The sequence below is a fragment of the Dermochelys coriacea genome, chromosome 11, assembly GCF_009764565.3.
Source record: "Dermochelys coriacea isolate rDerCor1 chromosome 11, rDerCor1.pri.v4, whole genome shotgun sequence".
In the NCBI taxonomy this organism is placed as follows: Eukaryota; Metazoa; Chordata; order Testudines; family Dermochelyidae; genus Dermochelys; species Dermochelys coriacea.
The window spans coordinates 75,720,937-75,826,364 of NC_050078.2; the positions used below are offsets into that span (position 1 = coordinate 75,720,937).

The 105,428-nt window shown below is 43.3% G+C and overlaps 2 protein-coding genes across 2 annotated transcripts; one reads left to right on the forward strand and one right to left on the reverse strand.

Annotated features, from left to right (window-relative positions):
• The first annotated feature begins 477 nt into the window (after nt 1–477).
• LOC119863533 (anterior gradient protein 3-like) lies at nt 478–10,028 on the forward strand. The gene is made up of 8 exons (XM_038422111.2): nt 478–566; nt 1,353–1,496; nt 3,067–3,130; nt 4,074–4,126; nt 5,733–5,809; nt 6,323–6,386; nt 7,986–8,069; nt 9,949–10,028. The coding sequence occupies exons 2-8, from the start codon at nt 1,358–1,360 to the stop codon at nt 9,996–9,998; spliced, it is 531 nt and encodes a 176-aa protein (XP_038278039.1). The 5' UTR covers nt 478–566; nt 1,353–1,357; the 3' UTR covers nt 9,999–10,028.
• Nucleotides 10,029–16,674: 6,646 nt separating this feature from the next.
• Nucleotides 16,675–81,576, reverse strand: USP40 (ubiquitin specific peptidase 40). The gene is given in 34 exon segments (XM_043505765.1): nt 16,675–18,001; nt 23,681–23,775; nt 24,749–24,844; nt 26,784–26,994; nt 27,258–27,323; nt 27,781–27,899; nt 29,113–29,207; nt 31,393–31,510; nt 32,342–32,416; nt 33,031–33,095; nt 36,599–36,635; nt 38,136–38,222; nt 38,787–38,875; nt 40,197–40,250; nt 41,026–41,083; nt 42,348–42,474; nt 45,009–45,322; nt 46,655–46,725; nt 48,975–49,059; nt 49,980–50,151; nt 59,819–59,900; nt 60,430–60,754; nt 66,288–66,395; nt 66,759–66,896; nt 67,935–68,063; nt 69,322–69,407; nt 69,410–69,464; nt 73,375–73,521; nt 74,228–74,392; nt 75,053–75,075; nt 75,078–75,165; nt 75,711–75,778; nt 76,837–77,055; nt 81,339–81,576. Coding segments are annotated over 33 exon segments (3,756 nt in total). The 5' UTR covers nt 77,036–77,055; nt 81,339–81,576; the 3' UTR covers nt 16,675–17,892.
• Nucleotides 81,577–105,428: the final 23,852 nt, after the last annotated feature.

Here is a 105,428-nt window from a genome sequence, read left to right on the forward strand (position 1 = left end):
CTATGGTAATATACAAAAATGAAAACAGAATTGATTACATTATAAGGCACCTTTGAGATGCTGCAGAATGCTAACAAACAATATCCATTGAAAAAGTTATTCAAGTGGATTTGAACAGAAATGACACTAACTCTTTGGAAGAATTTATGAAACTAAAAAATAATTACATATGTGACTTCCTCTTAATAAACTTTTCATATGCATTTAGACCAAAATCTTAGACCAGCTCGTGGCTTAGAGACACATAGCCCATACTTAGGGAAGCAAATATGATAGAAGAAGGTGTGTCTAGTATAAACACTATAGTGAATACTTTCATTAATCACTATCCCATGATTAAAACCAAAGCACACGGCTGTGTCGATGAAAGAAAGCTATTGTAGAAAGGTTGTTCTGCACTTTGTCAGGAGCAGGATATCCTGGAATTTCAGTTGACATTCATCCTCACTAACTGAGCAAATACAGGGGTATAAATAGCTGTTAGCTTACTTATTCCTATTGCAGATGAGTAACTGGAAGAGGTGCATTTTCACTCTCTGCTCCGAGACCTCAGCCTAAGGTCCCAGGTGAGAAAATCATTCTAAGAAAATGCATTTTTATAGGACTGTCTTTTTCCTGAAAAGTATATACATTTCCTTTCCAAGGTGTACGCATGCTCCTTGCTGAAGTTCCTACAGCTGTCATTGCTATTCTGTAGTTTAAAAACTGTAACAAAGAAATTAAAATAAGTAAAAATCTGTACAAAAAATTATTTCAAGAGCTGTAAAGGATTGTTGCTGGCGTATTTAACAACATGGATCCATGAAGCAATGTCAAACCAACGTTGTCAAATGTAGCTGATTCATTTTTGGCTACAAGCATATGAATAGAAAGTCTTGTGTTCAGAGCTGCTGAGCAACCCCAGCACACAAGTGACCAGCACACCTCTGAAAACCAGGCCACTTTGATTAAAGTGGACTTGGAAACCTATTTTTAGGCAATGAGGTTGGAAACTTTTGACCTCCAAGTGAAAGAAAAAATTCAGAGGTGCAGTTGTAATAAGATACGTAGAAACGTCTGTCAATGCAGGAAAGCTCCTCTAGTTTTCTTGAGGAGTGGATCGCTAAAGTCCAAGATCCCGTGGCTCAGTATAGATGGAGACCCAAGATCCTGTTGAGTTATTCATAATTGTTTGCTCCAACAATAAGGAAACAAGGTGCTTTGACCAGAAACAATGCTTCTTGAGTAACTTCTGCTGAAGTGAGGCATCCATGAGACATTGCTTATAGGCATTTCAAAGTTGTATTGTCTTATGCAGAAGCTGTCTAAAGATTTTCTCTCTTAACACTAGACACTTCTGAATTTACTTTCAGAAAACATGCACTCCTCTCAGTTACTGTGTTCTCTCCTCCTCTGCAATGCCCTGGTGGTAGCTGCCCAGAGAAAACTACAGAAGGTCCCTGCGCAGGAGGAGGAGAACGTCACATGGATAAGGATGCCTCAAACTCTCTCCCGAGGTGAGATGGTGAAGTCTCTGAGCAAAGCATTTATCTGTATTCGTATTTCCATGTGATGCCCATCTACATAACTTCTGGGCATCTTACCTTAGCAAAAATAATGTATAAACATGAATATCACCCATGCACCCAGGTAGTCAAATGACTTCTGTTGCTTCCCAATAGTTACAGTCAGTGGCTGGGAGACCTTCCCTCACTGACATTCAGAAGTTTAGTCCCAAACCATTTCTTAAAGAGGTGCACTTTGATTGGGCCCTGAAGGCTAATATATCCTGCCTCTGGCCCTTGGGGAGGTTGGGATATCTTCCCCAGCTTTCAGCTTGTATGGGACTACAGTGCTTCCAGATCCAAATCTAGATGGGCTATGAAGGGGAGGGAGGGAGTCTGAAGTTGCTCACCCTGCCCATCCTGCTGGCTGCCAATCCACTACTTAGAGGTTAATCTCCATGTAAGCAGGAAGCAAATGTAGCCTTCTGCCAGCAGGTTCAGTTGTGCCATCCCCTCCTGCCCATCTTGGCAGGCAGACATCCGCAGCTATGGCTCCTGACTGCAGCCAGCTCCACTCTTCCTTTCCTGAGCTGCTCCTCTGCTGAGAGTCAGGGCAGCATCTTTCCTTCCTAGGGGCCAGGCACAAGACCAGGGACCAGGGGGAGGACAGCAATATTTGTAGAGTGAAAGTCATCAGTTTTGAAAAGTATTGTGTAGATTTTTGATAACCTGCTTCTGTTGTTAGATTTCTTAAATGTTCTTCAAAGTTGATGTGTATCTAATCACTAAAGCACAACTGTTCTGTAAAATGTAGATGTTTGGAAATACTGAAATAATGTATATTTGGGTAATTGTCATATAATTGATCAAAGGCATATACCTGACTGGTCTTATCAAGAAAATGTGTAAATCTAGTAAGACCACAAAGGTCCCCGTCTTCACATAGACACACACAGAGGAAAAAAAGGATTATTACAAAAAAAGGAGACAAGGAAGAGATTGGAAGGCATTTATGAATTGTGGCATTTATGAATTTTGTTCCTATACCCATTGTATGCTAAGTAAATGGGTTCATTATTGTAGTGTGGATAAAGAAAAAGATGTATAGAATAGGGCCATTCTCCATGAAAGGAGATGTTTTAAATGAAGGGATAATGGGATAGTTTAGTGCTTGTGAAAAGGGGGTACAGATGGCTGTCCACCTGGAGGCATCATCTAATAGAACAAAAGCATGTGTGTTAGTGAAGCACGTGGGTGGCTGCATCTGTAGAAGAGTGACTTTTCTAACCCGTAGTCTACCAGGTGTCTGGTGGAAATTGTTCAGTACTTTGCAGGCAAGACATAGACTGGGCAGAGCTTGAATGCATTTTATGTGGTTCCAAACTTTTATTTCCAAGCTTCACCCCCCAGAGAGATTCCAAGTTCTTCATTCCCCTTTGTCCTGGATAACAGGAGTGATGAGTAGTAGACAACATTTAGCCTTTGGTGACATTGGTCAGCAAAGTATGGACATCCACCTGCTCCAGAGGTCAACTGTACCATTTGTACACAAAATAGATTAATCAATCTATCTTCTCTATAGGATGGGGTGATGAAATTGAATGGGTTCAGACATACGAAGAAGCTTTAGCTAGATCAAGAAACAGGTAATCTTTAGTTATTCTTATTTTGCTGCATCATAAAAGGGTTTACTTAGGGACACTGGTGATAATTCTACAAGAAGCTATTGTTTAAATAGGCAAAATGTGCTAATATGATGCTAAAACCATTGACTATGATTGTGTTATGGTTGATTTGTATTCCAGCAATGAGCAAGGCCCTACTAAGAACTGATACTCCATTGAAGCTAGGCACTGTACCAATATATTGTAAAAAGCAAACCCTGCCCACAGCGGCTTTGGAAAAACTAAAGCTCATGAACATTCTAGGAACTACACTTATGTCATTTGACCCCCTGACAAAGACTCATCTTTGTTTTCCTTGAACGAGCTTGATTCTCCAAGATTACAAGTGCCTTTCTTTAAAGAACAGCTGAATAGAACTTTGGTGGGAGGTGACCTCCCAGGAGATGAGCAGCTTGCAGGATTGGGTCCACAGTATTTATCAGATTAATTTTAATACAGTTGCTGATCTAACTGAAAGCTTTCATGCTTCAAAACTTTCACACTTCAAAAGTCTTGGACTTCTATACTATAAAATCAATCAGGCTGAAGACAGTTATAGGAATGTAGTTCCATCCTGGTTTCATTAAACTTCATTTGCGTGTTACGGTTTCACTAGAACCCTTGTACATGATCCTTTCTTTGCATATCACCGCTGCCATATGATCGAATAGCCATATTGTTGTGACTTGGAATATGAAGGGACATTCCACTTATAACAGCTAAGCAATGCACAAGACCATAGTATGGGAAGTATACTTGGAAGATCCACTGACAAACCAATCAAGCTCTTCTCATAGTTCCTGGATGTGGTTTTTAAGCAGCATCAGAACCCCAATGCAATTATAGCCCTATAACAACATAGTTGCTTATATGTTAGTGTTTTCTATAAATGATCTGACATGCCACCTTTTTCATGTTCTTTTAGCAAGAAACCTCTGATGGTCATCCACCACTTAGAAGAATGCCCTTATAGCCAAGGTGAGAAAAAAGGAATCCCTTCTAAATCAATCTGAATCCCTTCTAAGATGTCCTGAAACATCCTCCAAAACAGGAGCAATAAACTCTGCCTGGGTTATAGATAAGAGTATGCAATAAAAGGTCAATAACACCTTTTAGCAACCTGCGTTAGGTCAAAACTTCAGTGGCTGAGGCACTGTTTATGGAGGGTAAACCTGTTAGCTTTTTGGATCAGCATCCAAAATACCCTTGGCACCTAAACTTCCTCAGAGGACACTGACAAGGGAATGAAGTCATTGCATCTTCTTTCACCCAGACCCAGCCAGGGTAAAGCTCAATTTATATTAATCAGGGATTATAATTTTATCAGAAAAAGGGCTCAGATATTCTGTTATTTGTTTCATAGTTATGTAGTATATACAAAATTACAAAAACAGTATGTGATCATGTCATTAAAGATCGCATCATCGCATATGAGACAAGGGGGCAAAAATATTAATTCTGGCATTTCCTAACTTTGGAGTGCTTGACTTTGCAACCGTGAAGTTATTAGTTGGCTTGCGTGTTTGTGTGTTCTCTCCCTGTGCTTTCCCATCTCTGTGCAGAGAGCTGGTCCAGCAGAGCTCTGGCTCCTCAATTCACAATTATCATGAGAAATTTCAGCACTAACAGCTGAAGTTTGGCAAAATAATAAGCAAGTACAGAACAGGGCCAGAATGGCAAGTGTCATGCAACCTTAATTACAGGCAACGCTAGCTGCACCACCTCTAATTATTTTTATTATTGATAAAGGGACCTTCATGCTTATGGTATTCTGAAAATGGGCTGAGTTAGATATTGGTAAAGAAGTGACTTGCCAATGACCTGCAGCAGCCGCCATTCTCTGATCAACGTGGTCTAAAACATCTAGAATAGCTTTAGCTGGGACTTCTCTCCAAATGTAACATCTCTTAGAAGTGCAGTGACTTCTAATTGCTCTATAATGCCACCATAAGGCCTGAGACGCAGTCTGGTGTGGCATTTTAAGACAGGACCTTCGAGCCTTCAAGGCCATTTGTATTTATAAAGTCAGTCAGTCATTCCAAGAGGGAATATTGGTACCTTTCCATTATCTAGGAAGATCCTTTTTCCCAAAGAAAAGCTGAGAAGATTCACTGCTCTATTAGCTTTTCATCCCACTGCAGGTCATTCAAAACAAATTGAGGATCACACATAAATTCTGACCTCAGAATTTCCTGCAACATTTTAAGTACTTGTTATTATAGTGGTTTTAGTTCTATGCAGCATAAAACATGCATACATGTTTCTGTCTTGTAATGCCAATGACTACTGGAGGAAGTCAAGTTAGATTTATGATTGAGTCCCACAAAGGGAATGAACTATTTTACATTACATCAAGCAGCAACTAGCTTCACAGGCAAACAACAGATTTTTTTTCTGCTGCTTAGTTTATTAGACCTGAATTATCCAAGCCTTATCTAACATGTGCATGTGATAGTCTGAAGATGTTAACCATAAATTGATGGTTTTAGGAACACTATAAGCAGATATAAAACATACACTGGAGTGGAAAACAGTGAGCTGCAGATCAAATTCCCCACCTAAATTATTTTTGTTTATTTTTTAGCTTTAAAGAAAGCTTTTGTTTCCAGCCCAGAGATCCAAAAGATGGCTCAAGAGGATTTTATTATGCTTAATCTGGTGGTAAGATCATAATTTAAAAGTCATAATTATCAAAATATATGATGGGCAGCAGAATAAAGAGTCTTAATATCAAATCAGAAATTTACTTTTGGGCTTTTTTATTAATTATTTTATTTTCAAATATCTGGTTTCCAAGTTGCTGGAAACCCACAATAGGGTTTGGTAAAAATTCCTTTTTTAGGAGGAGAAGACAGAGACATTATTACTCTCAAATCCAGATATATGTTATCTAGTCTCAAATAGGTTTATTAGGACCTCTATTGGCAGGTCACGGTCAGTAACAGAATACTGAATTGAGTGGGACCTTGTTCTGATCCAACACAGCAAGCCCTATGTAGCTAACTATTGGTGCTGTGTTATATGCAGGGGGAGGAGGGAGACTCCATAGACCACCCCACAAATTGTACTTTAAGCAAAATAAAGATGATTAGTTTGTTCCATTTCTGTTGCTTTGACTGATGTGACAGCTGTTCTGATAATGACCCATCACAAAAAAATTTAACTTTCTTTCAGCATTCGAGCACAGATGACAACCTGGCCCCTGATGGCCACTATGTCCCTAGGATCCTCTTTGTTGGTGAGCTTCCCAATTCTTTGTGATAATCAAAATGGAACAATTGCCTTGTGTGATGTGTAGCACAGATTCCTTGCTTGGTCAGCAGGAAACCCACATTTCTCCAATTTATACTTAAATAGTTAAGGTTTGGTTTTTAAAGCTGCAGGACATATGACCAAGACTTGAAAAAGTGGTTAGTGATTTTTCTTGCCTAACCTGAGATATTTAAAAAAGATTTGCCTTTCAGAGGATGGCTGCTCAGCACTATCTGAAAATTGGGCTCCTTTAAGGTGTAAAGTTGGCCACCCAAAAATCAGTAGTCACCTTATTTAAATGTTGGCCACATGGGCCAAATCCTCAGTTGGTATAAATCAGTGTAGTGCCACTGACATCAACATACCAACTTATACCAATTAAGGAGCTGGTCCTATATACACACATGATACAGACCCAACGTGGCACCATGCTGTAGTGTGTGAAAATAGGTAAGAATTAGACTCCCTGCCTATATCTGAATATTTATTAAGGATTCATTGGGCTTTCCAGGGACAGGGTCTAGCCTCATAAGCAATAGTTCCAGGGGAAACCCAATGTTAGATTGTTGGGCATGAATGGGACAAAGACCGACCCTTTTTAATGACCACACCTACCTGGCGTCATTACTAAGCTCAGAATGGCAGTTCAGATGCGTCTAACCAGTTTATTGTCCAAGAGCCAGTCTAAGGCAGAGACTAAGCTCTGAGATCCACAGGGCTGTTAGCCTAAAGTGTTTCCTAAATGTGGCTACCAGGGCTTTACTTGCGGCCACAGCTTCCTGGGCTGTGATGGGGGGGAGGGCAAAGTAGAATCCCCCCCCCCCCATTGCTCCTGGATGTACCACCCTGGTGTTGGTTGCTGGGGCCAGCAGCAGGGTTGGGTCCTGCCCCCATGTGGAGTCACCTGGAGCATAATATTGTAGGAGCAGGCAGCCAGTGAGTTCCCCACCTTCCCAGGCTTTGGGTTTCAGCCCTTAGGTAACAGGGCAGCAAGCTCTGGCTGCAAGGCTTCAGTCTCCACCCCTGGGCTCTGGCTGCACAGTGGTAGGCTCCAGGCTCCGGCCAAATAGCTTCAGGCTCTGTCCCTGGACTCTGTCCTCTGGCCATGGGGCTTCGGGCCCCCACACTGCCTCCCCCAACCCTCCATCCAGGGCTTAATTTGTCCCAAGGCCTGCCAGGGCTCATTAAGTCTGCTGTGAAAAGTGATACTTGTATGTTTATTAATATCGCTTTTCACAACAGTCTTACTAGCTAGCAATAAATAAATTACAATCATTTGGATATGAATGTGTGCATATTTATTTGGTTTTCCTAAAGCTAATTAAGTATTTTAGGAAAAAGTGTGAGAGTGGCCACTGGCAAGAGTTGGTGGCTGCACTCTGAGGCCACCAAAAACTTTTCCCTGAGAACCCCTGGCCTAAACACAGCGTCAGGGTGCTGTGCTAATGAACACCGTTTTTAAAGGCTTGACTCTCTCCCCTCTTCTCCCTCCACCCCCAACCCACCCCACCTCCCAAAATTAAGCAGCACTGCTCCTTCCTAAAGATCTCCATTGCTAACATTTTGGACTTTTCCCCTCCTAAAGATCCCTCTATGACAGTTCGAGCCGATCTGACAGGAAAGTATAAGAACAGAATGTATGCATATGAACCAGAAGATATTTCAAACTGTGAGTGAAATAAGCAACATTTTACATGAAACAGTGTTAGTTTCATCTCAAGCTTATAACAAGACATGGTATTTATAAAGAAATAGGATTTGAGAGTTTAATTTTTGAAAAGGGACCTATTTTAATGGAACGTCCTCTCAAACAGCTTGTTTTTGAAATATTATGTTTGCTTTGTTCATTAGCTGTCAATGGGAACAAGCGCCTTTGAGTATTGCTGGAAAGCTGAGCTGTTTATTTCTGACAACTTCCCTGACACTATCTGAACCTCTGAAAACTTCCTCAGGAAGCTGGTTGTAGAGGTGTGATAGACTGTGAAGGCCATAGCAGCTTGCTTGCGTTCAAGGATTTTGCAAACTTCAGTATTAGTTAGAAATTTCAAACTGAGTCAATTTCAATCAGCTAAGTCACTAAAGTGGATAACGATTCCCACTTGCAATATTACCAATCCTGAGTGTTAATATAATGAGACTGCCCCTTAAAAAACCATGAGGTCTTTAAAGTTGTATTTTGGGTTCTCTCTCTGCCTTCTGGTTTTAAAACCTTTATGGTACTTGGCAGATAATTTTCAAGCTTTTCTCTAAAACCATGAGGGCTAGAAACTTATTTTGTAAAATGAAAGATGAGATTGTCACAGTCACATAACTCAAGGAGCTGGGCCTTTAAGAAAAAGAACAATCATTTTAAAACCTATGATAAAAAAATCACAAGCATTGGCAACAGTGCACTTGTGCAGGTCAGTAATATGTTAATTGAATTGCTCTGTTTCAAGGTTACAAGCTACTGAAATACTGATTAAAACAGAAGTTTGTGTAAAAAGAAAAGGAGTACTTGTGCACCTTAGAGACTAACAAATTTATCTGAGCATAAGCTTTCGTGAGCTACAGCTCACTTCATCAGATGCATTCAGTGGAAAATACAGTGGGGAGATTTATATACATAGAGAACATGAAACAGTGGGTGTTACCATACACACTGTAACGAGAGTGATCACTTAAGGTGAGCTATTACCAGCAGGAGAGTGGGGGGGGGGAACCTTTTGTAGTGATAATCAAGGTAGGCCATTTCCAGCCGTTGACAAGAACAGTGGCCTTTCTGGTCACTCGATTACAGACCTAAAAGTTGCAATTCTTCAACAAAAAAAACTTCAAAAACAGACTCCAACGAGAGACTGCTGAATTGGAATTAATTTGCAAACTGGATACAATTAACTTAGCCTTGAATAGAGACTGGGAGTGGATGGGTCATTACACAAAGTAAAACTATTTCCCCATGTTTATTCCCTCCTCCACCCCCACTGTTCCTCAGACGTTCTTGTCAACTGCTAGAAATGGCCCATCTTGATTATCACTACAAAAAGGTTCCCCCCCTCTCCCGCTGGTAATAGCTCACTATATTTTCCACTGAATGTATCTGATGAAGTGAGCTGTAGCTCACGAAAGCTTATGCTCAAATAAATTTGTTAATCTCTAAGGTGCCACTTGCGAATACAGACTAACACGGCTGCTACTCTGAGAAGTGTGTGTGTTGGTCTAAATGTGAGTTTACACTAAATCCAGAGTTAAAATATAGTCCCATCAGAAAAGGTAAAAAATTACAAGTTTACAAATCAGTGTTTTAAAGTATTTTCTACAGAAAAATCCTCATGCAAAAAACATTTATTAAGATACAGTTATGGTTGTGAATAGTTATCAATGTAAAAATTGCTGGAAAGATGTAATTATTTGAAAAAAACCAACCATTTAAAAGTCAGGAGATTCAAAGCATAGTATAGTCTTATTTCTCACTCTCACATAATGTAACTATCTGGTATGTACTGCACATTAACAAATGCACACAGCAACAACGTCAGTGCTTTCAGTAACTCAAGTATTTTCTACAGTGATTGAAAACATGAGACGAGCAAAGACACTTATCCACGCAGAACTATGAACAACGGGCCTGACCAGATCTACACATACCAGGGAAGTGGACAGATTGTACAGCAAAAGCTAGGGTTTAACAACCCTTATAGTGCAGAAAACATGAAAATACAAATCTGGAAGTTTAGTGGCATTAGTGCATTTTCAAATGTTCTGTACATAGTGGCTTTTTCAAAAAAGGTTAATATAGAGGAAGTGGTGGTACTGAGGGATTAGACTAGAATACATTCAATCTTCTCTGAAATAACTCTATGGCAAAGTCATACTTATGTGAACCCTGTGTGCTGTATCGGGAACATCTGAACAGTACACTTCTTTCTTGTAAGTAACTGTTTATTTAGGAAGTTAGCAAGTTTACAAATCACCATACAAGCATCAGGATTCTGGTTTTGCTCATGTCTGATGTCTTTCAAACTTAATATTTAAAAAAAAGTGTCAAATGCAATGTTTTTTTTGTGAGCTAGTTTACTTTAATTATTGAATAAATAGTAACCAAATATCTAAGTATCCATTTCTGCTATATATTTTGGAGGGTATATACTTCCATTAATTTTTCCAAAACATAAACCTATATTTTAACCATTTCTCTCTAATATGGGCTATTGGTTTTTTCTTCCCATGAGAAGCTGCTAACAAATCTCGCAAATGAGTACTTCTTCACTTCTTTGCACGTGACCATTTCTGCTAGAAAGCTCCAAGAGAAGATTAACCAATGTTTTCTTTGGTAATAAACATCCAACAGTCTAATAGTTAGTTATGAATCACATCCCAGTACTCTGATTGCACACCTCCACCATACGAGTCTTTTATAAACTGTAAATCTGCTTTACTTTTCTCATGTCATCTTGCTTACGTCCTCGACACAGAAGGTAGCAATGGTTAAATATACTCTTTCATAGTTGTGTAGTAAAAATTAAGATGTGTAAAATTCTAAACAGATTAAAATGCACACAAGGACAAGCTGTATACATTTTCCAAGTTTTGTACTTACCCCTTACCTACTAGTCTACTGGGTGACCTTGGGCAAAAATCACTTCCTGTTTCTCAGTTTCCCCCTCCATTAAATGACAATAATGATGCTGACCTCCTCTGTAAAGTGCTTTGAGATCTACTGATGAAAACCATTAGGTAAGAGCAAGGTATCACATTACACAATTTTCACCATGACTAATGTAGGTCTCAGAAATGTTACCTATTTTTAAAAACATGAAGTCTTTACTATCATTCAAAGAACACCACACAATCATCTTCAATTGATTTTGTTTCCAGTCCAACTTTTTTTTTAATCCTTTACATGGTTGGTTGGTTGATATAAGCATGGCTACACTCAGAAAAGTGACTGGGAATAACAGTGTGGAGTTCCATGCTTATGATTCCCATCAAAATTGCTCCATTCATAATGATTTAATTTAACTGCCAGTTCTGCAACATGAGATTCGGATCTGAAAATCAGAGATGATTTTTGGGTCACACATGACCAAAGTTCTTATTGCTGAATCTTTAATGACTTTATTCACCATCCCAGAGGCAGAATAGATTCCAAATGTCTCAAACCATCGCAGTCATGCTTACACGATCACTTTTCAGACCAAACCCACACTTATGCTCAAGGAGAAAAACAGAACCTGATCCTGCGATAGTATCTGAGAGGAAAACACAAGGCCTATAAAATCTCTTTAAAAATTCAACTTTTTTTTGGCATTAAGAACATTCTCGAAATTACATTAGCATTTCTAGGGAGCAGTGGGATGAGAATAAAGAACTAGGTTTATTGAAGTATATTTTACAGCATCCACACAAACAGAGATGGTGCCCCTGCACTGGAGAGTTGACAATCTACATTTAGATGTGACGTGATGAGTGAGTGTAAACATCTATAAGGAAGGTCAACATTTCAGCAGCACAATCATATGGTAACTTGCTGCTTTAGACTAGCCACATTTAGGTTGTTTTTTTTTTTTTTACAAATGCATTTAACACACTTGGTTACACCGTGACCACTGACACTTCCTTTGGGTGTCACGGAGGAAGTGAATTAAGGAGGGATTGGAAGACAAAAGGGAGGAGGGCTGGGTGGGCCATGCATGGCAGCCCATGGAGGAAAACCACCTGGAGATGGTTGTAGAAGAGGACATCAAAGATGGCATAATTGCTGGAGGAGTGAGGGGGAAGGAGTGGGGGGTCATCAAGAGCAACACTCAGATTATAGGTTGAATACAAAGATGGAGGTGGAGTTATAGAGAGCAAGAAGATGATGTTACCTCGATGCAGTGGAGGATTCAAAGAGGTGGATGACAGTCAGATCGATGGATAAGGAAGATGATTTCAGCCGGATTTCCCTGCAGGGGGCATTAAGGCTTTGATGGGCTCCAGCCGGGAAGTGATGTAATTCCTTCTCCGGCCGCCGGGGGCGCTGCGCTACAGGAGCCATGTGGGCTGCCGCCTGGCCCTGGGTACGAGCCCTGTTGCTGCTGCTGCTGCTCCCCTGGCCCTGGGGCTCCCGATGCTGCCTAATGAGTCCCCGGCTGCTCTGCTGGGCCTGGGTTGCGTCCTGCTGCTCTCCCCGTGAGCACCCACCACCCTGCCCGCAGCCAGCCCGTCTCCAGCCACCCCCGCACCCCCTGCCTGCAGCCAGCCCCCGTCTCCAGCCACCCCCTGCCCTGCCTCCAGCCACCCCCGCACCCCTTGCCTCCAGCCAGCCCCCGTCTCCAGCCACCCCCGCACCCCCTGCCTGCAGCCACCCCCTGTCTCCAGCCACCCCCTGCCCTGTCTCCAGCCACCCCTGCAACCCCTGCCTCCAGCCAGGCCCCGTCTCCAGCCACCCCCTGCCCTGCCTCCAGCCAGCCCCCGTCTCCAGCCAGCCCCGCACCCCCTGCCTGCAGCCACCCCCCGTCTCCAGCCACCCCCTGCCCTGTCTCCAGCCACCCCCGCACCCCCTGCCTCCAGCCAGGCCCCGTCTCCAGCCACCCCCGCACCCCCTGCCTCCAGCCAGGCCCCGTCTCCAGCCACCCCCGCACCCCCTGCCTCCAGCCAGGCCCCGTCTCCAGCCACCCCCGCACCCCCTGCCTCCAGCCAGGCCCCGTCTCCAGCCACCCCCTGCCCTGCCTCCAGCCAGCCCCCGTCTCCAGCCACCCCCGCACCCCCTGCCCTGCCTCCAGCCAGGCCCCGTCTCCAGCCACCCCCGCACCCCCTGCCTCCAGCCAGGCCCCGTCTCCAGCCACCCCCGCACCCCCTGCCTCCAGCCAGGCCCCGTCTCCAGCCACCCCCGCACCCCCTGCCTCCAGCCAGGCCCCGTCTCCAGCCACCCCCGCACCCCCTGCCTCCAGCCAGCCCCCGTCTCCAGCCACCCCCGCACCCCCTGCCTCCAGCCAGCCCCCGTCTCCAGCCACCCCCGTACCCGCTGCCTCCAGCCACCCCCCGCCTCCAGCCACCCCCGCACCCCCTGCCTCCAGCCAGGCCCCGTCTCCAGCCAGCCCCCGCACCCCCTGCCTCCAGCCAGGCCCCGTCTCCAGCCAGCCCCCGCACCCCCTGCCTCCAGCCAGCCCGTCTCCAGCCAGCCCCCGCACCCCCTGCCTCCAGCCAGCCCGTCTCCAGCCACCCCCGCACCCCCTGCCTGCAGCCAGCCCCCGTCTCCACCCAGCCCCTGCCCTGCCTCCAGCCACCCCCGCACCCCTTGCCTCCAGCCAGCCCCCGTCTCCAGCCACCCCCTGCCCTGTCTCCAGCCACCCCCGCACCCCCTGCCTCCAGCCAGGCCCCGTCTCCAGCCACCCCCGCACCCCCTGCCTCCAGCCAGCCCCCGTCTCCAGCCACCCCCGCACCCCCTGCCTCCAGCCAGGCCCCGTCTCCAGCCACCCCCGCACCCCCTGCCTCCAGCCAGGCCCCGTCTCCAGCCACCCCCGCACCCCCTGCCTCCAGCCAGCCCCCGTCTCCAGCCACCCCCGCACCCCCTGCCTCCAGCCAGCCCCCGTCTCCAGCCACCCCCGCACCCCCTGCCTCCAGCCAGCCCCCGTCTCCAGCCACCCCCGTACCCGCTGCCTCCAGCCACCCCCCGCCTCCAGCCAGCCCCCGTCTCCAGCCAGCCCCGCACCCCCTGCCTCCAGCCAGCCCCCGTCTCCAGCCACCCCCGCACCCCCTGCCTCCAGCCAGCCCCCGTCTCCAGCCACCCCCGCACCCCCTGCCTCCAGCCAGCCCCCGTCTCTAGCCACCCCCCGCCCTGCCTCCAGCCACCCCCGCACCCCCTGCCTGCAGCCAGCCCGTCTCCAGCCACCCCCTGCCCTGCCTCCAGCCACCCCCGCACCCTCTGCCTGCAGCCAGCCCCTGCACCCCGCCTCCAGCCAGTCCCTGCCGCACCCCCTGCCGCACCCCCTGCCCTGCCCGCAGCCAGCCCCTGCTGCACCCCCTGCCTGCAGCCAGCCCGTCTCCAGTCACCCCCTGCCCTGCCCTCAGCCAGCCCTGCACCCCCCGCCCTGCCCTCAGCCAGCCCTGCACCCCCCACCCTGCCTGCAGCCAGCCCCTGCCCTGTCTCCAGCCAGCCCCGCACCCCCTGCCCTGCCCGCAGCCAGCCCCGCACCCCCTGCCCTGCCCGCAGCCAGCCCCGCACCCCCTGCCCTGCCCGCAGCCAGCCCCTACCTCCAGTCAGCCCCATACTCCCTTGCCTCCAGCCAACCCCACACCCTCCTGTCTCCAGCCAGCTCCGCATCCCCTGCCCTGCCCGCAGCTAGCCCTGCCCCACACCCCTATCTGCAGCTGGCCCCATGTCCACTGGTGCCCTGCAGTTCCCAGGGCAGTAACCCTGCACACCTGCTTCAATGTGGGGGGCAGGGAGCAGCTGGGATCCGCACATGTGCACACCCTAGGGTGACCAAACAGCAAGTGAAAAATGAGGACGGGGGTGGGGAGTAATAGGAGCCTATATAAGAAAAAGACCCCAAAAATCGGGACTGTCCCTATAAAAGCAGGACATCTGATCACCCTAGCACACTCCCAGGGAGTGGTGGGAACCCACACATGTGAAACGGAGCTCATTTCTAGCTCAGGCCCATCTTTTAAAAAAAGAACATTAGGCAGGGTTAACATACATCCGTATTTTCCCGGACAGGTCAGGCTTTTTGGTTCTTAAATCGCCGTCCGGGAGGAATTTTTAAATTTTAAAAATTCCTCCCGGGAAAATACGGACGTATGGTAACCCTGTTGGTACAAAAAATACATACTGGGGCACATCCCTTACATCAGAACTTTTTATAGGGACCCGGTTGTTAAGATTTTGTCAGCTCATCACTGCCTGTAACCAGAGCTGATCCACAGGACAGAAGGGTGTGCTGGGTGCTAGGATACGGGATGTGGACCTGAGGCTGAAGAGGATCCTAGTGGGAGTAGGAAAGAATCCACTGATTGTCCTTCACGTCGGAACAAATGATACGGCTAGATTCTCGCTGGAACGTATTGAGGGAGACTATGCCAGGCTGGGGAAGATGCTTAAGGAAATGTCAGCAAATTAAATATAATGTAATGAAATAGCTTGCAAGCACACAAATTCTTTCCTTATTTATCAAATTTAATCTTGATACTCATTATGTGAAGTGTCTTCTTAAAAACATGTGGCTTAACAAAATGTATGTAAAATGAAAAAGGCGGTGGAAAACAAGGTCAATCTAAGGGAGACAACTTTGCTGACCTCTGTCAAGTCTTGCGAGAGAATCCTTCCATAAATCTAGCATTACATAATTCAGCTGCACTTGGCTCTAATTATTTGGTTCTACTCTTTATTTAAGATTAAAATATCCCCTTCCCCCCCCCGACTAATGCCCCAATTCAAGAAAGGACTTAAGCACCTACTTAATTTAAAGCACATATGCAGCCACAGTGAGTCAGGACTGTTCACATGCTGAAAGATAAGCATATGCTGAAGTGTTTGGCTGAATCAGAGCCTGAAGGCAGGGGACTCAGTTACTCAAACTCTGTCCAAAACAGAAGAATTCTGCTCACCTTAACAGCAGGATTTTCCCACTTCTGTCCCAAAGTTTTAATAGTCACCATAATGAGGTCTTCTACTACTAAGATTACTATACTTACAAAATAAACAATACAAGATTTAGTAGCATACTCTAAATCAATACAGGTACTGTATCCAGTCACTTTGGCAGCAGTAGCTGAATTATAATGAAAACATTTAACTTTCTTTTTCAGAAACTGTTTGAACACTTCCTTTCAATAGTTTACAGGGGGTTTTCCAGCCATGAGTGCAAGGTTTTGTAATGTATCTGATCAGATAATTAATTTTCCCAGCCTTCTAACAGAGAGAGGCAAACTTGTAACATGTGATGAACACTTCATTGTAGCTCAGTTAAGGATATGTGGTTATTTTTAATTTATATATGCTATTCTCAGCCTATCATCTAAGATATGTTTAAAAAGTACAGTTTATTACAAACGATATATGCTCCAGTGTTTGGTTAATTCAATGTATCAACACCAAATGAAGAAACCATTGAACCTGACGGCAAATGAAATTATGATACATGTACTTTAAGGGAACATATAAAAAAAGAGTTTAGTAATTGTAAGCACTGAAAAATATTTTACATAAAGATACTGCGAATTAATGTATTAACTGTAATGATCCCAGTTACCACACACAGTGGTAGAAAAGTGTAGTCTCATCATTGAGCAAGAACTACTTACAATAATGCAGTAAATGTTTTATTTACCATAACAGCCTTGGATAGCACAGTGTTTAGCTGGTATTAGAAGCAACATGTATCCTGTTTCGGTTATACATACCCCTTTTATTATTGGGGATGTACAACCAGCTGTACAACACCCAGAGGGGAAACATTTTTCTGCCCTTTTTTTTTTAAACCTATTGAGGGCTATCAAGTCAGTCAAGCAAAATTACAAAGGTCCATTTAATTTAAACACAATAACCTTTTCCTGAGTAAAAAAAAAAAAAAATTCAGTATTCCATCAAATACTCTCCTTCTCTCCTCAACTTTTTAATAACTTAGTCTATAATGAAAAAGGATGAGGCATCTAGAGAAGAAAACCAGCACAGTGACAATATATTTCTATTTTACAGACACAGCTCTCCAGAGTTTTGTAGGTTTTGAATCCATTTGCTTCTTACTTTGGCCAGTTTAGTGTATTTGTTCTAGAGATTAAGGAAATGCTGAAATCAGTTTCTGCTCATGTTCCTGATTAACAGAGAGCTTCATTACATGGCAAGGAGTAGAGTTTGGACTTGCTGCACAATGGAAAAATTTAACATAACAGAGGAGGCAAGTACTGAAGTGTCACATACACTGTTTAAATCAGTCACCTCTGCAGGGCTCAGATGGAAAACTATTAGCAGTTTGCTGTTGGGCTGCTGCTAGAATTACTAGTGCTGCAGAAAAAATATTTATCAACAAAATGGCTGCAGAGAGAGAGGGGGGAGCATGAACCCCATTTTGATTTAAATTATCAAAGCTCATTTATCAACCAGGCATGTGAACAAAACCTAAGATTTCAGAAGTCAAAAGAGTCAATTCCTTTTAGAAGTTACATGCCTGCAGGAAAAAATAGTTTTGTAGTGATGGTATAGGATAGCAATGTCAGAGAAAAATACATATATGATTATTACAAAATAGTTACTGAAAGATTATGTAATATAGTCATCCATTTTCTCATTGATAAAGTGCATTTATCTAGCCTGAGAGTGAGTTCCACATTGATAAAGGAATGCTAAAGCACTTCACCAATATAGATTACAGGAAATCCAGAGCTGTCCTGAATCCTATAGCCAGTTGTCTCAGCAGAGACTCAGGACACTTCTGAGAAGAGCATCCCTCTGCCGGTCCAGTTGAGGTACTCCATTCTAAGTCAGTACATCATTGGCAAGGGTCACTCAACGAGTCACCTGTCCAATGCTATCTGAAGATTCCCACATTGATGGAAAGAGCCACTTCCGGTTTATGATGCTTAGTAGCTACCTTCCCCTCAGAGAAAACATCGTTCTGTAAACGCTGCGCTTGTCGGCTATAAGAAAATCACACGGTGATATTAGCATTCAGCTGTAGTGCTAATAGTGTACTTCTAGGAAGCTGTAAATCAATTTGGAACCTGATTACTACTTTGGCAAAGATGACATTGTACTCTGACACTTGCTAATTGGGTATTTAAGCATGCCACAGATGAACAAAGGGCCGATTTTTCCATTGCTCTGTATCTTGGGAGTCAGCCTGTGCAAAGTGGGTGAAACATGCTACAAAATCAGAATGGTCACACAAAATGAAAGCTAGGGGAGAAGGGAAGGTTACTTACATGTAATACGAGATTTGTCAAGATGCGTGGTCCCTATCTGTATTCCACTGAGGGTAATGCACATACGCCATGCACCTGGAACTGGATTTTTTCAAAGCGGTAATGTCTGTTGGTCTGTGCACACGCCCCTGCATTGCCTCGTGATTTTGCCCGAGACGATAAAGGATGGGGCAGACCTACCGCATCTTTAGTTCCTTCTCCACGTACCATATCCACAGCAGAGGGGAAGGAGGCTGGGATTGGAATACAGCTAAGGGCCACACATCTTGAAGAACCTCCAGTTACAGGTAAGAAATCTCCCCTTCTTCTTCAAGAGATGGCCCCTATTGTATTCCACAGAGGGTGATTAACAAGCAGTACCTAGTTTCAAGGAGGGTGCCAGGAAGAGGATGGAATCAGGAAGTGGAGGACCGCTGCATCGAACAAGGTGTCCATCACAGAATCATGCACTAGCGAATAATGAAAAGAAAAGATGTGTACCGAACTCCACCTGGTTGCCTTACATAGGTCCACAAGGGGTACGTCATGGAGCGTAGCTGAGGATGATGATGCCTGTGCTATTGTGTAACGGGCCCGGATTCACCCCGTGGGGACTATCCTGATAGTTGATAGCAGAGCGAAATGAATCCTGAGACTCACTTCAAGGTTCTCTGGATGGAGATGGCCTGCCCTTTAGTTCTCTCTGCTCCAGAAACAAACAATCTGGGAGACTTCTGGAATGGTTTTGTCCTTTGTAGGTAAAAGGCCCGAGCCCTACCGAAATTGAGGGAATGAAGCTGCCATTCCTCATCTGAAGTATGCTGTTTGGGAAAGAAGTGGGTAGGTGTATAGGTTGATTGAGGTGGAAGCAGGAAACCACCTTTGGTAGAAACTTGGGATGTAGGTGCATAAGGAGACCTTGTTCTTATGGAATGTGGTGAACAAGGGATCTGCCATCATAGCCCCAGTTCACCAACCCTCCTTGCAGAAATAATCGCAACTAGGAAAGTTACTTTCTTAGAGAGAAGAGAAAGACACCAGAGCCCAGAGGTTCAAAGGGGGGGGGGGGAGAGGAGGGCTTCCAAAATCTGGCAATCAAGGAGTGGGTGAAGATGGAATGCCTTTCCACAGGAGGCTGGAAGACACTAATGATTACTACGTGCACTTTGATGGTGCTGAGGGCAAGCCCTGAGGCCTTTAGAGACAGAAGGTAGTTCAATAGCACAGGGATGCCCACGACTTCAGGGGCATGACCTCTATATTGGGCCCAGGCAACGAAATGAGCCCACTTGGCCTGATAGGACTCCACAAGGCGATCCTTTCTGTTATTGGAGAGGATATCAGACTGTTGGCAAGTAGTCTTGTGCTAGCAGAGGCATCCATCCAAAACACCAAGCTGTCAGGTGGAGTGCCCTTGGATCAGGGTGTCTGAGTTTGCCATTGTGTTGAATGGGGAACTTGGGGAACACTGGTAGTGGAAACGTGGGATGCTTTGACATGCAGAGAAGAAGAGGGAACCAGAACTGGCAAGGCCAATATGGGGCAAGCAGGATGACCGTCGCCCTCTCCCGTCGGAGTTGGCGAAAAATGAGTGGTAGGAGTGGCAGCGGAGGGAAGACTGTTGTTCCAGTCCAACTAGTCAATGATCAGTGTGTTCCCTATACAAGTGGGTACCAAGACCTCCCCTGGAGCAACTGGTGTTGGTGTGAGATGCAAAGAGTCTCTGGTCAGAGTTCCCCAGCAGCCGAAAACATCCATGACTACTGCATTGTGCAGCATCCATTTGCGGTTGGTTGCAAAGTTTCTGCTGAGGGCATTGGCAATCACATTCTGGGTTCCTGCAAGGTAGGCTGCAGCCAGGAGTATATGATATGACATGCACCATTTCCAGAGGTGTACCACTTCTGCATACAGTGCTGGGGACTGTGTGCCACCTTGCTTGTTTATGTAGTAAACTGCAGTGGTGTTGTCCGACACGGCCAGGACATGATGAGAACAGACAGCTGTTAAGAATATGTCGCATGCCTTGCATACTGCTCGTAGTTTGAGGATGTTGATGTGCATCCTGGCTTCTCGGCCAATCCAAGTGCCTTGTGTCATGCGATCTCCCATATGGATGCCCCAACCCTCGAATGATGCATCCATTATAATTGTAAACACTCGGTGAAGACAGGAGGAAAGGTATCCCGGAGCAAACCTGGAGTGGATTTGTCCACAACTAAAGGGAAGAGATGACTTCCGGTGGAATGTGAGAGGAATGTCCATGGATGGGCACATTGGAGAGTAGATTGTAGCCAGAGTTGTAGATAGCGGAGGTATAGATGAGCAAAGGGTGTGATCTACGTACACGCTACAATGTTAGCGAGGAGGGAAAGGCAAGTTCTGGCTGAGACAGAAGGACTGAAGTCACCAAAGATGATCAGGTCCAGTAAGCACTGGAACCTGTCTTTTGGCATGTAGGCATGTGTGGAGGCCGCATTGATGCACGCTCCTATGAATTCTAGGAATTGTATAGAGCACAAAGTCGATTTTTCTACATTGATGCTTATTCTTAGGGAAGAGTAAAACAAGTTGGGATGTCAATTCCTGAGCTTCTTTTCTGGACTGTGACACCAGCAGCCAGTCATCTAGGTACAGGAAAACAAGGACTCCTTGTTGCCGGAGGTGACCCGCTACTGTAGAGAAAAATCTTTGTGAAGACTTGTGGGGCAGTTATAAGTCAAAATGGCATGGGCAGCAGGTGAACTGTGGGCTCAGGGAAGCTAGTCCCCGGCCCTGCCTGCCCCTTCCACCTGAGGCCCCGCCCCACTGCCCCCATTCCTCTGCTGAAGCCCACCTGAGGAGTGTAAACAGGATTCCCTCCTCATGACTGAGCCTGCGATTCTTTCACAGAGATCGCAGAAGTCATGGATTCTGTGACTTTCCTCCCCCACCCAAACTCCCTCCCAGAGCCGTAGGCAGGTTGGGGGGTGGAGTTTTGGGGGGCGGGTTCTGGGCAGCATGAATGACATTATTAGCCTACTGAGAGGATTTGAGGACTGGCACTGGCTCAAGGTAAATTGAGTTTCAGACCCCTGCTCTAGACTAGCTTGGAATTCAAAACGATCCTGGTAGCTTATCTGTGAATTTTACCATCTGTCCATAGTGTAAGAAGTCGTATATGGCCATTAGCACCAGAAGATTCGAGATCCAGAACTGGAGGCTGGCTGAAGAGAAGGTCCAGTCTCTTGCCCTCTTGGTCAGTTGGGGTGGAGCGTGGGTGCTGTTGTATAGCAAGCTGCATAGCAGCCTGAATCACCAGGGAGTTGGGCAGAGGAAGAGAGAACAGGAACTTGGACTCTTTGGGTGGGACATAGTACCTTTTGTCCGCCCCTTTCGCAGTTGGAGGCACACATGGCCAGGATCTGCCACACAGAGGGTGCAGGCTGCAGAATGTCCTCACTGATCAGTAGGGCTACTCTGGCCAGTACTGAAGTATGAAAAATATCTAATAGGTTGCACTGCTTGTCCTGCATCTCTTCCCACGGTATTTCAAAGGCATGAGTTATCCTATGTAGTAGGCTCTTGAAATTGATGGCAGTTGTCTGAGGGAGAGGGGGAGATTGACAACACAGTCTCATCCAGGGATGTTGAGTGACATTCCTCTGGATCCTCCAGTACGGCTGATCGGGGGCATCATCTAATCCTGGTTCTGAGCATCTACTTGGCGAAGGACAGGTTGGTGATACAGGAGAGTCCTCCCATATTGCACGGGACAGTTCTGAAGGCAAATATTAGGGCCACGAGCGCCAATATGGCCAGCCTGGTTGATTTTGGCCATACTGTTACAGCTGTGTAGTCCAGAGATACCAGAGGCTCCTGGATTAAGGTAAGGGAGGGTATTGCCATGGTGCCATGGGACCTTCTGAAAGTCATGTCTTCGTTATGGAAGTGGCAGGCCATATGTAATATCTGGGCCCTCAGACTCCATGGAGGAATTGGAGTCCTGCATCAATGGTGGTGTGGACGGACCCAAGAGTGTCATATGAACACAGCCAAAAGGTGGAATATTGTGTACGGAGATGGGCCGCTCTTAGGAGGAGAGAATACTGGGGCACGCAGAGAGTGCATTTTTCTCATTGTCAACAGTTCATGAGGCCCGGGAGTGGTTGCGAGTCTCCTTGGAGTCAACCGCACCTGATCGATGGACGGAACCAAGGCCAATAAGATTCACTGGTTCCAAGACAGGAATTCTCTGGATGCCGGTGGAGCTGGTGCCCGTGTGTGCTGGTCCATAACCAGGACTGGCGGATCTGGCGAGCAATGCAGGCTTTTGTCACTCTTGTGGGTCTTGGAGCATGGTGCCCCTTCTTGGCTGGAGCTCATGGACAGCAGAGCATCTTTCTTAGACCTGGAGAAAGAGCTACTGCCATGTTTATGTGCATGTGTCCATGATTCATGGCTTGGCTGTGGCGTGGGTGCATAGCACTGGTACTGGTGGAGCCAGTCTGGGGTTCCGTGGCAGGAGGTGTACTCTTGGAGTGTTCAGGGTGATGTATGGAGGGGAGGGGGGATTTCCCGGCCAGGGTCTGACTGTGGCCTGATAGTGACCTCCAGGAGGTACCTCTTAAGGTGGAGGGCTCTGCCTTCCTGTGTATGGGCAGGGAAGGAGAGACAGATGCTATACCTGAACATTCTGTGGTCTTCCCTCAAGCACTACAGACAGCGCTGGTGTTCATCATTGGGGGAGAACAAAGAAGGGCAGGAATCCTGGCCTCTTTGTCATACTCCAGTACCCAGAGGCGGGGTTGCTGGAGGCAGGGAATTTTTTGGCAGGGAACTACCAAGGCGATGTTCTGAGTCTGGAGACTTGAAGACTTTCAAAAATAAGAAAACTACTACATAAAACAACAAAATCCTGACTACATAAAGAATAGAAACATTTTTTCGAGAAAAATTTGGAAAATGTGTCACCAAGGACGAGAAGACAGCTGAAGCTCCAACTTGGACCATGTGGTAGTGAAAAGAAACTAAAGATGCGGTTGGTTCACCCTTCCCTTTATCACCTCAAGTGAATGCATGGGGCAATGCAGAGGCGCATGCACTGACCAACAGACACTACTACTTTGAAAAGCTCTGGGCACATGCACATTACCCTCAGTGGAATACAATAGGGACCATCACTCGAAGAAGAACTGAAGCCCCACATGTTGAATGGGTTCATGGTGCAGACATAGTATTAAAAACAAGAAGTTTTTGAATTGCATTGAATAAAAGTACCTCCTTTGGTCCTGTCAGGACTGACTACTGTTACTAGGCGTTGACTATCCTTAGTTACATCTTCTGCCTCAGACAAAGTATCACAGCACTAAAAATCTGTGAAAGCTGGTAAACCCCTTTGCATATCTGAGAACACAAAAATACTGTAATAAATACCTTTTCTTTTTTTCCATTGCAAACTGCCTCTGCGTCTCCTTTCCAATATCATCTCTCACAGTACTGAAGTCCTTACCATCCTCAAGTAGGAGATTCTGTTGCCAGAAAGTATTGACAAAAAGAAAAGGAGTACTTGTGGCACCTTAGAGACTAACAAATTTATTTGAGCATCAGCTTTTGTGAGCTACAGCTCACTTCATCGGATGCATTTGGCGGAAAATACAGAGGGGAGATTGATATACACACACAGAGAACATGAAACAATGGGTTTATCATACACACTGTAAGGAGAGTGATCACTTAAGATGAGCCATCACCAGCAGCAGGGGGAGGGGGGAAGGAAAACCTTTCATGGTGACAAGCAAGGTAGGCTATTTCCAGCAGTTAACAAGAATATCTGAGAAACAGTGGGGGGTGGGGTGGGGGGGAGAAAAAACATGGGGAAATAGTTTTACTTTGTGTAATGACTCATCCATTCCCAGTCTCTATTTAAGCCTAAGTTAATTGTATCCAGTTTGCCAAATTAATTCCAATTCAGCAGTCTCTCGTTGGAGTCTGTTTTTGAAGTTTTTTTTGTTGAAGGATAGCCACCCTCAGGTCTGCAATCGGAGAGATTGAAGTGTTCTCCAACTATTGTATTGAGTGCATTAGTTTATTGTTTTTAGTTCTCATAATATATTATATCAGCCTCTTAGTAGTTTAATACAGTTCATTTGATTGAACATTTTTTTAAAACTTACAATCTTTGCACCAAACCACTTGGGTTACTGAATCTGAAATAATAGAGTGGTGAGATCCCCACAATACCCTCTGCACTCTTCCATTAGGCTGATAAAGAGCATTAGGAGAGGCAGCAACAGGAACAGTGCCCTGTCCCCACTCTCACACAAAGTTTTGACAGATGTTTATATGCAGTCTCTGTCATACCCATGCAAAGGAATACAGAAGAATGAGGCAGAAATCAGGACACAGTGAATATTATTACTGTTGAAACTATGTGCTTGTTCATTAATACAACTGGCTGTTAAATCCCAGTTTTTTCACAACTGTGTTAATTCTTAAGTTTACCTTTACACCGATAATGTCTCCATCTTTCAGGTGAAAGGGTGCTGACTGCAAACTCTCCTGTTTTTTCTTCCGTTTCCTCTTTGAAATTTGCTGGGTCTGAATAAAGCCAAAGTATCAAAAAGTGTTCACATACCCTAAACCTAGAGATTTCAGAGATTCTTAAGCTGATTTTTGTTGGTTTCATCTTCTAAAGGTATGAGTGGCAAAGAGTCCTGTGGCACCTTATAGACTAACAGATGTATTGCAGCATGAGCTTTTGTGGGTGAATACCCACTTTGTCGGTTGCATGTCATACAACGAAGTGGGTATTCACCCACGAAAGCTCATGCTCCAATACGTCTGTTAGTCTATAAGGTGCCAAAGGACTCTCTGCCGCTTTTACAGATCCAAACTAACATGGCTACCCCCTGAATCTTCTCAGGTATAAAACTCCTGGGGGCAGCTGCTCTTCAGCAACTGAAGAGTTTTATTTATTCTTAGAATTGCGTATGTACCTATGTCAACAAGTTTTCCTCCAGAGGTCCCCGTACCCTCATTCACCATGATGTTTCCCACTTATCCTTCCTCTTCTCCATATACATACTTTAAATTTCCCACATCCCTCTAACAAAGGAGATCTAGATTATACTGCATTTATAATCAGTTAACTACAAAAAAACCAGGAGTACTTGTGGCACCTTAGAGACTAAAATTTATTAGAGCATAAGCTTTTGTGGGCTACAGCCCACTTCACTGGATGCACAGAATGGAACATATAGTAAGAAGATTATATATATACAAATACAGAGAAGGTGGAAGTTCAATATATTGAATCTATTTTCCCATGTTAAGTATCCTCACACCTTCTTGTCAACTGTCTAAATGGGCCATCTTGATTATCACTACAAAAGTTTTTTTCTCCTGCTGATAATAGCTCATCTTAATTAATTAGCCTCTTACAATTTGTATGGCAACTTCCACCTTCTCTGTATGTTTATATTCTTATAATTATATATATATATATATATATTATTAATAATATATATATTATTATTATATGTTCCATTCTATGCATCCGATGAAATGGGCTGTAGCCAATGAAAGCTTATGCTCTAATAAATTTGTTAGTCTCTAACGTGCCACAAGTACTCCTGTTCTTTTTGCAGATACAGACTAATACAGCTGCCACTCTGCAACCAGTCTTATTAATCTCTCCTAATACGGAAGCCGTTCCATACCCCTAATCGTTTCTGTTGCCAGTTTCTGTACCCTTTCCAAATCCAATATATCTTTTTTGAGATGGACTGACCAAATCTGCCCACAGTCTTCAAGAGGTGGGCATACCATGGATTTATATAGAAGCAATATGATATTTTCCTGTCTTCTTATCTATCCCTTTCCTAATGATTCCCTACATTCTGTTAACTTTTTCATTGCACATTGAGCAGATGTTTTCAGGAGAACTATCCACAATGACTCCAATATCTCTTTCGTGACGGGTAACAGCTAATTTAGACTCCATCATTTTGTATATGTAGTTGGGATTATACTTTGCAATGTGCATTACTTTGCATTTGTCACTACTGAATTTCATCTGCCATTGTTTCAGAGTAGCAGCCATGTTAGTCTGTATTCGCAAAAAGAAAAGGAGTACTTGTGGCACCTTAGACACACCTTAGCTGTAGCTCACGAAAGCTTATGCTCAAATAAATTTGTTAGTCTCTAAGATGCCACAAGTACTCCTTTTCTATCTGCCATTGTGTTGCCCAGTCACCCAGTTTTGTGAGATCCCTTTGTAACTCTTTGCAGTCAGCTTTGGACTTAACTATCTTGAGTAACTTTGTATCACCTGCAAATTTTGCTACCTCACTGTTTATCCCTTTTTCCAGATCATTTATGAATATGTCGAACAGTACTGGTCCCAGTAGAGACCCCTGGGGGACATCACTGTTTACTTCTCTCCATTCTCATAATTTATTCCTACCCTTTGTTTCCTATCTTTTAACTGGAGTACCTAATGATCCCAAGTTAGTTCCTCTATCATTTCAGATCTTACCCAGCTGGAGATTGTCATCCACTCAAACTTCTCAGGGAAGTATTTTGCAATTTCGATTTTCTCCACAGGGAGAGAATAGTGAGCAGCAAGTTTATGCCTCAGTGCCCATGCTGTGCATTCTTTGGAGATATCCCACACCAAATCCACAGAGTGGTAGTAATCCCTCTCCCCAGGTATGCCCATCTGCACCCGAAGCAGCAAGTCACTGGGGCTGTGATCAGAAAAAATAAAATAAGGGGTAACAAAGTTCTTGTGAATCAAGCGTCCAGGAGCCATGCACATTCCTGATCAGTTCTTCTCCTTCTAAGGAATAGTTCTGCTGGGAAATAAGAAGTAAAATAATCTGTGTGTGAAATATCCTAGAACAAAGCACTGGCTGGAATCCTGACAAAGTTTTAAATTAAGAACTGCTAGATTAAGTCTCATCTAGTAATGTACATCAATAAAATACTAATAGGAATTTGTAGTACTTACCCCAGATTTTCTTCCTTCTGTAAAGGCTCGATACAGATTTCTGTTCTGCCTCCCAGTTTATATTCACTAATAAAGAAAGACAAATGAGTTTTATTAAGATTACATCTTGGTTTTGTTTTTTTAATATTTAAAAATCATGTGTTATAATTTGACAAGTTACAGTTTAAAGTGCTGGCAAAACTATCTTATGTTGAGTTGGAAACTAAAGTCATAGCCTGTTTGAAAGCAACACGAGGGAAAAAAAAATCCAATCAGGTGCATACTGCATTTCAAAAATTCTAAAGAAAAAGTTAGCATAACCAATAAACTTAGCCTGATTAAAAAAACAAAAACAAAAACATGATATTCCAGATGAAAAACATCTAATTTATAACAGTTACTCAACTCACAACATTGAAATTACCAGGAATGGCTTTTCTGTTAATACTGACTGAACTGGTATATTTCTCCACCAATCCATCTCACAATCCAGTCATGTAGCGTTGCAACAGACTGAAGGTTGAGTGTTCAATTAGAAACCTACTTGAGCTGTTGCTGGTTGTTTCGTAAAAGCTTGCCTGGGCGCTTACTTTCCAGTGTCCAGGCTCTGAGAAACTCGGGTGATGGGACACTGAACTCCTGGAAGAATGGCAAGGTCATGGCCTGAAAAAACCAAACATCTCTTCAATAATTTTAGTTGCCAAGATGTAGTAATGCCACACAATGTAACCCATTTGACTGATCCTCTGTGCGTACTTAAGCAATTAGAAATATAGAGAATGAATTTACACAGATCTACTTCTACTCTATTGTCCACTTAACTACTGTCTGGTGTGGACTACAAGGGGCGGATTTCCTTTTCAGCCCCAAAACAAATCTGAGTGAACTCCCACCCCAACATTCCTCAGTTTAACATACAGTTTCTGAGATTCTTTGAAAACACTTACAGACTCGTTTATATTTTGGTTTTAAAAGTGAATGAGATGAGACATGATCACTCCAGCCAGATGCCGAGTAAGCTTTCCCTACTCCTCTGCAAAAGGTATATCAAATGCACACTGCTGTTTCCATTACGAGTTGATTTCTTTGATGTGCATAAAGGATGTAAATGTTCAACATGGCCTTTCATATTAGTCAGCCATACAAAAAGTGTTTGGCTGAAACAAGCTGTTCCAGTCTAACCTAAAAGTGACATGTAATATGGAGCACAGTTAAGAAGATAGTAATCCTTCCCCATGCAGTGAAAATGGAACAGCCAGTTGGGTGAATAATGTGCCCTTTGCAGTGGAATTTATAAAAATCTATTCAATTAGTTATGTTTTCTTGTCCAAAAGTTTGCTACAATTGCTAAGGCATCAGGAATAATTACTAAAATGCATTCCACTCAACAGGGCCAAATCCACATCTTCCAAAATGACATAACCAGGCCTTCTTAGCACCAAAAGCATTTATTGAATCATTAAATTCAATATATAAAACAAAAAACTAATACAGGAACAATGTAGAAATGGAAAGTGGTTCTTTGGATAGTGTTTGTAGAGGTGTGTGTTTCTCTTATTTATCACTTTTACAATAACAAGATAAAAGTAGGCCTGCAAACCATAAAAGGCAAAGTTCAGATGAAGTGCAGTATGACGCTAGCAGCTGGGAACATGTAAAAGGTAGAATGGCAATTGCAGGAAACAGATACTAGGAAAATGTCTGAGCTACATGCTCATATTGCCTGTTGGTACTTACCACTGAACATGGCATATGAGCAAATGCCATATCAGAACATACTGGAGATGGGGGGGAAAAGGAAATAAAAAATATATATTAATATAACTCACTCACAGAATCACAGTAGCATGGTGATATACAAAGGATAACATCTAACCTGAATTTTCAGATCCTCCAGAAAAGCTTCTCCAGAGATTTCCACATTGCCTGCATAACAAAGACCGATGTCTGACTGGACATATGTTGGGGAATCTTTAAAGAGATCAGTAGATACAGTCAAAAAAACTGACATTATACAACCACATGTATTGTTCTATACAATACCTTGCTAAAAATCATAACAAGAAAAGGAGTACTTGTGGCACCTTAGAGACTAACAAATTTATTAGAGCATAAGCTTTCGTGAGCTGTAGCTCACGAAAGCTTATGCTCTAATAAATTTGTTAGTCTCTAAGGTGCCACAAGTACTCCTTTTCTTTTTGAGAATACAGACTAACATGGCTGCTTCTCTGAAACCTGTCATTATGCAAGGCACAAAAATCATAAGTTAATGAACGGTCAATTCAGAGTTCAATAAATGTGAGATTTCACTTTCATTTGTTTAATTAACCATCCTCTCTCTAACATTATTATATAATTTCATAAAACCTCTAATACCTTTAGTAGGATGCAAAATTGAAAAGAATTCAGCCTGTCTTAATACTGCAAATTTCAGCTTATGACTGATTACCGTCAACCACAAATGAAGAAATTCTTAAAACCTCAAAGGCAACATTGAACCAATTACCTCAAAATGAGTGGTGTGTAAGATTTGCCTCCTTATAACTTCTTAATTAGAAAGAAAGTATGTGCTTACTAAGTAGATCAGAAACCAAGGCAGAGTGTAAAATAACATGATTTTCCCCTCTGCCAATAGATGTTAAAGTGGTGTTCAACAACACCGGTACCAGGAATTTGACAAGGAAGCCCCAATGAAAGCTGACCAGTTATTTAGTGACCAGTTATGCTAATTTGGAAGCAGGGAGGAGAGTAACAAGAAAAGACAGAGAATGCAGAGTTCTTCTGTAATGCAACAGAACTCTGTACTGAAGAGGAGGGTTTTTTCTTCGTTTGGCAGCAGCAGGAGGTGGAAAGTAGCTTTGTTTTTTTCCAGTTTGCATTATTTCTCCACCTTATTTTATTCCTTCCCCACTTCATTTAATCTTCCTACCTTAACTGGTATTGTTTGATTTTATCTATTTTAAAAGAGCACACATTTCTAGAAGAAAGCAATGTATGCATCACCCTTAGTAACTATGCATTATTTACTCACCCATCATTTTGCAGCTTATGAAAAGTTACATATGTCAGGAATACTTTGGGCTCATCTACAGTACTCCACAGTTCAGATTACAGGGGTGTGAACAGCAACCAGCACTGAAGTGCTGTGGGTGCAAACTAGAAGGTTCCTAGTTTGCATTAATGTAATCCTCTTCAAATAGCACTAAGTTAATGTAATGTAGCTTTCACATGGGAGGAGTTACAGAGCTGTATGTTGCTGCACACTAATATTCACACCCCCATAATCCAAACTGTGGGGCAGCGTACACAGCCTAAGGATTGTGGTTAGATGTTCGGCTGTATGTGTGTGCGTTTTTTGTATGCTACCCCAGTTCTGCACAAACAGCCAGCACAGCAGAACCAGAGCGAACTGCCCAATAACCACAAGGTCCGTTAAGGTACTAAGGCGCCCTGCTAGATTTATTGTCAACAAAGTGCGGTAATAGCACCTGGCAGACTCTATGAGAATACTAAGACATGTATGCCCATGACAATGGAAGCAACTCAGTAAATGGCAGGACTTTCCATTCCCCCCTCAGCTGGACAAAGAGACTCCCTCTGAAATACATTTTTATACCCTAATACAAACAAGTTAGTACTGGCTCTGACATAGTTAGTTACTGCCCCGAGGTGGCTAGTTATTACCCATCACCTTGTACACGTTGGTTCAATTAAAACATTTTTATTACATACTATCTTTTAGGAGGGGTCAGTGTGTTCCTGTTATTCTTGGGAAATGTTTATGTACCACCCTTAATATTGGAATGTTCTGGTACAACTTGATATCGGGATGTGTTTGCGTAAGTACTTTGTGCTTAGCACCTCTTAGGATTGTGTATTTTTGCATTACTAGCCCTGTTCTTGCCAGATTCTGTGAGCAGGTCCTACCTAATACCAAGCCTCTAATACAAGGGCTTATGTCTTAGGCTCTCTTCCTACTACAACGATCAGAAGAAGACTGTTATAACCCATAAAACATCAGGCCCTTCAAGAAGATATTCTACAAATATTGCTGCCTACTTGGTAAATATGGGATGGCCATTTGGTTTTGCAAAAGGCAACTTTCTCTACTCAAGAAGTTCTTGGAAACCTTTATTTCTGAACACCTACAACTCACCTCCTGCTGGAGATACTTGCAATGCTCCCATCATGCAGTTCACTTGATCCTGCATGCTCTCCTGGTGTCTGAAGTGCATCAAATGCTTGTACCACCAGATAGGCACTTTCAAGAATCCCTGTACAGTGAATGAAAAACAACTTACTTGTAATAGTACAGAAAGTGAGTAAAGTTTGATTTTTGCATCAACAGAGAAGAAGAGTATTAATCTGCAATGTTAATTTTCCATTTTCATTGTTTTTCTAATCTTGTTTTGTGTAAAGGATTCCTGCACGGGCCTCGGATTCTAGCTTGTTCTACCTGTATAGGGCCCAGGGAAAGCGTTAGTGACAAAACTGGTTACGGCATAATGATGTCACCCAGTTTTGTCTCCAATAAGTGCAATGAACCCCTTACTCAGAGTCTTGTAGAGACTGAGACATGGTAAGAACTAGCTGACTGAGGCTTAATTAACGTTAGACCTGAGTGACATTGCTAGTTTGGGGAAAAGCATCGGGCTGTACGACAAAGATTACATCTGCCCCTCTGACAGGGATGTTTGTCCATCTTTGATGACATTGCTTCACATTACGGGGCTCTGGTTAGATTCCTAACTGCCCTTAGTTAATCAGAAGTGGAAATGACCACGATGATGCTCTCTGTCCACATCTGACCAGGAGGTTGCAACCATATCTTTCTGAGGCAGACCTATCATCACACACTTCTTTGTCACTTCACTTCAAGCCTACTGCAATGTGCTCCACACATTTTAAAACCATTTGTGAACAACCTGATACAAAATGTGGTGACCTAAGTAGTGTCTCTCATCATGTGTGCTTTACTGTGCAGAGATCTGGACTGGCTGCCTGTTGGTTACCGAGTGGAGTTTCAGGCTTTGTTTTTGATTTATACAGTTCTAAATGGCTTAGGATCTGCCAAACTGTAGCATGACACAAAGTGAAAATTTTACCTTGGGTGGCAGTTTCCCTTCAGTTATGACCAAAGTATCTCCACTGCAGACATTAAGCTCCTTCAGTCTGGCATCCTGAGGGAGCAGAAAGCATACTGTATTTTGTTAAGTAAATGAGTTTTTTCACTTGTAAAAAAGCGTGCTTGCTGTGCAGGCCTTAAAGCCACAGGGGCTTGTTTTTCATACAAGAGCATTTTAAACTTCATCTGGCTGCTGATTACTTGATGGAGACTCAACAACTATTCAGATGCACTGGACGGAGCAGGAATTTGGAGTACCATGTTGTGCCACCACCTTACCAAATATCCACACCAATGTACAAGTCATCCCTTTATATGGGTCTGTATTGCAAGTATAACAGGTGTCCTATTGCTCTCTGGTTATCATTTCCTCTGAAGCTCCCTAAGTTATCAATACATAATAATACCTAGCGGTTATCAGTAGATCTCAAAGCTTCTAACACACCAAATCCTAGGCTTCAAGAAACAATTGTATGGAAAATCTTTAACAATAGCCACAGCAGATCACTACAAGGCAAATACTTTGTGTGTTACATATTCTGTGTGTGTGTACACATTCCCACTCTTGCCTAATCACCAACATAAAATAGGATGTGATCTCCAATATACCACAGAACTAGGAGCCCTTATCATATTTGTTTTTTTATGTAAAACAAAGGGTTCTCTTACTTCCTCACTTAATGCCTCTCCAGCTTCATAGCACCAATCAATTCTTCTCAAATGCCAGTTGTCACCTGCAAAAAGCAGAACACTGAAAACATGCAGCAAAATATCACTATTACAAAAGAATATGTAAACACACTCTTCCCAAGGGTAAGTAATTCATACTTTTCTCAACTTTGACAAAATGTTAGAGATTAAATGGGTGCCAAATTTAAATTAAAACTAGTTATAGATACCACACATGCTCAACTCCCTAAAACAATTTTGTGTTTTGCAACCACATTTTCCCATTTTATAAATTTTTCTCTCTCTTTCCCTAACCAACCAGAGGAAACTAATAATAATGACCAGGAAGGAGTATAAAATTATTGCTCAGGCATGCAGGAGTGAAATCAGGAAGGCCAAATCACACTTTGAGTTGCAGCTAGCAAGCGATGTTAAGAGTAACAAGAAGGGTTTCTTCAGGTATGTTAGAATGAGAAGAAGGTCAAGGAAAGTGTGGGCCCCTTACTGAATGGCGGAGGCAACTTAGTGATAGAGGATGTGCAAAAAGCTAATGTACTCAATGCTTTTTTTGCTTCTGTCTTCACGAACAAGGTCAGCTCCCAGACTACTGCACTGGGCAGCACAGCATGGGGAGGAGGTGAGCAGCCCTCAGTGGTGAAAGAGCAGGTTAAAGACTATTTAGAAAAACTGGACGAGCACAAGTCCATCCGGGGGTGCTAAAGGACTTGGTGGATGTGATTTCAAAGATAATGGCCAATGGTTCTGCAAACTCATGGCAATCGGGGGAAGTCCCAGTTGACTGGAAAAAGGCTAATGAAGTGCCCATCTTTAAAAAAGGGAAGGAGGAGGATCTGGGGAACAGCAGGCCAGTCAGCCTCACCTCAGTCCCTGGAAAAATCATGGAGCAGGTCCTCAAGGAATCAATTCTGAAGCACTTAGACGAAAGGAAAGTGATCAGGAACAGTCAGCATGGATTCACCAAGGGCAAGCCTAACTAATTTAATTGCCTTCTATGATGAGATAACTGGCTCTGTGGATGAGGGGAAAACAGTGGACGTGTTATTCCTTGACTTTAGCAAAGCTTTTGATACGGTCTCCCACAGTATTCTTGCCAGCAAGTTAAAGTATGGGCTGGATGAATGGATTATAAGGTGGATTGAAAGCTGGCTAGATCGTCGCGCTCAACAGGTAGCAATCAATGGCTCCATGTCTAGTTGGCAGCCGGTATCAAGCAGAGTGCCCCAAGGATCGTTCCTGGGGCCAGTTTTGTTCAATATCTTCATTAATGATCTGGAGGATGGCATGGACTGCACCCTCAGCAAGTTTGCAGATGACACTAAACTGGGAGGAGTGGTAAATATGCTGGAGGGTAGCGATAAGGTACAGAGAGATTTAGATAAATTGGAGATTGGGCCAAAAGAAATCTGATGAGGTTCAACAAGGACAAGTGCAGAGTCCTGCACATAGGATGGAAGAATCCCATGCACTGCTACTGACTAGGGACGGAGTGGCTAGGCAGCAGTTCTGCAGAAAAGGAACTAGGGGTTACAGTGGACAAGAAGCTGGATACGAGCTGACAGTGTGCCCTTGTTGCCAAGAAGGCTAATGGCATTTTGGGTGTATAAGTAGTCGCACTGCCAGTAGATGGAGGGACGTGATCATTCCCCTCTATTCAGCATTGGTGAGGCCTCATCTGGAGTACTGTGTCCAGTTTTGGGCCCCACACTACAAGAAGGATGTGGAAAAATTGGAAAGAGTCCAGTGGAGGGCAACAAAAATGATTAGGGGGCTGGGGCACATGACTTATGAGAAGCGGCTGAGGGAACTGGGATTATTTTGTCTGCAGAAGAGAAGAATGAGGGGTGATTTGATAGCTGTTTTCAACTACCTGAAAGGGGGTTCCAAAGAGGATGGATCTAGACTGTTCTCAGTGGTAGCATATGACAGAACAAGGAGTAATGGTCTCAAGTTGCAGTGGGGGAGGTTTAAATTGGATATTAGGAAAAACTTTTTCACTGGGAGGGTGGTGAAGCACTGGAATGCGTTACCTAGAGAGGTGGTGGAATCTCCTTCCTTAGAGGTTTTTAAGGTCAGGCTTGACAAAGCCCTGGCTGGCATGATTTTGTTGGGTATTGGTCCTGCTTTGAGCAGGGGGTTGGACTAGACGACCTCCTGAGGTCCCTCCCAACCCTGATATTCTAGGATTCTCTGAGTAAGATATAGAAGAGAAATGAATTGTCCGCTTAAAAAAAAAAGCTGTCAAATACAAAGAAAACAAAATTTAAAAAATTGATAAAAATTAGTTTTCAGTTACAAAAATGTTAAGCGTTACTTGTAGGTATATTTTCAAACAGATGTACAATTAAAGTTGATGATGGCCTCTTAAAAAAGAACACAACTGTTGCTGTAAGAAAAGGGTATTTTTACTACCTCAAAAAATTCAGGGCTGATTTGCACTAGTTCTGGGATTACAATACGTTAATTACTGTCATAGAAAGAGCAGAGTGAATACAAAGCATTACGGAAGAGCAGTTATGTTTGTTCTTGAATTTTTCCTCTGAGGAAAGTATTATAAAAATATTTATATATGTATGCATTTTAAGGTCTAAAATTTGACCTTTCTAACTAAAACCCCTAAATCCAAATAGAATTATTTTAATAAAGTAAAAAGAAAAAAGCATGTCCAACAGTCTTTTTAAGTGAGGAAAAAAAGAATCCAAGTGATTTGAAACACACATTTTATTAGAAAGAGAGCACCTATACATGAAGTTCAAATTAAAGCCTAATTCAGCTTTTCAGGGTTGGTGATATAAAATAAGAACACTTAAGAACACAGTACCATTGCTTTCATGGCAGGGAAATCTATACTTACAGAAATTAATGAGGCTAACCTTTTTCAAACATGAATTTACCTACTGGGTGGTGCGTACACACACACAGAGAAGTTTTAGTTTGGCTGCTTAATGTGTATTCTAATACAAGTAAATGAATGTAGATGAAAATGTTTTTTGAACATGAACTTTCTTATTATCTGACTTTTGTTTAAATTTTCAACCTTCACTTTACACTAACATAGAATGTTGCATTTAATACATATTAATTTCAGTACGCTCCTTTTTCTCTCCTTTTTTCAACCAGCAGCAATGAAAAATGCTGTGCTGACAAAACCACCAATATAGACAGTCAATCACTAAATAGCTTCTGCATGCTCTTTTCATTTAGCACCTTTAATAATGGAATGGTCCAAAGCACATGCTCACAGATGCGATTTTACCATTAATTTCACTTTTACAGCTTTGCTTTGGCAAAGTGATTTAAAGATCTCTTTTTATTTATTGTGATCATTGAAGTCAAGGGCGAGTTTTTGCCTAATTTAGACTGGCATGAACTTTATTTCCAGACCTTCATTCGTTTTCTCCAGCCTCTATAAATCCTCTCTCTCTTTCATTGCATCTCACAATGATGCAAATGAGCTTAATTTAAACAATTACTTTTTAAGCTTGTAGGGTGTGCAAAAGGAATCTGGAAAACACTGAACATATTAGACAAACTACCTGGTACAACTAACCTGGTAACCCAGATTTCTCCAGCATTAAGTTTAGACACTGAAAGAAAAGAAAAATGATGGTGATATTTACCTCCAGTACATAAATTGAAAAATAATTTCATTTACAAAACTAGATTTTCCAACATGTGACCAAGTCACAGTCTGGTTCCTGATCTGCTGCTATCTTAATGGATAGAACAACTGCACTCAAACCCTTATTTGATGCTTGTCAGAAAGCCATATCTGAGCCCTTAGAATATAAAATTGTTTTCATGTATAAATGTATACATACAAAATGTTAATATTCTATAAGAAGCAGCTTTCACAGCCTGTCAGAAAATAGACTTGTGCTATCAATTTATCACTTCTATGAGACAACTTTTGTTGTGTAGGAGTTTGACACGACAACTTCCTCCCACAGGTTTCCTTTACTAAAATAAAGCCAGGTTTCAGAGTAGCAGCCGTGTTAGTCTGTATTCGCAAAAAGAAAAGGAGTACTTGTGGCACCTTAGAGACTAACAAATTTATTAGAGCATAAGCTTTTGTGAGCTACAGCTCACCCTCTGGCCAAATGCATCCGATGAAGTGAGCTGTAGCTCACGAAAGCTTATGCTCTAATAAATTTGTTAGTCTCTAAGGTGCCACGGGTACTCCTTTTCTTTTTTAAAATAAAGCCAGAATCTTAAAAAGCCCAACTCCCTCTGATTACTTTTAGTCTAACTATGTGCGTTGTAGATACTAAGAGTTTATGCTAGTCGCAATGAGAACTGTTGTGGCAACAACAGGGCACCTCTTATGAGGGCAGGCAGAATATTTTAAAATGTCTTCCAAAAGATTTTGAACCCACATTATGTGTGTCCTTATGTTCAGCACCAACACTTTGCTTTAAAAGTCCAGAGGACCAGCATGTACATGTTTTAAAGACACGATGACTCCAAAACACAAGTTAAAGATATTAAACAGAGCTTCATAACCACAACAATTTAAAACATATTTTAAAGCACTGTTTGATATCAAGACCCGTATCCACTTCCTAGTTTGGAGCAAGGTGCTGCTTTGAAGCCAACTCTAGCAAAAAGAGTCAGCCACTACCAAAAGCTACCTTCTTCCTCTTCCACAATAGGCTCTGCTCACAGACCTCTGTTCAGTTTTTAAAAAGACTAATTCTACAGTAAAATTGCAGACCCAGCTGCTTACACTCCACTTAATCGTGATCAACCCTGTCATAGTATTACATGGTCCCGCATGACTAATAAAGTGACACTACTTGTAAAGATGATCACATGACCATGTCTAAGCCAGCTGGATTCTGATCAGTCCATGGGCAGTATCCTCTTCCCACCATCTTTAAGGAACTCAAGACATTTCTCTCCCCTTTCATACTTTTGAAATTTTCCCCAATAAATCGATTTCCCCTGGGGCACCTGCTGTAACATGGATGCTATTTTGAAGCAATACACAGTAGCAAGCAAGGAGTATCCAGGTGCAGAGGAGCTGGCATTGGAGTGCTAAAGTATCCATGCAAAATGAAAGATATCTGTAAAACTCCTATACTTACCTTTTTCACAGAAGCAGTCTCTTCCACTATTATCTCCATCTCTGGGCCTTCCTGCAGATCACTCCCAACAACAAAATACAAGAAGAGCTAAGAAAAGGATAGCATGTCAAGTTAAAAACTCAGAGATCATGCAGCATGATTTTATATATACATATAATAGATTTACATGATTTTTAATTCCAGAATAAGGCTAAGACAGACTACTTACAAATATGGGGGAGTCTATCATAATTACTTATCTAAATTCTCAGAAGATATAGTTAAGAATGTAAACAGGGTTAAGTTTTCTTTGTATTCACTGCATGTGCCTGTTGGTTAATTACAGCAGGTTTGTCTCTGTAACAAAACAAACAGCACTGAAATCCTCTTGTGGCAAAACATACAATAGGCAGTCCAGGTATATCTTCTAGTTAAAAATGAAATAAGGCAGGGAAGGTGCTGAGCCGAGTAAATGACAATGTTTCTACTACCCCTAAGTCTCTAAAGTGAGTAAGCCAATTAGCATATTTCGTAAAAGGAATGAGCATTTCTCCTATACTGCCATTAACTCTACAAAGTGTTATGATGAGAAAATACAAATGATGAATATTGGAAAATGTAAACATAATCAAAGCTCTTTTGCGCCATTTCTGTGTATCCCTACTCTTTTACCTGAGTGGAAGCTGGAGCTTTTCCATGACACAGTCCCAACAGACTTCCCATCTTTAGTTCTGCTTCTTTGACAGTATAATCCTCAGGCACTTTAGAGAGGAGAAAAATATGGAAAACACAATAAAAGTTTGTTTCCAAAAAATACTAGTGTTGCCAATGTGGTCATGAAAGTGATGATGCAAACACTTAACTGTCAATATATTTATTCATGCTTAGTTATCCAATCCATTCTAAAATCCTCCTATTGTGTATCAACTTTAATTATTTAACAATATTAACATTTAGTTTGTAATGTTTATAGGAATATATGTTGTAAATCCACAAAGAGGGACTCTACTCTTCCTGAAACAGATAGCAAGCAGCCTTAAAAATGAAAGGCGCTATGGACTCATATTTTTAGCAAGATTCAAATTACTCTATTTTCTTTATAAATTTATTTACATGGCTTACTTACTGAATACTAATAGTTATTTTAATCTACATACAGTATATTGTATTGGGTAGCTGTTCACCTTTTGTGCATTTCTGCAGTGATCCAGCATCCAGTTCCTAATTAATACATGATTGGTAGTACAGTATTTAATATTAGTGAATTTAGATACAAGCAATAAAAAAAGACAATTAAATGGTTTATTTGTCTGATAGCTGAAATGCTAACAGACAAATATTACTATTGGAAAGAGGCTCCTGTTTTAATTAAGTATGGGAACACCATGAAATGCTGACTCATCACTTTAATGTGATATTAGACTTGTATACAGGAGCTGGGTGAAATTGTTACAATGAATAGTTTATTTGGTCAACCTGAAAATATTTGGCAAACACAATAAGAATTCATGAATAGATTCGACATTCCTGAAAAACTAAAATATTTCAGTAATATAAGAACCAAACAGTGTCATTTCAACATTACCAAAACATTTTGAGTTTGGGCTGGAGTCACAAAGCAGCCTGAAGCAGCAGCAGTGGCAACCCCACAGCCCTCCTTTTAACGTTTAGTCCAGTGACAAGGGTCCAATTCCTTCGCCTCCTGACACGGAGAAGTGATTTGAACATTGGTGTCCCATACTGCAGGTGCATGTCCTAGTCATTGGCTGATAGGGTATTCTGGATTGGGTCTCTGTCCATCTCTTCTCTCAAGCTGCTCCACTTTGTATCAATAGTCAGAGAAGAACTTGGGTCTCCAATATCTCAAGAGAGCGGCCTAGCCACCATGCTACAGAACAACTCTTGCTTTCTCCTTGGCCAAATGACTATTCATTATAATTATGAATGACTATGAACTTCCACTATGAATGACAGTGAATCTATTATTCACCCAGCTATATTTGTATGTTCTATTAAATGAGAAATATAGCAGCTATGCATCTTCTCCTTAATTTTATTTGAAAGATTACTAGAGATGCTTACCTGGAGAGAGAAGCTTCCCATTTCTGTTAATAGGTCTGAGACAGCTATCATTCACTACAATGGAGGAAAAAGAAGATGGACTAAATAGATTAAAATCAAACTGAATTTGGCTCAGTTGTTTGGAGTGACGGAGGACTGAAAATTAAAAGACAGGTTTAGCTAAGTAGAGGCATCTCATAGTAGAAATATTTTTGTCCTTAAGGTGCAGCACTAACACCACAACTTGGTAGCACTTCCCAGAGGTCAAGAAAACAATACTAGCCTTGCCTCCTGGCTGGACATTACTTTCCCTTTATAAAGTCAGCTACCTTAGCAATAATGGCTTGACTATTGTGATTGGCCAAAGTTTCCAACTTTGGATACACATTTTTAAAAATGCCTTGAAATAAATCTTATAGGGAGGGATAGAAAGTATAAGTCTTATAGGAAGGCAATTTACCAGTCTCAGAATTGCTTTCATTTGTGATGTGTTTGTTTTGTTTTTTTAAACAAGATGACAAAGTTCTTGGACCTGCCTGCAAAAAATGGCTTCTCGGAAAAGTAGTGGGTGGATATAAATAAGTATGTATATCCTAGCATATGTATGTTTCAACAGCAGTCAGTTTGGTACATTGTAGTATTTTTAGCCAGGAAGATATGTCATTTTATTCACAACTAAAGGAGTCTCAAATCCTTTACATCCTGCAGCAGAGAAAAATTATTAAAAAGTCTTAATACTAAAGACTAACTCCCATATCTCAAGTAATCTCCCTTTTGTAAACTATAAAAGCCATCCAGCAAACTGAAATAACCATATTACCAACAAAATAATTATTGAACAGTTATTTACCTAGATCCTCCCCTAATTGCAGCTCCTGTATTGCTTTAATTTTGATATCTGACATCACCTAAGAGAGAATTATTAGTGACTATGTAATATAATAGACTATGCAAAAAACAGAATGCAAGTTGTGTATATATATATATGGAATTCAAGCACTAAGAAAAACTATTACTCTTCATTTAAAGTGCATTAATTTCTCTTTCATTTTGCTGTAGCTTTTTGCAAATCTGAGAAAATATCTCCTTAATATATTACCAATTTACATAGTCACATTTTGGGATTTTTAAAATCATCAGCCCCAGCCCTTCCTCCTCTCCCTTCCCCCCAAAAAGCAAATATAATATCATCAGACTACAGTGCAAAAGAAAATGCACCAAACAAAGAACTAGAAACTGATGCACTATGCTGCACATAATGTTTAATATTCTTTCTATAACATTCAACAATAACGGGAGAAAGAGCAAGAGACGTCTCAGAGGATTTATATCTTATAACAAGTTTAGGAAAGTGAAGTTGTATTTAATGTAGTAGGAGATTAAGACGACAACTCAGGTGTATAAATAATGTGGGTGATGAAATCAGACAAAATGGTTTGAGAAGACGGGAATAAGATTCAGAAGATAGGGGAGTCTGAGATTGTGTACAGAAAGTAATTATCATGTAAAATACTCATAAAAGAAGCAATAAAGGATGCAGACGTGAATATGTTAAAAAAGAGAGGAATTACACAGAAACCAAAATCTAAGTTGAATAATTAAAATAGCTTTAGATGAAATGCACAAATTCCTTCTGTTCTTCACTGTTAAGATCGTGCTAAAACACACGGTCCACCATTTTCCCCTTGTACCCTTGTAACAAGGAGAACTATTTGCTTCATAAAGAGATATTTAAAGTTTTGCTCTCCGCACCGTCTCATGCAACACATTGTTCTCACGATGGCCCCTAGAAAAGCTGTTGTGGGCATTTACTACAGTCTACCTCACTGAAGTTTAGTCTACATAATGCATCACAACCTAAAGAAATTTAAAAAGTTTCTTCAAAGCAGACATGCATGTGCCTGTCTCAATTACACAATGTTATTCCAGCTCTTGTGGGCAACAATGCCAAGCTTGCCACCCATGCTGTTTTCCCAACATAAGTCAGTGTACTTAACTGAAAATTCCCAAGATGAAATCCTGGTCTCACTGAAGTCAATGGGAATTTTGCCACTGATTTCAATAGGTCCAGGATTTTACCCTCTGTGATTAGCCCAACTGAACTGAAGAAGCTGTGCAGAGTAAGGGAAGTATTCTGTTATATCCCTGAACAGTTGTAACTCCTTTACTCACTGTTTCAACAGTTGCAGTAATTTTAACTTGCTTCTCTTCAGCTTCCAACCGGCAGAAATTTTTAACTTGTAGCCAGCTGATATCATGTGTAAAAGCAGTCAGATTGCCACTTGCCATGTTCACCAAGCTGCAAACAAGATATATTTAGAGCGCAGATTTATGTACTATATGTAAGCAAAGAATACAAGGAAAATGTACATTACTTATACTGAGGAAGACTGCTAAATGCCACAATGTCTTATTGTTTATATATAAACTAGGTCTTATTACTAGTGCTTATAACATGGTGACACCCAAAGGCCCCTGTCAGTATCCTTCTGTGGTAGGTATTGGACAAACAAATAGTTATACGGTAAATTTTTCAAAAATGCCTTAGGAACTTAAGGAGCCTAATTTCAATTTTCAAAAGGGATGTAGGCAGTAGGGAGTCTAAGAGTATGTCTACACTACAAAATTATGTGACCTAAGTTACAGTGACATACAGCCACCGCAGTAATTAAATCACTTTTGCTTGCACCGCTCCTGGTGAGGATGTGCCCTGCTGACACAAGGAGTGTGTCATTGTGGGGCACTGTGGGATGGCTTCTGAAAGGCAGCAAGAGTCGATGTAAAGCAACACAGTGTCTACACTGACACTGCGTCAACCTAACTAAATCAACATTGATTCTACACCTCTCATGGGGGTGGAGTTATTAAGTTGGTGTAGTGGGCAAGTTACATTGACAGGTGAGACATTTTAGTGTAGTTGTTTACAGAGTTAGGTCGATGTCAGCTGCCGTACGTCAACCTAACTCTGTAGTGTAGACCAGAGCTAAGTCTCATTAAAAACCAATGTTATTTTTAAGTTATTTTTAAAAATGGGACTTAGGAGTTTCTGGGCTGGTCTACACTAGAAAGTTAGGTCAACCTAGCTATGTCACTTATAGGTATGAAAAATTCACATGCCTGAGAGATGTAGGTAAGCCAATGTAATCTCCAGTGTAGACAGTGCTAGGAACAACACTTTCCATCGCTGTAGTACGAGTTTATGCTACAGCGGCACAGCTGCAACAGCAACGTTTCTAGTGTAGACATACCTTACGTCAGTCATTCTGGAAAATTTTACCCATAGCCCCTGTACTAAAGAGCAACATTGACCTCCAGAGGCTCAGGTTTCTATTTGCTTTTATACACAAAGGAAATTAATTTGGTGGGCTTAAGCTAACATGATCTTACTAGATAGCAACCATACAATTTTTCCACAATCAGAACTTCTTGCTCAGCAAAATGGCAAGTGTTGGAATATCAGTAGCATTCCATCTAAGAGGGATGATTAATGAGCCAATCTGCTAGTGTAAATTTACTCAGCTCCTGACAGATCTTGCCATTTGCCAATTGTTTTTGTCCTTGTGGTTTAAGGTACTGGTGTAGGACTCAGGATATCTGGGTTCAATTCCTGGGTCTCTCCAAAGACTTCGTGTATGACCATGGGCAAAGTCACTATTCAGTTATTATTAACCCAGTAAATGTTCGAAACTGAGGGGTATATTACTATGTATACACCAAATGTAAGTTTGGACACATGCATTAGGATTAATTGCACTTCCCTCCTAAGAGGAAAACGATTTTGTGCTTAAAACTGAACTTTTACTTTTTGCCCTTTAATAAGTGCTAGTTAAGTAGTAGCGTTTTACAGCAAATCACCAGGTGTCACTACTCATAACTGTTCTAGTTATAGTTATAGTTTCCATTGCAACCTTGTTCTCATATCTCCATAACCAACACTAGTTTGGCTGATGTTTTGCACATCTGGTCTTTGACCAAAATGTGAAATGTGTTTGCTTGACAAAATTCCGCAGGGTTTAAGTGATGTATTTTGTGGGGAAATACACTTTTCTGCATTGTAAAAATATTCTAATCATTCTGAGTACCATAAACCACTTGAAATTTAAGTATTAATATAGTCCCCAATGGAGAACCTGTTGCTTCACTTTTTATATTTAAAATGTTTAAAAAACGTTACTGTAACCAATAAGTCAAAATTTACATCATGGGCATTTGCAATTGAAAATTTCCATATGTCTGGAGGGGTGCACTTAACTAATTGCATTTTCATGCACAGAGCCTTCCATTTAAGTGCATATTTGGCTGTTTCAGAGAACTGAAAATGTCTACTGGCAAATCCAACACAGCTGTATGCTGCCCAGGACAATTGTTACAATTCTCCTCTCCCATCACCACATACAAGTCCCTTAACGATATCCTATGAAGTCAACTGTCAATTAATTTCCCATTCCTGATGTCGCATTAAGTACTTAAACATCCACGAAATTCCAGAAGCATTAACTCAGCCAGGCTGCATACATAAAGAGCTTCTTATTGCTCTTTCACTTGTTAAAATGTAAACCTCTGTTTTTCTCATACATCCTAAATGCACAAAGGATGTTCAGCATGGCAAAGTTAATGCTGCTGTAGCAATCATAACTTTTTGGAATTCCCCCAACTTCTAAGCACCCCATTACACAACCCTGAGATCATCGCATTAACGGTGGTGGCAAAAATGACTAACAAGAATAGCAACAAGAACAATGTAATTCTAGTCAAAGGAATTCTGCTTTGTTAACTGCCTCCTAACTTTGAAACAAGTCCTTCACAGGAAAGAAACACAATTATGAAATTTACCTTTGGTCATGGCTATCTAAAACTAATATTGAGCTTCCATCTGTCAGGCCAACACTTCTGACTGTCTTCTTCATATCCTCCTCAGGAACGACTTTCCAATTCTCTTTGTCAGATCCCGAACTGTTCATTAAGATGATCCCTCCTGGCGATGGTAAGGCTTTCCAAAGGGTGCTCAGTTCTGCACTGCATGGAACGGCTTGCTGGGATTCGATGAAATGCTGACCTTTTCCTCCTTCATTATAGCCCGCCAACCGAAGAACATTTAGGAGCACGGGTTCATGGTCAAGACCTAGTAATACCTCCATACCACCAACCTGTAGGAAGCGTGCAATATCTGCAGATGAAGGGTAATCAACAATAGCAAGAGGCTACAAAGTACGGATGGTTCTAGTTGCTCAGTCATTCAGGACAAGGAAGTCGTGCTTTTTTCCCCACCTCATTAGAATTAAACCTCCCCTGACTGAATCCCACCTGAACAGCTTGCTAAAGAATATCAGAGGTGTCAAGAAGGGGATATAATGCTGGGAGGCCAGGGATTGCTGTAACTCTGAATCCATCCTGAAAATACTGGTGGTAAAGGAAAAAAAATTGGGATAATGGACCCATTTAATCTTTTAGCACAGAAATCCAAAGAATACCTGCAGCTATATTACCTGGATCTGAACACTAACATACTGAATCTAAGCTTCAGTCAGATGAATAATCATTGTCAATCCTCATTGATTTACCCCTTCAAGATATTTATGAACTACACACAATACAAAAATATATAAGAATAAGACCAACGCAGCCCAAAAAATTAAAGTAAAGTTGGGCTATTTTTAAGTTTAGCAAGGGAACAAAAATAAATGTGCAAGTCATGAACAAAAGCTGAGACTGTTAACATTAAATTTGTTTTCATTAGTTATTGGATACATCCTTAGGATACAATTTTTTTAAAACGTGAAATTTTAATTGGAAACGGAGACATATTTTGCAACAAGGTTTAAAAGATTCCCTAGTATCTTGCTCTATTATAGAAAAATAAAGTATTTAGAGATTACAGAAATTAATACTTTTGAGGGCAAGCCACCTCCTACTCATAACTGTTGCATTTTAGTTGCTGAAACAAAGCAGAGGCCTTTATGTTCAAAAGAAGAGAACGATCCAAGGAGAATGTGCTGTGTTCAATGAATTATTCTTTTATATATGGTATCAACCACTGATGCAAATTTATCTGTCTGCTGGATGTCGTGCAGCTGAGCAAACTTTTGTTATTGCATCATAAACTGACCTAGGAGACAGCAAATTAAGAATCTGCTTTAGCTTAATTGGTATGGAATTTTTTTTTCCCTTCCAAAAATCTATACAGTAATCATCTGGGAATCTGATTGACTATCACACACTGTATGTAGTGCAGTCTGTTTACACATCCATATCCTACCAGAAAAATAAATGTACCTTGAGGTACATGAAGGGTATAGTCACAAGAAGCATAGAGAGAGCCATCTGTGAAGGAGGCTGGAGTGGCATCACTGATGCCAAATATCACCAGCACTCCTCAAGAAAGTATTAAAAGGGATTTAAAATGACCAGAAACCTTTTTGAAGATTAAAAATCAGATTCTCAGGGTTTGTAGAATATGATTTATTTTCCTGTTGTCTTACCTCCTTGCCGTTCCACACAAAGACATCTGCTCCATCGGCAAGTCCAATGCCACCCAATGTCATCTCATCTCCTGAAAAGATCAAACCATCAAGATTTTCCCAATAGGTAACCCATGTCAGCTGGCAAACTGGACACAGAATACATTTCATTAATATCTGGATGTTCTATCTAGATGTGAAGTTGCTATGAAGAACAGATGCAGAAGGCTAAATTCAGGGCCTAGTTGTGTAAAGTGATCCAGGTCCATATGCCTCTGAGGAGTCCCACTAAGTCAACAGGACTACTGGTAGACATAAGGGTCCACCTAGGCAAATCCTTTTGCAGGACTATGACATTAAACTCTATTTGACCAATCTGTATGGTCAATAACTTCCCACATGAGATTTAAAAGTACATTTTTAAATTTAAGTAATAATGCTGAATGCTGAAGTAGTCATGTACTGTATCCTTACAGCCAATATTTGACATCGATGTGCTTAATTTTTGCATGTAACTAGTTTCATTTTCTTACCATAATACAGATTAAATGACAATTACTTTAAATCTACAAGGATTACATTAAAATTTGCAAGAACACTTACAACAGTTTTTTGTTTAGCTTCTGTTTTCTGACATTTATGCTATAAAAATTACTTGAGTATTTTTGGCAAAAACCTAATTTTCTGAGGCAGACAGACCAAGGCCTATCATAAGAACGTAAGAATGGCCGTACCATTTGGGTCAGACCAAATGTCTGTCTAGCCCAGTGTCCTGTCTTCCAACTGTGGCCAATGCCAGGTGCCCCAGAGGGAATGAACAGAACAGGTCATCATCAAGTGATCCATCCTGTCGCCCATTTCCAGTTTCTGGCAAACAGAGGCTGGAGACACCATCCCACCCATCCTGGCTAAGAGCGACTGATGGACCTATGCTCCAAGAATTTATTTCATTTTCTTAAAAAGAAAAGGAGTACTTGTGGCACCTTAGAGACTAACAAATTTATTAGAGCATAAGCTTTCGTGAGCGCTCACGAAAGCTTATGCTCTAATAAATTTGTTAGTCTCTAAGGTGCCACAAGTACTCCTTTTCTTTTTGCGAATACAGACTAACACGGCTGCTACTCTGAAACCTTTCATTTTCTTGAATCCTATTATAGTCTTGGCCCTCACAATATCCTCTGGCAAAGAGTTTCACAGGTTGATTGTGCATTGTGTGAAGAAATACTTCCTTTTGTTTGTTTCTAACCTGCTGCCTATTAATTTCATTTGGTGACCTCTAGTTCTTCTGTTATGAGGAGTAAATAACACGTCCTTATTTACTTTCTCCACACCAGTCATAATTTTTAGCCTCTATCATATCCCCCCTTAGTCATCTCTTTTCCAAGCTGAAAAGTCTCAGTCTTATTAATCTCTCCTCATACGGAAGCTGTTCCATATCCCTAATCATTTTTGTTGCCCTTCTCTGTACCTTTTCCAATTCCAATATATCTTTTTTGAGATGGAGTGACCACATCTGCACGCAGTATTTAAGATGTGGGCATACCATGGATTTATATCCAATTAAAACTTGAAGCAATAGATATTGTATTTCACTCAACAAGTCAGATTTTTAAAAAATCTGTCCTAATATCCAGAATGACAAAGCCATATAAAGTTGTAAGTGTCAAGACTAATGAAAGTCAAATTGATTACATCTTAACTGAACTGTGTATTGTGGTATTTATATATAAAAAAAAAAAAAACTTTCCTCTTCAAGTTTTCACTTCCACGAAGACATTCAGTTTAAAATGTCCAGTCCACTTGTTAGCTACTATCCTGCCTCTCAGATCCTGTACCTTTTTAACTATCAGACAAATGCTAATAATAAGACATCATAAACATTCAAATGGATATCACAGTAAAATCTTACATGTTTGCAAATCACAGAGACCTACACTTTCATCCTGCTTCCCACCAAAGGTTTTACAGAAGAGCCACTGTAAGGATCATAAAACTTTATTATGTTTTAATATTCTGTTATTTATTATTTGTATTATCGTAGTTCCTAGGAGTCTGAGTCATGGACCAGGTCCTCCCGCATTGTAGGCACTGAACAAACACAGATGAAAAACAGCCCCTGTCCCACACAGCTTACAACCTAAGTTAATATTTTGCCATAAATAAGATCAAGACTGAAGAGACTGCAGTGGATTTGCAAATAGGTGAAACTGAACACTGAAGTTAATAAAATGTAGTAATATATTTCTCTAATAAATTAATAAATAGAACATCTTCAAAATGCTCTAAACAAGGTACAGAGCATGTAAATAGACAATGAAGCCTTGTTTTATGCAGGTCTTACCATCAAGTGTTTGGTAAAGGTGAAGTCCTGCTGGTAGAGACTTTGCAGTACTGAGAATGATGTCTCCTTCCCAAAATTCCAACAGCTAATGGGTATAAACAAAACAACCAATTGTGAAAAAAAGCAAAAGTTTAACCTCTCAAAGTTTCAAACTGATTGTAAAGGGTGAAATCCTGGCCCCCAAAATAAAGATGAACAGAGCTTTACTAATGAATTCAATGAGGACAGGGTTTCATGCATTATATTTACATTCTCTCTGCAAAGCAGATAAGCAGTATGCTAGAGCACTTTTTAGTCTTGCACTCAAATATTTTTAGCCAACTGTCATAAATGATTACCTAGCCAACAAAGTTTAAATCAGGCATTTGTGCCAAAGTTTGAAAATATTTTGTCTGCACTCTACAATGAGAATAAAAAGTGACTTGAGTTCTAAAACAAAGCTATTTCTAACTCCTGTGCTATTTGTCAAACTGAACCTGACCACTCTCTGGGAATTGTGATGTTTCTTTGGTTTACTGGGGGAAAAAAAGTTAGATTTTCCAGTTTGATAGTTTCAAAAAAATTCTAGGACTTCTTTTCAGCATATGGCAACTCTAATTGCTGAGAATTTTCTTGACTATTTTTCCAGTCCAGGTCAGCAAGCTCCCTCCTAGTATGTAGTTGGAAACAGCAATACCCAGATTGCAGACACAGAGTCTCAAATTTGTTAGTCTCTAAGGTGCCACAAATACTCCTTTTCTTTTTAAGAATTAGTCAGGGGGTTTTCAAGACTTCAATCCCCATCCACAGTGTACCAGTCTGTAAGTCAACTTTAAGGTTCATTTTAATTACAATGGTAAAGGGCTTGGTTCATCATTTCCATGGCTTCAGACAGCAAAATGTCAAATGCTACAGAAAATTTTTTCTTGGCATACAGACCACAGTCGCATCCACAATTTTAAAGTTGTCTTTGTAACTCAGGTAAAGATAAAATGTTTGGATTAACGCTCTTAAAAAAGTAAATACCTGAAATATCGATTGTCGCAGATCTCCTAGGGTTTTTCTTTTATCAATAGTCAGATCCAGCACACTTTCCTTCCGAGAAAGTGATGGGTGTAGGGCCCCATGGTAAAGTTTATAGTGAGAGCCCAAATGGAGGTGCAAATCAATATTACTGTCTGCAGAGTCACAGTCCATCCTTTTTTTAAAAAAAAACACATCATCAATACATATCAATACCAACAGGCTAAAATGAAAGGTGATTTACTGCTGACTGTTCTAGAGTTGCATTCACTCTTACAGGATTGGCACACTATGGTGTTGAGCTCACAGATTAGCTTTATATCAGCACCAGAGCCAAGGTGGGAATGCGCAGAGACCCAGTGACCCTAAGACCACCCCAATGTCAGACAGCACACTGTTGTCATGATATACACCCAAAAGGTGACATGTAATATCTGGAAAACTAGTAACTCACTGATCATTAACATTTTTGCATGATGTATGTACAATAAACCCACAAAGGAGCTCAAAGATATGTGCTGCAAATATGTTCTTTAAAAGTATTTGGCAAGCAGGACCTAAGCCATGCCTGTTCCAGAGAAAGGAATGAGGTTCTGACTGTTTGAAGGTGTCTCTGATGTAAATTAAGCTAGGCATCACCCAAAAACAAAGAAAAGCACATTTACATGCCAGGTAAACAAAGCCCCCAGAAGAGCAAGTGGAGAAAGATGAGCACTTAATTTCAAAAGGGGAAAGAGACTACATCCTGTAACACTCTATACCCCATATGACACGCTGTACCCCATGTTCATCCCATTATATGATTATGGTATGCTGTGTACAAAGTATTCCTTGTAAGCCAAGTTTCCTCTAAGGTGCACGGCCCCGCAGGGGCTCAGGGCTGCGGCGGGGAGAGGCATCTTTCCCCGCTGGCCCCAGCATAGACCTGTGCTGGACTTGCTACAGCCGGGAGAGAGGCACCCCTTCCCCAGCACGGACCTGCCGCGGTGTGGGGAGAGGCGCCTCTTCCCCCCCAGCCCAGGTGCTGCTACCGGGGGAGAGAGAGCTGGGGGGAGTCCTCTCTCCCAGCCATAGCCCCTGGGCAGCCTGCACCCCAAACCCCTCATCCCTGGCCCCACCACAGAGCCCATACACCCAGCAGGAGCCCTCACCCCTCCGCCCACAATCCTCTGCCCCAGTCCTGAGCTCCCCTCCCACACTCCTAACCCCTCGGCCCCACCCTCACCACATGAATTTTGTTATGTGCATCAATATTGAGGTGATGTGTCACACCTCACCTCCATACTCGTGCACAGAACAAAATTAATTCCGCACATGGGTGGGAAAAATTAGAGAGAACACTGCTTGTGAGGTATCATTTGAAAACTCAATCTGCTGAATATTATTATCCTGTTCAAACGTGTGTAACACTGCACATTAAATTATGAGTTTATTATATGCTTGTTACTGAAATATGCTATAATTCTGGGAAACACTCTCAGATCATTTTCTCAAAGACAAAGGCACCTTGGCTTGCCAACGAGGTGCTAAAAGGCCATTACATGCTTAATCCAAAAAAGAAAAGGAGTACTTGTGGCACCTTAGAGACTAACATTTATTTGAGCATAAGCTCTCGTGAGCTACAGCTCACTTCATCGGATGCTATAGCTCACGAAAGCTTATGCTCAAATAAATTTGTTAGTCTCTAAGGTGCCACAAGTACTCCTTTTCTTTTTTGCGAATACAGACTAACACGGCTGCTACTCTGAAAACATGCTTAATCCAAGATTCACCAGCAGGGGAGTTGTAAACAAGAAATTTACAATTCACCTGACGGACTGTTGGCAGCTCACTTACACTATGGAACTGCCCGACCCCATGACCCAGCAAAGACTTTTCCACTACAAAGGTCAGAGAACAAAAAGGAGAGACAGTGACTGCTTCCTCATCTCTCCTCCCCCCTCTCTACTCACAGCAGCAAGATCACTTGAAAGACAATAGGAGCATCATTGAACTGGGGGGAGTAGTCCTAGCTAAGGGGTTCTCAGACTGGGGATCAGGACCCCTCAGGGGGTCGCGAGCTGTCAGCATTCCCCCCAAACCCCATTTTGCCTCCAGCATTTATAATGGTGTTAAATATATTTAAAAGTGTTTTTAATTTATAAGGGGGGGGGGGTCACACTCAGAGGCTTGCTCTGTGAAAGGGCTCACCAGTATAAAAGTTTGAGAACTACTGTCCTAGCTGGAAGGCTTTCCAGTTAGTATGGACCGCTGAGAGTTTTTGGGTGAGAGAAACTTTTTTTGCTTTCAAATCTTATTTAGCTTGGTAAAGTTAAGGAATTAACTTCCATGTTTATCTTTTTATTTATTTTGTAACCAGCTATAACTTATATGCCTTATCACTTACAATCATTTAACATATATCTTTCTCTAGTTAATAAACTTTTTTATTGTTTTATCTAAACCAGGGTGTTTAATTGAAGTGTTTGGGAAGCCTCCACTTGAGACAACAAGGCTAGTCCATTTTCATTTCCCTATGCTGGAATGACAAACTAATTTATGAGTTTGTATGGTCCAGTGGGATACTGAACAGTACAAGACGCACATTTCTGGGGGGGCAAGGCTGGGTCTGAGGGATATGCAGATGTCGCCCTGTGTTTATTCATAGATGACTGGGCATAGCATTCATGTATTCAGCTGGGAGTGATTTTGCATGCTGGTGGCTGTGAGTGATCAGAGCCTGGAGAGGTCTTCTATTCACTAACAAAGCAGTATAAAAGGCACCCCGGACTGAAGATTTAAGGGGACTCAGCAGTTCAGGTTGCACCTGGAGGAAATCACACACGCTCAGGAAGCCTTCCTGCTCTTGAAACAGGATCAATGAACTTTGCAAAGACAGCACATGTTTACACCCCAGCAAGAGACAGCAGTCTTGCTTGGGCTTATTTTTCAAAGAATACTTTTAAGTGATTTACTGGTCTATAGAAAGAAAGGGAAGACAACCCCATAGTTATCTATTACTTCAGGGACTAAAGGGGCCAGAGCTCTTGAAATCAGAGAATGATGGATCCTTGAGACAGGGGAGTTGAAATCTCTGGGAACTGAATATAGGTGAGAAATCTTCCTAGTAAAGACTGTAATTTGCTGAAATTTAGTTTTAATCTTAAGAAGCATATTTTTACTTTTGTTTGCCTGTAATCCCTTCAATCTTTATTCCTTATGCTTGGTATCAGTTAAACCTTTGACTTTATTACCTTTGTTTTAATTTTACTATAAACCAGTTCAGTGCTTTGGTTAAAATAGTATGTGTTAAGTTAAGTTAAGGGAACAGTTAAAGTAACAAGCTGCTGTGTACTGCTTCTTTAAGAGAGCAGCAAATTTAACTTACAGCAAAAAGTTACAGGGACAGTACAGGGCAGATGGCTTTGTGGAAATTTGGGACAGAGGGGTGTTGAGGTCATCCTGAAAAAGTAAATGGCCAGTAGAAGCTAGGGTATGATATGGATGCTTGGCTGCTGGCGTCAGGACGGTGAGCCAAAGCACCATAGCATTTAAGACACTCAAAGTTTACAGGGCAGGTGATAACAAAACTCCTTACTGATCTGGGTTGAACCTCAAAGTATCACAGGCCCTCAAAGAAGCAAATGATCTATGCATTGTGCAGTGCAGAATAAAGAAACCCTCCAAAAACATGCTAAAATGTTTGTTAAATAGTGCTGATTTCTTCCGAGTCCTTCAAAGATCCATTTGTAATATAATTAACTTGTTTTAAGGAGGATAACCCTATCTTAGTTTTTGTACCCCACTTGCACATCAATATTCTAACACAAATGCACAATGGAGACAAATATGCAGAAGCTGCTCAGAGACCTAAGATCTACAGCTAAGACCAAAAAGGCACATCAGCCCTGATTTCTGCTACTTGCATCCACTTTAATCTGAAAGATACCAAATAAGACAATAAAAACAATGTTTTTATAAAAAATAAAATTCACCCTATGCAAAGGGTCCACACAAAGCCTATACATCACTTAAGGCCCCATTTGGAGAACTTTGGGTTTTAAGATTGCAGAGAGTGAATTCCAGTAGCACAGTTTAAATGAAATTTTCTGTTCTGCTACATATCTGCTGTTTTATTGTAGAGTGGTTCCTTCCCTCCACCACACCCCCATGTCTCTATAAAGATAGCTCTAAGAAAAGTCTTTCCACTCTATCCCTGGAGCTACATTAATTTACTTCAGTCTAGCACAATTTTTCAAAAAATTTTTAAGTGAACTTGTTATGCAATTATATTCGTTTGCCTGAGAAAGTAGGCCAGTAAAGAAGTGTTAACAGGGAGGTAGTGGAGAAGGCAGCGGACTAGAGTCAGGAATCCTTGATTCTAATTCCTGGATTCACCAATGACCTGCTATGTGACCTTGGGTTAGTCCAGAGGTGGGCAAACTACGGCCTGCGGGCCACATCCAGCCCACGGGACCATCCTGCCTGGCCCTTGAGCTCTGGGCAGGAGAGGCTAGCTCTGGCCCTCCCCCACCGTCCTCCCTCCCCTGCAGCCATGCCGCTGTGCAGGCAGTGGGGCTACGAGCTCCTGCTGCTCTCAGCAGCATGGTAAGGGGGCGGCACGTGGCAGAGGGGAGGTTGGGCAGGGTGTCCCAGGGGGCAGTCAGTGGACAGGGAGCGGTTGGATGGGGCGGAGGTTCTGGGGCGGTCAGGGGGCAGGGAACGGGGGGGCGGGGGGTTGGATAGGGCGTGGGAGTCCCGGGGGGGGCCTGTCAGGTAAGGGGGTGAATAGTGGTCAGGGCAGTCAGGGGACTGGGAGCAGGCGGTTGGATAGGGGGTGGGATCCCGGGGGGGGGCAGTTTGGGGTAGGGGGTCCTGGGACGGGGTGGTCAGGGGACAAGGAGCAGTGCGGGTTGGATGGGTCAGGGGTTCTAAGGGGGGCAGTCAGGGGGCGGGAAGTGGGAGGGGATGGATAGGGGGCAGGGGCCAGGCTGTTTGGGGGGCACAGCCTTCCCTACCCAGTCCTCCATACAATTTTGCACCCCGACGTGGCACTCCAGCCAAAAAGTTTGCCCACCTCTGGGTTAGTCATTTCATCTACATGACTAAGGCCTGATCTACAGTACGCGGTTATTTCGGAATTAGCTGAGTTACTTTGAAATAAAACTGATTCCGTCCGCACGACCAAATCAGTTTTTTCTATTTAGAGAGCTCTTTAATCAGATTTCTGTACTCCACCTCGGCAAGAGGAGTAGCGCTAAAATCGAGATCGCAGTTCCGGGTTACAGGTACTGTGGACGCAATTCGACGTTATTGGCCTCTGGGAACTACCCCAGAATGCTCCCTTGTGGCCGCTCTGGACAACACTCTCAACTCTGATGCACTAGCCAGGTAGGCAGTAAAAGCCCCGGGAACTTTTTAATTTCCTGTTTGGTCAGCATCAGCACAGACAACCATGCAGAGTCCACCATCACAAGAGACCACATAGTCCCAGATTCGCAGACAAGCTCCAGCATGGTCCGAACGGGAGGTACTGGATCTCATCGCATGTTGGGGAGATGAATCTGTTATGGCAGAACTACGGTTCCAAAAAAAAAAAAAAAGAAACGCAAAAACGTACGCTAAAGTCTCCAGGGCCATGATGGAAAGAAGCTACTCCAGGGACACAGAGCAGTGTCATACAAAAATCAAGGAGCTCAGGCAAGCATACCAAAAAGCCAAGGAGGAGAACGGGCGCTCTGGGTCACAGCCCCATGCATGCAGCTCACAGTAGAAGCGCCATGTAATTATGGGGGGTGATGCCACAACTACCCCACCGCTGTCCATTGACACCTGCAAAGGGGGAGTAGCACGGAGCGAGGAGGATGCGTTTTTGGAGGAAAAGGAGGAGGAGGACGACAACAGTGCACAGGCGGCAAGTAGGGAATCCGTTTCCCCCCCAGCCAGGAACTATTCTTAACGCTAGAGCCAATAGCCTCCCACCACTCCGAAGGCATGCTCCCAGACCATGACCCTGGAGAAGGCACTTCTGTTGAGTGAGAGCTTGATCGGAGCCAGGGGTTTGGAAGAAACCCAGCCGCGCTGGGCTGTTCACGTTTAGTTTAAAGGGCTCATCCCTGCACAGAGCCTCATCGGAGCCACACAGAGCGAGTGTGTGTGCGCACGCGCGCGCACACACGCACGGGAGGGAGGGAAGGGGGAGGGTGAAGCGATCATCCCAGAGAGTCCGCAGGCCCTCCTTTTATATGGCAAACCCATCAGGCATTGCTTGCAATGGGAAAGGGGACCTGGCAGTTTGAAAGCATTGAAATGAGTGCGGAAGAAGCAGAAACCTGCGTGCCCCTAGGGCTTACCACGTATGCCTGCAAGCTGAATTCTGTTGCCCAGCCACATGTGATGGCTTACTCACACCAAAGTGGCAGGCACTTCAGTATAACAAGCAAAATGAGACCTTGTACAGAAAGAACAAGTGCTGTGTACTATGAATTGCCTGTTTCACTGAGAAAGAGTGTCCCCTTTGTTCTCTAAAATGTATCTTTTAAAATACTACCCTCCTTTTTTCTTCTCCTGTAGCAGATGCAACTGTTTCAACACAGCCCCTATCTACTCCGTCCCAGAGGCTGGTCCAGATAAGAAGGCGGAAAAAACGAACTCAGGACGACATGTTTGCCAAGTTCATGCAATCCTTCCGCACTGATAGGGCCCAGCTGAATGCGTGGAGACAAATTGCGGAGTCGCGTAAAGTGTTACATGAATACGAAGAAAGGAGGGACATGTGTGATGAGAGCAGGCAGGATGCTATGGTCAAGCTCATGGGGGAGCAAACTGACATGCTCCGCTGTATGGTGAATCTAATGCGAGAAAGGTAGCAAGACCACAGACCGCTGCTTCAGCCCCTGGAAAACCACCCTTCCTCCTCCCCAAGTTCCATAGCCTCCTCACCCAGACACCCAAGAACACGGGGGTAAGGAGGGGTTCCAGAACCCACACAGTCAATCCCAGAGGATTGCACAAGCAGTAGAAAGCTGGCATATCCTAAATTTTGATTTGGTTTCTGGACCAGCAAATCAAGGGACACAATTGTTCCCCTCTATTCGACATTGGTGAGGCCTCATCTGGAGTAGCTGGACACTACTAGTAGTTTTGGGCCCCACACTACAAGAAGGATGTGGAAAAATTGGAAAACATCCAGCAGAGGGCAACAAAAATGATTAGGGGACTGGAACACATGACTTATGAGGAGAGGCTGAGGGAACTGGGATTGTTTAGTCTGCGGAAGAGAAGAATGAGGGGGGATTTGATAGCTGCTTTCAACTACCTGAAAGGGGGTTCCAAAGAGGATGGATCTAGACTGTTCTCAGTGGTAGCAGATGACAGAACGAGGAGTAATGGTCTCAAGTTGCAGTGGGGGAGGTTTAGGTTGGATATTAGGAAAATCTTTTTCACTAGGAGAGTGGTGAAACACTGGAATGCGTTACCTAGGGAGGTGGTGGAATCTCCATCCTTAGAAGTTTTTAAGGTCAGGCTTGACAAAGCCCTGGCTGGGATGATTTAGTTGGGGATTGGTCCTGCTTTGAGCAGGGGGTTGGACTACATGACCTCCTGAGGTCCCTTCTAACCCTGATATTCTATGACTTGTCCTTTCCTCCTCCACCCCTCTAACCCAATACCCCCCCATCTAACTTCTGATTTCTTTCAACGTTTTGTGCAACAAATAATAAAGAATGGTTTTTAAATAACTGTGACTTTATTTTTTTTCATATATATAAGGGGCGGGTAACTATAAGAGAAACACACACAACTGTCACACCGTACCCTGGCCAGTCATGAAACTGGCTTTCAAAGCTTTTCTGATGTGCAGCGCACCCTGCGCACCCAGGCGAGTTGCCTCAACCTCCCACCCCACCATAAATGTCTCCCCCTTACTCTCACAGGTATTGTGGAGCACACAACAAGCGGCAATTACAATTGGAATATTGGTTGTGCTGAGATATAACCGAGTCAGTAAACTGCACCAGCGTGCTGTCAAACGTCCAAACACACATTCTACCACCATTCGTCACTTGCTCAGCCTATAGTTGAACTGCTCCTTACTACTGTCCAGGGTGCCTGCATATGGCTTCATGAGCCATGACATTAAGGGATAGGCTGGGTCCCTGAGGACAACTATAGGCATTTCACAACATCCCCAACAGTAATTTTCTGGTCTGGGAAGTAAGTTCCTTCCTGCAGCTGTTCAAACAGACCAGAGTTCCTGAAGATGCGAGTGTCATGCACCTTTCCCGGCCATCCCACGTTGATGTCGGTGAAATGTCCCTCGTGATCCACCAGTGCTTGCAGCACCATGGAAAAGTACCCCTTGCGGTTTATGTACTGGCCACCCCAGTGTTCTGGGGCCAAGATAGGGATATGCAATCCGTCTATCACCCCACGGCAGTTAGGGAACCCCAGCGCATTAAAGCCATACACAATGGTCTGCACATTTCCCATAGTCACTACCCTTGATAGCAGCTGGTCAATGACTGCGTTGGCTACTTGCAGCACAGCAGCCCCCGCAGTAGATTTCCCCCACTCCAAACTGATTCCCGACTGACCGGTAGCTGTCGGACGTTGCAAGCTTCCACAGGGCTATGGCCACTCGCTTCTCAACTGCGAGGGCTGCTCTCATTCTGGTTTCTTTGCGCTTCAGGGCAGGGGACAGCAAGTCACAAAGTTCCATGAAAGTGGCCCTACGCATACAAAAAAGTTTCTCAGCCACCGGGGATCATCCCAAACCTGCAACACTATGCGGTCCCACCACTCTGTGCTTGTTTCCCAGGCCCAGAATCAGTGTTACACGGCATGAACCTGGCCCAACGCCACCATGATCTCCCAATCGCCACATGCCATGCTTCTAGGAACGTCTATGTCCATGTCCTCATCACTATCGTAATCACGCTGTCGTCGCTTCCTTGCCCAGTTTCGCAGGTACTGCACATACTGCTGGATAATGCGCGAGGTATTTACAATGGTCAAAACTGCAGCGGAGATCTGAGCAGGCTCCATGGCTATGGCGCCTGCATGGGTAATCCTGGAAAAAGGGCGTGAAACATAGGAGAGCAGAGTGGCAGCGGAAGAGGTGCTGTTCGGTTCATAATAGCCAAAAAAAAGGCGGGAAATGGTTGTATTCTGTAGCTTTCACGGAGGCGGGAGCCCAGGACAGGCAACATGTAGAAGCTCGAAAGCATGGCAATAGCGGGAGAGTAGAGTTGGCGGCAGAAGCTGTGCTGCTCGGTTCACGATGGCCGAGCAGAGTTGGCAGCGGAAGCGTTCGATGAGGAAGAGAAAGAGTAGATAGTAGAGATTACATAGGAAGATGCGAGGAAATGAGAGGTGGATTCATAGTAGCAGGAGAGCAGCGGTGCACCATCTGCTGAAAGCAGTATGGCGTCTGCACACCAAAAAGGCATGAAACAATTGTCTGCCGGAACTTTCACAAAGGGAGGAGCGACTGACGACACACCCAGAAACACCCACGAGAATGTTTTTGCCCCATCATGCACTGGGAGCTTAACCCAACATGCCAATGGGCAGCAGGGACTGTGGGATAGCTACCCACAGTGCACCACTCCGACATTCAATGCTAGCCTTGTTACTGTGGACGCACTCCGCCAAATTCACGCGCTTTAGTGGGGACACAGAAGACCAAATGTACAAAATAGCTTCCGAAAATTCGAATAATTTCGAAATAATTTCGTACTGTAGACATACCCTCAGTGTTTCTCATCTGCAAAATTAGGATAACGATATTTTCCTTCCTTTGTAAAGCATTTTGAGATCTACAAATGAAAAAGGATGATGATGATGATGATTATATTACATACCTTCTCTTCCGCAGTTCGATGTTGGCAGCATCCATTTCACTCAAGAGATGGCCAGGAACCCGATATCTTGGATTTGCTTGTGCTGTGACCAAAGCAAGCTGGTTAGTTTGGATTTAGTTGTATAAGCCATACTGAGAGGGCTAGAAGGTGCTCAAGGCCAGGCCACCCAATATGGTAATCTTTTAAAGTCTTTAATGAAGTATGTGGTGGGTTCTCTTAAATTACACGTACATACAATCTGCACATTTTATTTCTGTTTCTATTCCTATTAAGTCTTACTTAATGAAATACTAGATATAACGGTTATAAAAATTGTTGCTTGTATTTTCATTACAATAGTGAGGTAATTTGCCAGTTTGTGGAAGATGCTGGAAAATCTTGGCATCTGGAGACCATTACCTGCCTAATTTATCACTACCATTCACACGACCCCATTAAATCTCCTGCTAACCCTTTCCTCCATTATGTAGTGGGAGGATTTTTGTATTCCTTCTGAACAGAAAATATATACAAGAACTCCACTGCTGGGTTGTTCGGTTTGTTTGTTTGTTTGAAGTAAAAGTAATTTTGTGGAAGGAAGAAGAATCTGTCATGGTGAGTATTTTTCATACCTTCAGATGGTCTTTTCAACTGGGATTTTCGATAAAACAGCATGTAGGCACTCTCTTTACCCTGAAATTGTTTCTCAATATCCTTCTCCTTAATGGGCTGGACTTTTGAATCATTCAAGTCAAACCAATGGGAACCAGAAGCGCTGTCCTTTAGTACTGTACACAGACTTTCTGAAGTCCACTGGACATGATTGTTCTGAGAAGGGCTTTGCACACCTTGTCCTTGGGAATCTGACCCAAATTGGAGCTTATGGTACATCTCCTTTAGACTAACCTTATTATCATCAGGACTAAGTCGAAATATCTGAGAATGATTCTGCAAATACTGAAAAGAAAGAAAAACAAAGAAAAGCAGTACTGTCATAATGAAGGAAACGTCTATTACTTGTGCAAAGCTGCATTTGCCACCTGCAAGTCTTTGCATGGCTTGACCTCCCTGAAATAACACCCACTTTTAGGCATCTCTGAAAAATCTGCTTCTACCATGCTTCCTATAGTGAGTCATCTTGATTTCTATAGAAAACCCCTTTTGTTGCTCCCTTCTCTCTCATGTGTCAATCCTTAGGCTGCAAGCTTCTGAGGGCAGGAACTTCCCTTCTTGTCTGGAAAGTGCCAGCCACACTGTAAGCACTACCACAAACAAAGAAAAAAATACAGCATCAAGAGTGAGATCAGACTAAAGTCAGGAATATTAAAGTTACTGGCCTAAAATCATTTGGTATTCAACTTGACACCATATAAGGACCCCAGATTTTCAAAAGTGCTTTGCTCCTGCCTTCTGAAGAAGAATGCAGAAAGTGTCTCTCACCTAAACAGAATACAGCTTGGTTCACTAGCACACTGTAGCTTTCACAGAACTTGAACCCTGGTCTCTCTCAGCTTTTGCCATAGCCCTGCTTACCTGACACCTCCCAAAAAAGTCTACAATGAGAACTACAGGAAATAAAACCTTCATTAAATTAAAGTATGAAATAATAAAAATAGGTTAGGGACTGACAGCCCAAACAGGATCCCGAAGTGAATACAGAAAACTAAGAACAGCTACTTGGCAAACAGACATAGTAAACACCTTTGTTAAAAGAAAAGGAGTACTTGTGGCACCTTAGAGACTAACAAATTTGTTAGTCTCTAAGGTGCCACAAGTACTCCTTTTCTTTTTGTGGATACAGACTATTACTCTACTACTCTGAAACCTTTGTTAAAGTAGAACTGCACATAAAAGACCAAAGGACGGGGTTGTTTCCTAACTCCCAGAGTTTTCCCTATTTAGTTTTTATTTATTGTATGTCATTTTGTTTTCTTCTTGTATGTGTTTCTCAGCAAATCTCCAGAATAAAACCCATTACAAGGTTTTTGTTGTTGAACTAATATCGTTCCTTAATTTAAGAGAGAATCCTCTGTTACAGTGGCCTACCTCTGGAGACAAACAGGATAGATAAGTAACCTGACAGAGCGTTGACAAACAGCACTGATATCAAGCCCAGCAAACAGGCAAATTGAAGTGGAATGTTGGGTGGGGAATAGGACAGCAACGGGGAGAGGAAAGATGATAAACCAGAACAAGATTTTTCATGGATGAAAATGAATACTTTATATCACTGCACCATATCAAATCGGAGCTTGTGGACTTTAAATTTGTCATTCGTCCATAGGACTAGTGTTTTGGGGCCTTTATATTTCAGGAGCATCCAGAGGTCCCAACCTTGATTGTACCAAGTGAAGTACAAATACACAGAAAGACACTCCCTGCCCCAGACAGCTTACAATATAAGCACTTTATATAGTAAATCCAAACCTCAGATAAGTGTAATTTCTGATCACTAACAAAAGCACATTCTTGAAGTATCAAATGAGTTAATTTCAGTGTATGTTCAGTCTCATTCAAATAAGCACACACGTGCATTAATCAGATCATGTCAGACAGATCTGTTCACTAAATGTACTGACATCATGAAAACCCACACATATGTGCATGCACATAATAATTCTTAACAGACATTCAATCATGACAGAAATCATTGTGTATGTTCAGTATGCTTTTTTGCTCATAGGTTATTTCTCAGTTTACTTTCAATCGCAGCAAAGAAGCTACTCCTCTAAGAGAGCTGTTCGAATTTCACAATGTAAACTATTTTTGAATTATTCAAAATGTGAAAATAGTTTTGCAGTTCAGTGAAGCTTTTTTGGGAGTGCTCAGGACTGTAAGTCATCTTGTTATCTGATTGCTCAGCTAGAGAGAGACTTGCTAGTGCTAAACTAGGTGTCAGCTCCCTGTCACTCTAGTCTGTTGACCACCAAAACAATCTCATCAGAAGCTCTGCCAACCTTTACATTGCCCTGCAGATTAACTTTAGGTGCACCCCAATCCCTGAGCCCCCTTGAACAGCATTCCCCTGTAGTATCCAGCTCCTGACACTGGACACTCACAGAAATGACCAAGTTCGCTGTCTCCACACAGACAGGGGACATACCAGCCTATCTGGTTCAGCTAAGGAATCACACTCTATTTATAATAAAATCAAAAATAAGTGTATTAATAATGAACAGATTTCAGAGTAGCAGCCGTGTTAGTCTGTATGCGCAAAAAGAAAAGGAGTACTTGTGGCACCTTAGAGACTAACAAATTTATTAGAGCATAAGCTTTCGTGAGCTACAGCTCACTTCATCGGATGCATAGTCTCCTCTGTTTTTTTCCACCAAATGCATCCGATGAAGTGAGCTGTAGCGCACGAAAGCTTCTGCTCTAATAAATTTGTTAGTCTCTAAGGTGCCACAAGTCCTCCTTTTCTTTTTGCGAATAATGAACAGAGAGTCACGAATTCAAGTGATGGTTCAGTAAGAATAATAAAAACAAATAGATAACATGCTTCTACAAGACCAAAACTTAGCTCTAGCAAGTTAATCTTATCTAAAGCAGTTTCTCACCTGAAACCTTTTCTAGGCCATGGATCGCTGGGTAGTGATCCATCTATCGAGGATCGATTTATCACGTCTAGTGTAAACGCGATAAATCGATCCTCGATCGCTCTGCTGTCGACTCCGGAACTCCCTCACGGCAAGAGGCGGAAGCGGAGTCGATGGGGGAGCGGCGGATGTCGATCCCGCGCCGCGAGGAAGCAAAGTAAGTGATTCTAAGTCAATCTAAGATACGTGGACTTCAGCTATGCTATTCTCGTAGCTGAAGTTGCATATCTTAGATTGATCTCCCCCCACAGTAGAGACAGGCCTTACAGAACTTGCTAGTTTTCAGGCTTAACCTGGATCCAGATTTTTCATGAACCACTCCCCACTGCCAAGGGTGTTGCTCAGCGAAATGGATAACAACATGTATTTTTTGCTTCTCCTTATATTTCCCCAAAATTAATTGTTTTGATGCCAGAAACAAGACAACTTCCCTATGGTTTTAGTTTCTGGCGTCTTCCCATGTTGATTTCACATCCCCCAACCTGACATTTCCTGTTGGACTTTCTCAAATGCAGCTTCCTTTGTGTTGGTTTCCCAATGTATAATTTACAATAGAGACAGCGTGGATAGGTGATTTCACACCCTCTTATCTGGCAAAAAGCTGCTCATCCATGCCCTGTCACCCAATCCCAGTTTCTGGCTGTAATTTTAAGGGAATAGACAGAAAGTAATATAAAAACAGGAGTGAGAAAGGAAAGAAGACATAGACTATGTACAATCAAGTGCCTGACACATACTTTAGGAAATACAATTCTATTGCCTAAAGGGACATTGCTTTTTGAGCTCCCTGAATGTAAACCTTATTTGTTGTAGGCTGGGTGGGGGGAAGGGGGTGGGTATTAGCACAGGACTATGGTTAGTAGTAATATTTAATAGGCAGATTCTTTCAAAGTCAGTACTAAGAGCCTGATTTTAGCCTTATTCATTTCTTCAGATAATCAGATGAGGCGTCAACAAGCATGCAGACAAAGGAGATCCAGTGGATATAGTGTATTTAGATTTTCAGAAAGCCCTTTGACAAGGTCCTCACCAAAGGCTCTTAAGCAAAATAAACAATCGTGGGATAAGAGGAAGGTTCTCTCATAGATTGTTTAAAAGATAGGAAACAGTAGCAAAGGGTAGGAATAAATAGTCAGTTTTCAGAATGGAGAGAGGTAAACAGTGGTGTGTCCCCCCGGGATATGTACTGGGCCCAGTCCCTATTCAACATATTCATGAATCTATCTGAAAAAGGGGGTAAACAGTGAGGTGGCAAAAATTTACAGATGATACAAAACCAGTCAAGATAGTCTGGTCCCAGGCAGACTGTGAAGACCTACAAGAGGCTCTCACAAAACTGGGTGACTGGGCAACAAAATGGCAGATGAAATTTAATGTTGATAAACGCGAAGTAATGCACATTGGAAACATAATCTAATACACATATACAATTATGGGGTCTAAATTAGCTGGTACCACCTCAAGAAAGAGATCTTGGAGTCTTGTGGATAGTTCTATGAAATACATCCACTCAATGTGCAGCGGCAGTCAAAAAAGCGAACAGAACGTTGGGAATCATCAAGAAAAGGGATAGATAATAAGACAGAAAATATCATATTGCCTCTATATAAATCCATGATACGCCCACACCTTGAATACAGCGTGCAGATGTGGTCACCCCATCTCAAAAAAGATATACTGGAATTGGAAAAGGTTCAGAATAGGGCAACAAAAATGATGAGGGGTATAGAACGGCTTCTGTATGAGGAGAGATTAATAAAACTGGGACTTTTCAGCTTGGAAAAAGGTGACTACGGGGGGGATATGATAGAGATCTATAAAATCATGATTGGTATAGAGAAAGTAAATAAGGAAGTGTTATTACTCCTTCTCAATACAAGAACCAGGGGCCACCAAATGAAATTAATAGATAGCAGGTTTAATACAAACACAAGAAAGTATTTTTTCACGCAACACACAGTCAACCTCTGGAACTCCTTGCCAAAGGGTGTTGTGAAGGCCAATACTATAACGGGGTTCAAAAGGGAGATAGATAGATTCATGGAAGATAGTCACTGATTGACCTATTAGCCAGGATGGGCAGGAATGGTGTCCCTAGCCTCTGTTTGCCAGAAGCTGAGACTGGGTGACAGGGCATGCATCATCAATGGACGGATCATCAACCCTGTCTGGAACACAGATTCTAAACATATTTTAAATACATGCATACGCCTTCTTAAATAACATGCATACATATATCTGGCAATACTTATGACCAGCATAATCTAAGCTTTCATTTGATACCTCACACAACATCCTTTATAGATAAATACTGACAGCAAAGTGGTAGGTGTCATGAATTTTTCTGGCCTGACAAGAGTTACAGAGTGATGACCTACCAATGGGCCTGTGTGTCACAACTCTTAAGAGGAATCATTCAAAAGGTTAAAAATGAGTTCAAACTCAAAATTCAAATGCAGCAGTTTCCTTTACTATTGTAATGCAATTCTTGAGCTGGCAAGCCTGAGAATTTACTACAAGTAGTAATTTTTGGATGGGTTCTAAATTACCAATGGGTAGGACTCAGAACAAGAGTCTCATTACAATTATGACTACTGAGTTGCTAATTCAAGTATACTGTATTTTTTAAATCATCGTTATATTTCTATATATACACTGACATTTCTAAATACATTGCTATATGCATTTTCATTCATATATTAGACTTACATCACAGATTGCCTGCTGGGAAAGGAGAGCCACTGTTTCTCTTATTGTTCTTAACATTTGAAATTTTATAAGAACACAAGTTTAAAAATTTTTCTTAAACTGAAAAATGTGAAGTGATTTGTTAGTAATAGGTTTAGCTAAAATTTAACTAAATGTATCTGTTAGAGTTTTACTGTTTTTCTTACCTTTCGTATTGGTCCATATTGTTTCCTGTATTTTTTGTTCCAGGACATTCCTTTTTTCTCCAATAGTTTCTGCCCTAGCTGATCCACAGGAATTTGTTTAGATTCTTCCTAAAGGAACATAGTTAACAGACTTTGAGATGAAGAAGTGGTGAGCAAAACCTCAAACACACAATCAAGAAGTATGCAATAAACAGGAATGGTAATAAACTAATAGGTTTTGCTAACCTTTGCAACAGCTTGAGTAAACTATTTAAGGCTACTAATGGAGTGGCCAAACAAGTATTCAGAGAAATCCAGTGGATGGCTACTTTTATATTAAAAATCAACTTCACACTTTCAGTCTCATGCTCCTTGCTAAATTACTAGGACAAGTTTAGATTCTTTTCACTTACCCACCCTGTGTATTTCCCCCTCCCCTCTTCCAGATCAGTAATTAACAGGGAGCAGTAATGATCCGTTTACATACCATACCTCTGATAAAATCCCTTTCAGGATTGTCAGTGGATTCTCCATTTCTTTGATATTTTCAGTATCTTTCTGAACCTTCTCTTCAGTCATCAGTTTGCTCTCCTCCTGAAAAAGATCACTGATGGGGTCCTTACTACAAGGCTATGGAAATAAAGATTAGTAAATACTATTATTTCAAACAGAGACCTGTATTTTCCTTTTGCTTTCTAGCACAGATTCTTTTCTCTTTCAAAATTATGAGTACCCATGTGTAACTGTAGCAGTTAAAGGTGGAGAAAAATGTCATTGAAGAGGTCATATCAGACCACACACACACTTACTCACCAACAGGGTTGCCATAGGGGCAGGCATCATACTGCTTGGCTGCTCCACTCCCCCCACCTCCTTTTTTTAAATTAACTTGGATGCTCAGAGGAGCGAAATACCATTTCCACGCTGGGTGGCAAAACACTTTGGTATGCAAGGCTGGCCCTATTACTGTTGTCTATAGAAGGCTCCTGATCACTCAGTTACTGCCCCTCCTAATTTCCATACCCCTCCTCAACCCTCATGATGCAGCCTGTCAGATGAGATGTCAAATGTTAGATTCAAAGATTGCCAGTGCAGACAAGGTTCAGTGAACAGAAATCCCATGAGCTTTTACAGTGTAACAAAATAATTTTTGAAGAGGATTATCAAACCTCATACTGTATAAGACATTGGCTTTTATAGATGCTGAGGTCATTGGCAATTTTTGATATGGGCTGGCCAGCCTCACAGATGAAGGACCTTCTAAAAGGGCTTAGCCCACTGACTCCTTAGCTTAACTTAAAGCCCCTTGGAGCTTACTGCCCCTACCTCTCTAAAAGTCTTAGCTTTGTAAACTTGATAGCCCCTTGGAGCCTAAATCCCTCTCTAAATCATATGCTGTGACCTAACTCAGCAGGATAGCGAATAGACAACCAAATCTAGTCACAAGGTTTGATACAGTTTCCAGTCTCCTTAGAAGAAATCATTCCTTGACTGAATAAAGGGTCTCTTCACATCAGCTGAGTGCATGACAAGGCCATGAAAGGACAGCTTGAACAAATGCCTCACTAGATTATTTTTGTTGATACACAGTGTACTTAATAATACATCAAGGAATTGAAACTTGACAAGCAGGAGAAAAGCCATACAAAATGAGTGTACTAGACTTACTTTCAATTGCCAATTTCCTAATGCATCAACATCTTTGATATAAACATGGTAGTGTCCTCCATAGCAGCCACCTTTGTGTATAATAACAGAGAAGAGCTCATACATATACTCCAAATCATCCAACTGAGTCTAAAACAAGAGGAAATTAATAAACCCTGTAAGTCTTTACACAACTAAAGAAGGATTTTACACTGTGGACAAAACTTCAGGTGTTTTAGGGGAAAAGGATCAATCAATGCAGTTCTCTGTTATCCACCATTATCCAGAGTTAAAGATACATTTGAACCCAGCCAAAGATGCATTTAACTACATTAGAAGTAAAATATTTTCAGTAACAGTGGTCAACATAAAAGTATGTTTATTCAACTACTGAAACATGCCAACTCTGCTCTCTCTGAAATTACTATTCATACTTATCAAAGTATAGTTAGCAGCTCCATTAGCTAATATTGTGTTGAATATTTCAGTTGAATGCTGTTGAAATCCTTTTGTTTGGAAACAAAAATGTTTATCAGAAACAAGTTTACACCACTTACTCCAAGTCATAGTTGCAATTTTCTGGAAAGTTACAAGTAAATAGTTTAGGAGTTCTAAGTTAAAAGCGACTTCTTGAAATGCTGGTGCAGGGGAAAGGGGGGATGTCTAATTTCACTGACCCTCTAAAAGGCTTCGTTAACTCTTGAAATGTTGCGGAGCTTAACAAAAAAAAAAAAAAACTCACATGTAGCCTAACCTTTACAAAAATTAAATTAAAGCAAATAATAAGCTCCTCCACCAAAAGATGTTGAAAAATTCTTCCTCAACTGCCAGTTTGCAGAACTTTAAAGACCAAAACCATGGTGATTAAGATTTTAGGAAAGCAGACTTAAAAAAGTGGGTCTGCAGTAAGTATATATTTACATAGTTTAAGGAATAAAGATAATTACGTAAAGGCTTGTTTTGTTAGTAACTATGTTTTGGTTATATGAATGGTTATATGGTCTACTATTCATCTGTATAGATTTCTAAGAGTGCATAAACTATCGTGGTGTGGCATATACAACTGAGTTTCTATTTAATGCTATTAGAATACCAACACAAAAATTAATGGAATGCAACAACTAACTTTCAGGTAATGAGGTTTTTGCCTGGAATGTTCAATTCAGTTTTATGCTATTACTGATTTTTCCCATTTGTCAGTACTACACATAAAAGATTTGTTTTCGCACCACAAACACTACTGAAAGAGATCTTTTGGAAGGATGGATTGCAGACAGAGGGAAAGCCATACAGTTTCTCCTGTAAATAGTCCATGACCTGACCAAAAGGTAAAATGAAATATGGCTCATCCTAGAGTAAATTTCCCACATATTCAGCCAGAGAACAAATTAAGACAAATTGTTCAAACCTGCTCACAAAAAGGCCTGAGGTTAATCCGGACAGGGAACGTATAGCAGCTTGTTTCCTTGTATCGTTCACACTTCTCAAAGTCAAGTTAAACCTCAGGAGCGAGACAGTAAGAAAGGGCGGCAACTTACGTAGTTTAGCAGACTGTAAAATGAACAAAAAAGTTTTAAGTACGAGTTTATTACAGGAAAGAAGCAAAATGTCCTCCATTCTAAACACAACTCTCTCAGGCTGTCAGGAGAAAAGTTCCCCAGAAGATTTCAATAGAAAGCAATCAGTCATTATGGATTTTGTAAAAGGATATCATCCATTAAAAAGAAGATCCCAAAGGTAATGACAGTGGAAGTAAAAAAATTAAAGCAAACTATGTAAGGAGAATTCTGATAGCACATCGAAAGATGTTTTTCATCACATTACATATTATATGAAACGGTTACTTGTCATAGGACAGATGAACATATAGTGACTAGTTCTAGTAAGTGCCAACACAATCACTAGTCAATTCTTTGACACTTTCAAGGGAGACCCAAGTAATAAGTAGTAGATGTTATACCACCTTTTTTTCAGACCCACTCCTTGACAAATCATCCAGTACTGCACTAGTCTGAATGTTTCTCCTTCCCTGACAGGTTATGAAGCCCATCAGAAAAAAATCTCTGACTCCTGCAGGGAGTTCAGACATACCAGTTTTGAAGGACAGAGCACACAGACAGCCTAAAGAGTTTACAGTCCACTGAGATGAATGAAAGCAGTTTACAGTCTTTTAGAGGTGAATAATCCTGCCCACTTCCCCACAGAGGAAAAAGTGCATGCATGCAGGAGTCTGGGGTACAATTACACAGGTGAGGAAAGTTTAAGGAGCTTGAGCTGGGGAAGCACACCTCCTGGACAGCACAGGAGAGTCCTTTAAGAGCTCCCCTGCACAGTATGCTGGGCAATAGGGATTCAGGGTTATGGGTGACTGATCCACTGCTACATGGGGGGGAGGGATAGCTCAGTGGTTTGAGCATTAGCCTGCTAAACCCAGGGTTGTGAGTTCAATCCTTGAAGGGGCCATTTCGGGATCTGGAGCAAAAATTGAGGATTGGTCCTGCTTTGAGCAGGGGGTTGGACAAGATGATCTCCTGAGGTTCCTTCCAACTCTGATATTCTATGGATCCACTGGCCATTTCCCATCTTGTGCCTTTCGCAGACATTTACAGTCAGGTGATGTTGGTGGAAAATGCCACCAACCATGATCTGACTCGAAGATTCAAGAGTGCAGTGATTCTCCGCTTGTCTAGCTCTTGTACAAGTGGAGTTGCACTGATCTGCAAATTAAGCATACCTGACAAAAATAAAGACACCATAATTTTTGGTATTAATGTTCGGACAAGATTGCTGGTTTGCGCTTGCTGCTTACAGAGCAGCTCTCAGACACCTCTAAATTTCTGTGAAAATAATTACATCTCTACCCTAATAACACGGTCCTCGGGAGCCAAAAAATCTTACCGCGTTATAGGTGAAACTGCGTTATATTGAACTTGCTTTGGCCTTGAGCATTTCGGTTATTAACAGCCACTTCCCATCCTGACTGACCCCTCAGAATCCCTGACCCATCCAACCCCCGCTCCAGCCCCTTGTCCCCTGACTGCTCCCTCCAGAGACCCCCTTGTCCCTAATCACCCCCAAGACCCCAGCCCCTACCCAACCCCACTGCTCCCTGTCCCCTGACTGCCCCGACCACTTATCCACACCCCCATTCCCTGACAGGCCCCCTAGGACTCCCACGCCCTATCCAACGCCCCTGTTCCCCATCCCCTGACCGCCCCACCCCCAGAACCTCCAAACCATCCAACCCCCCCTGCTTCCTGTCCCCTGACCGCCCCCAAGACCCCTGCCCCTTATCCAACCCCCTCGGCCCTAGCCGGCATCCTTAACATGCCACTCAGAGCAGCATGTCAGAACCAGAAACGCTGATGCACTGATCCGCCAGAACACACAGACCTGCCCCCCAGAGCGCTGCTTTACCACGTTATATCCAAATTTGTGTTATATCGGAGTAGAGGTGTACTTCCGTTGCGCAAAAAAAAAAAAAAAAAAAGCAGCTTTCCCATACAGAAAATATTTGAAACTATTCCTAAATATATTAATGCAGATATGAATCTAGGTCAATATTTACCATTGTACATAAAGACCATATGCAATATGCACTTTATATTTTTAGTATCTGTTAAATTCAATTAATACTTAACTTGTAAGTTAGACGTATTTGCAAAAACACATCTACTGATATATTACATATTTCAAATACAAAATTAACCCATTTCATATGTTCTTTGTTTTAAAAGTTAAAAGAAGCTTTCATATAGTGTACAAGATGCATTAAACATGTATGGCTCTCGCCCTATAAGGATAGCAAGTCAGCTTTTATAGTAGTTAACCTGCCTTCTCAACACAGGGAAACTTGAGATTCCCTTTTGCTGATCATTGCATTTCCTACTCCAGGAGGAATTCTGTGCCAACAAATAAAAAAATTCTGCACAAATATTTTAAAATTCTGCACATTTTATTTGACAAAATAGCACTACATAATAATGCCAGTTTCAATTTTGGTAATTATTTCAAAATACCTGTCAGCAAGCATATTCGTAACAATACAGACACACACAAAAATTCCCCCAGGAGTAGAAAGTTAAAGAAACCCTTATGACAACGCAGTTCCTGCTTCTCTGCCTCCCCATGCCGGCCCAGACACTCACATCTCCTAGAGCCCAAGGATCCAGAGGGAGAAACAGCCTGATGCTGGGTCCTGGGCTTGCACAGAGTCTCCTGTGCACCACCACCTCTGCCCTTTAGGGTGTGCTGGGAACTGCAGCTGCTGGGAACCCTCCAGTTCCCTCCCCCTCCCGCCAGCCTTGTCTTCTAGATGTGAACTAGGCTCTGACAGGTCCAGCGGTCCCTAGTGGCAGTCAGCATCTTTGCAGCCCATTTCTGTGGGAAGGGAAAAGGAAACTCTGCATGCACAACATTAATTTCTGCAAAATTCTGCACTGTGCAGTGACGCAGAATTCCCCCACATCAAAGGATAGAAATGTTGGAGGCTCAAAGAGGTTCAGCCAATGCATTTACATCTGTTTTATCCACATGGAGGTGCAGACAGGACCAGAAGAAGCATGAAAAGAGCAGAGTCTACTCCAGCTCCAAGATCAGAGTATTCGTCAAAAAGCAGCTTCATGGTTCAGAAGGTATGTCCACACTGAGAAAACTTGGAAGTATATTTATGCATTGGTGCAGATCCACCACCAGCAAGAGTGGAAGTGCTAATGTACAGCAGGCACAGGCATTTAACGACTGGTTTAATCTAATTCTGTAAAAAGTGCTGGAAACACTCCCATTTGCCAGGGAAATTTTAGTAGCCTTTGAGGAGAGGATTTGTCAGACCCTGCCCAGAGCCATCAGTCTTAGCTAGAAAGCAAGATTCGTTCATAATCTACTTTTAACAAAATTGTTTTCACCAGCCAGTTGTGGTCTTCTGATCTACTTCAAGTCGTTTAGCCGCAGCATGTTCTGGCCCTTCTTGCCTCCAGCCACAATGGGGATTATTTTGAGGTAAGTGAAGAGATCTGCTCTTCTACACTGACAGACTCATTCAGAAAAATCTTACAATTTGCTAAGCCTGAATGAACACTTGGATACTAACTCAGACTAAACTATTATGTGTTGCAGTGGTGCTGTAAATCACTGGAAAATTATTACTGGATGATGAATTGATATTTCATACCGCCCAAACCTTACCCCATCCATCCAGGGCCTAGTAAGAAACTGCAACAATGTTCATGTTAACACAAGACATAAATATTTAAAAAATTTTCTTTAACAATTCTCATACGGGGGCGGGGGAAAATGAGAGGTCTCTTCACATGTTCTCTGCTTAAGGTGACTGCTAAGAGTTTATATATTAATCAATTTGGCAAAGAATGCCAAAGCCCTCCCTAATGTAAGTACCAATGCCAATCCTCCAAATTCCTGAACTGCTGTCAAACTGGATGCTATGGACCAGGTAACCCATTACCTTTGCTGCTTCAACCAATTTGTTGCAAGCTCCACATCGGTACAAGTTATCATTTTCAAAATATTCCTCTTCCACATACATGTTCCACAGGGCCTCCTCCAAGCCAGATACATCCTTCACTGCCACCGTTAGATCTAAAAAATCCTCCTATACAATAGTACAGCAGAGAACAAAAGCCAATAAATTGTGTAAACAAGGCCAGATTTTGATATTTGGTATACTACAGCACATTTGCATGCAGGCACAATAGCAGATTTGCTACATATAAAGAAACACATCAATGTAAGTCATGCTTCTGGATTAAGGGAATCTATCTCAACACTTTATTTCAGCAATACTAGTATTTCTTAGGATTTTTTTTTTAAATTGTTTAATTCCTCTGTCATAATTTAGCTTCGTAAGAAATCCGAGTTGTAAAAAACATAGATTAGAAAAAGTAAAAATAGATTGTAAAATGTAAATGAAAAATGGAGTTTCACTGTTGTAACATCATTACTTACATCTCTAACCATATCTACCGAAAGCGATACACAATAACTCAGCTAGAAACTGCCATGGTCCTATTGTTTTCTTCTGATGACTCATGCCCTCACTTTAGGAAGAGCTTAGAAAATACCAGTCAAGGCTCAGTATGAACAAGAGTCCTAACCCATAAAAGCTGCATAGTTCCAATAAACTGATCATTAGACTGGTCAAAATATTTAATTAGCTTGGAATACTTTGTGAGGTTAAGCAAGCATTTACACGTACAGAAAATTTAACATCTTCAATAACGTAACCTCTTAACAAGTTCCCAACAAGCTACGCTATTAAACACACACAAAGCTATCCTGGAACATGCCTAGGAATTTACCTGTCTCTCACTGACATTCTTGCACTCCTTACAAACAATCTGGTTAACAACAGTCCCATGGTACAACCGATTAATAAGGTCATGGCCAGAAGTCCCCACAAGGGAAGTTTCCAAAGCACTGAACAGAATCCGATTTAACTCCTGTACATCATGTTGTCTCATCTCCTGCAAGACAACATAGGACACATTTTTGAGAAAGGGTTTATTAGTGTAGTCTGCTGCTTTTTATATTATGACGACTAAAGCATTTTCTAAAAGCAATAATCAAAAGTTACACTGGAGACATAACAAAGGCCTTAAAAGGAAGCAAGATACAATGTGAGAGATGCCCACTACCAAGAGAGAAATACTGTGCTGACTTAAAAGTTTGTTTTTTCCCTACTTCTTTCCAGCCTTAATTTACTTCCATTATTTCTGCTACAAGCATGCATAACATACTCCAGGTCATACACTCTACTCCCACTGAACTTAGTGGGACTATTCCCTTTCATAAAGTATATGCCTAATTATTTAAAGAACTTGGAGCCTTAACTCATCAGGCAAACAGTATTCTGCAAAAAATGAAAAACTACAAAAGTATTTTAAAAATATTTTATAACTGCAGAGACCCATTTCTTGTTCTCCACAGGAAAGTCAGTCAGTATGTGCTGTCAGTGGGGATGCAGACAAAAAAAAATATATTTGCCAAATTAAAAATATTTCCCCAGCTTGAAAAATTCTAAGAAACTTTCTCATGTATCAAATATTTCAAGTGTCCAAAAGTCATCCTCTCTCTCTTTGGAAGAAACTCTTACAAGCTGAGTCCTTACAGATACAATACTGTACCTCATTGCTGTTCCATCCAAACTCTCAGTGAGGTCTGTTGTAGATGCAGCCTGCTGATCTAAGAGCAAAAGCTGAGCAAATAATCGTTGTAACTGTAATGGAATTATTCGAACCTAAATGTTTAAAAAAAAAAAGTTTCAGGAAGCAACTTCAAAACCAGTACTTTAAATAAAATGAATTAGGATTTAGCACAGAAGTGAGAATAAGCCACCGTCAACCCAGTAGCACTTACATTCTAATTATAACTTGGCCTACTTCACAATTCTATAAATATGGATACATCTTTCCAAAATCTACACACTTGTTCATCCTTCTCAGTTAAGTATCTCTTGAGAAATTCAAATTCATTATTTCAATGGTGGTAAACTAATATACAGAAGAAAGATTAAATTTAGGTTAATGATTTTATCATATTATAAACAAGTAACTTTCTTTTGTATTTTTCACGTTTTAGTACCTCAAAAAAAAAAAAAAGGCTTTAGGAGATTTAATTAAATCATAGCTAGGACAGCTATTGTAGCTTTGATTTACAAAGAAAACTCACTTCACCAGCAATTTATATTCCCAGTATGGTCAGAAATTGCATTCCCTCTTGATTCAACCCCTCATTTTTCTGAATCAACCTACAGCAGAGGATAATAAGAGTAGATTTTAACACCTTTACATCAGGTTTATTGCTATCTTCCAGAGAACCAAGTTCTTCAGGGCCTAGGGAAAACAGTGCTTCTGTAATGGAAAAGGAAACATGACTTTAAAATAAAGAAGCTTTTACATCATATGCATCATATTTTAGTTTATTTGTATGAAAAGTTAACATGCTGTCCAGTTAGCAATCAAAAACATCCCAGGAAGTCCTAAATACCTTAAGATGTTTATTCCTGAATGACATTTGCACTTTTTTGTACCAATTTATTTTCACCCCGCCCAAATTAAATATCAATATTAAGAAACATACAAATGGTTAGATGTCTTGAAACACTGCTTCCTCATAAGTTAATGGTTATGTGAAAGTGAATGAGCAGCAATAGCCAAATGAAACGGCATCCTATTTTAAATAAGAAGTTATAAGCACATTGTGTCACTATAATGTGAATTATATATAAAATCGAGACATGCAATATGCCTTTTTGCAGAGGAGAGAGATATTAACTTTATAGACCACCTGCTCTTTGTTTTCATCTTGGCTGCTACAGCTTATCTGGAGTGAACAGTACTAAAGTGTTTTTGAAATTGGCTTTCCATTGGCAATGTTTATAAATAACTGACAACTGTCAATGCAGAATTTCTAGTAAAAGTATTAATATGACATGTTGCTGGTAGAGGCAAAAGCAGGGACTTTTGCTCTTTTGGACATTCAGAGAGCTTTCTACAGATTTGACTGGACTTTCTCTGTTCTATTGGTTATTTACTCCAACGCTCCCCTCCCTCCACAGTCTCTCCACCTCAGCTTCACTCCATACTTGCCCCTCTTCTCTCCTGTCCTTCCCTTTTCTTTTATTCAGCGGATCCCTAAATGAACCCCCACCCAAAAGAAGGGGGGAAAGCGTGGAACACAGCCATCACATCTTTCACTCTGTTGGTGTGTTCTACTCCTCCCTCCACCCTGGGTCTGTCTGGTCTATTTAGCTTGGCAGCTGTTTGGGGGCAAGGACTGTCTTCTTCTCTGTGTTTGTACAGTGGCCAGGACAATGGGGCCCCACTCTTGGTTGGCCCTTAGGCACTACTGTAATAAACATGGTTAATTTTAAAGTTACTTTAGAAAGTTACATTTTAAGATACCATACCTCTAAATTCTGGCGTGAAATGCAAAGTCTGGAGAAGGGAATTGAGGTAGCAGGTCCCGCCCTGATTTTTGATACCACTTAATTTGGTGAACTCCCTTGGAGCAGGAGGATCAGTATCTTTGGACTTTGGTTTCTTCCCTTTTCCACATGGATTATTTGACACAAAGGAAAAGTCCTCTTCAAATAAGTCTCCAAACATTGTGAAGCCACTCTATAGTCCTTCAGAAATCCAACAAAAATCACCATTTAGCCAAAAACTGCAATATTAATTGGTTATGCAGTACATGCTAATTGAATCTTGAGCATAGTGTTTTCAGAAGTTCTCAGCCTTGGCCTAACTATGTCACCACTGCAATCACTGATGCATCCATTTTATCTAGTCATCTACTATAAATCACAAAGATATCAACATTTAGCTATAAATCAAGATAATTTAAAAGCTGTTATTGTTTTTGTACTTTTTAACGTCCACAGATTTCGGTTCCTGAACATTTCATAATTTTATTCCAATCTTAGTGACCAAAGCCTTGTCTATACACAAACTTGCACCAAAATATCAGCTTTTATTGACACCTTTGCAGTTTACCCTATTTTGATTTTGGTAAAAACAGGGCACTTTCCAGAACAAGAGGGTCCATGCACAGACTTGTAACCAGTGGTGAGCTGGAGCCAGTTTGCACTGGTTCGCATGAACTGGTTGCTAAATTTTGAAGCAGTTTTTAGAACTGGTTGTTAACCCACTTCCCTGCAGGGGGCGCTGAAGCTTTGATGGGCTCCAGCCGGGAAGTGATGTAATTCCTCCTCCGGCCGCCGGGGGCGCTGCGCTACAGGAGCCATGTGGGCTGCCGCCTGGCCCTGGGTACGAGCCCTGTTGCTGCTGCTGCTCCCCTGGCCCTGGGGCTCCCGATGCTGCCTAATAAGTCCCCGGCTGCTCTGCTGGGCCTGGGTTGCGTCCTGCTGCTCTCCCCGTGAGCACCCACCACCCTGCCCGCAGCCAGCCCGTCTCCAGCCACCCCCGCACCCCCTGCCTGCAGCCAGCCCCCGTCTCCAGCCACCCCCTGCCCTGCCTCCAGCCACCCCCCACCCCCTGCCTGCAGCCAGCCCCCGTCTCCAACCACCACCTGCCACACCCCCTGCCCTGCCCGCAGCCAGCCTGTCTCCAGCCAGCCCTGAACCCCGCTGACGCACCCCCCCAGCCAGCCCCTGCCGCACCCCCTGCCCTGCCCACAGCCAGCCCCTGCCGCATCCCCTGCCCGCAGCCAGCCCCGGCGCACCCCCTGCCCTGCCCACACCAGCCCGTCTCCAGCCACCCCCAAACCCCCTGCCTGCAGCCAGCCCTTGCCGCATGCACCCCCTGCCCTGCCCACAGCCAGCCCCTGCTGCATACACCCCCTGCCCTGCCCACAGCCAGCCCTGCACCCCCTGCCTGCAGCCAGCCCCTGCCGCACCCCCTGCCCTGTATCCAGCCAACCCCTGCCGCACGCACCCCCTGCCCTGCCCACACCAGCCCCTGCTGCACTCCCTGCCCTACCCTCAGCCAGCTTGTCTCCAGCCAGCCCTGCACCCCCCTGCCCTGCCCACACCAGTCCCTGCTGCACTCCCTGCCCTGCCCTCAGCCCGTCCTGTCTCCAGCCAGCCCCACATCCCGTTGCCTCCAGCCAACCCCGTACCCTCCTGTCTCCAGCCAACTCCGCATCCCCTGCCCTGCCCGCAGCCAGCCCATCTCCAGCCACCCCCGCAGTCCCTGCCGCACCCCCTGCCCTGCCCTCAGCCAGCCTTGCACCCCCCTGCCCTGCCTGCAGCCAGCCCCTACCTCCAGTCAGCTCCTGCCCTGTCTCCAGCCAACCCCACACCTTCCTGTCTCCAGCCAGCTCTGCACCCCCTGCTGTCTCCAGCCAGCCCTGTACCCCCCAGCCCTGCCCTCAGCCAGCCCCGCACCCTCCTGCCCTGCCCTCAGCCAGCCCCGCACCCTCCTGCCCTGCCCTCAGCCAGCCCCGCACCCCTGTCTCCAGCCAGCCTTGCACCCCCCTGCCCTGTCTCCAGCCAACCCCGCACCCTCCTGTCTCCAGCCAGCTCTGCACCCCCTGCTGTCTCCAGCCCCCTGTACCCCCCTGCCCTGCCCTCAGCCAGCCCCGCACCCTCCTGCCCTGCCCTCAGCCAGCCCCGCACCCTCCTGCCCTGCCCTCAGCCAGCCCCGCACCCTCCTGCCCTGCCCTCAGCCAGCCCCGCACCCTCCTGTCTCCAGCCAGCCTTGCACCCCCCTGCCCTGTCTCCAGCCAACCCCACACCCTCCTGTCTCCAGCCAGCTCTGCACCCCCTGCCCTGTCTCCAGCCAACCCCCGCTTCCTGTCTCCAGCCAGCTCTGCACCCCCTGCTGTCTCCAGCCAGCCCTGCACCCTCCCTGCCCTGCCCTCAGCCAGCCCGCACCCTCCTGTCTCCAGCCAGCCTTGCACCCCCCCGCCCTGTCTCCCCAACCCCGCACCCTCCTGTCTCCAGCCAGCTCTGCACCCCCCTGCCCTGTCTCCAGCCAACCGCACACCTTCCTGTCTCCAGCCAGCCCTGTACCCCCCTGCCCTGCCCTCAGCCAGCCCCGCACCCTCCTGTCTCCAGCCAGCCTTGCACCCCCCTGCCCTGTCTCCAGCCAACCCCGCACCCACCTGTCTCCAGCCAGCTCTGCACCCCCTGCTGTCTCCAGCCAGCCCTGTACCCCCCTGCCCTGCCCTCAGCCAGCCCCGCACCCTCCTGCCCTGCCCTCAGCCAGCCCCGCACCCTCCTGTCTCCAGCCAGCCCTGCACCCCCCTGCCCTGCCCACACCAGTCCCTGCTGCACTCCCTGCCCTGCCCTCAGCCCGTCCTGTCTCCAGCCAGCCCCACATCCCGTTGCCTCCAGCCAACCCCGTACCCTCCTGTCTCCAGCCAACTCCGCATCCCCTGCCCTGCCCGCAGCCAGCCCATCTCCAGCCACCCCCGCACTCCCTGCTGCACCCCCTGCCCTGCCCTCAGCCAGCCTTGCACCCCCCCTGCCCTGCCTGCAGCCAGCCCCTACCTCCAGTCAGCTCCTGCCCTGTCTCCAGCCAACCCCCACCTTCCTGTCTCCAGCCAGCTCTGCACCCCCTGCTGTCTCCAGCCAGCCCTGTACCCCCCTGCCCTGCCCTCAGCCAGCCCCGCACCCTCCTGCCCTGCCCTCAGCCAGCCCCGCACCCTCCTGCCCTGCCCTCAGCCAGCCCCGCACCCTCCTGTCTCCAGCCAGCCTTGCACCCCCCTGCCCTGTCTCCAGCCAACCCCGCACCCTCCTGTCTCCAGCCAGCTCTGCACCCCCTGCTGTCTCCAGCCAGCCCTGTACCCCCCTGCCCCGCCCTCAGCCAGCCCCGCACCCTCCTGCCCTGCCCTCAGCCAGCCCCGCACCCTCCTGTCTCCAGCCAGCCTTGCACCCCCCTGCCCTGTCTCCAGCCAACCCCGCACCCTCCTGTCTCCAGCCAGCTCTGCACCCCCTGCTGTCTCCAGCCCGCCCGGTGCCCCCCCCCTGCCCTCCAGCCAGCCCCGCACCCTCCTGCCCTGCCCTCAGCCAGCCCCGCACCCTCCTGTCTCCAGCCAGCCTTGCACCCCCCTGCCCTGTCTCCAGCCAACCCCACACCCTCCTGTCTCCAGCCAGCTCTGCACCCCCCTGCCCTGTCTCCAGCCAACCCCACGCCTTCCTGTCTCCAGCCAGCTCTGCACCCCCTGCTGTCTCCAGCCAGCCCTGCACCCTCCTGCCCTGCCCTCAGCCAGCCCCGCACCCTCCTGTCTCCAGCCAGCCTTGCACCCCCCCTGCCCTGTCTCCAGCCAACCCCGCACCCTCCTGTCTCCAGCCAGCCCTGCACCCCCCTGCCCTGCCCTCAGCCAGCCCCGCACCCTCCTGTCTCCAGCCAGCCTTGCACCCCCCTGCCCTGTCTCCAGCCAACCCCGCACCCTCCTGTCTCCAGCCAGCTCTGCACCCTCTGCCCGGCCTGTAGCCAGCCCTGCACCTCCTGCCTCCAACTAGCCCCTATCTGCAGCTGGCCCCATGTCCACTGGTGCCCTGCAGTTCCCAGGGCAGTTACCCTGCACACCTGCTTCAATGAGGGGGGCAGGGAGCAGCTGGGACCCGCACATGTGCACACCCTAGGGTGACCGGACAGCAAGTGTGAAAAATCAGGATGGGGGTGGGCGGGGGGGGGGGGTACTAGGAGCCTATATAAGAAAAAGAGCCCAAAATCGGGACTGTCCCTATAAAAGCGGGACATCTGGTCACCCTAGCACCCGCAGGGAGTGGCGGGGACCCACACATGTGAAGCGGAGCTCACTTCTAGCTCAGGCCCATCTCGCGCAGCGCAGCGCAGCGCAGCGCTTTGCTCCCTGCCGCTCCGCCGGCCCCTCGGCGTCCCGGTGCCCCACGGGCCTCCGCGACGTGACGGGGATGCGTACCAGCCCCTCCCCCACCCCGAGCGGGGGAGGTCCCGACGCGGAGTCCCCGGCCCCGCTCACCGCTCACAGCCGGGACGTGGAGCCACGCTTGCGCCGACACCCGCTGCGCGGCCCGCTCGCCGCTGCCATGGTTCTCTTGGCTCCGTTATCAGCCAGTTCGCGCGGGGCGCGATGGGAGTTGGAGTCTTTCCCTCGGCACCCGCCCCGCCGCCTCCCGCAGTCCGGACTACAACTCCCACAAGCCACCAGGCCAGGCGCCGGCTGGAGTCAGCGGCCACCGCTAGGGAAACCGGCGGGTTGGGCTCGCAGCACATTCTGTACAGGCATGTGACCGGAAGTGGCGGGCGCAAGGCCCTCTGGGGGGGGTAGTTGATTAGGCGTGGTTGCCGCAAGGCCCGCTGGGAGGTGTAGTTGCCTGGGAGTACTTACCGCAATACGTGCTGGGAGATGTAGTCTCTCTGGCGAAAGCTGGCTTCTCTGTGAGACTTAATCTAAGGGGGAGAAAATTTCAAAAACGTGGTATAAAGACTCATAAAATGCCACCCATCCCCTTCTCATCACAGGTTTCAGAGTAGCAGCCGTGTTGGTCTGGATTCGCAAAAAGGAAAGGAGGACTTGTGGCACCTTAGAGACTAACACATTTATTAGAGCATAAGCTTTCGTGAGCTACAGCTCACTTCATCGGATGCATTTGGTGGAAAAAACAGAGGGGAGATTGATATACACACACACAGAGAACATGAAGCAATGGGTGTTACCATAGACACTGTAACGAGAGTGATCAGGTACGGTGAGTTATTACCAGCAAGAGAGAAAAAAAACCTTTTCTAGTGATAATCAAGGTGAGCCATTTCCGGCAGTTGACAAGAACATGTGAGGAACAGTAGTGGGGCCGGGGGGGGGGGGGGGAATAAACATGGGGAAATAGTTTTACTGTGTGTAATAAGAAAAGGAGTATTTGTGGCATTTTAGAGGCGAACAAATTTATTTGATGCGTCCGATGAAGTGAGCTGTAGCTCACGAAAGCTTATGCTCAAATAAATTTGTTCGTCCCTAAGGTGCCACAAGTACTCCTGTTCTTTTTGCAAATACAGACTAACACGGCTGCTACTCTGAAAACTGTGTGTAATGACACATCCACTCCCAATCTTTATTCAAGCCTAATTTAATGGTGTCTAATTTGCAAATTAATTTCAATTTGGCAGTCTCTCATTGAAGTCTGTTTTTGAAGTTCTTTTGTTGTAATATTGCCACTTTTAGGTCTGCAATTGAGTGACCAGAGAGATTGAAGTGGTCTCTAACTGGTTTTTGAATATTATAATTCTTGACGTCTGATTTGTGTCCATTTATTCTTTTGCGTAGAGACTGTCCGGTTTGGCCAATGTACATGGCAGAGGGGTTTAGAGGTTTTAGTCACCTTCAGTCCCCAACTAAAACCTCGCCAGCGCATCATCAAGGATCTACAATCTATCCTGAAGGACGACCCATCACTCTCACAGATCTTGGGAGACAGGCCAGTCCTTGCTTACAGACAGCCCCCCAACCTGAAGCAAATACTCACCAGCAACCACACACCACACAACAGAACCACTAACCCAGGAGTCTATCTTTGCAACAAAGCCCGTTGCCAACTGTGTCCACATATCTATTCAGGGGATACCATCATAGGGCCTAATCACATCAGCCACACTATCAGAGGCTCGTTCACCTGCGCATCTACCAATGTGATATATGCCATCATGTGCCAGCAATGCCCCTCTGCCATGTACATTGGCCAAACTGGACGGTCTCTACGCAAAAGAATAAATGGACACAAATCAGACGTCAAGAATTATAACATTCAAAAACCAGTCAGAGAATATTACTACAAAAAAACTTCAAAAACAGACTCCAATGAGAGACTGCTGAATTGGAATTAATTTGCAAACTGGACACCATTACATAAGGCTTGAATAAAGACTGGGAGTGGATGGGTCATTACACAAAGTAAAACTATTTCCCCATGTTTATTTCCCCCCTTCCCCACATTGTTCCTCACACGTTCTTGTCAACTGCTGGAAATGGCCCATCTTGATTATCCCTACAAAAGGGTTTTTTTCTCTCCTGCTGGTAATAGCTCACCTTAACTGGTCACTCTCGTTATAGTGTGCATGGTAACACCCATCGTTTCATGTTCTCTGTGTATATAAAATGCTCCTACTGTATTTCCACTGTATGCATCCGATGAAGTGGGCTGTAGCCCACGAAAGCTTATGCTCAAATAAATTTGTTAGTCTCTAAGGTGCCACGAGTACTCCTGTTCTTCTCATCACAGTGGAGGGCAGGCACACTCTATCAGCACACACCACACACAAAGCCCTTACCAAACATTCCCTAAACAAATTCTCACAGGCCCTGGGTCTGCCTCTCCCAGTTGTTGAAACTAGTATGTTTCAAACACATGTGTTGCCAAGTCCTGCACTGTTATCGTGAGTCTTGTGATATTTAGTGATTTTCTTAATGACTCAGCTCCTGAAGTCGGGAGGTTGCAGTAGAATCTCATCTCCCCCACCACCCCAAAAAAGCCAATGGGAGAGTTTTTTAGCACTGGAGGTTGGAGGCAGAACTTGAAAGCGAGAAGTAAATATACCAGAAGGCAAATAAAAAGACCCAATGTTTGTTTATTTTTAAATCATGTTTTTTAATTCAATTTCATGGTTTTGGGATGCCTGTCTCGTAATTTTTCAGTGCATGGGGTTGGCAATAATCAATTGCTGACAATGTGTGTGCTCTGGACTGTACAAAATGCAGGAATAAAGGTTTAATAGATTCATAGATACTAAGGTCAGAAGGGACCATTATGATCATCTAGTCTGACCTCCTGCACAGCGCAGGCCACAAAATCTCACCCACCCACTCCTGCGAAAAATCTCATCTATGTCTGAGCCACTGAAGTCCTCAAATCATGGTTTAAAGACTTCAAGGAGCAGAGAATCCTCCAGCAAGTGACCTGTGCCCCATGCTACTGAGGAAGGCGAGAAACCTCCAGGGCCTCTTCCAATCTGCCCTAGAGGAAAATTCCTTCCCGACCCCAAATATGGTGATCAGCTAAACCCTGAGCACATGGGAAAGATTCACCAGCCAGATACTACAGAAAATTCTTTCCTGGGTAACTCAGATCCCACCCATCTAATATCCCATCACAGGCCATTAGGCCTATTTACCATGAATATTTAAAGATCAATTAATTACCAAAATTACGTTATCCCATCATACCATCTCCTCCATAAACTTATCGAGTTTAATCTTAAAGCAAGATAGGTCTTTTGCCCCCACTGCTTCCCTTGGAAGGCTATTCCAAAATTTCACTCCTCTGATTTCATCTAATTTCAAGTCTAAACTTCCTGGAGGCCAGTTTATATCCATTTGTTATTGTGTCCACATTGGTACTGAGCTTAAATAATTCCTCCCCCTCTCTGGTATTTCCCTCTGATATTTTATAGAGCAATCATATCTCCCCTCAACCTTCTTTTGGTTTGGCTAAACAAGCCAAGCTAGTTTTCCATTCCTCGGATCATCCTAGTAGCCCTTCTCTGTACCTGTTCCAGTTTGAATTCATCCTTCTTAAACATGGGAGACCAGAACTGCACACAGTATTCCAGGTGAGGTCTCACCAGTCCCTTGTCTAACAGTACTAAAACCTCCTTATCCCTACTGGAAATATCTCTCCTGATGCATCCCAAGACCGCATTAGCTTTTTTCACAGCCATATCACATTGGCAGCTCATAGTCATCCTATGATCAACCAATACTCCAAGGTCCTTCTCCTCCTCCGTTACTTGTAATTGATGCATCCCCATCTTATAACTAAAATTCTTGTTATTAATCCCTAAATGCATAACCTTACACTTCTCAATATTAAATTTCATCCTATTACTATTACTCCAGTTTACAAGGTCATCCAGATCCTCCTGAATGATATCCCAGTCCTTCTCTAAATTGGCAATACCTCCCAGCTTTGTATCATCCGCAAACTGAAGTGAGCTGTAGCTCACAAAAGCTTATGCTCAAATAAATTTGTTAGTCTCTAAGGTGCCACAAGTACTCCTAAACTTTATTAGCACACTCCCACTTTTTGTGCTGAGGTCAGTAATAAAAAGATTAAATAAGGTTGTCCCTGCTCCAAAGAGGTTATAATGCTAAAGGAGTTTGCAGTGTAGAATCTTCGACTTACTAGCAAGGGCTATTCCAAAACAATCAACAGTGCATGGAAAATACTTTTGTTGAACCAAAATGGGGCTCTCCCTCTTTCACTTTCATACCTTTTTGAGTGTGGATTGGGATGTTATTCCTGCAAGCCTTCAAGCGTCTGTGGCAGAAACTCTGAGCCTGTGCCTTGAAAATGGTCCAGTGGCCTCTTTAAAATTATATTGCATTGGATCAGTCTCCCTTACCTAGGCTCGCTGCAACTGAGCCAGCAGAAGGCCTGTGATATGCAAGACACTCTCATTGCTAAAGCGATTAGGGAAAACCTATCTAAAATTATCTCATCCTTCCCAGAGACTAACTTACTATTGAGAGAGTGAAATAAATTGGAGATCATTAATAGAGCACTGCACCATTTAACGGCAGATAATTTAAAAAAGCAAGCCTCCTCTTAGGAACAACAGGAGGCAGTGCTCATTCTCAAAGAGGGTTTAGTTAAGGACACTTTCAGCCCCATTTGATTGGGAACAATAGGACAAGACAGCCATATGGAAGTCTCTGTAGAAAAACATTATTTGTCAACCTCCACTGAAGGACAAATTTCAATTACAAAGGATAACAGCAAAAATTACTATTAACCTTTTTAAAAAATCTTCAACTGCAGCCCATGCATGAGATCTTAATGAGCTATAACTAGATAAGTTTGGTGAGCCTGTGTTATTTTTTACTATGATCAAATGAGGCAAAAAAGATTGTCTGCTGCCAAACCCACACTCCTCCCAACATGAAAACACCTCCCCTCAAGCAATGCTGCTCCCATTATTAGACTCCATCCCCTTAAACCAGGGATGGCCAACCTGAGCTTGAGAAGGAGCCAGAATTTAACAATGTACATTGTCAAAGAGCCACAGTAATACATCAACAGCTCCCCCACCCCACTCCCAGCGCCTCCCACCCACTGGCAGCCCTGCCAATCAGCACCTCGCCCTCCCTTCGCGTACCTCCCAATCAGCTGTTTCGTGGCATGCAGGAGGCTCTGGGATGGGAGGGGGAAGAGCGAGGGCACTGCAGGCTCAGGGGAAGGGGTGGGAAGGGGTGGAGTGGGGGCAAGGCCTGTGGCAGAGCCAGGGGTTGAGCAGTGAGCATCCCCCAGCACACTGGAAAGTTGGCGCCTGTAGCTCCAGGCCCGGAGTCGATGCCTGTACAAGGAACCACATATTAATTTATAAAGAGCTGCATTTGACTCCGGAGCCACAGGTTGGCCACCCCTGCCTTAAACAATACTGCACAGTGAAACAATTCTCCTTCCCTTAAAATCAAGCTTACTCTTCCTATCAACCATGCTGCCCCTACCTATCTGTACCTCTCCTGCTAGCACAGTGGGCCCTTGGTCTCCCAGCTTCTCCACCAACCCCTTGGCCCCTGCGTGTCCTTAAAGTAGCAGCAGCTCAGAGGCTGCTCTGAGCCTCTCCAGCCCAGCCACTCTACTCCTTTGCCTGCTGAAAATCTGCCAGGTCCCAAAGCTGTTCCACCTCTCCTGTTGTGTTGCAGGAACTGTTGTCTCTGGACTCTTCTACTCAGCGCTGCCCAAGGGGAAGAGATGACTAGACATCGCAGGGTTCAAGTGAAACTTCCAGATGTAAGCAATCTGAATGAGCTCTCCTCTGACATCTAGTTGTGAGCTGTGGAAAAGACTTCAGGAGCTGATCTTGTTTGCATGGACCTGCCTAGGTGCTTAGCATGATGGGATTCCTTGCCTAAATGATCACTTGTGGCTGATGTTGGATCCCCTGTCTCCTTGTTATTGGGGCTGCACTGGCCAAGGACAACAACTGTGAGTGGGGTGTAGAGAAGGGATGGGCATGCAAAAGGGACTTTTGGGTTGCTGGACTTAAGAACCTGAGGGGAAAAGGACACTGCCCAACTTACTTGGGGGTGAGTCTTTTGCTCATGGTTTATGTTTATGAAACCTAGTTGCGGTGTTTCCCCAAATTAATGCTGACTTACTTCCCTCCTTTTATTAAAAGTTTTTGCTACACTCAGACTCTGTGCTTGCGAGAGGGGAAGTATTGCCTCTTAGAGGTGCCCAGGGGATGGTGTGTAATTGTCCCAGATCACTGGGTGGGGGCCTGAGCCAGTTCTTTGTTGTATTGTTGAAAAGGAACCCTTAGACACTGAACCCGGCCATTGTTGCTGCTGGCTCCACCTGGCAGAAGGGTTACACCTAGAACTAAGAAGGATGATAGGAAATGTCACTAAAGCAGGACTAATCCAGTACACTGGAACTGTGGTCACCACAGGGAATGAGGATGTCCCAGTGTGCATGGGGCCATATGGCAGCATCCGCAATTCCCAGCCATGTTTCCAGTAACTTGGGTGCTATAGGATAGCTGCAAGATCTTCCGTGAATGTACCATCACAAACACAGTTTGGTAGGGTAATAAGGGAAGAAAGCACTCCATGCATAAGAATAGGTGAAAATCTTCTGTTCAAACTTTTTTGTTGATGGAAAAATTGGTATTTGGCTAAATGAAATGTGTGATGTCTACTTTCCATGGAAAATTTTGATTTTGTCAGAAAACCAAGTGCTCAAAAAGAGAAATATTCTTCCCAAAATGCAAAATATGACAAGTTGGCTTTGCAGCCATTGTGTCTAATGGGAGCTGTAGTTGAGTTTCCTCATATCCCCATTTTCCTCTATGGGTAGGGCTCTCCAGCCAGACTACATCTCTCAAGATGCACTAGCTTCTCCTCTCCAAGAGAGAACTCTGATGCATTATGGGAGATGTAATCTGACTAGAGAGTCTGGCCTACAGAGGAGAATGGGTGCATGATACACCAATATTAAAACTTCTATGGAGGCACTGAGGCAGTATTCCCTAATTGGAATACTTCTGTTTTGGGCCAAAATACTTGAGTTTTAGATTTTTTTCATAGAAAAGTATAAATTTCCCACAGAAACAAACTCCATTTTCTGACCAGACTGCCCAAAAGTTCATAGAAATGTAGGGATGGAAAGGACCTCGAGAAGTCATCTAATCCATTCTCCCATGCAGAGGCAGGACCAGTTATACCTAGACCATCCCTGACAAGTGTTTGTCCAGCGTGTTCGTAAAAACCTCCAATGACAGGGATTCCACAACCTCCCTTGGAAGCCTATTTCAGAATTTAATTATCTGTATAGATAGAAAGCTTTTTCTAATATCTAACCTAAATCTACCTGCAGATTAAATCCATTACTTCTTGTCCTACCATTAATGGGCATGGAGAACAATTGATCACCATCCTCTTTATAACAGCCCTTACCATATTTGAAGACTGTTATCCGGTCCTCCCCCAGTCTTCCTTTCTCAAGACTAAAATACCAAATTTTCTTAACCTTTCACATTTATCTGCTTTTTATAATTTTTTATAATTTTTGTTGTTCTCCTCTGGACTTTCTCCAGTTTGTCCACTTCTTTCTTAAAGTGTGGTGCCCAAAACTAAACACAATTCTCCAGCAGAGACCTCACCAGTGCCAAGTACATTGGGACAATTACCTCCCATGTCTTACATACAACAGTCCTGTTAATATACCCTAGAACAGGAGTGGACAAACTTTTTGGCCCGAGGGCCACATCTGGGAATAGAAATAGTATGGCAGGCCATGAATGCTCACAAAATTGGGGTTGAGGTTCGAGAGGGGGTGAGGGCTCTGGTTGGGGGTGTGGGCTCCGGGGTGGGGCCCAAAATGTGGAGTTCAGGCTCCAGAAGGGGGCTCCGGGTTAGGGAGTGGGGAGGGGGAGTGAGGGCTCCAGCTCAGGGTGCAGGCTCTGGGGTGGGGTTGGGGATGAGGAGTTTGGGGCGCTGGAGGGTGCTCTGGGCTGGGGTTTGGAGGGCAGGAGGAGGATCAGGGCTGGGGCAGGAGGTTGGAGCAAGGAGAGAGGCTCAGGGGTGCAGGCTCCTGGTGGCGCTTACCTCAAGCTGCTCCCGGAAGCATCGGCATGTTCCTTTTCCAGCTCCTGTTCAGAGGCATGGCCAGGCAACTCTGCATGTTTCCCCGTCCACTGCAGTTCTCGTTGGAGCGCCAGAGGGGGCCATTGAAGCGGGTCCATTGGAGCGCGTAGGAGCTGAAGGGAAGCCATGCCACTGCTTCCGGGAGCCCCATGGAGCAGCCCCCAACTCTGCTCCCCAGCTGAAGTGCTGGAGCGGGGTAAGCCCCAGACCCCACTCTCCAGCAGGAGCTCGGGGGCCGGCTTAAAATGGCTGGTGGGCCAGATTTGGCCCACAGGCCATAGTTTGCCCACCCCTGCCCTAGAATATTAGTCTTTTTCATGACTGTATCACATTGTTGGTTCATATTCAGTTTGAAATCCACTATGACCCCTAGATCTTTTTCAGCAGTATTACTGTCTAACCACTTATTTTCCATTTTGTATGTGTGCATTTGATTGAGCCTTCCTAAATGTAGTACTTTGCATTTGACTTTATTAAATTTCATTTTGTTGATTAAAGGCCAATTCTCCAATTTGTCAAGGTGTTTTGAATTCTAATCCTGTTCCCCAAAATTGTTGCAACCTCTCCCAGCTTGGTGTCATCTGTAAATTTTATAAGCATACTCTTTACTCCATTATTCAAGTCATTAAAGAAAATATTGAATAATACCAAACCCAGTACATACCCTTACAGGACACTGTTAGATACACTATCCAAGTTTGACAGCAAACCATTGATAATTACTCTTTGAGTATGTTTTTTCAACTAGTTCTGCACTTACCTTGTAGTAATTTAATTTAGATTCATATTTGTTTCCTTATGAGACTGTCATATAGGGCTGTGTCAAAAGCCTTAATAAAGTCAAGATATATTACATCTGCAGCTTCCCCCCAGCCACTAGGCCAGTAATCCTGTCAAAGAAGGAAATTAGTTTGTTTTGCATGATTTGTTCTTGACAATTCCATGTTGGCTATTACGTATCACCCTATTATCCTTCAGGTGCTTACAAACTGATTGTTTAATAATTTCTTCCAGTATCTTTCTAGGCATCAAAGTAAGGGTGACTGGTCTGTAGTTTCCCAGGTCCTCTTTGTTCCCTGTTTTAAAGATAGGTACCATGTCTGCCCTTCTTCAGTCCTGCAGAATCTCAACTGTCCCCCATGAGTTCCTGCAGATAATCCTAATAGTTCTGGGATAGCTTCAGCTAGTCCCTAAATCACTCAAGGGTGAATTTTATCAGGCCCTGCTGACATAAATACATTTAACTTATCTAAATATTTTTAACCAGTTCTCTCCTTATTCTGGCTTGTGTTTGTTCCCCCTTGTTAATATTAATTATGTTAAGCATCTGCTCACAATTAACCTTTTTGTGAAGATTGAAGCAAAATAGGCATTAAACACCTCAACCTCCTTGATGTCATCAGTTATTATCTCTCCTTCCCTGCTAAGTAGAAGATCTAAACTTTCCTTTGTCTTTCTCTTGTTCACAATGTATTTATAGAACCTCTTCTTATTGCCTTGGGGAAACTATCTGGGTTTCTGACTGCATGAACTATGCTGACTGACAATCTACCAGAATTTAATTTTCACCCAGCAGGCATTAAGTTCAGGTCCTGCAGAGTGTCTAAGTGGGGCCTGAAACTCTCATCTTCTCTAGAGTCTTAAAAATGCAAATGGCTGCCTGGGATTTTCCATTAAATTTTCTGTCAGCTTGCTGCAGCTACGACAACCATTTCCCTCATGCATCCATCATGGCTGCAGTGATTCCTCAAGAGATCCAGCAGGTTGCAATGGTGCTAGCAGTACTGAGGGCAGAGAGACTCTCTCTTCCTTTGCTCCCATCTCCCTATGGTGCCCAGCCCAGCATGAGGAGACAGCATGAGCTCATGAGGAGATGGCAGCTGCTATTGGCTGTTCTGAGGGCTTTGCTTATACTGGCTGTGGAGATGTGGTTTCAAGGGGGACGGGCTGGGAGCTTCATATGGTAGTTGGTACCCCATCCCTGCCCTTGAAATACCTACCTCCAGACCCTGTCCCCCTGCGGGGGTGATTCTCAGGTCACTCTATTTTCAGTTTGGATCAGTCTTTCCAGACCTGCATAAGCTAGCAACATGTTAATTCATCTCTTGAAATGATTCAAAGCAAAATCTATTATAATTGTACATTTCATTAGTACTGGCCATATATGAATAATGTCTTTAGCACACTTGAAGGTGGGTCCTGAAATGGTTTGCGTTGCTGAAAGTGGGATGTTTATGCTAAAATGTCCGAGAACCACTGCCTTAAACACTGGGAGCCAAATTCCTCCCTGGCTGAACTCCACTGATCTCAATATCTACCTGTAAACACCACCCTGGGCACTTTGATGCAAATACAAAAATGTTTTCAAGCGTGTACTTCTGTGATCATTCATAAGATCATTTTGACCTTCCCTCTAACAGCTTTAAAAACTCCTCTGACCATAATTATCTGGAAACAAACTAGATCTAATAATCATTCACTAGATGACATGGAGAATGCAAAGAAGCCAACAGTTATAAATCTTTGTGTTTGTTCCTGAAATTTGTTTTCTCTTGAAGAAGGAAGGTTTATTCGGGTTTTGAGTTTTTCCTCCTTCCCCCCCCTGCTGCTGGTGATGGCTTATCTTAAGTGACCACTCTCCTTACAGTGTGTATGATAAACCCATTGTTTCATGTTCTCTGTGTGTGTATATCAATCTCCCCTCTGTTTTTTCCACCAAATGCATCCCATGAAGTGAGCTGTAGCTCACGAAAGCTTATACTCTAATAAATTTGTTAGTCTCTAAGGTGCCACAAGTACTCCTTTTCTTTTTGCGAATACAGACTAACACGGCTACTACTCTGAAACCTGTCATTATGCAAGGCACTGAATTTAGCCGTATAGAGTGGAAATCTGTCAACTTCATGAAAAAACTCGTACAGATACAGACAGACATCATCTTCCTCTCCAAATGCAAACAGATGGACATCATACCGAAAGGAATGAAGGTAAAAAATCCATTACAATCTACATACCACACAGACTATGCTGACAGCTTGTGCCACACACTCTCAAAGAAACTGCGGAACCACCTGATCAACATCCTCTACAGCCAACAGGGAAAGATTAAGAATGAGCTCTCAAAACTGGATACTCTCATAAAGAACCAACCTTCCACACAAACTTCCTCGTGGCTGGACTTTACAAAAACTAGACAAGCCATTTACAACACACACTTTGCTTCTCTCCAAAAGAAAAAGGACACTAAGCTATCTAAACTACTACATGCCACAAGGGGCCACAACAGTGGTTCCCGTAACCCACCCAGCAATATTGTTAATCTATCCAACTATACTCTTAGCCCAGCAGAAGAATCTGTCCTATCTCGGGGCTTCTCCTTTTGCCCCTCCACCCCTACGAACATGATACAGTTCTGTGGTGACCTAGAATCCTATTTTCGACGTCTCCGACTCAAGGAATATTTCCAACACACCTCTGACCAACATATTAACCCACAGAGACCTTCTTACCAACACTACAAAAAGAAGGATTCTGGGTGGACTCCTCCTGAAGGTCGAAACAGCAGCCTAGACTTCTACATAGAGTGCTTCCGCTGACATGCACGAGCTGAAATTATGGAAAAGCAGCATCGCTTGCCCCATAACCTCAGCCATGCAGAACACAATGCCATCCACAGCCTCAGAAACAACTCTGACATCATAATCAAAAAGGCTGACAAAGGAGGTGCTGTCGTCATCATGAATAGGTCGGAGTATGAACAAGAGGCTACTAGGCAGCTCTCCAACACCACTTTCTACAAGCCATTACCCTCTGATCCCACTGAGAGTTACCAAAAGAAACTACAGCATTTCCTCAAGAAACTCCCTGAAAAAGCACAAGAACATATCCGCACAGACACACCCCTAGAACCCCGACCTGGGGTATTCTATCTGCTACCCAAGATCCATAAACCTGGAAATCCTGGACGCCCCATCATCTCAGGCATTGGCACCCCGACAGCAGGATTGTCTGGCTATGTAGACTCCCTCCTCAGGCCCTACGTTACCAGCACTCCCAGCTATCTTCGAGACACCACTGACTTCCTGAGGAAACTACAGTCCATTGGTGATCTTCCTAAAAACACCATCCTAGCCACTATGGATGTAGAAGCCCTCTACACCGACATTCCACACAAAGATGGACTACAAGCCGTCAGGAACAGTATCCCCGATAATGTCACGGCTAACCTGGTGGCTGAACTTTGTGACTTTGTCCTCACCCATAACTATTTCACATTTGGGGACAATGTATACCTCCAAATCAGCATCATTGCGATGGGTACCCGCATGGCCCCAGAGTATGCCAACATTTTTATGGCTGACTTAGAACAACACTTCCTCAGCTCTCGTCCCCTAATTCCCCTACACTACTTGCGCTACATTGATGACATCTTCATCATCTGGACCCATGGAAAAGAAGCTCTTGAGGAATTCCACCATGATTTCAACAATTTCCATCCCACCATCAACCTCAGCCTGGACCAGTCCACACAAAAGATCCACTTCCTGGACACTACGGTGCTAATAAGCGATGGTCACATAAACACCACATATCGGAAACCTACTGACCGCTATTCCTACCTACATGCCTCTAGCTTTCATCCAGATCATACCACTCGATCCATTGTCTACAGCCAAGCTCTACGATATAACCGCATTTGCTCCAACCCCTCAGACAGAGACAAACACCTACAAGATCTCTATCATGCATTCCTACAACTACAATACCCACCTGCTGAAGTGAAGAAACAGATGGACAGAGCCAGAAGAGTACCCAGAAGTCACCTACTACAGGATAGGCCCAACAAAGAAAATAACAGAACACCACTAGCCATCACCTTCAGCCCCCAACTAAAACCTCTCCAACGCATCATCAAGGATCTACAACCTATCCTGAAGGACGACACATCACTCTACAGATCTTGGGAGACAGGCCAGTCCTTGCTTACAGACAGCCCCCCAATCTGAAGCAAATACTCACCAGCAACCACACACCACACAACAGAACCACCAACCCAGGAACCTATCCTTGCAACAAAGCCCGTTGCCAACTCTGTCCACATATCTATTCAGGGGACACCATCATAGGGCCTAATCACATCAGCCACACTATCAGAGGCTCGTTCACCTGCGCATCTACCAATGTGATATATGCCATCATGTGCCAGCAATGCCCCTCTGCCATGTACATTGTTCAAACTGGACAGTCTCCACGTAAACGAATAAATGGACACAAATCAGACGTCAAGAATTATAACATTCAAAAACCAGTTGGAGAACACTTCAATCTCTCTGGTCACTCGATTACAGACCTAAGAGTGGCTATCCTTCAACAAAAAGCTTCAAAAACAGACTCCAACGAGAGACTGCTGAATTGGAATTAATTTGCAAACTGGATACAATTAACTTAGGCTTGAATAGAGACTGGGAATGGATGAGTCATTACACAAAGTAAAACTATTTCCCCATGTTATTTCTCCCCCCCACCCCCACCCCACCCCCCACTGTTCCTCAGATATTCTTGTTAACTGCTGGAAATAGCCTCCCTTGCTTGTCACCATGAAAGGTTTTCCTCCTTTCCCCCCCCCCACCCCGCTGCTGGTGATGGCTTATCTTAAGTGATCACTCTCCTTACAGTGTGTATGATAAACCCATTGTTTCATGTTCTCTCTGTGTATATCAATCTCCCCTCTGTTTTTTCCACCAAATGCATCCAATGAAGTGAGCTGTAGCTCACGAAAGCTTATGCTCTAATAAATTTGTTAGTCTCTAAGGTGCCACAAGTACTTCTTTTCTTTTTGCGAATACAGACTAACACGGCTGCTACTCTGAAACAGAAAGATGTTGACTGCCCTTCTCCTTCGCTATCAGCTTGCTGCATGGATGCTTCTCCTGATGATCGCTGGCTTTTCTGAAGGTGGGAAGCTGGTGGTTGTGCCCATGAATGGAAGCCACTGGCTCAGCATGCATCACGTAGTGGAAAACCTCAGTCAGAGAGGACATCAAGTGATGGTTTTTGTACCTCAAGTAAGTTGGCAGTTGGGAATAACAGAGAACTATACCATGAAAACATATCCAGCATCTTATACAAAGGAAGATCTGGATGTAAGCTTACAGACATATGTTGATGCTCACCTAAAGGGGCAACCATTTCCATTTAATGTTCTATCAATACATAACTCTTCAGTAGAAATTTTCAATCTGGTATTCAGTAACTGTAAGAGTTTATTTAACCACAAGGAACTGATGCAATATCTGAAACAAAGTGCCTTTGATGCTCTCTTCACAGATCCCATTTCTCTTTGTGGAGCACTAATTGCTAATTGTTTTTCACTCCCATCTGTGTTCTTCATGCGAGGATTACCATGCAATTTACATTACAAAGCAAATCGATGTCCAGATCCTGTCTCTTACATCCCAAGAATTTTTACAATGAACTCAGACTACGTGACATTTTCCCAATGATTGAAAAATGTTTTAGTTGACTCTGTAGAATTCTTATATTGCAATAGTTTCTATGCACAAGGTCTAAGCTTCGCCTCTGAGGTTCTGCAAAGAGATGTGACACTGTTCGACCTCCAGAGTTCTACATCCATTTGGCTGATGAGATATGACTGTGTGTTTGAGTATCCCAGACCAGTGATGCCCAACATGGTCTTTATTGGAGCATAAACTGCAGTGCGAGAAAAGCTCTGCATGAAGTATGGTGTTCTTTTTTTCTCTTCACATCAAACATTGACAAATGCAGTGCTTTTAAGTGACATGAATGAAATGTGAGTAAATAGTATATGAACATTTAGTGGCACTGACTGCTTAGGGGGAATTATTTAACTACTTTTTGGAAGAATCTTTCCACAGATTAATATGGAATTCATACTTCTTTTGGCATGGGCACATAACTTCCATTTAAATTGCTAAGATTTCTCCAAGTATATCAAGGAGAAAAGACACTGTCTTTCTGCAAGCTCTAAAATGGAACTATAGTCCTCGGTACAGTCCTGAAATATAGTTCTGGCTTCATTTGTATCATTTCAGGCTTAAAATTCTTCAGTTTAACAAAAGTTTTTTAAAAAAATCTTAGAATCTCTTCTGGTTTTTATTCTGTTCTCAAACACTATAAAATTGTTTTGGTCACATGCATGCATCATATGTTTTCCATCATAGAATATCCAAGTTACTTTGTAGATCACGATGAGAGCCAAATGTCAATTTGAGTTGGAAGATAATTAGCCTGGAAGAGTGGATTTTTAGAGATGTACAGATGAGCAAAGTTCAGTTAAGAATACATTTTTATCCTTTGTGTTTCCTTTGTCAGACAATTTTTCTGATGTTTGTTCTGAGGTATTTTTTAAAACCTTGAATAATTTTTACATGCTACTATGTAACTTGTAGAACAGTAGGTGGAACTGGACATCTGTTCTCTGACACAAAGCAACAGCAAATTTATTGCATTGCCAGATGCCCTTTAGTGTCTGGTAAAGTTTCTGAAATACTTTATAGAGACAATGTTGGGGAGATAATATCTTTTATTGGCCCAACTTCTGTTGGTGAGAGAGACAAGCTATCAAGCTTACACTGAGCTCTTCTTGAGGTCTGGGACCTGAAGAAGAGCTCTCAGAAGCTTCAAAGTAGCAGCCGTGTTAGTCTGTATTCGCAAAAAGAAAAGGAGTACTTGTGGCACCTTAGAGACTAACAAATTTATTTGAGCATAAGCTTTTGTGAGCTACAGGTCACTTCATCGGCTGTAGCTCACGAAAGCTTATGCTCAAATAAATTTGTTCATCCCTAAGGTGCCACAAGTACTCCTTTTCTTTTCTCAGAAGCTTGTCTCTCACCACAAGAAGTTGGGCCAATAAAATATTACTTCACCTACCTTTTCCACAGTTTTTTCCACTGAATGCATCTGATGAAGTGAGCTGTAGCTCACAAAAGCTTATGCTCAAATAAATTTGTTAGTCTCTAAGGTGCCACAAGTACTCCTTTTGTTTTTGCGAATACAGACTAACACGGCTGCTACTCTGAAACCGTTCACCTATCTTGTGTCTCTAATATTCTGGGACCAACACAGCTACAAGAACACTGCATACATGAAATACTTTATAATAGTGATCTGATTTGTTACCTTGCATTAGAATCTCTTTGGGGCCAATGTGTTTCTCTAAACTTTTCTAACACTTTTCTTGTTTCACATGCAATATTTATTCATTTAGGATTTGATGCAAAAGCCCACTGAAGTCACTGAGACTCTTTCCATTGACTTTAATGGCCTTTGAATCAGACTCATAAGAGATGCATCTTACTAGACTTCTGGGATTTCACCTTCTTAGGGCAGAGTATGGGGATTTTTGAACTTGGGGTTTGCATATTTAGAATGGATATAATTCTTTCTAATTGAATGACCCCTGTCCTGACCTTAGAAAGCCTTCAGCTTTTTTTTAAAATGCCTTTCAAAATTTTATTTGAATTTATTTATTTTTATGAATAAGACTGACAGAGATTAATACAGTCAAAGTGCACATATAATAAAAGGGAAAATTAAAATGTGACAAGACAAAAGCTAATGTGGTAAGGTTACTACAAGTTTACTGGGAGCCACTTAAATCAATCCTAAGCAGTCACATTATAAGATAGTCACATAAACATTATATATAAAAAGGAGGAGAAACTGATTGTAAACTTTCTCAGTTTATTGTATTCTCTTCACCAATTTATATATATATGCTGGAGAGAAGAGTGATCATTACTTTAAATAATAGTAGACACAAATATAGTTGATGACTCTTGAAAAGGCAGAAAAAAACAATAAAATGTCTTAAAGCAAGCACAAAGGAATAGGCAAGAAAACAGGAAAGCTCCTGTTTTGGCAAGAAACTCAAAATGCAATTAATGAGCTGTTGAGTGGACCTGGGAAATTAATAACAGGTCCACATTGGTCCAATTCCTTCATCCAGCTGAGGATTATTATTCATTAATTTACATACAGTATGTTCTTTCTTTATTGCCTGGTTTCCAAAAGTAATATTATAAAACCAAAAGGAAAGGTTTCACAGGTTCTGCTTTCAGTTAGTTTACCATAGTTCAAAGTTCTAAGTGCATTTTTGTCTAGGACATTTGAGTTTAGGGGATGGATGACCAATATTCTGCATCCACATGGACTTTGCATAGGTCATCTCACATTCATTAACTTACCTGGTGATTAAAGATAAACTCTGGTGGAAGTTCATGAACTACTAAAAGTTCGGAAACAAATGAACTTCACTCAACATGGAGTTATGAAAGCTGTGAAACAGATTCATTCAGATATGGCAAAATTTGGCTCAGTTTGGCCCCTAAAACTCCATTGCTGAAAAGAGAGCACTACCTTCGCCTTTGCATTGTGTCTTTACTTGTAGATAAAGCTGGTAAGGTTTTTTTCCCCACAGAAAAATGAGGTTTCATCAAATCCATTTTTTTCCTATAGGAAAATATAATTTGACTAAATTATTCAATTTTTCAATGGGAAATTTTGAATTTGAAATTTTTGTTTTAATTTTGGAAACCAAAAAATATTTGAAATGTTTGTTTCCTCCTCCTTCCACTTCCCCACCGAGTGCAATAAAATAAATGATGTCCAGGATTTTTTCCCCTCTTTTTCAGTTTTTCCCCTCTTACTTTGTTTCCTATTTCTACTCTAACTTTCCAAAACTTACTAAAAGAAACTACACCATCTGCTCAAGAAACTCCCTGAAAAAGCACAAGCGCAAATCTGCACAGACATACCCCTAGAACCCCGAGCAGGGGTATTCTATCTGCTATTCAAGATCCGCAAACCTGGAAATCCTGGATGCCCCATCATCTCAGGCATTGGCACCTTGACAGCAGGATTGTCTGGCTATATAGACTCCCTCCTCAGGCCCTACACTACCAGCACTCAAAGCTGTCTTCGAGACACCACTGACTTCCTGAGGAAACTACAGTCCACCAGTGATCTTCCTGAAAACACCATCCTAGCCACTATGGATGTAGAAGCCCTCTACACCGACATTCCACACAAAGATGGACTACAAGCCGTCAGGAACAGTATCCCCGTAATATCACGGCAAACCTGGTGGCAGAACTTTGTGACTTTGTCCTGACCCATAACTATTTCACATTTGGTGACAATGTATACCTTCAAATCAGTGGCACTGCTATGGGTACCTGCATGGCCCCACAGTATGCCAACATTTTTATGGCTGACTTAGAACAATGCTTTCTCAGCTCTCTTCCCCTAATGTCGCTACTCTACTTGCCCTACATTGATGACATCTTCATCATCTGGACCCATGGAAAAGAAGCCCTTGAGGAATTCCACCATAATTTCAACAATTTCCATCCCGCCATCAATCTCAGCCTGGACCAGTCCACACAAGAGATCCACTTCCTGGGCATTACAGTGCTAACAAGCGATGGTCACATAAACACCACCCTATACTGGAAACTTACTGACCGCTATTCCTACCTACATACCTCCAGCTTTCATCCAGACCACACCACATGATCCATTGTCTACAGCCAAGTTCTACGATTCAACTGCATTTACTCCAACCCCTCAGACAGAGACAAACACCTACAAGATCTCTATCAAGCATTCTTACAACTACAATATCCACCTGCTGAAGTGAAGAAACAGATGGACAGAGCCAGAAGAGTACTCAGAAGTCACCTACTACAGGACAGGCCCAACAAAGAAAATAACAGAACACCACTAGCCATCACCTTCAGCCCCCAACTAAAACCTCTCCAACACATCATCAAGGATTTACAACCTATCCTGAAGGACGACCCATCACTCTCACAGATCTTGGGAGACAGGCCAGTCCTTGCTTACAGACAGCCCCGAAAACTGAAGCAAATACTCACCAATAACCACAAACCAAAAACACTAACCCAGGAACCTATCCTTGCAACAAAGCCCGTTGCCAACTCTGTCCACATATCTATTCAGGGGACACCATCATAGGGCCTAATCACATCAGCTACACTATCAGAGGCTCATTCACCTGCACATCTACCAATGTGATATATGCCATCATGTGTCAGCAATACCCCTCTGCCATGTACATTGGCCAAACTGGACAGTCTCTACGTAAAATAATTAATGGACCCAAATCAGATGTCAAGAATTATAACATTCAAAAACCTGTCGGAGAACACTTCAATCTCTCTGGTCACTCAATTACAGACCTGAGGGTGGCTATACTTCAACAAAAAAACTTCAAAAACAGACTCCAACGAGAGACTGCTGAATTGGAATTAATTTGCAAACTGGACACCATTTCATTAGGCTTGAATAAAGATTGGGAGTGGATGTGTCATTACACAAAGTAAAACTATTTCCCCGTGTTTATTTATCCCCACCCCCCGCCCCACTATTCCTCACACATTCTTGTCGTCTGCTGGAAATGGTCCACCTTGATTATCACTACAAAAGGTTTTTTGGGTCTCCCCCAGCTGGTAATAGCTGACCTTACCCAATCACTGTTACAGTGTATATGGTAACACCCATTGTTTCGTGTTCTCTGTGTATATAAAATCCCCCTACTATATTTTCCACTGCATGCATCCGATGAAGTGAGCTGTAGCTCACGAAAGCTTATGCTCAAATAAATTTGTTAGTCTCTAAGGTGCCACAAGTACTCCTTTTCTTTTAACTTAGGAAAAGTTATTGATAAAAATGAAATTTTATTACTCAATAACTTTTCCAAAGCTGGAAACATTTTGAAGGGTTTAGTATGAAAAAAAGTAAGTGGGAAACTCCCATCTCCAATCCCCCCAAAAAGCAAAACTAAATTAGACATCAGTCATTCTATTTCATTGTTTGGGAAAAGACATGGGGAAGGAAAAAATTGTCAAAACAGTTTTTTTTTGAAAACTGAATCCAAATGAAAATTCCGATTCAAAATAAAATTTTCATTTAATTTTTTTGACATTTTCCAGAAAAGAAGAGGAAAATTTCAAATGAAAATTTGTTTGAAATTTTTTACAGGAAAAACTTAAGCAGTTCTAACTGTAGGCATGCATCTATGACTTGGTGCCTTGTATCGCACCTCCCAATGGCCCTCCCAATGTTAATCATGTCAGCATATTGTTTTCTCTCATTTGCCTTTAGCAATTTTATGGCCTTCTACTGGGGACATCTCTGGGCTTACTCATAACAATGTGCCATCCATCATGTACTGTGAAAACCTAACAGCTAACCTTAAGTGCTGCCATTAAGCACAGGTCTTAGTTTAAAAAAAAAATCCTTAGCAATTAAGGCCATGTTGTAAGAGCAGTACAAAATGGTGCAAATATGTGAAGAATATTGCCTGGAAAAAAGTTATCTGCCTAGGTACATAGTACAGTGAGGGAGGAGCTATCTATCTGAGAATCTTACTTTCCTATAGGAATATATCCTTCCAGTCCCCACTGTGAAGGAGGGAAGTATTTCCATATTACAGCTGGAATAGGCACAGAGAGAGTATGTGACTTGCCCAAAGTCACATACAGAATCCAAGAAAGAGTAGAGAACTGAACAATTATCTCCTGGCCTACACTCTACTTTAGCCCTGTTTTGAATGTCACCCTCTGAGCCACTAGCACTGTCAACAGCATTCTGGAGTTTTTTCCACCGAATGCATCCGATGAAGTGAGCTGTAGCTCACAAAAGCTTATGCTCAAATAAATTTGTTAGTCTCTAAGGTGCCACAAGTACTCCTTTTCTTTTAGCATTCTGGAGGGCACTTATCGAGGTGGGAATGGGGACCTAGATAAGACATCCTGTACAACAATGTGCAAACATCTGCAGGCAGGGACGCTGGAACAATTTGTATAGTGGGGGATGCTGAGAGCCATTGAACCAAACTGTAAACCCTGGATATGGTGGAAACCACATCAAGCCAGGGAGTGCTAGTGCACCCCCAGCACCCTTAGTTCCAGCACCCCGGTGCAGGACAATGCCCAGGGGAACACATTCTATGAGTAGACTCCATTCAGTGTGTTTGGAGATTTAGGTTCTGAGCCAAAGCCCACTGAAGCCAATGGGTGTCGTTTTAGTGATCTCAGTAGGCTTTGGATCAGGTCCTTTATTGCCAGATCTTGTCCTCTACTAATCAAACACCTACAGACTTCACCAGGGCTATGGAACATCCTTCCCCATAAGGCAAAGTCAGTTCAACTTTGATGAATGTTTATCATTAGCTGAACGTTAATACAAATATTGATTTTCTAGGAAGTCCATGAACAAAGTTAACATGATTTTCTCAAGGCAAAGATCATGAAGTTGAACTAAGAAGACCCTTCAACTCTTCAAGCTAGTTAACTGAACTTGGTTTTTAAACATCTGTAGAATTTCTGTAGTGAACATCATAGAAATCCCAAGGTCCTTCACCAGATGAAACTTCTGGTGGAGTTTGCCCTAGTAAAAATGGAACAAAGGCCTCAGGGTTTGGCTCTCTAATAAAAGGATTTGGCTAATACGTCCTTTTTATAATATTAAACACTTATCAGTAGCAAAGAATGATCTGGAACATTTGGAAAAAATTATAAGAATTTCTGACTTTATTTGAATACAATTAAAATTGAATTCATATAACCCTGGACACTTCAGCTTCCAGGTGGATTGTTTAGGTCAGGAGTACACACCACGGCAAAACTTTTCCACGGCCTGTGTAGCCAAAAGTGGCATTTGGGATGACGACAAAAGGTTTGTGTCCCCTTTGGGTACACAAAGTAGTTTCTAACAGGTGGGCAGATCCTCATCTGTGGTAAATTGTCATAGTTCCTTGGGAGCCATGCTATCTTACACCAGCTGAGGATCTGGCCCAGTGTTTAAGTCTCCATTCCCAAGTGCTGTGGGTGCTGCACAGGCTCTGTGCACAGGGCAGGGCCGATTTAGGGTGTTAGGTTCTCTTGTGACAGTTTCAAAAGCACCCTGTGGCCCCTGACCCCCATGTGCACACCCAGGGCTGGCCTTAGGGCTGAGCAATCGGGGCCCATGGCCAGGGCGCCGTAGCAGAGGTGCCACAAGGGGCTCGGGCTTCCCCTGGCTGGCTGTGGCCAGACTCCTCTGTTCTCCAGTCGCTCCCCTGCACTGGGCCGGCGGGCGTCTCCCCAACCCCGAGCCCCTGACCCCTTCCTCACTTGCTCCTCAGCCGGCCAGCCAAGGGCTCCAGCTCTGCCCCAGCCCTGGAGAGCCCAGAGCGGCATGGCCATGGCCGGTCACTGGTGGTGCAGCCCACTACTCGCTGCCCAGAGCGGAGCCGAGTCCCTCCCTGCCCATGGACCTGCGCTGCGCAGTCTCCAGTGCGGGACCAGCCGGACCGGGGCCAGGAGGAGCAAAACTTTCACATGAGTGGAGCGGGGGCAGGACTTAAAGTGACAGTGCGCTCACTGTCTCTCAAACTTCCCTAACAAACACATACACACACACACAGGCTCAAACTTCCCTAACACCCCCCCCCCCCACACTCTGTCTCTCACAGTCCCCCTACAGATTGTCTCTCTCTCACACAGTCTCACACTCCCCAACACACACACACTGTCTCTCACACAATCCTCCAACACACAGTCACACACACACACTGTCTCTCTCACACACAGACTGGTTCTCACACCCACATACACTCTGCCTCTCACAGTCCCCCAACACGGATTGTCTCACACACACACAGAGTCTCACACTATCCAACACATGCTCTGCTCCAACACACAGTCAGACACACGCACACACACACACACACACACACACACAGAGGCTCTCTCTCTCACACACACATTTTCACACAATATTATTGTTGTTGTTATTACTGCAGTGCTTGGTGCTTCCTGTCAAAATGCTCGTGATGAGCCAGGAGTGACTAGGGGCTGCAGGCGGGCCGTGGACTCTGGCAAGATGCAGCCCCCATAGGACAGCGCAAAGCCTGCTGTGAGCTGCAGGCCAAGCGCCAGGCACCACAAGCCACTGCAGTAGCACAGAAGTATGTGTGGCAATACACCATATTACCAGGCCACTCTTGCTTCTGCTGATGGTGGCCTAGGAATTTGCTAGTTGTAGTTGTTACTCATTGTCACGTTATCTGATTAAAACATGACCATGTAGATCATTGTTGCAACCACTGTTATATATTTGCTACAAATTTTGTACAATGTGGCATGTAAGATGTCTATGAAAAGGTTATGATTTGCTGAATATGTTCAAGCTATTTGTATGCATGTATCATTTTTGTATTTGAAGTTATGAATATTGGCTCTATACCTGTATTTCAAATGTTTGCTCCTGGGGTAACGCCCACAAGATAGTTAGCCAGCACATCTTGAAGGGATGAGTCAAAGCAAGTGGCTCATCAAAGGACTCATAACTCACAATGGACCATGGGAGACACCCATCTACACTGAATGGACTTCCCTGTGGACATTCTATATGAAGTATAGGTAATGGCCCAAAGGTGATGGGGGCAGGTAGAGCCAGGGAGCCTGTAGGAGCCAGGGATGATGGGGGGGGGGGGTGGAGCGCCAAAATACAAGTTTGCCCAGGGCACCCTATTCACTAAGGCTGGCCCTGCAAGAAACAGTCCCAGTGGCTCAGTCACAGCAGGATTTATAGACTGTAAAGTCAGGACAGTGGCCATTTCTTACTGCCGGTTTACAAAATGCTTTGCACAGTGGTGTCTTTTAATAAGATGTGTAAATGGCAGTGATTCAGTCGGCTTGTTTTTAGAAAGAGAGATCACTAACATCAAGTACAATTAGCATAAAACAAAGAAAGACAATTCCTGGCAGCTAATAATCATGTGTATGTGACTGAGGAGTACAGTAACTCCTCATTTAACATCATCCCGGTTAATGTTATTGAGTTGTTACATCACTGATCTAGTAGAGAACATGCTTGTTTAAAGTTCTGCAATGCTCCCTTATAACGTTGTTCGGCAGC

Excerpts from the sequence above, each read along its gene's own strand:
- LOC119863533 (XM_038422111.2), top strand. The coding sequence starts at position 1,358 with ATGCACTCCTCTCAGTTACTGTGTTCTCTCCTCCTCTGCAATGCCCTG. Across the intron at positions 3,131-4,073 it reads TTAGCTAGATCAAGAAACAG|CAAGAAACCTCTGATGGTCA; the intron begins GTAATCTTTAGT and ends ATGTTCTTTTAG. Across the intron at positions 8,070-9,948 it reads ACCAGAAGATATTTCAAACT|TGATTGAAAACATGAGACGA; the intron begins GTGAGTGAAATA and ends TATTTTCTACAG.